Source organism: Ovis aries, chromosome 16, assembly GCF_016772045.2.
Source record: "Ovis aries strain OAR_USU_Benz2616 breed Rambouillet chromosome 16, ARS-UI_Ramb_v3.0, whole genome shotgun sequence".
In the NCBI taxonomy this organism is placed as follows: Eukaryota; Metazoa; Chordata; class Mammalia; order Artiodactyla; family Bovidae; genus Ovis; species Ovis aries.
The window spans coordinates 35,012,050-35,156,228 of record NC_056069.1 but is presented as its reverse complement, the minus strand read 5'-3'; the positions used below and the strand labels follow the sequence as shown (position 1 = coordinate 35,156,228).

The window sequence follows — 144,179 nt, the reverse complement described above, 5'->3', positions numbered from 1 at the left end:
AACTTGGAAAGTGGAAACCCTCCATGTTCTTATAGGCCGCAATGCCAAACCAAAACCCAAATTAGCCACTGTTGGGCAAAACCCCTGATTTTGCAAAACCTAGTCCCAAACCAATTCTGGCTGAGTACAATCAAGTGACAGACAATATTTAGAAAGTATTTTTTAGAAGAATAGCAAATTGTTCAGTCCAAGAGGAAAATACCCTGCCATTGAACCACTACTGAAATTTAGTTACAGCAGGTTGCAATAATATTAGACACTTGATTAGGCTAAAAAAATTTATAGTTTGGCAATTTGTGAGCAAATTAATAGCATATATATCCAGATAAGCAGCACTTCCATCAATAACCTTTGTGAGTGAATGATGTAGGAAATATAGTAATCTATATTACTTAACTTGGGACAGAATTTAATTGCTATTCTGACTGCTTTCACCATCATTTTATTAAGGTTTCTGATCTTTTACATTTTGTCTAGATTTTGTTTAGTTCTCGATGTATACCTATGAATAGTTCTAAAAAAATAAATCATTAAGTGGAAAACAAAGAAATAACCAGCAAACACTTTGTAATGCATGAATCCTAGGACTTCCCTGGTAACACAGTGGATACGAATCTGGTTGCCAATGTAGGGGACACAGTTCAATTCCTGATCCAGAAAGATACCACATGCCACAGAGCAGCTAAGCCCGGGTGTCACGACTACTGAGCCTGCGCTCTAGAGCCCCAGCTCCCCAGTTACTGAGCCTGTGCGCTGCAGATATTGAAGCCCATTCGTCCTGGAGCCAGTGTTCTGCCAACAAGAGAAGCCATTCAATAAGAAGCCTTTGCACAGCAACCAAGAGTAGCTTCCACTCACCATAACTAGAGAAAGCTTGTGTAATGCAACAAAGATCCAGTGCAGTAAAAAAGAAATAAATAAAACAATTCAGTGTTAACAAGTGTTTTAAAAAATTGTGAATTCTAAAAGGGCTAAATAATATCTCTTTTTAATGTTGAGTCCACTGATCTTTCGCAATAAACAGCTCACCCCTAGGAACCGAATCAACTGTTCACTGGTAACAAAATTCTGTTAAAGTATAGCAGAAGAGGCCCATGATTAAGTGTTCCTTATCCAGTGGGATATATCATTAACATGCTCACAGATTGTACAACCATTAGCTTTTATCACAAGTCAGTCATAGATATCATAAAGGTAGAATGCTTATCTTTTACGTGATACTTTTTTTCCCCCCCTACTGTGAAGTTATGATTCCAGGCCTTAATTATCAGGGAATATTTTCTTGAAATCACAGAGATAATGAAGAAATGGTATCCTTTACAACTGATTAAAGAAAAAGGGTAAATTTAAACCCTCAATTTTCTGAGCTACCTCACTGTACAACTGGGTGGCAAAAATCCTTTGATACAGAACTTCATTTTTGCAGTACATTAGGTTTGATTTTCTGACAGTTTTTGAAAAGTCCAAGTGGCTCATGATTGCACTTTCCTATATGATTTCTGAGAGTTCTGGAGACATTTCATATTTCCAAAGAAGCATCAATGTTGTTTCTGCCTAGGTATAAAGAGTTTTGTGTGAATTGGTGCTGCAAGCAAACAACATGTATCTACAAATTGTCGGTGTTTCTTAGACAAAGATGGCTATTGTAGCCTCAAACAAGTCCATTTATTTGAGTGAAGGGAATATCCTGTGAAGGAATGACAAGCTGACATACATTTATTAATGTCTCTCATACTGTGTGACAAAATCTGGCAGAGTAACTGAATGGGACAATTTGTCATGATTTTATGGAATCCTTTCACGCACAGAATTCACGCCTTTGTTCAAGCTGCCTAAAGTGTTTAAGTTTTCTAAAAGATTTCTTGGGCAAAATTCCCACAAAACTTCCCCTTTTATTTTCAAGGCTTTCAGCTCTTCCATATATACATGAGATAACTTTCCTGTTTTTAACATTCTCCCCAGGAGTATATGTGTCTTTAGGAATATCTTGGAAATAAGACGAGTCGTCAAAAAAAAGCTGTAGAATTTTTAAATTGGATGTTTTCTTAATCATGTTAATCAAATTACATGATGAGTCTTTTCTATGCACAAATGTATTTGAAAGGATCAATGGCAATAAGAATGTGACCATTTACTGTTTTTTAGATAGCTGATTGCTTGCGTAATCAAGTGCTTTCATTTTGGCATTTTTCCTCTATATGGTTACTACGTTTGTTATTTTGATATTTAACTCTAAGAAGTGGTTGCAACTGCCACTCAAATAAGACACAGGATGGAGCCTAAAGAGTCCCTTGATATATTGATAGTTGTAATATAAATGTATTTTTAATATATTTTAATACATTGTATAAAACATATTATTCACACATATACATATACTCATATATGTACACACATGTACTTTAAAATATTAAATCTGCATGTAATTATGCAAAGCTTAGATGTCTGATCACAGACAGATTGGTGAAAATTTTGGGAAGGCAAAACTTGGCTCAGTATCTGCTTTCTAACCATCAGGACTGCCATGGCGCAGAAACAGCAGCTTAAGAGAGCAGTAGGTTTTTCATTCCTAGAGGTGTTCACATAGACACTGGGCTCTTTGCTGATACTGTCAAGCACTGCAGGCATACAAAAAAGGATCTCTAAAGTCCCTTTCATTTCTGAAATTCCATGAAATAAAAATATTTTTTAAGGGAAATTGAGTTTTAACTTCCTGTTCTTTTCCACCAAAAGGAAGCCTTCCAAATAGAGGAGAGAAGCAATGTTAAAATTAATTGAAAGTTGAATGCTGAGATTTGGACAATCAGTTTATAAAACATGGTATTTGTTGTCCAAATGTTTATCTCAGAAGGGACAAGGACCATAAATAACACTTCATTATCCTTGCATCACTGAAGTAGTAGTCTTTCCTTATTAACAAATTTTTAGGTTATACTCTAAGCAGGGATGGCTATATCCTTCAGTTATGGGTTGAATTATGTCTCCCCAGAAAGATATGTTGAAGTCCTAATCCCCAATACCTCAGAATGTGATCTTATTTGAAAATAGGGTTGCTGCAGATATTAAGTAAAATGAAGCCATTCTGGATAAATGGATAACTCTGATACAATTATTATTCTTATAAAAGAAGACCATATGAAGACATGAAGGCGTGGGGAGAAAGTCATGTGATGACAGAGGTAGAAATGGGATCGACACATTTAGAGACTAAGGAACACCAAGGATTGTCAGCCTTCAGAAGCTAGGAGAAGGGCATGGAACAGATCCTCCTTTGCAGAAGGAATCTTCAGAAGGAATGAACTTGGCCAGCACCTTGATTTCTGACTTCTAGACTCCAGAACTTCGAGAGAATAGATTTCTGTCATTTTTTAAGCCTCCCAGTTTGTTATAGCAAATTTTGTTATGGTACTTTGTTATAGCAGCCCTAGGAAGCTAATATACTTTCCTTATAGTCAACCACCTATAAAAGGCATGTATTTATGTTCTTCCAGAAAATTCCTATGCATAAGCACACATAAATATCATTTTTTCTTTCCAGTATATGTTGGAAGCATATCATAACAGCTCTATACTTGGCCTTAGTTTTAAATTAACATAATCGAAGATTTTTCAAAATCAATACAGGCAATGTTACTCTGGTCTTTTGAGTGGCTGTGTACTAAGCCACTGCATGGATCTAATAATATATTTGACTTGTCCTTTACTGATGGTCATTCCAACTCTTTAATTACAAACAATGCTGAAGTGGACATTCTTGGATAAATGTCTTTGTGAACTCATTCAAATACGTGTATATGATAAATTCCTGGAAGTGGAAATGTCAAGTCGGATTTTTAAAACATGACAGTTTTGGGCAAAACTACTAGAACTACTTCCAAAAAAGTAGTTCTAGTTAACATTTTAGCTACATATGGCAGTAACTGTGTCTCACTGAATCCACACTTTTGATTTTTTTCCCTGTCTTTAATGATGAGTGAGATTAAGAACGTTGTCATATGTTTTGGCTGTTTGCAATATTTTCCTTTAAAATTGGCTAATTTTTTTCTAATGGGCTCTTCTTATTTATAAGAGTAGTGGTAGGATTAGGAGTTCCTTTAAAAAATTTATTTCTTAGCCCTCTTATATTGGTATAAGGTATATAATGCAGGTGGCAACTATTAAGTGTGAATATTTTTGTCTTGAAAAGAGTTTTTGTATGTGAAGTGAAGTGAACTGAAAGTCAGTCAGTCGTGTCCAACTCTTTGTGAACCCATAGACTGTAGTCTGCCTGGCCCCTCTGTCCATGGAATTCTCCAGGCCAGAATACTAGAATGGGTTGCCATTTCCTTCTCCAAGGGATCTTCCCAACCCAGGGATCAAACCCACGTCTCCTGCATTGCAGGAGGATTCTTTACCATTTGAGTCAGCAGGGAAACCCAAGAACATGGGAGTGGGTAGCCTATCCCTTCTCCAGTGGATCTTCCTGACCCAGGAATTGAACCAGGGTCTCCTGCATTGCAGGTGGATTCTTTACCAGCTGAGCTACCAAGGAAGCCCTATTCAGAGATTCACTTTTGCTTAAAAATGTAGCATTTAATCTATTAAAGTTAAAAGTCTGAAACCATACTTAAGCTTTTATTTTTTAAATAGGGTTTTCTTTTTATATAATTTTGTTTATTTATCTTTGGCTGTGCTGGGTCTTCTTTGTTCCTGGGTGGGCTTTTCTCTATTGCAAGTGAGTAGGGGCTACTCTCCAGTCAGGCTTCTCATTGCAATGGCTTCTCTTGTTGCAGAACATGGGCTATAGGCATGTTGGCTCAGGAGTTGGGGCTCTGGGGCTCTGGGGCTCTGGAGCACTGGCTCAATAATTATGGTACACAGACCTGGTAGCTCAGCTGGTAAAGAATCCTCCTGCAATGTGGGAAACCTGAGGTCAATTCCTGGGTTGGGAAGATCTCCTGGAGGAGGGCATGGCAACCCACTCCAGTATTCTTGCCTAGAGAATTCTATGGACAGAAAAGCCTGGGGCTACAGTCCATGGGATGGCAAAGAGTCAGACACGATTGAGCAACTAAACACAGCACAGCACAGGCTTAGTTGCTCCATGGCGTATGGGATCTTCCTGAGCCAGGGGTTGAACCTGTCTCTTCTACACTGGCAGGCAGATTCTTTACCACTGAGCCACCACCCCTTACTTAGACTTTTAAATTCAGTTTACACATTTATTATTCTAATTGTAAATCTGGATTTTAGTAATGATTTTTAGGGAAATTTTAAATGTGTGTAACCACATTTATGCACTTAGTTAACCAAATTCCTTCATATATTTTAAAGTTAATATTGTAAAGTTCATCTGCTTGAGTTCCTTTTCAAGTATCTCAAAAGTCTATCGAAAAAACTTCCCCAATACTTAATGTTTTAAAAAAATCTTAAAAAAATCCAAGCACATAAACATAGTGAAATTTAATTTTTTTCATATTCCAAAGTTTTTATATATAGTATATGAGTTGAAATTGCAAGTCTAGATCAACTATTTCATTACACATTTTAAATTGCAACTACCTACCTCATTTCTCATTTTAATATGCCAAGTTCCTTTCAAACATGGGTATATCACTTAATCAAAAACATTAATAAGATTGTTTTGATCCTTTTAAATACTTCTATACTTAATTCAAAGTTTTTTGAGAGTTGAAAAATGCTTAGCTACTAAAGGAATTATGTCATCTAATATCACTTTTGGAGCTGACTTCTCAGCTTAACTGAGGTTGCTTAACAACCAGAAATTTAGGTCAGGACATTCACTGAATTCTGACAGAACATACTGAGTCCTGTTTAAGAGTTCATAACAGGGATTTCATAACTTGAAGGCTGATATTTTAATTCTACTTTGTGTAGCAGAGATATATGGTCTGTTGAAAGGAGTCCTTATCTCTCATCCACTTGATTACTTGAGAAATTTAGCCATTTTTTGGAGTTTTAAGATAGAAACTAATGGAAATAGTGAGAGACTTTATTTTGGGGGGCTCCCAAATCACTGCAGATGGTGACTACAGCCATGATATTAAAAGACGCTTGCTCTTTGGAAGAAAAGCTATGACCAACCTAGACAGCATATTAAAAAGCAAAGAAATTACTTTGTCAACAAAGGTCCATCTTGTCAAAGCTATGGTTTTTCCAGTAGTCATGTATGGATGTGAGAGTCGGACTATAAAGAAGGCTGCGCGCTGAAGAATTGATGCTTTTGAACTGTGGTGTTGGAAAAGACTCTTGAGAGTCCCTTGGACTGCAGGGAGATCCAACTAGTCTATCCTAAAGGAAATCAGTCCTGAATATTCATTGTAAGGACTGATGCTGAAGCTGAAGCTCCAATACTTTGGCCACCTGATGTGAAGAACTGCCTCCCTGGAAAAGACCCTGATGCTGGGAAAGATTGAAGGCAGGAGGAGAAAGGGATGTCAGAGGATGAGATGGTTGGATGACATTACGGACTTGATGGACATAAGTTTGAGTAAGCACCGGGAGTTGGTGATGGACAGGGAAGCCTGGCATGCTGCAGTCCATGGGGTCACAAAGAGTCGGACATGACTGAACAACTGAACTGAACTGATTTTTCCTACTTAATTCTATTAGAGTTATTTTGTAACTCTATAGGTTATAAAACTTGGTGGGAGCCTGCATTCTTTATATATACTTCCAAGCATAACTCTTCTATATATTAAAATAATATCAACTGAACCTGTGTATTATCTCGCGGCTTTCCTTCGAAACCTCAAAGGACAATCTGCTGACAAGAAGGCTGAATGTTGGTTTCAACCCATCTGAATCTTAATTACCTTTGTTTAATTGCTTATGATTTGATTGAAAAACCTCATATATCTTGATAATACGGTCACCAAATGAATGTCATATATGTGTCATATATACATATTCAAATGTATCCACAAAAATACACATCTAAAAATGTGGATGGCAGTATTGTTTATATGAAAAGGATTGGCATCAATCCAAAGGGCCACTGATGGAGGATAAGTTCTGCTGCTGCTGCTGCTAAGTCACTTCAGTCGTGTCGGACTCTGTGCGACCCCATAGATGACAGCCTACCAGGCCCCTCGTCCCTGGGATTCTCCAGGCAAGAACACTGGAATGGGTTGCCATTTCCTTCTCCAAAGCATGAAAGTGAAAAGTGAAAGTGAAGTCTCTTAGTCGTGTCTGACTCTTAGTGACCCCATGGACTGCTGCCTACCAGGCTCCTCCGTCCATGGAATTTTCCAGGCAAGAGTACTGGAATGGGTTGCCATTGCCTTCTCCAGGATAGGTTCTACCACCTATTAAAAGGCACTTAGCATTCTGCTGCACATTTCAGGACTAAAGATGACATATTATTTGGCTTTAATGCTTTAATTTCTGGCAAGCTCAGCACCAAACCCTCCTGACTTCAAGATTCTTGGCTTGCAGGAAAAGAGTCTGAACTGTTGATATCATAATAGAGAGAAGTATGGAATGTATTTGGATGGAAAGAGTGATCCTGATAATTATGGCACCACTACCAGTATTTCATCTGATTTACTTTTCTGCAATGTGGTATTTGTGATGAAAGAATACATGGTATTTGGAAAGCAGTAAATCTGAATATCTTTTACCCACAATGGGCAATGTTTGGGGCCTATAAACAGGAAAGTCTGTTTTTCTGAGTACATACTTCAAGTTTTTTATTTTTTTATTCTTTTCCCCTAGGATTTGTGTTTTTATTTTTTAATATTTTAAAAATATTTATTTCTTATTTTTGGCTGTGTTGGGTCTCCATTGCAGTGCATGGGCTTTCTCTAGTTGAGGCAATCAGGGGCTACTCTCTAGATGCGGTGCCTGGGCTTCTCATCTCAATGGTTTCCCTTGTTGCTGAGCACAGGTTCTAGGCACGTGGGTTCAGTTGTTATGACCCATGGGCTTAGTTGCTCTGAGGCATGTATGATCTTCCCAGACCAGGGATTAAACCCAGGTCCCCTGCACTGGCAGGCAGACTCTTAACACTGGACATCTAGGGAAGTCCATCTGCATATATACTTTAAAAATAGGGACTATCGAGGCGCTAGGCACAACTTTGACTTCAGAAATTTCTGATCAGAAGGAAGAATGTTTATCTATTCTGATAAAAGTTTATATTATGAGAAATAAAAGGTTAAAGCCAGAAGAAATCATAAACTTCCTTTGCATGAATAAGATAGAACCCGGAGAGCCTAAATGATGTTCTCCAGGTTCCACCAGTGGAGGTAGTACTCTGAGTGCACTCAAGAACCATGGGACATGAGTGAAAATAATCCATTCTGAGGATGGTGTAGACTGAGGATGAAGAGAAGGCCAATTTTTTCTGAACCATAGGTCTGAATCCAACCAATCCAACCAATAGTGACTGAATCCAAACAGAGATAGTTGGAAAAAAAAAAAAAAGAAATCTAGAACCTATAGCAAAAAGATAAAGTAAAGCAACGGCCTCCCCACTCTCCCACCCCCACTGCTTTTTTTTCTTAAAAGTTTGTGAAGTTGGTTTGGATGAAGTAGGATTTCAGGAGTCAACTGATGAGAATGACAGGTTTAGTAGCATGGTTTGGGGTTGGGCAGACCAGGGAGCCACATTTCCCAAGTTTTTTTTTTTTAAAGCAAACACAATACAGATGGGTTTCTTAAATATAGGGCAGTAAATAAAATCTTGAAATGTTATGCAAACTTTTACATTCATATGAGTGTTTTTCATCTGGATGGAAGATCCACAGTTTAAAAAAGATGCTGAAAGGTCATTGGAACTGAAAACAGTTAGGCATCCATAACGATTTCCTCCTAGATACTTTGACTAAAATTCTCTGCTTGGCGAGGAATATGGCAGCAAGAGGTAATCCTTTCTAAGACGTAGACCACTTTCTCTCAAGGTTTAGTCCACAAGTCAGTCAAGGCTCATATTTTTTTTCCTATAGAGATTGCAACTTTTTCATAAAAAATTAATATTTCAACAAGGATAATTGTAAATTACTGTTTCTACGAGCTAAAAACATACCGACATGACATAATAGGAGACACAAGATGAGACAGTGGGAGAAATTATTTAATTTCCAACAGCTACATTGGAAATAAATACTTTCACTCAATGAATTTTATCATTAGTGTTTATATAACTCATAGGTCAAGGGGGTCATCTCTCTTTGTACTTAAGATTTGAATGCAAACTGGTTCTACTCTTCAGTCCGTATTCTTACTGTTCCTCTAAATACATCCAGAAATTGGTGGTGTGGTGGAGGAAAGCTTAGGTTTCCCTTCCTGTCTCATTCAGTGAAGCTCCTCTTTTCTCTCTGTTCCAGGCCATTCTAAGCTTGAATCAAGCCTGTTACTTGATAATTTTCTAAAGCCTTGGTGCACACGTGTGGAGCAGATTTTTTTGATGGTTTAGCACAATGTGGGGGATTTCCATTGTGGCACTACAGATGGTTTTAAATGGAGCATTAATGCTGCTGTTCACAAATGACCTCCAGTCCCCCACCCCTGGGCTTTCTCATGGAGCCCAGCTTCTACAGGATCTGCTGCCTATTGTGTTTCTGAGTCCCTTTTTCCTTCTCTTAATTTTCATCCCTCTTTTCTCTTTGTCCTTATCCCGATCACTAAATAACGGTTAGCTGTTTATGAAGAACAATTTCTCTAACTCTTTAAAAGTACTCTCATTTCATACACCATGTTTTGGAAGAGGTCTTATTTTCTCTACCCAAAGCAAACTTTCAAGGTATATTCTTAAACAAAACTAGTTGATCTCTTTAAGTGACCTCCTGTTAAAATTACATTTGTAGGACTTCCCTGGTGGTCCACTGGTTAAGACTTCACTTTCCAATGCATGGAGCTGTAAGTTTAATCCTGAGTTGGGGAGTTAAGATCCCACATGCCTTGGGGCCAAAAAACCAAAACATAAAACAGGAGAAATATTGTAACAAATTCAATAAAGACTTTTCTTAAAAACTTTTTATTTGTATTGGAGTATAGCTGATTTACAATGGTGTGAGTTTCAAATAATTCAGTAAAAACTTAAAAAATAGTCCACATTAAAAAAACCTTTAAAATATACAATTACAATTGTACATATAATTTTAATAAGAAAAATAAATAATAATTTTAATTTTTTTCATCATGTTACCCTTAACTTTCCTCTTTACAACCATAAATTTCTTATTTCTTCTCACCTTTTGTTTATCCAGCTGTACTATTTGGTATGTTAACATTTCCTTGCTTTCATCTAATGCTTGGTTTTGAGACCTCTTGAAGGTCTTTTGAAACCTCCTACTGTTTCTCAGTTCTCAAAATGTACATTTCTCTGTCAGAAGTAGAGTTGTCTTATGATCTTTGGGAAGCCTTGTATTTATCTTTTCTCTACACTTAGAGTACCTTGAGTTTTTTTTTCATTTTTCTTAGGATGATCAGAAAAGTATGGGGGAAAAGTCTTACTCTCTACATTGCTAAATCCAACCTCCAAACCTTAGATGCTTTTCAATTAGGAGAAAGCAGCCAATAAACAACAGGGTTTCCCAGTTAGTGAAGTGGTAAAGAATCTGCTTGCTAATGCAGGAGACCCAAGAGATGGGAGTTTGATCCCTGGGTCAGGAAGAGCCTCTGGAAGAGGGCATGGCAATCCACCCCAGTACTCTTGCCTGGAGAATCCCCTGGACAGAGGAACCTGGTAGGCTACAGTCTATGGGGTCAGAAAGAGTGGGACATGACTGAGTACACTCACACACACAGCCAATAAACACATGCCTGACTCATCCCTTTCACTTTTCCTCTCCCCACAGTATCAATACTTGATTTGCTTTGCAGTGTCTTTTATAATTCTATATCTTTAAAATAAACTTTGATCATTACTTTGGGGCTACATCTTTTATTCTCTGAATGTTTAAAAACACATGCTAAACAAAGTATAGCAAATATTTTACACTTAATCACCTGATATTCCATGGATATAGGCAGCTTGTGATGTTCTGGAGATGTCTGAGAGGTTGAGATTTCAGGTAAAGCAGTGTGGCTGCTCTGGAGGACTAGAGACCCAGAAGATGTAATCGGGAATGAATTAGCAAGCCTTTCTAGGATTTTCAGATAACAGGACGAGATGTGGCTCTGGGAATGGCAGTGAGAGCACTTATGAAGGGAATGGTGTTGAGAAGGGGTTTCCCAGCAGGAGGAAGGTGATCCTGATGAGATATGGTGAGAACCACAGGGTTAGAAGTGTAGCATCTGGACTAAAGAAGAAGAGGTATGAGCTACAGAAAGCACATGTTGTGTTTGGTTAACTGACTGAACACGGAATGCCAAAAACAGGGAGAAGCTGAACATTTCTCATCACTTGAAAGATAATCCATTACTCGTTTTGGTAGGGTACAGGAAATGGAGGATGAATTGTTAAAGCTTTGTAGTTTTCCTGGTTGGTTGATATTTGTACACTCATTTCAGACAGTGCATCAAACGTGACTGATTTTCTGGGGAAATTTATGTATCTGAGAGAAAAGAGTTTCTAATTAGGGTCTGTTTCACTTAGACCATATACGATGCAAAGACCATTCAGGCAATCTGTCATGTGTCCTAAATTATTTGAAAAGCTGTCGACATTAATCAAATTAATTATATAGGGCTAGCCTTTAGATTCTTAGAATATTTTTAAACACACACACACAAAATGTTTCTCTTTGTTCTTTAGAAAGTCTATTTTTTAAAACATGGTCATGTCTACTGACTTTTTCTCTTCATAATCCTGTGTTTAGAACAATCACTGATGGCTTGCAATAAATCGTTTCCAACTTCACTCTCTTCTTAGGCAACATTATCCAAACCTGTGGTTTAAAAAACCATTTATATACCAACAGCTCCTAAAGTTATTTCTCCATCTCTAATCTCTCTCCTGAACTCCAGACTCAAATACCTGCCTCCTCTTATACATCTCTATTGGGAGGTCTAAGAGGCATCGCAGTCTAACAGGACCAAAGCAGAATTCCTAATTCTATCTGTTTCTCCTTCTTCAACTTGCTTCTTCCTGATTTTTCTCAATTGATAATGAGATCAATAATCCACTTGGTTGCTCAAAAATTTACAGTCAGTTTTGGTTCTTCTTTTTTTCTCTCATTCTTAATATTGACACTACTAATGTATTGAGTTTACTCTATCTAAACATTCTTTGTGACTCTTCCCATTTTTCTTCATCTCCTTAGCTGTTATTCTGGACAATCTTCCCTTCCAGTACTGAATCCAGAGTAACTGTAGCCAGAGTAATCTTTGAATCATATTTGTTCAAATCAAATCAAATTATATCTGTTTATCTCTCTCACACTTAGAATAAAAGCCTATGTGAACCTGCATCTGTTTGTCTCTCTGGCTTTAACTGATCATTGCCCATGCTGGACTGTGTTATGCTTCTTAGAAAGTCCAAGGTTATTCATTCTTCATGGACTTGCATGTTTATCAGCCTGGACTGTCCTCTTTCTAGAGCATCATATGTCTGGATCCTTTTAGCTTTCCAGTTCTTACTTTAAATCTTGCTTCTTCAGTTTAGTCTTACCTGATCCTCTGTTACAGTCAGAGTCTACCCAGGAAAATGAAACTGCTCTTAAATATTTTAAAACAGGACATTTACACGCAGTATTGTTTACATATACTATAAACAATATGTGGTGGAAGAGCTGAGAAAACAAATAAAAGATGGAAAAGCAACCCAGAGCTTTGCAACATCAAAAAGCTACTACCAAACCTAGGTTGGAGGGACAAAAAGAGGAGGTAGTTTTACTGAAGTCCAGGAGCACAGAAGAGGCTAGAACCACATGACTGACAAGAGCCAGGGAGGAGATGTAGTCTCCGATGGAGACATAACCTGAGGCAGGGAGAGAGAGACAAAACACACTGGTTTCTCCCTTCTTGCAATGCTCCAATCTCAGTGATTCCATTGATTAAACCTAGCCATATGTTAGCTGAAATAGGGGCCTATAGAATGTAATCTGTAAGGTCAGTTCTACTCGGGTACTGAGCAAAGTAGAACAGAGGAGAGATATTAATCTGAATGGAATCAGATGAGAGATGGTTATATCACCCATCCTAAAGTAGTCACCCTTTCCCAGACACATCCTAACCCATCATTCTTTTTTCATCAGAGCATATACTCACTCTCAAAAGTTTCTTATTTGTTCATTTTCTATCATTTGTCTTTCTTTTGTTCACATCCAACCCAGCATCTGGCATATTTTATGTGCTCAAAAATGAATACAGGGAGGAGGAATTTTTCTCTATAAGTTTGCAAAAGGAAAGTTACATAAGGAAGTCCTCTAATAACTTTCCAAATTTGTGCACAGTGTAACTAGAAATCAAAGCTGGGTTTTTCATGAAATCAGTAGTAGGTACACATTCCTTATGGATTTTCTATCTTAACAGTGAAGGATGGTGCTATATATTTCGGGAGAGATAATTATAATGCTTTTAAAAATAAATACTTGTTGATTCATTTTTAGAGTTTAGTTTTTATCAGCTTTCTTCTTTAAGGAAAACTATATGGTATAATATGCTTTTAAAATACTGCAGAATGTTTTTCAGTTCAGTTCAGTTGCTCAGTCGTGTCCAACTATTTGCAACACCATGAATCACAGCACTACAGACCTCCCTGTCCATCACCAACTCCAGGAGTTCACTCAAACTCATGTCCATCTAGTCGGTGATGTCATCCAGCCATCTCATCCTCGGTTGTCCCCTTCTCCTGCTCCCAATCCCTCCCAGCATCAGGGTCTCTTCAAATGAGTCTTCGCATGAGGTGGCCAAAGTACTGGAGTTTCAGCTTTAGCATCAGTCCTTCCAATGAAGACCCAGGACTGCTCTCCATTAGGATGGACTGGTTGTACCTCCTTGCAGTCCAAGGGACTCTCAAGAGTCTTCTCCAACACCACAGTTCAAAAGCATCAATTCTTCGGCCCTCAGCCTTCTTCACAGTTCAACTCTCACATCCATACATGACTACCAGAAAACCATAGCCTTGACTAGATGGACTTTGATGGCAAAGTAATATCTCTGCTTTTGAATATGCTGTCTAAGTTGGTCATAACTTTCCTTCCAAGGAGTAAATGTCTTTTAATTTCATGGCTGCAATCGCCATCTGCAGTGATTTTGGAGCTCCAAAAAATAAAGTCTGACACTGTTTCCACTGGTTCCCCAACTATTTCCCATGAAGTGATGGGACCGGATGCCATGATCTTCGTTTTCTGAATGTTGAGCTTTAAGCCAACTTTTTTGCTCTCCTCTTTCACTTTCACAAAAAGGCTTTTTAGTTCTTCTTCACTTTCTGCCATAAGGGTGGTGTCATCTGCATATCTGAGGTTATTGATATTTCTCCCGGCAATCTTGATTCCAGCTTGTGCTTCCTCCAGCCCAGCATTTCTCATGATGTACTCTGCATAGAAGTTAAATAAACAGGGTGACAATATACAGCCTTGATGTACTCCTTTTCCTATTTGGAATCAGTATGTTGTTCCATGTCCAGTTCTAACTGTTGCTTCCTGACCTGCATATAGGTTTCTCAAGAGGCAGGTCAGGTGGTCTGGTATTCCCATCTCTTGAAAAATTTTCCAGTTTCTTGTGATCCACACAGTCAAAGGCTTTGGCATAGTCAATAAAGCAGAAATAGATGTTTTTCTGGAACTCTCTTGCTTTTTTGATGATCCAGCAGATGCTGGCAATTTGATCTCTGGTTCTCCTGCCTTTTCTAAAACCAGCTTGAGAATGTTTTTGGTTACAGGTAAATATTTATGAAATCAAGAAACTGTAAGACTTAAAAATTTCTGAGTTCCTCCTTTTTCTTCAAATTATCGATTCCTCTAGTCAGTTCAATCACTCAGTCGTGTCCGACTCTTTGTGATCCCATGGACTGCAGCACGCCAGGTTTTCCTTTGCATCACTAACTCCCGGAATCTGCTCAAACTCATGTCCATTAAGTCGGTGATGCCATCCAACCATCTCATCCTCTGTCACCCCCTTCTCCTCCCACCTCCAATCTTTCCCAGCATCCGGGTCTTTTTCAATGAGTCAGTTCTTCACATGAGGTGGCCAAAATATTGGAGTTTCAGCTTCAGCATCAGTCCTTCCAATGAATATTCAGGATTGATTTCTTTTGGGATAGACTGGTTGGATCTCCTTGCAGTCCAAGGGACTCTCAAGAATCTTCTCCAACACCACAGTTCAAAAGCATCAATTCTTCAGCACTCAGGTTTCTTTATAATTCAACTCTCACATTCATTGGAGAAGGCAATGGCATCCCACTTCAGTACTCTTGCCTGGAAAATCCCATGGATGGAGGAGCCTGGTGGGCTGTAGTCCATGGGGTCGCTAATGGTTGGACACGACTGAGCGACTTCACTTTCACTTTTCACTTTCATGCATTGGAGAAGGAAATGGCAACCCACTCCAGTGTTCTTGCCTGGAGAATCCCAGATATGGGAGAGCCTGGTGGGCTGCCGTCTATGGGGTCACACAGAGTCGGACATGACTGAAGCAACTTAGCAGCAGCAGCAGCAGCAGCTCACATTCATACATTACTACTGCAAAAGCCATAGCTCATGCTATTACTTTGTTGGCAAAGTAATGTCTCTGCTTTTGAATATGCTGTCTAGGTTTGTCATAGCTTTTCTTCCAAGGAGCAAACATCTTTTGATTTCGTGCCTTTTGATTACTACTGCAAAAGCCATAGCTCATGTTATTACTTTGTTGGCAAAGTAATGTCTCTGCTTTTGAATATGCTGTCTAGGTTTGTCATAGCTTTTCTTCCAAGGAGCAAACATCTTTTGATTTCGTGCCTATAGTCACCATCTGCAGTGATTTTGGAGCCCCCCCCCCCTCCAAAATAAAGTCTCTCACTGTTTCCATTGTTTCTTCATCTATTTGCCATGAAGTGATGGAACTAGGTGCCATGATCTTAGTTTTCTGAATGTTGAGATTTAAGTCAACTTTTTCACTCTCCTCTTTCACGTTCATCAAGAAGCTTTTTAGTTCTTCTTCACTTTCTGCCATAAGGGTGGTGTCATCTGCATATCTGAGGTGATTGATATTTCTCCCAGCAATCTTGATTCTAGCTTGTGCTTCATCCAGCCTGGCGTTTCTCCTGGTGTACTCTGCATATAAGTCTATTTCTTCAGTTAATAATAAATACGTACATCCATGCTGCTTATAACACTTTCCGCTCAAAGATCGCAGAGCGACTGCAGATACAAAGTTATTGCTCTCCTATTTTTCATTGAGAAACGTGAGATTTAGGGATACCAAGCCATTTTTCTCAGAATTATAGCATCAGAGGACCAAAGGACCCTTACCAAGATAATCAAATCCACTCTCTTTGCTTCTAAAGTATGCATTGAATTATTGAGCTAAAACAGGATTATATCTAAATCCTCATTGGTTAGCAAGGGCTCTTGGGGAAGGAGATTGTAAATGATCCCATTTTAATAGCATTTACTGTGCATAAATGTTTCCTGATATTTATTCTATATCCCTCACACTATAATTTAAGCCTATTTGGTCTCACTCCTTCCTGACCTCCCATAATACTCTCAATTTTGAATGGCTTTTAAACTTTTTCATACACAAAAATCTCATCTCTATAACAAGATCATCAAAACAATGACTTTGCTTGACATTGGTTCAGTTTGCCCCAGAGTGCAGGTTCAAGGATGTGTTAGCTAGCTGATGGACTGTAGTGTTAGAATCTATTTCGAGTAGAGAAAGTGAGTGACTGAGTGATGTTCACGTGATATTGGGGCATAAGGACATGTAATAATAACAATAATAACAACATGAAGAAGAAGCAGAAGAAAAGTTAACCTCTACTGAGTTCTTGTTATGTGCCAAACAATCTTCTAAGCCCTTTTACATATTTTAACTTGGTTAATTTTCACAGTAACTCTGTGGGTTGGCAATATTATTAGTCTATCCTAAAAAAAGAAAGCTGGTGTACAGAAGTGTTAAATGTCCACAAACATGTGGTCAATAAGTTGCAGTGCTGACGTTCAAATCCTAGAACCCATGTTCCTAACCTCTAAACTACAGCTTCTGTGGGGGAGGGGATGGGGACTTTAATAGGAAGTGTCCAGGAAATGGCATATGGTGGTTCTGGTTTCAGTTCTCACTACAAGAAGAAGTGACTGTTGCTTGCGACAGCAGACAGAAGACCACTGCTCTCCCAAAGGAAACACAGCTGCCGGGGAGAAGACACACACAGACACAGAATATAGTGCAGCAAAGCCATGGTCAGCATTTGAGGGTGAGCAGAACTTTATGAAGAATGTCATCAATAAAGAGTAGCTATGGCATGAATAGTGACCTTGACTAAGAAATAAGAAGCTGGCAGAAGAAAGGAATGGACGTTCCAGCCCAAACCAGACATCACATTGTGCAAATAAATGCATACACACAGAAAAGCATCAGACAAGATCAGATCTGTTTCCATAGCCCTTAGCCATGTAGACAAGTCTTATGACTAGTTGCTTAGTAGAACAAGTTGACTGCCTTCTATACATCATCATTTATAATCAAAAAACTAAAGTCCATAAGATTCTTATTAAAGAGTGTGTATGCTTTCATTTTAGGTACATTTTTTTTCATCATCTAACAAAAGCTCCAAGTCAAAAGAGTCATTTTTTATATTGCTAGATATGAGTTCCTGATTGGAAGAGTAGAATGAAAATACAGATTCTAACTGCAGAATTCTTTTATTGTTAACAAGGTTTCCAAGCTACCTGCTACAGATATACAATATATGTTAGTATTATCACCTGGTGTTAAGCTTGAAATGGAAGTTTCAACAATTTCCCCAACTAATTAAATAAACATGCCTGTACACACACACACATATATAACCATACATACATACAACCATACACTATATAGCCATACATTTTCCAACAACACACTGACTCTCTCATTTCTATCTACTCAGTTGATTGTCAAACTCTTCTTGTGGTCCTGTCCCACTATACTGAATAGATACTATTTTACAATTTTTCCATTATTTTCTGCAGATGCAAAATGATGCTAAGCCATCCACACCCCTTCAGCTTGCTCTTGTTGCTTTGGCCAGGAATGACCTTCCAATTTCCAGATTTATGCAAATCCAGTTACTCTTTAAGTCAAGATTTCTCAAGTAATTTTCTCTATAAATGCCAATCATTCCCATCTCTGACCTCCTTTGGTATCTCCTGTGAGTGACACTTTGGTAATCAGTCAAATGACAGTCTGCACATTGCTCTATTTCATGTATGTAAGACTTGTCTGACAAATCAATCATATACTTATTGGACCTAGGAACTGACTCTTAAACTTCTTGCCCTTGCACATGTCCTGGGACAAGGGCAGATACATAGCTGACTCTCAATGCACAATTGTTGGAGATAAAATGAATTGAAAGTACTAAATTGTTCTTTTTCAGACTAACTGACGTCAATAAGCAAAGTATTTTTGAAGGATTGTTTCCCCACTGTGTTCTAGAAGGACCTGTGGGGCATGCTATATATCAAAAAGAGTCAGAGTTCCCTTTAAATCCACTGCATGTTCAATGAGATCAATTGAGTATGTCCTCTTCTTTATACATGCTTTTTAATCCGGGTAATTTATGCACCTATAGTGTTGGACAAAACAGTCTGATTATTATAGAAGCATGCAATCATTTGAGAATAAACATATTTTTATGACATTTCTATAGCTGAATATTCCCACATGGAGTTAATGCTTAAATCATGAAAGTTTGAGCCTGCTATGTTCAGAAATTAGTGCAATTCTATCTTATTGGCGTTGGTATTTGTGCAGGCAGCCTGAATGGATTAGTGAGAAATAATGAGCATAAAATATAAGATCTACCCAATGGGTTAAACTCAATGATCATAGGCCACAGTGGTATTTCCCAACCTCAAACATGCTAATCCACTTTGAGAACTGCAATACCTGTTAGTCCATCAGCTATGCAGTTACCTAAAACATTTTTCAACTAATGTGTTATTTTAGTCTCCTAAATCACCTCCTGATGTGATAAGTTTAGTAATACTAATATTTCCAGCAGATAACATTTAGGAAATATAATAGACCTATAATTATCTCTGTTAAAATCCTTACAACAACCCTGTGTAGAGGGTGCTATTACTACTCTCTATTAGTCATTCTTTGAACTTTATCTTTTCTTTCCTCAGTTTTCAGTATTTTGAGTGAAGTTTTAGGAGATGATCTCTAACCCTCAGCGATACATTATTTCATTTACATGTTTATGGTGATTATTAAGTCCTTTATGTGCTTCTTAAAAAAGGCAGGCTAAAAGGAGAATGATGTTACAATCACATTTAGAGAGAGATGTTGTTTATCATTGTATTGGAAAGTATAAGGACTCTTAAAACTGTTTTTCACATGTTCAACACCATGCTGGCCCCCTCAACCTCTAGTTTTATTGAGATAAAATTGACATTACTTTGCATTAGTTTAAGACGTACAACATAAGTATTTGACATATGTATATATTGTGACATGATCACCACAGTAAGGTTCAGTTCAGTTCAGTTCAGTTGCTCAGTCGTGTCCGACTCTTTGCCACCCCATGGATTGCAGCATGCCAGGCCTCCCTGTCCAGCACCATCTCCCAGAGTTCACTCACACTCATGTCCATCGAGTCCGTAATGCCATCCAGCCATCGCATCCTCGGTCGTCCCCTTCTCCTCCTGCCCTCAATCCCTCCCAGCATTAGAGTCTTTTCCAATGAGTCAGCTCTTCGCATGAGGTGGCCAAAGTATTGGAGTTTCAGCTTTAGCATCATTCCTTCCAAATAAATCCCAGGGTTGATTTCCTTCAGAATGGACTGGTTGGATCTCCTTTCAGTCCAAGGGACTCAAGAGTCTTCTCCAACACCACAGTTCAAAAGCATCAATTCTTCGGCCCTCAGCCTTCTTCACAGTCCAACTCTCACATCCATACATGACCACAGGAAAAACCATAGCCTTGACTAGACGGACCTTAGTCGGCAAAGTAATGTCTCTGCTTTTGAATATGCTATCTAGGTTGGTCATAACTTTTCTTCCAAGGAGTAAGCGTCTTTTAATTTCATGGCTACAATCACCATCTGCAGTGATTTTGGAGACCCCCCAAAAATAAAGTCTGACACTGTTTCCACTGGTTCCCCATCTATTTCCCATGAAGTGATGGGACCGGATGCCATGATCTTCGTTTTCTGAATGTTGAGCTTTAAGCCAACTTTTTCACTCTCCTCTTTCACTTTCATCAAGAGGCTTTTTAGCTCTTCTTCACTTTCTGCCATAAGGGTGGTGTCATCCGCATATCTGAAGATATTGATATTTCTCCCGGCAATCTTGATTCCAGCTTGTGTTTCTTCCAGTCCAGCGTTTCTCATGATGTACTCTGCATAGAAGTTAAATAAGCAGGGTGACAATATGCAGCCTTGATGTACTCCTTTTCTTATTTGGAACCAGTCTGTTGCTCCATGTCCAGTTCTAACTGCTGCTTCCTGACCTGCATACAGATTCCTCAAGAGGCAGGTCAGGTGGTCTGGTATTCCCATCTCTTTCAGAATTTTCCACAGTTTATTGTGATCCACACAGTCAAAGACTTTGGCATAGTCAATAAAGCATAAACAGATGTTTTTCTGGAACTCTCTTGCTTTTTCCATGATCCAGCGGATGTTGGCAATTTGATCGCTTGTTCCTCTGCCTTTTCTAAAAGCAGCTTGAACATCAGGGAGTTCACTGTTTACATATTGCTGAAGCCTGGCTTGGAGAATTTTGAGCATTACTTTACTAGCATGTGAGATGAGTGCAATTGTGTGGTAGTTTGAGCATTCTTTGGCATTGCTTTTCTTTGGAATTGCAATGAAAACTGACCTTTTCCAGTCCTGTGGCCACTGCTGAGTTTTCCAAATTGGCTGGCATATTGAGTGCAGCACTTTCACAGCATCATCTTTCAGGATTTGAGACAGCTCAACTGGAATTCCATCACCTCCACTAGCTTTGTTCATAGTGATGCTTTCTAAGGCCCACTTGACTTCACATTACAAGGTGTCTGGCTCTAGATTAGTGATCACATCATCATGATTATCTGGGTCATGAAGATCTTTTTTGTACAGTTCTTCTGTGTATTCTTGCCACCTCTTCTTAATATCTTCTGCTTCTGTTAGGTCCATACCATTTCTGTCCTTTATTGAGCCCATCTTTGCATGAAATGTTCCCTTGGTATCTCTGATTTTCTTGAAGAGATCTCTAGTCTTTTCCATTCTGTTGTTTTCCTCTATTTCTTTGCATTGATCGCTGAAGAAGGCTTTCTTATTCCTTGCTATTCTTTGGAACTCTGCCTTCAGATGCTTTTATCTTTCCTTTTCTCCTTTGCTTTTCGCTTCTTTTCTTTTCACAGCTATTTGTAACTTAACAGTAAGTTTAGTTAACATCAATCACCACACGTAGTTACACACTGATTTTTTCCTTGTGGCTTTTTAAAAAATTCAGGGACACACACTTACCAGTGATCTTAAGGAGCAATGACTTCCACAACCCAGTCTAAAATAAATGCTCACTAATTATATGTGAAACAAGAAAGAATGAGGTAAATAAATATTTTCTGTTTCCTTTGCTTGAGCCCTCCATTATTCATTCACAACCATTCATTCCATAATTGTAACTGAATCCATGAGACTCTACCCCCCAGCCCTCACATTATTTCTGAACTCAGTGAATGACACACCATCTTTTCAGTTTTTCAGACCAGAAATCCAGGGGCCTTCCTTGATACCTCTCCTTTCTTTGTCTCTCTGTCCTTCTATGGCTTTGCCTTTTAGATTTCTCTTAAATCATTCCACTTACCCACAAACCAGCTTCCCAGATAGCCCACCCACATCTCCTCCTTCTTCTCCTCCCCATCCCATTTCAACAGGTAGAATATCTATTTTAAAAACAAATCTGATTGTGATACCCTTCCCACTGGCTTAAAGTACTCAATAGTTTCCCTTTGACCTTAAGATAAAAGCGAAACCTCTCAGTTGGTCTTCGAACTCCCCACCTTGCTTAGGTTCCTATCCCATCTTGCATGGATGACTCTATTCTCTCTTTATGACAACCACCCCAGCCTGCTTGCCTTTATTCATATGTGTCATGCTTCCTCCCTTGCACCTGAATTCCCTGCACAGTCTTCCCTCCTTTCTTCACTCACAGAGCAGCCTTCAGAAGTTAGTTTTATTTAAGGTCCTCTTCCTTGACAACTTTGCCTATGTCATATCCTTCTACATTCCTTCATTCATTCATTCAAATAATTCAAGAAATATCTATTGAGCAACTTCTCTGTGCCAGGCTTTGTGCCAAGGGCTGCAATACAACAGGAAGCAAGGCACGTGCGGTTCTTAATCTTGCTGTCCAAATAGAAATCAGAGCACAAGTCTGTCTTCTTTCACAGGACTTATTGCAAGCACAATTTAATGCCTATTTTTATTATTAGGCTTGCATCTGTTTCCTGTGTAGACTGCAGGCTCCATGCTGGCAAGAATTTTCCCCCACTGTTTTGTTTCTAGAATCTAGCACCCTACCTGAAATATAATGTGCACTCAATGAATATGTATTGGTTGAAATAATTTTAGAAATGTAAATGTAAATACTCACATTAAAATGTATCTACCGCATATGCACTTTCTAAATCTTAAAATATGTATTTTTTGTTCGTCTTGTCATTTCATAAATTGTGGTTTTATGTCAGTCACATTTTCATTAATTTATTTTTGTTTATTTCACTAATTTAATTTTGTATTAATTTATTTTAGAATGATTATCTATCACTCACTGATCAAAGCTAAGTCATTTCCATCTATAATCTCCCCATCTATCTGCAATGCAGGAGACTCAAGTTCAATTCCTGGTTTGGGAAGATGCCCTGGAGAAGAGAATGGCTACCCACTCCAATATTCTTGCCTGGAAAATCCCATGGACAGAGGAGCCTGGTAGGCTATAGTCCATGGGGTTGCAAAGAGTCGGACACAAATGAGTGACTAACACTACTATGCGTACCCACTGAGTTTTCTATTTTTAAGCCTTGTTTAGAATTTCTTTTTTTTTTTCTCTTTAATTTTAGTTTTTTATTTTTTAAATTTTAAAATCTTTAATTCTTACATGCATTCCCAAACATGGTTCTTATTCATATCTAAACACTGCTTCCAATTTCATACTGACTGAAATTCTAAAACAAATTTTACAATGATTTTCAAAATCTAAAGATATTATATATGCTTGTTACTTCCTTTCATTTCTTGCAAAAACAGTACTTCTCAATTTGTGTTCTAAGGGTGCCATGGTCAAATACTACTGGCTTAAACACAGCAGAACAAATTTTTGCTGCAGCATTTTATAGAGTCCTAGACCTGTTATTTTGCACTGTGGATTCCCAGATGTGCATGTGTGGCAAGGGCTGGAGGGAGTGTAGTGTTACATATTCAGAACACCAGCTTTTTCAAAAACATTTGAGAACTGGACTCCTCTTTCCAAGAGCTCTTGTTCAAACACTTTGGGAAATGCTTCTTTTAATTCAGCATGATTCTAGATGTGGGATAAATGTTAGCAGATCACTCTTTTGATTATCATTAAAATAAATGAACTTTTGCAGTTTTCTCTGGAAGTCAACTGACTCATGAAAGAATATGTATCCAATTCCACCCACCAAACGGTTATTGAACATCTTTTGTCTGATCATTTAGTACCGGCAGTTCTCTTGACCAAGAAGACCACAGTGACATGCCTGCTTCTGTGGATGCAGAAGAGAATATTTGGGGGACTGAGTCCTTACTATGTTACAGCCTGCTGCAATGCCAACACATAGCACTCCTACATGTGGAAGTTCTTATTCTCTGTGATAAGACATGGGATGCTCAGGTCACACAGTTAGCAGACAGGAAAGCTGAAAATCAAACCAAGGCCTCCTTGCTTCTAAGTCTGGTGGTCTCTCTTTCTTGGCCATAGCATCCTGACTTATGTACAATTTTGTATGAGAAGTTCACTAAAAATAATGTGAATACTGTATAAATAAATGAGTACTAAGGAAAACATCAGGGCTGTTTTCCTGTTTCCAACAGATGGTATTCTTCCCCTTCCTTAGACTGTGTTTTTGCCCAGAATTTGAAGAGTGTTTTGAAGAAATATCTTGCTAGCAAACGTCTCCACTGCTCTGTCTCCTTTAAGTAAATTGTGAAATTTCCATTAATGCAGAAGTAGAACTACTTCTCAGCAGAAATTCCTAGCTTGTGTTTGTGGTTTAGGTTGGTGGCAGATGTGATTTCCTTCATAAAATCTTAGAGCTGGAAGGAAGTGAAAAGATTGTCATAAGGTCCCACTCATGTACAACCAGAACAATTGAAACCTGGAAAGAGTTAATGATTTGTCCAGAATCACATAGGAAATAATAATACAAGTAAACATTCATGAAGATGCCAGGATCATTACTTTTGTATATTGAGAATATACCGTTACAAGATATGTATTATATAGTATATATTACCCCTATTTTCAGATGGGGTATCTGAGGCTCAGATAGGTTACATGACTTATCCAAGGACACACAGTTAATAGGTGGTAGAACCTCGGCTGAAACTGTCAGTCTGACTCTAAGGATGAGGCCCTTTCTGCCACACTGCTCCCAGTCTCTGCACTGCAGACTCATCAAGATAAGCAATAAGGAGTGATTCAGTCTAATCTCACTCAACCTCAAATCAAATGAAAAATTTGAAGGGCCCAAGAAAGCCTTAAAATCACATCATTTACATGAGGTATGACTGAAGAAAAATGGACCTGGATTTAAAAAAAATGATGTCAGAGGTCATTGATCCAAAGAAGGGCATTTGCTTTCCATACTCATCATTAATTGGATGGATTCATTTCAGCAGTAGTGCCACAGCCTGAAACCACTTTGATCTTTCTTTTTATGCCGTTATTGTTGTAACCTGCTGTATGTTTTTTTTTGCATAACCTCATTAGAGGTTTGAAAGCAGGTTTAATTTTTCTCATTTTCCTTTGAGAGCAGGTTTAATTTTTTCCAATGTTGGAACTCAACTTTGTGAATAAGTGATAATGGTCAATATCATATGATGAGACCAGTTTTTTTGAGTGACTTGATCTACAGGCTCAGAAGGTTTTAACTAAAGTTAAGCTTGATCCTTTGACTCAATAGCAGTGCCAGTGGAATCCAAGACTCAGATCTGCATGGACTCTGAGAGAGTTTATATACTCAGCTTATACATCCTATATGAAAACAAAATAATTGAAATCAGGTACATATAAATAAAAAATTCTCTATTATTTTTTATTTCAAGTAAATGTAAGATTATGATGATTATTATATTTTTTGTTTAATTTTTTGTTTGTTTGTTTAATTGGTTTCTTCTTTTGAAATTTTACCTATGTTTGAAAAGCCCAGCTGTATCCTACTTGGTTCAAGACAACACCCTACCAAGAAGAACCTCTGAACCATTACCACATTTGCTCTCTGTTCCAATTTCTTAGAATCGAGTTAAATACTACATGGCATTTTTATATCACCTTTCATGGTGCCTGTTTTACCTTCCTACAAAGACTATAGTATTAATACTTTTTAAGGAAATAAGCAATTCAATTTTTAAAGTTCCTTTGTTTTCTTATTTTGTTTTGATTCACCCTGTGGTAGACGCATGGTAAAATGAATGTTTTTAAGATTCATCACTTCCTTGTTTTTGTGTGTCTGCTCTCTGGGTATAAACTGAATTCCTGGGAGATTATCCATGTTCAATATCTTCTTCCCTTTGATCTTTCTCACTCTGATTTCAGTTTTCCCTGAAAAGTTCCATTTGCTAACATTTCTTTGTTTTTAATGTGAGCAAACTGGAATAACTATGGTTATATTCAGTGGCTGACTGAAGTATAAAGTTGAGCTATGTTCAAGCGTTTTTGGTCAATGGACACAGACTTCATCACTAATTTAAGCCCAATCTTCTACAGAAAGTCTGCATATTCAAACCTGGAAAGTTTTCTGAGATAAACAAATCTTCTTTTCTACTGGATTAAGAAGCAAGCCTTTCTTGAATTTATGGCCTCAGGACAGTCTGCCACATGGTCTGTTTTTGCTGTTTGATTAAGACAGAGGTCTAATCAAAGGCATTTGTTGAAGTGTGTTTATAAAACACCTACCTTCTGCCCAGCACTTGCAGGCATTCTCTTTTCAACAGTACTAGGTTGACTCATAGTTATAATTCCATTCTGAGAGAGCCTCAGAACAGAACACGGCAGCATGAGTGAGTACCCAAATCCCAGAGTTTAAAATCCATCAACTCCAGGGAAAGGGAGTCGGCAGTGAGACAGAAGTGGACTTTTCTGCCAGTGGATAAGCCTTCTCACTGCAAAGGAAGTGTGCTTGGTTATAGAAGACTGGGGGAAAATGCAGAGAGGATGTCTTTCTACTTTTTCCTTAATAGATAAAAAGTAAACTGAGAGGCCTAGGGCATCACAAATAATAAACTATTGCTGGCCAGTGGCAATAGACACATTTGGAAATCAGGACGCCAACCTTCTGTTCCAGCAGTGGTGTCAGTGAAGGACACTCCAGCGCTGGAAGTCCTTTGGGAGAGCAGGGAAGTCTGTAATGCTTGCTAATAGGAAACCTTCTGAAGAGTCAGTCCCAGGGGAGAGACTAGAAAAGTGAGGTGATATATTATAGTAGAGATCTATAATGAAACTCAGTTTTTAGAAACCTGATATCTTTGTTTTTCTTCCTGGTTCACCATAAAAACATACATGAGTGTTCACAGAATATATCTAGCAAGGAATTCCAAAAAGCCAACACACAGATTTATAAGATCAGTCTTTATCAAAGCAGGCTTACTACCTCGTAAAAAGTTGACAGAGAAAAACCATCTGGAAAGTTAAACTGGAGTTGTGTTGTATCAGGCAAAGTCACCCCTTCATGGATCATAGCCTTGTTGTGGTGAAGGGGCTTGCATAACTCAACGGAGCTATGAGCCATGCCATGCAGGGCCTCCCAAGACAGATGGGTCATAGTGGAGAGTTCTGTCAAAAGGTAGTCCACTGGAAGAGGAAATGGGAAACCACTCCAGTATTCTTGCTGAAAGAACTCCATGGACAGAATGAAAAGGTAAATAGATATGACACCAGAAGACAAGCCCCGCAGGTAGGAAGGTGTCCAATAGGCTACTGCAGAAGAGAAGAGAGCAATTACTAATAGCTGCAGAAAGAATGAACTAAAGAGACTCTTGATGAGAGTGAAAGAAGAGAGTGAAAAAGTTGTCTTAAAACTCAACATTAAAAAAAAAATAAGACTGGGCTTCCCCAAGGGTTTAGTGGTAAAGAATCCACCTACCAATGCAAGAGACATGGGTTTGATCCCCAATCTAGGAAGATCCCACATTCCATGGAGAAACCAAGCCCATTCACCACAGCTATTAAACCAGTGCTCTAGGGCCTGGAAGCCTCAACTAGAGAGCCCATGTGCTTCAAGTACTGAAGTCCATGCACCTACAGCCCATGCTCCACAACAGAAGAAGCCACTGCAGGGAGAAACCTGTGCACCTCAACTAGAGGGCAGTCTCCACTTGCTGCAGATAGAGAAAAGTCTGCATAGCAAAAAAGACCCAGAATAGTCAAAAATGAATAAAAAATAAATAAAGGAAAATTATTAAACAAACAAACAAACAAAACTAAGATCGTGGCATTTGGTCCATCACTTCATGGCAAATAGACTGGGGAAAAGTGGAAGCAGTGACAGACTATTTTCTTGGGCTCCCAAATCACTGCAGATGGTGACTGTAGCCAAGAAATTAAAAGACATTTGCTTCTTGGAAGAAAAGCTATGACAAACTTAGACAGTGTAATAAAAAGCAGAGACATTGCTTTGCCGACAAAAGTCCGTCTAGTCAAAGCTATGGCTTTTCCAGTAGTCATGTACAGATGTGAGAGTTGGACAATAAAGAAGACTGAGTACTGAAGAATTGATGCTTTCAAACTGTGGTGCTGGAGATGACTTCTTGGACAGCAAGGAGATCAAACCAGTCAATTCTGAAGGAAATCAACCCTGAATATTCTATTGGAAGGACTGATGCTGAAGCTGAAGCTCCAATATTTTGGCTACCTGATTTGAAAAGTCAGCTCATTGGAAAAGACCCTGATGCTAGGATAGATTGGAGGCAAAAGGAGAAGGGGGCAGCAGAGGATGAGATGGTTAGATAACATCACCAACTCAATGGACATGAATCTGAGCAAACTCTTGGAAATAAGGACAGGGAAGCCTGGCACGCTGCAGTCCATGGGTCCAAAAGAGTCTGACATGACTTAGTGACTAAATAACAGCAACAACAATCAAAGTGAAGGTGATATTCTCAATAAGATTGAAAATAGTCCAACCCAAATGGCACAACTTAGTAGTCAATTTATTTTAGCAAACCAAAACATGAAGTATTAGAATTGTTCCAGAGTTTGGATGGTACAGTAAAGAGATTTCCCATAAAGTATCCTTAAAATACAGACTTCTGCCCCTTATCACCACATCACCAAACCCCTCCTTCACCAACGCCCATCCTTAACGACTCCGATTCAATCCTTCTGTATTTAGGAATCTGTTTTCAAAAGCATTTAAGCAGCCATATTTGGGAATCACTGGGCACAGCAACAAACCAATCAGGATAATTTCTGCTGGTGGGATTCCATTCTGAATGCATGTTGAGCTACTTGGGGGCACTTTTATTTTTTATTTTATTTTTTTAATTTTTATTTTTACTTTACTTTACAATACTGTATTGGTTTTGCCATACATTGACATAAATCCACCACGAGTGTACATGAGTTCCCAAACATGAACCCCCCTCCCACCTCCTACCCCATATCATCTCTCTGGATCATCCCCAGCACCAGCCCCAAGCATCCTGTATCCTGCATCGAACATAGCCTGGCAATTCATTTCTTACATGATAGTATACATGTTTCAATGCCATTCTCCCAAATCATCCCACCCTCTCCCTCTCCCTCAAAGTCAAAAAGTAGGCTCTACACATCTGTGTCTCTTTTGCTGTCTCGCATACAGGGTCATCATTACCATCTTTCTAAATTCCATGTATATGTGTTAGCATACTGTACTGGTGTTTTTCTTTCTGGCTTACTTCACTCTGTATAATCGGCTCCAGTTTCATCCATCTCACTAAAACTGATTCAAATGTATTCTTTTTAATGGCTGAGTGATACTCCATTGTGTATATGTACCTCAGCTTTCTTATCTATTCATCTGCTGATGGACATCTAGGTTGTTTCCATGTCCTGGCTATTATAAACAGTGCTGCGATGAACATTGGGGTACATGTGTCTCTTTCAGTTCTGGTTTCCTCAGTGTGTATGCCCAGCAGTGGGATTGCTGGGTCATAAGGCAGTTCTATTTGCAATTTTTAAGGAATCTCCACACTGTTCTCCATAGTGGCTGTACTAGTTTGCATTCCCACCAACAGCGTAAGAGGGTTCCCTTTTCTCCACACCCTCTCCAGCATTTATTGCTTGCAGACTTTTGGATTGCAGCCATTCTGACTGGTGTGAAGTGGTACCTCATTGTGGTCTTGATTTGCATTTCTCTAATAATGAGTGATGTTGAGCATCTTTTCATGTGTTTGTTAGCCATCCGTATGTCTTCTTTGGAGAAATGTCTATTTAGTTCTTTGGTCCATCTTTTGATTGGGTCGTTTATTTTTCTGGAATTGAGCTGCATAAGTTGCTTGTATATTTTTGAGATTAGTTGTTTGTCAGTTGCTTCATTTGCTATTATTTTCTCCCATTCCGAAGGCTGTCTTTTCACCTTGCTTATATTTTCCTTTGTTGTGCAGAAGCTTTTAATTTTAATTAGATCCCATTTGTTTATTTTTGCTTTTATTTCCAGTATTCTGGGAGGTGGATTATAGAGGATCCTGCTGTGATTTATGTTGGAGAGTGTTTTGCCTATGTTCTCCTCTAGGAGTTTTATAGTTTCTGGTCTTACATTTAGACCTTTAATCCATTTTGAGTTTATTTTTGTTTGTGGTGTTAGAAAGTGATCTAGTTTCATTCTTTTACAAGTGGTTGACCAGTTTTCCCAGCACCACTTGTTAAAGAGACTGTCTCTACTCCATTGTATATTCTTGCCTCCTTTGTCAAAGATAAGGTGTCCATATGTGTGTGGGTTTATCTCTGGGCTTTCTATTTTGTTCCATTGATCTATATGTCTGTCTTTGTGCCAGTACCATACTGTCTTGATGACTGTGGCTTTGTAGTAGAGCCTGAAGTCAGGCGAGTTGATTCCTCCAGTTCCATTCTTCTTTCTCAAGATTGCTTTGGCTATTCGAGGTTTTTTTTGTATTTCCATACAAATCTTGAAATTATTTGTTCTAGTTCTGTGAAAAATACCGCTGGTAGCTTGATAGGGATTGCATTGAATCTGTAGATTGCTTTGGGTAGTATACTCATTTTCACTATCTTGATTCTTCCAATCCATGAACATGGTATATTTCTCCATCTATTAGTGTCCTCTTTGATTTCTTTCATCAGTGTTTTATAGTTTTCTGTATATAGGTATTTAGTTTCTTTAGGTAGATATATTCCTAAGTATTTTATTCTTTTCATTGCAATGGTGAGTGGAATTGTTTCCTTAATTTCTTTTTCTACTTTCTCATTATTATTATAGGAATGCAAGGGATTTTTGTGTGTTGATTTTATATCCTGCAACTTTACTATATTCTTGGGGGCACTTTTAATGATACCAATGTTGGAGATTTCTCTCCCAGAGTTTTTGGTTTAACTTATCTGAAAAGCAAATTTCTTGAAGCCCTTCAGTTAATCCTAATACATAGCCAGGGTGGTGAACCACTGACTTAAGCCAAATCAGACCCCAAACTTCCAATTTTGAGACTTTCTGACCAACATTCATTTTATTTTTAAAATAGTGACATCCATTAAAAAATTCATACATTATTATTTCTACCTTTGATCAAAAATCAAACTATTATAAAGCATGCATTTATCTTTTAGCTTTAAAATTAATTTTGCTATTAATGACTTTTCTTGGGATATCGCTTGTTTGCAGTAGCAGCAGAAGAGGGAGCGTCTGTGACACAGGAGTTTCCCCCGCAAATGTTTAAATTTCTCCTGCAAATCCCATATACTTTTGTTCAGAGAATGCACCTGCCAAAAGATAGACAAGGTGAGAAGACCTATTCAGAATAGACAGAAGATCCCCTACACCCAAAAGGCTGGCCAGGAATAGGAAGACTAAACAGGAATGGCTCAGGCTACAGAGACTTCTGGAGCAGAAGTACAGGTCTTGCCTGGAGCTGTTGAGCTCCTCCAGGCCAGGCTCTGCTTCCTGACTCATTTGACTGAAATCCACTATGCTGCCCCATATGCTATCCAAGACACCGCAGCCCAGTTAAATCTGCATTTAACTTAATCTGCAATTAGAGTATTTGCGTCTTCTGTACTACATCTGAGTCCTGGAATCCTGGGTTCTGCCAACAACCTGACTACCCAACTTATCATTCTATTCTAACATCTATACGATATTATGGAAAAACCCTAATGAATGTCCTGGCCACCCCAAATTTAACTTATCTGATTTCATGTTGACTACCTGAAGAGTATAACCCCCACCTACACCAGTGGCCAGTGGAATAAGACCCAACATAGTAAAATGGATGTTCTGGACTGTCCCTAGATGGTTTTACCATTCTCTTTAGTTTTCATTTGACTCTTCCAAGTCATGGTAATGACTGGATGGGAGTTTGAAAATGTTAACCATTACATGGTAAAGCCTTTGTGGTTCTGAACTATTTCAGAGTTCAAGAAGAAATTCTTGTCAGAAGCTTGTAAATGCATGTTGTGAATGAAATAGTTGTAATAGACTTTTTTTGACAAACAAAACCTCAAAAAGTGTTTTAGGAAAGGGAGGGTATGGGAAGGGAAGACAATATTCAACCATCCCAAAATAGCTGGTTTATTACTACAGGAAAAAGATAAGGCGAAGGCAGATTAGTCATATTTCCTTATTTGTTATTGTACCAAAATTATCCAGTGAATTGCAACATCATTTTATATTACTATTGAGACTTCTTAAATGCATCAGATCACCCAGAATGGAGTGGAAGAAAAAAAAATTACTTAAAGCGCAACTTTTTAAAACAGTGAGTGACTCAGGTTGGAAATTTGTAATCCTTTTTTTTTTTTTTTTTTGGCAACAAGTCCAGCCTTGTTATTTTAAGATATCTGGCTCACTCCAAAGCTGCAGAGCTGACAATGAAACCAACGTTTGGCCATCTTAGCTTGCTTTCATCTTCTTTGCTATTCTCATATACATACAGATTTGTTTTGGATCTTCTTGGCCTATAAGTGAGACCCTCACTTATAAATATATTCATTCAACATGTATTTATTAATCATCTATCTGTGCCATGTGACACCCTGTGATTTTTCATCTATGATGACATCATCTTCTGTCATAGGAGTGACTCATATACAATGGTGATGTCTCCAGCTTCCATTTTGGTTCTCTCTTTGCCTATTAAAAGATGCTTACTCCTTGGAAGGAAAGTTATGACCAACCTAGATAGCATATTCACAAGCAGAGACATTACTTTGCCAACAAAGGTCTGTCTAGTCAAGGCTATGGTTTTTCCAGTGGTCATATATGGATCTGAAATTTGGACTGTGAAGAAAGCTGAGCGCTGAAGAATTGATGCTTTTGAACTGTGGTGTTGGAGAACACTCTTGAGAGGCCCTTGGCCTGCAAGGAGAGCCAAACAGTCCATTCTAAAGGAGATCAGCCCTGGGTGTTCTTTGGAAGGAATGATGCCAAAGCTGAAACTCCAGTACTTTGGCTACCTCATGCGAAGAGTTGACTCATTGAAAAAGACCCTGATGCTGGGAGGGATTGGGAGCAGGAAGAGAAGGGGAAGACAGAGGATGAGATGGCTGCATGGCATCACTGACTCGATGCACATGAGTTTGGGTGAACCCCAGGAGTTGGTGATGGATAGGGAGGCCTGGCCTGCTGTGATTCATGGGGTCACAAAGAGTCGGACACGACTGAGCGACTGAACTGAACTGAACACTATATGGCATTGACTTGTGCAAGGCACAGTTCCAAGTGCTTTACATATGTTAACTTCTTGATCCTCCTGAGAACCCCATGAAAAAAACTTCATTTTTATCTCTATTTTCCAGTTTGTTGTTGTTCAGGTGCTAAGTTGTGTCTGATTTTTTGTGACCCCATGGACTGCAGCACACCAGGCATTCCTGTCCTTCACCATCTCCTGGAGTTTGCCCAAGTTCATGTCCGTTGAGTCAGTGTTGCCATCCAACCATCTCATCTTCTGTCACCCCCTTCTCCTCCTGCCTTCAGTCTTTCTCAGCATAAGGGTCTTTTCTAATGAGTCATCTCTTCATATCAGGTGGCCAAAGTATTGGAGCTTCAGCTTCAGCATCAATCCTTCCAATGAATATTCAGGATTGATTTTCTTTAGGATTGATTGGTTTGATCTCCTTGTAGTCCAAGGGACTCTCAAGAGTCTTCTCCAGCACCACAATTCAAAAGCATCAATTCTTTGGTGCCCAGCCTTCTTTGTGGTCCAACTCTCACATCTGTACCTGACTACTGGAAAAACCATAGCTTTACTATATGGATCTTTCTCAACAAAGTGATGTCTCTGCTTTTTAATACACTGTCTAGGTTTCTTATAACTTTTCGTCCAAGGAGCAAGCATCTTTTAATTTCATGGTGCAGTCCCTGTCTGCAGTGATTTTGGAACCCAAGAAAATAAAGTGTGTCACCATTTCCACTCTTCCCCCATCTATTTGCCATGAAGTAATGGGACTGGATACCATAATCTTAGATTTTTGAATGTTGGGTGTTAAGCCAGCTTTTCAATTTTCTCTTTCACCTTCTTCAAGAGGCTAGATGTTAAATAATTTAAAAATATATCTGAGGATATCACAGCTAGTAAGTGATACAGTTTGATTTTGAACCTGGGCAGTCCAGCATTAGAGGTTGTATTTTTAACCACCGTGGAATCTCTGACTTCATCTACAAAGCCCTCATTAGTGGAATATCTCTGCTTTGACTTAACCCTTCATGGAAGGGTTTCCACTTGACTCATTCCACTCTGAAGCAGAGCTCAGAAAGAACATTTGAAATGGAAGTCCTGCCCATTGCATACTTTTAGCCTTAGTTACAAAAGCAGTTCTGGTAAATATAGTAATTTTTTTTTTCTAAGCTAGTTTTTTTTTTTTGTTTGTTTGTTTTTTCAAAGTGTTAATTAGAACATTTGCTTTTTTCCAAAAGGCTGTAGTTTCTGCCTATTAAGATATTGTATGTCCTCATCCCAATTAATTCTAAGATGATTTGTTTCTCTAGTGTCAAATGTTTTTTAAATATGAGATCTTTCTGTGTATTTAATTTTTCTTGGCTAATGTTCAGCATAATCACTTACACATTAAAAGAAGTGAAAGTTTTAATTCAAGGTCAAAGCCTTTGGCACACATTACATTGAGACAGCCCCATTTGTGGCAGAAATGATGGTGTTTAGCTCATAATCCAAAGATGGCACATAGGCCAGTACCAAGAGGCTCATGAGCCATTTGTCATAACCACTCATTTCTTTCCCAACACTTCTTTGACTTCCATGGGCCTTCTCTTAGAGTCACCAAGATTCCTCATCTTCTACTCATGACATTATACTGATTCCCAGTCTCTGCTTTCTATCTTTTATTTTGGGATTTGTTGGGATATAAATGAATGATTGAAAGGTTCTAAATTAAAAAAAAGTGTACTAAATAGAGAGAGTCCCTTTAAACATTTCATAGCAACAAATAGTTTCACAATATCCAGAAAATGGTCACTTAAATCATCTATAATGAGACAGAAAACAAAGACTTTACACTTAATGAGGGTAACAATGATTGCTTGTGTGGTGTGTGTTTTGGTAGAGAATGTATTTGAAGACTGTAGAAATTCCTGAGATCTTGTTGGGAAATAACAGGATAGTAGGAATTAGGATCTCCCAGATAGCACCCTCACCCCATTACTCTCTCACTTTTGATTCTCCATGAGTTGCCAGGGTAATCCTACACACACAATACACACACACACACACACACACATCATACACCACATACGTATGCTTCTTTTTCCCTTTCTTTCAGCAAGGTACACCACTTCCTTTCTTTCCAATGCAGAGGAGTAGGCATTTAATTTCAAATGTCAGTCTTACTAAACATATCCCTTTATGTGCTAATTTGATAAAATATCTTCACTTGGAAATATATTATGGTCCAGATAAGAAATCAGGAGGTGACATTGTAATCTCACCCTCAATTCATTGATCTCTGGAGACAAATATGTTGAATAATTCAAAATGGAACAAAAAAATCACTCTGAGAGCTGAGTCATGCAGTTTGTATCATTGATCCAATTAACTGGACGGATGCCAAATTGCCATTTTATTTTTTGCTGTGAATGCCTTTTTAGTTGGTATATCTTGTGAAAGTACTTTGTGGTTCCTAGGGTAAAGTCACTCTGTGGTACTATCAGCAGTTTTTCTTTTTCTGACTTGTTAGGATAATAACTTTTGTTTTTACAGTCAACACTTAGAAATTCAGGATAACATAAAATGCTCTAAGCTTATGACCCAATTTTTATAGAACTATCCTGATTTGAAATATTTTATCTTACCATCCCCATAAACCACTGAAGTTCTTACAAATGTTGTCCTTGGACTTGAATGGACTGAAATTTGAATCACAGCTCTGCCACCCACTAAGCTGTGTGAACTTAGGTAAGATGTATTACACTTTGAAGCCTCAATCTTTTTTCATATGTTCTTCCATTTTAGAGTTTAAGTGAGGATAACATAAGATCATGCATGCAAAGTTTTAGTATAATGGCTGTCTAGAAAATTCTCATAAATATTAGCTTTTATCATTGGTTAATTCAAATATTTTGGGTCATACTGTTTATTCTAGGTTGACTTTTATATCTTGAAATGCTCCCCAAATTACTTTTGAAACCTAACATTTTTTATTTGTAAAATATGATGACTCTACCTAAAAAGAATAGAGCTTATTTTAAACAGATAATCACCATATCTGCTTTAAATTAATATCTTGAACTTTCCTCTCCTCAGTTACAATGAAATGAGCAACTAAATTGATTTACTTGAGACTTCTTTGACTATTGATGTTTTGTGAAATGGTGCAGGGAAAGAAAAGGTAAATGATTCAAATAGCAAATTGCATGGTTATTTCCTAAATATTTAGATAAGATAGAACATTTCTTCCGAAGTGTTAAAATAAATCCCTATTTGTTCTAATAGCAACTTTGCAATCAGATGAAAGGTAGGAAAGATTAGCCAATTTTATAGTAGGGGAAACACTGAATATGGAAATTCCCAGAAAACCTTGGCCCAGTTAGTCACTGCTTATTAATGCTGCTTCCTACAATCACTGAATCATGTTGTCCATTGGCTGATTCATTCTTTTATTTCTATCAGGCAAATATCTATCAAGCACTTTCTATATGCCAGGCACTGTTCCAGATGTTAGGGACAGAGAAGCGAGCAAAGTAGACCCAAAGCCCTTCCTTTGTGAAACTGCTAGAATAAATAATTAAACTGCTTATTATGTTATACATACATACTATAGAGCAAATTAAAACAGGAAAGCAGGATGGAGGGTAGGGTTACAATTTTAATGAGAATAGTGATAAGCAAGGTGCTCCCTGATCATATGACACTTGAGTCAAAGCTTGAAAGAGATGAGGGAGAGAGCCATATTGGGAACTGGGAGAACAACACATGCAAAGACTTTCAGTAGGAGTATGTTAGTTGCTTGGTCATGTCCGACTCTTTGTGATCCCATGAACTGTAGCCCATCAAGCTCCACTGTCCATGGAATGGAAGTAAGTTGCAAGGGTACTTGGAGGTTTCTAAACAGAGGAATGACATGATCCAACTTAAGTTTCATTGGGATCACTCTGTCCTGGGTGGAGAACAGAAACTGGGGACCAAGGACTGAAGCAGGAAACCAGCTAGGAAACTATTGGGATAATCTACTAAAAGCTCTAGCAGAGGAAATCGTGAGAAGCAGCAAGGGCCGACAGACTTGGCTGAGTATTCTGTATGAGGTCTGTGAAGAAAAGAGAAGAGCTGAGAAATGACTCCAGGGTTTTTGGCCTGAAAAACTGGAAGGGTTGAGTGGACACCATTATCTGAAAAATGCAGTGTTTTTGGCCCTAAAATAAAGCTGCAAATTCAATCAATGGTAAAACCATTTTATTTGCACTGTACTCATTTGCAATGTGTAAATTTAATTTGAGCAAGGGCTGACATAATATCTACCATTGCTTTTTCTGGAAATAATAGATGGTCTAAAGAAATAAATCACATGAGCAAGACTCCAGAAAAGGCTCTTTGGATAGGAATATGTTTCAAAATTTAGCAAACAGATTTTTAAGCAAGAATATTCTCCTGGATCCATCACAGGCTTAAAGATAATGGACAGGGAAGGTCCCAGGTGTGAGTGTTTTTAAAAGTCTCCCTAGGTGATTCCAATGACCAGCCCACTCCTTCCCCTCACCACCCCTTCCCTCTTGTCTGATGAGAATGATTGCATTCTGTGAAGATGATATTTTAAATAAGCACAAAGTAACTTGCAAAGTGCATTCCTTAAAGTGAGTTCCTTCAGGAGCTCTATCTGCGTATTGGAATTACAGCGCTCCAAACATCTTTGAAATCATTTTATTACCATCCACAGATTTAATGGTGTATGTTGAGGCTGAGAGACTAGTGAATGTTTACTGGAACTCTGTGCTAAGAAATATTTTGAGGGTGTTTCTGAGGCTAATAGTCAACTAATTGAGTGACTTGGCATACATCACATATCTGCCATCCCAACTTGTTCCAACCTCTCATTTCAGGGAACTTCACCTGAGCCCCAGAGACGGTTAGGAGTCTTAGTGCTTGGTTCAGCTCAGTCCACATGCTAGGCCATCTACATTACCCTAGAAAAGAAATGCCCAGATACACACACATGCACCTATCTCTAAGAGCCTCTACAGCTCAGAATCTAAACTTTCCACTAATCTAGACAGATCTGAATCACTGAATTCTACTGTATATGAAGGTCATTTTCCTTGAAAGAGCCTTTCTATTATTTTTGTTTCTTCCATTCATTTTATTTTAAAAGAATTTATGGTTTGTCATGAAGTAGAAACAATGAAATAAAAATTATATTTTATAGACTACAGTGCATTTACAGCTAAAACTATGATCCACAAAACCAGGCATAAAGAATTTGTGCTTTCTATCTCCAGGGCCGTGGAATGTAAAGGAAAGGGCAGAACAGCAGCTGCAAACAATTACTAAGCATTTTCAATGGTCTTGCAAAATGCCATGAATTCATAGCACCCCACCAGAAACCTGGACTGCACCCCTCTGAAATAGCTCCCTGTCATTGGCCAAACACATATCCTGCCCCTCCTTGGCAGGGTCTCCCCATCAGACTTTATGGAGGCTCTGTCTCCTGACACCTTGAAATAAAGAGCCCCTCTCTCTTTTTCATCTCAAACTCCTTCTCCTTGCCTTGCTTTCATCCTTTCTTCCAGAACGTATTCCTTACAATTTCTTTAGTTTCAGGACATCACAATTCACAAATGCAGACATGGGCCACTGGAGAACCACAATGCACCCCGCACATGCAGAAGGAAACTTTCCTTTCGTCCTGTCCAACACTGGTGAGCTAATCGTGAAAGGCTGCCCTCATGAACTTTCTTATGACTGCACTGGGGATTCCTGAGTTTTAGTCAAGGAGAAGAGAGACTTTTCTGAAAAAAACTTAACTCCTTAGACTGACATGTGAAATCCACCTCATAAAATGCGCCTAGAATGTGCGTGGTAAACTCTGGTAGCATAGCCAACTTTTGTCCAGAGAGAAAATACACCATGGGTGATTGGTAGGAGATATAGGAGTTAGAGGCTGAAAGAAACTTCAGGGACTTAACTGAAGATCTAGATGGAAAGACTGGATGAACTGATCCATTTCAGGCCTGTTTGTAACTCTTAACCCAGACTCTGATGACTTGTGCCTCAGGTCACACCATAGAGACTGGAGAAAGTTGGCACTTATGGACTCACCTGGTTTTTTGTTAACAATTTATCTTTCTGCCATGGCCACAGTGAAAGAATAACTTTGCAGTGTAGTTATTCATCCCAACTAAGCCAGGATCTGGATAAACTGAAAACCGACAGAGGCTTTAGAAAGGACACTTTGATTTTTCTTCCATAGTTTAAAGAAGTAAGTAACTGGATGGACTGTAAGCAGTTTTTTGACTACCATATATTCAGGTGTCCTACGTGTAGGAAATAGGTCAGATAAGGGCTGGGTTTGTTGATTCTCAGAAGGAAGGGCTAACTTTGTACTCTAGTCCAGAGCTCCCAAACCCCACGGCAGGATCATCTCCTGTATGTGCTGGGTGACCAGCAGTCTGCATAGAATGATGAATCCATTCTTACATCACGATTTTGGGTAATGAATGACCTCTGCGTTTTTTGTTTTCAAGCAGTTCACATTTTAAAGTTTAATAGGCCGCCCTTGTAAGGAGAAAATAAACATCATAAACATCTGCCCTATGATTGTAGATGTTATGAAGACCGACAGGAAGAGGACCAAAACAATAATTGAAGAAATATAAGTGGACCCTGCCAAAAACCAGAACTGTTTAAGCTCAAGTAACTCAGGCTGGGTATATTGCGTTATTATTGAAAGAAACTGAAGTCATAAACACATATTTCCCCAAGAAAATAAAGTAAAAAAATTGTAAAGAAAAGTTTTTGGCTCATAGTTTGCCTTAATTCGGGGAAAACAACTATGCTCCTAATCTTAGAATTTAGTTTCCTAATTTTGGAATCTTCCTACATCAGACTTTGACTCCCAAATGTCATTGCCATTCCAACCAAGTGTTTGACTCCTCAATTATAGATCCTAATTTTCAGACATCAGTCAGCTAGTCTTTTCAGAATATTATCTTTCTTTTAAACTTTAAATTCTTCAATTATGAGATATGAAGTATAATCAGAAAAAAACAGAAAGTTTAAAACTAGGGTTTAGCAAAGAGGTGATAAACAGAATATCCATGCCACTATCACCCAGAACTGGAGAAGGCAATGGCACCCCACTCGAGTACTCTTGCCTGGAAAATCCCATGGATGGAGGAGCCTGGTAGGCTGCAGTCCATGGGGCTGCTGAGGGTTGGACATGACTGAGCGACTTCACTTTGACTTTTCACTTTCATGCATTGGAGAAGGAAATGGCAACCCACTCCAGTGTTTTTACCTGGAGAATCCCAGGGATGGGGGAGCCTGGTGGGCTGCTGTCTATGGGGTCGCACTGAGTCAGACACAACTGAAGTGACTTAGCAGCAGCATCACTCAGAACAGACATGTAAAGCATAACTCACCTGAAACCACTTTCCTCTGAGTTTGCCTCATCATAATATCTTCTGTCATCAACCATGATAACTTTTATAATATTTCTTTGATTTTCTTTATAATTTTGCTAAATTATATGCATCCTTAAATAATATAGTCTTGTTTGTCCTCTTTTTGAGCTTTATATCAAGAGAACCATACTATATTCATTTACTCAATATTGTGATTTATTCATGTTGGTTAGTTACAGTTTTTTCATTTGCTTTTCAGTATAGTATTTCAGTGTATAAAGACATCCTGTGCTACTATTGGTCAACATTTGTGTTGTTTCCAGTTTGGGGCTATTATGAACATGATATGAGCATTCTTGTTCTTGTGTCCTGGAATACAGGTCACACATTTCTATAAGGTATATGCCTTGGATAAAGTGCTACATCACAGGCTTCAACTTTACTCTATGATACTGAACTGCTTTCCAGAGTTAGACAAATTTATCTTTCCACCTACAGTGCATGAATATTTCTCTTGCTCCCCATTTTCACCATCGCTTGAACTTTCTAGCTTTGCTCACTTATGTATTCCTTATCATAGTTTTAATTTGCACTTTCCTGGCTACCAAAGAAGATGAGCATCATTTCATATGTTTATTGCCAATGCAGTTGCCCTTTTCCTGTGATATGTCTCAAGTCTTTTAATCATTTTTCTATGATTGCTCTTTTTTGCTTACTGATTCGTAGTTCTAGTCGAGGCTATGGTTTTTCCTGTGGTCATGTATGGATGTGAGAGTTGGACTGTGAAGAAGGCTGAGCACCAAAGAATTGATGCTTTTGAACTGTGGTGTTGGAGAAGACTCTTGAGAGTCCCTTGGACTGCAAGGAGATCCAACCAGTCCATTCTGAAGGAGATCAGCCCTGGGATTTCTTTGGAAGGAATGATGCTAAAGTTGAAACCAGTACTTTGGCCACCTCATGCGAAGAGTTGACTCATTGGAAAAGACTCTGATGCTGGGAGGGATTGGGGGCAGGAGAAGAAGGGGACGACAGAGGATGAGATGGCTGAATGGCATCACTGACTCGATGAACATGAGTCTGAGTGAACTCCGGGAGTTGGTGATGGACAGGGAGGCCTGGCTTGCTGCGATTCATGAGGTTGCAAGGAGTCGGACACGACTGAGTGACTGAACTGAACTGAACTGATTTGTAGTTCTTTATATATTTTAAAATTTAGTGCTTTTTCAGAGTTTTGATATATATTATAAAGTTATACATATACACATTATATATATTATATGTAAAGGTCTCTCAGTCTAGTAGAATATATATTTTATTTATTCATTTTATGCATATATGTAATTTATATTTTATATTTATATAATCTCCAAACTTTTCTTCAGTGAGCTTTAAGAATAAGAGGGTGGGATGTGCACTAATATAATGATTGGCATGGATTTAGAAGACAAAAGAGTGTTCAAATCTACACTAGCTTGAAGTTAGTATTGTACTACTTTCTTATTTACTATTGTGCTATCAGTCCATTCTGAAGGAGATCAGTCCTGGGTGTTCTTTGGAAGGAATGATGCTAAAGCTGAAACTCCAGTACTTTGGCCACCTCATGCGAAGAGCTGACTCATTGGAAAAGACTTTGATGCTAGGAGGGATTGGGGGCAGAAGAAGAAGGGGACGACAGAGGATGAGATGGCTGGATGGCATCACTGACTTGATGGACATGAGTCTGAGTGAACTCTGGGAGTTGGTGATGGACAGGGAGGCCTGGCTTGCTGCGATTCATGAGGTTGCCAAGAGTTGGACGTGACTGAGTGACTCAACTGAACTGAACTGGTTGTGATATCAAATTCAGAGTATATAAAATCATTAGCAGAATATATTGTGCACCAAAAGAACAAAAGAAGATTCTAAACCTAGAAAGCACCCTAGAGGTAAATATAGACCATCATAAAATCCATGATGCTGATTTAAAAATATAGATTAGCTGTGGTTCATGAAGTGCCCAAGAACTCAGGGTCATGTCATACATAGGTCTTGACTCTTCCTCCAGTGCTCTAAAGAATTGCTAAGGGTTATGAAGAAATCTTCCCACAATTCCAGTCAGCATAGGTCTCCTCTTTGAGGCTTGCTCCCTGAAAACTGTTTTTAGTATTAAAAAAAAATCAGAGTCTTGAGGAGACGATAGCAAATTTAGTTGTTCTCTTACTTCTTCTTTAAAACAGGAAATACTCGGGGAGCAAATGTCCCTTATTTATTTCCTACAGATTGCTGGTTTTTCAAGCTTTCCGGATCAGGCTTCCTGCCTAGAGGGCTGGATCTTAAGTCCAGAAATCTGCACTGTCACTCAGATGTAGAATCCATCTGTGGTTGATGGCTGCTTGGAGGCCCAGTGCCTCTGACCTATACAAGCATCATCCCTCTTGACTCGCAGAGCTCCAGGCAGTGTGTTTATTCAGGACTTTGGCATTTATGTTTGTTTGCTTGGCACATTCAGTTCAGTGGAATCTTTAATGGCCACTCCGACTGGTCAGTGCCAATTCCAAAGCTGGGCCTCAAAAGAGAGAAATAGGAAAATAGGACTAGAACTTGGTAGGAAGGCAGAAAAACTGCCATTAAATTTTTTTCATATTATGCTTTCAGGAGTTATTCTGTTTTCTTGATGGCATCGATAGAAACGTTGGTAGGCTTATGCTTGAGTCTTTGCAAACTGTATTTTATATGACACTAAAAATGAAATAGAGCAATAAAACTAATTTTAAACTTGCTGTATACCCCTAGAGCAGAAAAAGGATGTGGTAATGTATAAATGAAGCCCGAGCTGACCGTGACAAAATAATAGAGCTGTGTCATTTTAAAAAGCAAGCTCTCTATTGGGATATATAAACAGACATAAACTGGCAGTTCTGTAAGTGTGGTCTGATGACCACTGGTGGCCCTTAAAGATCCTCCAGGTGGCCTTTGGGCTTGTCTCGTAATTTTGGTACTTAAGTATAACCGGCTTTTATACTTTCTCTGTAGTCTAGAATAACTGGCTTTATAACTCTCATTAATGTCTCTTTAAAAACAGCATCTCTAAATCATTTTGGTCAGGATATGTGGTCTATGATGCCCTGTGCCAACAGGAAATGGTCTGTGGGCCAGAAATACAGAAGATGCCCTGGAATCACATGGATGGACACTTAAGGTAAGCTAACACTTATTGCATGCTCAATATATGAGAGGAATTGCACCAGGTGGTCCTAAAATATGATTTATATGTCCCCTACTACTCACTGCTCTATCCTAAATGCATGATGGAAAGGAATGAGATCTAGAAGGGTTAGGAATGTAGGCTTTAATTCTTTTATAATCTTCTGAGTGTTCACGTTTCTTCCAGAAAATGTGCATTTATTACTTGTAAAAATGTTTTAAAAATATAATGCTGTCTAAAGTTAATCAAGTGTTTAGCCCATGACAGCACTAGTCTAAAGCCTTAAGTATATTAACTGATTTATTTTAATTTTAAAGAATACTAAGTCTGGTGTATTATTTTCTCCATTTTAGAGTTGAGGAGGGCTTCTCAGGTGGCTCAGTGGTAAAGAATCCACCTGCCAATGCAAGAACCGCAGAAGATGCAGGCTTGATTCCTGGATAGGGAAGATCCCCTGCAGGAGGAAATGGTAGCCCAGCCGAGGAAATTGAGGTATATGAGCTTTTCTTAGGGTCACACAATTAATAAGTGATGGAGTCGGAGTTTAATCTCAAAGATCTGACTATAGAGTCCCACACCCAACTGAGAATTTGTATTGACTTGGTGCTCTAAGGATTTTATATTGGGGGGGGGGAATTAACAACAGAGAAATTTAAGAAATAATGAGATATAAAAGTCTACTGTTCCGTGAGCCACAGCTACTGAGCCCGCTTGCTGCAATTACCGAAGCCTGTATATTTTCGGGCCTATGAGCCATAACTAATGGACCCCTGTGCTGCAGCTACTGGAGCCTGCGTGCCCTAGGGCCAGCAGCTACTGAGCCCACATGCTGCAACTACTGCAGCTTGTGTACCTAAAGCCTGTGCTCCACAGCAAGAGAGGCCACGGCAATGAGAAGCCTGCGCATTGCAAATACAGAGTAGCCCCAGCCCTCCGCAACTAGAGAAAGTCTCTGCAGCAACGAAGACGACCCAGTGCAACCAAAAACAAAAAGACAAATACTAATTAATTATTTAAAAGTCTACCATAATCAGCATTGGCTTCAGGGATGTTTTTGCAGATTCTAGCTGGTGATTCTGGTGATAGAGAACCATTGATTTTACACTCTTATGGGCTCATTTGGATATGAAACAATGTGTCCAAAAGTTTACATCAAAATCTCACCCTGACATGGTTGCAATCAAAGTGTCTTACTTGGGGGAGTGCACTGCTAGGGTTTCATTTAACTGTTTAGAGCTAAGTGGCATATTAGTACCTCTGGGGGGGCCCTGGATTCATGCCATAAGCACAGAAGCAGTGAGTAGTAGGTGCTGCAAAAGTGTGGGCAGAACCACTGAGAGAGGAGGTGGCCACATCCACAGAAGCCTGGACGGTCCAGGGCTGCTTCTGATTCGAAGATCTGTGAGTATCAGCGCCTACAGTCAAGCATCAAGGTTGCATCAGGAAGGCAGGTGCCGGTGTAGAAGTTATCATGGGGGTTGCTTGCTCCTTCGGGTTCTCCGCTCTCCCCATCAATTCTCAGGTGGCTAGTAAGCCACAGGTGTCAGTCCTCTAGCTTAATATCCAAGAAATAGTTTTTAAGAGCAACCTAGGAACCCAGGAGCATATATACACACAGAGAAATTTCCTAATGTACATTTTCTCATTCATACATGAGTGACAGAACAAAACGGCATGCGGCTCTTTAAAAGCATTCATAACGTGGAAGAAGAGATTTAACTAAAGGCACTGTGGGAACCACGAGCATTTGCAGAAATGAGAAATAATTTTACAAGTACCTGCTTTGGTTCTTAGTAAAAATCAAGAGCCTATGGACTAGTGAACTAAGATGTTAAATATGAAGCGATATGACAGCAGACTGGGATTTCAAAACAGAACACGACAAAATGTTTCTGGCTGAGAAGCAAATAGAAATAAATAGGGAACTATAAAGGGGATAGGGAAAGTGTAAGAGAAAACCAAACTATGATAACAGGATTTGTGTCCAACTCTGCAACCCACGGACTGCAGCATGCCAGGCTCTCCTGTCCTTCACTGTCTTCCAAACTTGCTCAAATTCATGTCCATTGAGTTGGTGATGCTATCTAATCATCTCATCCTCTGTTGTCCCCTTGTCTATTTGCTTTCAATCTTTCCCAGCATCAGGGTCTTTTCCAATGAGTTGGCTTTTTGCATCATGTGGCCACTGTATTGGAACTTCAGTTTCAGCATCAGACCTTCCACTGATAACATTTACATTAGAAGAACTGGCACAATGGAAACTATAGGAAATAAATGGAATTAGTTGGAGGACACAGATGGAAATGGGTTCCAGAATTAGAAGGGACAAAGAGACAAAACGATTTCAAAAGATATTTGATATAAAATGCATAGAAGGAATTCCCCAAATATGAATAACATATGCCCCAAGAAAGAGATCAGAATAAATAAGAGGGAACGATGACAAATATAATAGAAAAAGACAAATCTGATCCTGTAGGTTGAGTGTCTTATTAGGTTTCTGGTAAGATCAGTTCAAACAGCAATACTTTAAAGGGCTTCTTGTTTCTTCTGCCCATTCCCCTCCTTGAATTCTTTTGAACATGGGAGGACCTCTTAGTAGGGTTCAGTTGCTGCTGCTGCTGCTAAGTTGCTTCAGTCATGTCTGACTCTGTGCGACCCCGTGGACTGCAGCCTACCAGGCTCCTCTGTCCATGGGATTTTCCAAGCAAGAGTACTGGAGTAGGTTGCCATTGCCTTCTCCTGTAACTGCATAGTGATACACCAATTCAACTTACTGCTATGGGGGAAAAACACCATTTAATGAGACATGAAGACAAAGCACAAACCCGACTAAGGGGACACACACTGTGGACCACAGCAGGGCTATGACCAGAGCAAGTGGGGGCATGGGGGAGGGGAGATGGATGGGTAAACTACAGCCTCGGGGGCGATGGGGCGGGGGGGGCGTTCAGTTAAGGAAAGGTAAATCAGGTAAAAATAAAAAGATAGAGGTGAGCTCTCAGACATGGCTTGTGTTCCAGGATACTAAAGAGGGATATAATTAATATGCAAAACTGATGGAATCTCATCTGTTTGTGGGTATATTAGCTCCTCTATTCATAGGGATTCTCTAAGCAAGAATACTGGAGTGGGTTGCTGTGCTCTCCTCCAGCGGATCTTCCTACCCAGGGATGGAAACCAGGTCTCTCACATTGCAGGCGGGTTCTTTACCATCTGGCTTCCCCCGTGGCTCAGCCTGGTGGCTCAGTCCGCCTGCAGTGTGAGAGACCCAGGTTCAATCCCTGGGTCAAGAAGATCCCCTGGAGAAGGAAATGGCAACCCACTTCAGTATTCTTGCTTGAAAAATCTCATGGATCAAGGAGCTTGGCAGGCTACAGTCCATGGGGTCACCAAGAGTCAGACACGACTGAGTGACTTCACCTTCTTTCTTTTCTTTCATTCTTTACTGCCTGAGCCACCAGGGAAGCCCAATAATCTAAACACAAAAATTAATTGACCTTCCATTTTGTTTAGCTAAGAGCAGAGAACAGGCCACGTAATCAGAAAGTTGGAGCATGTAGTCCTGAGAGTGAAAGTATTAGCCGCTCAGTCATGTCTGACTCTTTGTGACCCCATGGACTGTAGCCCACCAGGCTCCTCTGTCCATGGGATTCACCAGGCAAGAATACTGGAGTGGGTTGCCATGTCCTTCTCCAGGGGATCTTCCTGACCCAGGAATCAAACCCAGATCTCCTGCATCACAGGCAGATTCTTCACTGTCTGAGCCACCAGGGAAGCCCATGACCCCACTGCTCATTCAATGCACAGCTACACATTTCCTTTACCCTCTTTTTGCCTCACTTTCCTCCTCTGTGAAACTGGAAGACAACAACTGTGATAACAATGACCTTCTGCAAGATGTTGCTATGAGCAGGTGAACAAAGCCACACACATAAAACTTTTCCACAAATGTGAAGTTACTAGGAGCACAAGGACCATTAAGTCAAAGCTAGTAGCTGGACTGCCTCTCTCAAGGTGAAGGAGCCATGCCAGGTGATTCTCTAAGAAGAACCTAAATTGAGAAGAAAGCTCTCTGCTTTGTGGATAAAACAATTCACTTGTTAAGAAAGAATCATACACTAACCTAAGCATTTGCATTTCTACATTCCCAGACACATCAGATAAAAATCATTAAACATACATCAATCATGTTGAATAATAGAAACAGGCTTAATAGTGGAAAGTTTTTACAGGATCCATATCTCTTGCTTTGAAAATAAATGTGTCAGCTTCACGTCATCATTTAGTTTCCATAATGTTTTCACTTCACTTGATCAGCATTCATATACCAGGAGGAGATTGCTATCTCAGAATAAACAATAACACATCCCTCAAGATTTTCTCTTCATTGTACTTTATGACTTTATACTTAACTATAACAGCCCCTCACAACAAAACTCAGTACAAGAACAAATCAATAATGTTATAGGGAATGTGTCTTTTCAAATGTCTTCCATAACATTCCTAGAAGGATTCCACAGAAACACAGCTACAGGAAGAGAATTGACATGCTGTTGTCCTTCTGATTCCCAACACTACCGACTCTGGTACAAAGGAATTTATTATTAAAACCCTGTATCTTCATGGCTATAGTAAGGCTTCCAAAGAGCTTTGGCTGTTGAGGCCATGACAGAGAGAGGGCAACGACTGCACAGTCTTTGAGTGTAACCCTGCTGATCAAGGCCTGAACAAGGGCAAGATCAGGGAGTCACTTGCCTGGGGACAGAAAAAAAGCTTAGTCATCAAAATAAATAATATTTGAATATAACACCATGACAAAGAAAACTGGATACCAAAAAAAAAAAAAAAACCAAACAAACTATGATGAACAAAATCTGGAGGCGATCACTGTATTCAAAATTTCAAATGAAGACAAGATCATAACATTTACAGAGCTGAAATCAAATTACAGTGAGCATAGGACAGTCTTGAAGAGGGGATAAAGTTAGGAAAGGACAGACCAAGGGAATGAAGATACTTCTGATTGTTTGATGGTGAAGGGGTTTTAAGACTGATTATTGGCACATTCACCTCAGGAATGCTTTTTATCCCTTACTAGATAGAGTCACAGCCTAGTTACCAAGACTCTTCCTTTTTTTAAAAAACGTGATTTAATTAATTTATTTATTTTTGGCTGCCCTGGATCTTCGTTGCTGCTTGCTCTGAGCTTTCTCTATTTGAGGCAAGCACGGGCCACTCTCTAGTTGTCGTGTTGGGGCTTCTCATTGTGGTGGCTTCCCTTGGTGCAGAGCACAAGCTCCAGGGTGTGTGGGCTTCAAGAGTTGCAGCACGTGGGCTCAGCAGTTGTGGCTCTTGGGCTCCAGCACATGGGCTCAGCAGTTGTGGCACAGGAGCTTGGCTGCCCTGCAGCATGTGTGATCCTCCCGGACCAGGAATTGAACCCATGTCCCCTGTACTGGCAGGCAGAATCTTTACCACTGAGCCACCAGGGAAGCCCTCAACAAGACTCTTTCAAAGCCTAGAGTTTGGGAGGAGGTGGAGGGGGCATCAGTCTTCCTCTGCTTCAAAGCAATTGATAGATTTCTTTGGTGGCAGCAATGTACTTTTGTGTTTGAGGGACTGGGTGGATATTTAAGTGGATGTTAACCCAAGAGGATAAATGTTTATTCTTAAAAAAAAAAAAAAAAGCTGCCCTTAGCCACACTTTGAAAAAAATCCATGCTGCACAGATGCTGGCCAGTGGGCGTGGGTGGAGCAATGTTCCTCTCCAGAGGGGACAGTGAGCTCCTCTGGGGGTAGCTGTGCTGCCCCCGTGCGTGGTTGCTGGCAGGACTGCAGGCCATTTAGCTAATGTATGCATGGCGCCCTGCCACAGCCCAGCAGGTCAGCTGCCCGGTTATTGGGGGGGACGTCATTCTCCCACCCACTCCCAATCTAAAACAGTTATGGTTGTTCTGGACCTTGATTCTATCCCTTTCCCTCAGCAAAAAAGAGAGAAGTGGAGAAGAATACAGTTAGTAAAAAGAAATACATCTCGAGCTGAGAAGTGCATAGATGATTCAACAGTCTTCCAAATTCTTTCTACTGCCTTGCTCAAAGTAAATGGCACAGATTTATTTTTCTTCTGCTAAATTCAGAGGTGGGTTATATGACTTTCTGGGTGGGCAGTTTATTTTTTGGTCCACATTCAGCTTTAGTTCATACCTTAGTACTGGAATACATATGTGTGTTCCGAAATTATCATTGATAATATCCACCCAAACCAAAGGGTTTAACATCAAACTCAGTAAGAAGAATCACAGTGATATTTGCTGTTGTTGTTCAGTGTCTGACTCTTTTGCAACCCATGGACTATAGCTGCCAGGCTCCTCTGTCCATGGGACTTTCCAGGCAAGAATACTGGAGTGGGTTGTCAGTTTCCTCATTGAACCTGAGTCTTACATTGGCAGGCAGATTCTTTACCACTGAGTCACTAGGGAAACCCTACAGTGATATGCAAATTACTATTCCAGCCAGTAAAGAATTGGGTGAAAGCAGTGACAGATTTTATTTTATTGGACTTCAAAATCACTGAGGATGGTGACCGCAACCATGAAATTAAAAGACACTTCCTCTTTGGAAGGAAAGCTATGGCAAACCTAGACAGCATATTAAAAAACAAAGACATCACTTTGCCAAAAATTTCTCATAGTCAAAGCTATATTTTTTCCAGTAGTCACGTATGCATATGCAAGTTGGACCATAAGGAAGGCTGAGTTCCAAAGAATTGATGCTTTTGAACTGTGATGCTGGAGAACTCTTGAGAGTCCCTTGGACAGCAAGGAGATCAAATCTGTCAATCCTAAAGGAAATCAACCCTGAATATTCATTGGAAGGACTAATGTTAAAGTTGAAGCTCCAATACTTTGGCCACCGGATGCGAAGAGCCAGCTCATTGGAAAAGACCCTGATGCTGGGAAAGACTGAGGGCAGGAGGAAAAGGGAACAACAGAGGATGAGATGGGTGGATGGCATCACTGACAATGGACATGGACTTGAGCAAACTCCAGGAGACAATGAAGGACAGGGAAGCCTGAAGTGTTGCAGTCCATGGAACTACAAAGAGTCAGACTTAGCAACTGAACAACAAAAACAACAAAAGGATGAGTGGTAGAATTTAGAACTTGTTCCTGGGCCTTTAGCTGGAAGGAAGCCTGTACTCATTGCTCAGCAGTAGAAGTGCTGCCGACTGCCTCCAAGAATCAGATGAGGTAGAAACTTTGAATATACATAGTCACCGAAGCTCGTTTTATCACTCTTTCTTTTCAATCAATATGATGAAACAGATCTGTAAGAACGGAATGATTGGAAAATGGAATTTTTATAATAGGTTAGGAAAGGCTTATAGCTATTTTTCCTCATTCCCTATCTGGAATGCTTTCCTTCCAAGAAGCTTTCCCTGCCATAGTTGGTGCTACAGGAAAAATGTCATATTCCATGTGGCATTTTTATACTGCCTTGAATTCCAATTACCTGTGAATATGTCATCTACACACATACATGTATACGAATTTCTAGAGGGAACCACTGAATCCTATTTATTGTGGAATTCCTTGCATAGTGCCTTGAATATACTGTTTGTTAAGTGTGTTAATGGATGAATAAAACTATAAAGTTTCATAAATTTAAGTTGGCCAACATGCTATTAGACAAATATATATATATATGTTTTAAAAATTTGGACCTATAGAGTATAATGCTCCCCAAATTCATCTACATATTCAATATAATCCCTATCAAAATTCTGAATAGCTTTTGCAGAAATCAACAAAGTGGTAATAAAATTCACTTGAAAGGGAGCTGCATAGTCAAAATCATCTTGAAAAGGAACAAAATTAAGGGATTCACACTTTCCAATTTCAAAACTTACTACAAGGCTATAGCAATCAAGACTCTGAGACATTGGCAAAAAGATCAACAAAAAGGTCAATGGAATAGAACTAATAATATAAAAATAAATCGTATTTACAAGCAAATGATCTTTGGCAAAAGTACAAGGCAATTCAATGGAGGACAGAATAGTTTTTCCAACAGATGGAGTTGGGAAAATTGGATACGCACTTGTGAAAGAATGAAGCTGGACTCCTACCTCACACAATATACAAAATTAAAAAATGCATCAGCACTCTAATATAAGACTAAAACTATAAAATTCTTAGAAGAAAATATACACTAAATCTTTCTGACTTTAGATTAAGCAATGGTTCCTTAAGTAGGATACCCAAAACATAAGCAACAAAAGAAAAATATAAACTAGACTTCTCAAAAATTAGAAACTTCTGTGCTTCACTATCAAGAAAGTGAAAAGACAACCCACAGAATGGTTTCTCAAATCCTCCAACAAAGAAATGAATCTTGAAGCAAAATATTCCTTTATAACTATTAGAACAAAAGTATTGGAACAGTTATACAATTCAGATTTGGTGACTGTGGGAATGTAGATGCTACCTTTATTCTCCGTCGTCTTTTAACAGAGTGCTTTGGCATTGTCTATCAAGATAAAACTCTAAAGTTCTTTGCTCTCTAATCAGAAAGTCTACCTCTATGAATCTACTCTAGTGAATTATTAAAAAAAATCACAAAAATATTCAACAACTAAGGTACAAGGATGGCTATTGAATAATCTTTTATGGTAGCAAACATGGAAACAACCAAAACTTATCAGTGAGGAGAATCTTAATAAATCACGATACAGCCAACATTCATAGGATGGCTATGTAAACTCACATTCAAAGTTATTTACAATAAATACAGTGAAAAAATTCATGATACATGACAATATGTACAATGCCTTATTTCATACTAAACATAAAATGAAGCTTTTATATTCATTTTTCTCAAGATTCACCTAAATATTATTAATTAAATATATACTTGCTGTAATTTATCTTGGCTTATGCTGTAGACCAGTGCTCACAGGAGAAGCAACATGATCCCAAATAAAAATACATGCAATTCAAATGTTTTCCCTTTTCATGTTCAAATTTGGAGCAACATTTGAAGCTGCTCTTTATTTTAACTAAGATGTCTTCAAGTATATATTCCAAATTTGGTGAATATTCATCGAACCAATTTTACATGATATAGTAAAAGACTAATAGATGGAAATATGATTCACATTTAAAGACATGCACAAATAATAGGCTGGAAATATCTATACAAAACAATTTTCAGTGGCAACCTCTTAGAGTATGGATAGAAAAAAAAATGGAGAAATTAATAGCACGGGGGACATATTTTACCTTTTACTATCTCCTCTTCTATAGTTTAATTTATTATTGGCATTTAATACTAAATTTATAATTTAAAAATGAAGAAAAAGTGAGCTAAATATGCATAAATTAAAATTACTAAAGAATTAAAATACAACTACATTTGGAAGATAGCTATTTTTTTAAACAGTGTTGTTCGCCTTCTTAAAAAAATTATTTTTCTCTGTTCTTGGAGCAGGAAAAAAAAAAGTTTACTTCTTGAGTCCAGTTTTTCTCTTTATAGATTTGTCTCTTCCTAGTTAAGTAGTATTGAGACAGACTAGTGTAAACTTTTATTTAAAAGCCCCAGCATTTTCCAGTGTCTAATATGTGTTGCGTTCTGTCTCTCTATCAGAATAAGATCTCATTTGTGTTCAACTCAGTGCTCACTTTTCATTATTCTGTTGGTTGGCCTGACTTTGTTTAAGATTATAAGAAAAGATGTGCCAAATGGCATGACCCATTATTAAAAATTTAGAGTATTCCAAGTTTTGAGACTTGCACCAAGTGTTTTCAGTATCACTTACTGTTTTATGTGTATGCTTGTCAAAAGCAATTACTCCTGATTCAGCAAAATTCAATGCTTTCTAACAAATGATCAGGAGAGTAAACAACTCATTTACATGGGGAGGTTTATATTTTCAGAAATGTCTCAAGGGAACCTTTCCAAGAGGCCAGAAAGGAATTCAGCGAAAAGGAAACAGCAGGAGGATCCTGTATTTCTCTGCAGTTCAGCAGTACTGGTTGCCAACACCAACATCATAACATTTCAAAACTCAATTTTCCATATTTTGAAACTTCATACAGAGATTCCATCAAGCAAGTCAATCTGCTATCAAACTCAGCTTTGTCTGTTAGTTGCTGAACTTTCTACTTCATGACTTCCAAGCTAAGCTGTAAGAGTTTTATATCCTGAGAATAAATCAGAAATGATGGGGATGCGTATTATTAACTCAGTGGTTCTTAGACTTTGGCGTGCAGCAGAATTGCCTGAAGGGTCTGTTAAAATGCAGATCGCTGGGCTCAACCACAGAGCTACTGATTCCACTGAGTTTGGGAGACAGCCTGAGAATTTGCACATTTTTAGGTGATACTTCAGTGATTCCTGGCACCACACTTTGAGAGTCGTGATATAACTCTTTAGGCTCCACAAGCGTGCTCAGTCATGTCTGACTCTGCGACCCCATGGTCTGTAGCCTGTCAGGTTCCTCTGTTCAGGGAATTCTCCGGGCAAGAACACTGGAGTGGGTTCCTGACCCAGGAATTGCGTCTCTTGTGTCTCCACGTCTCTGTGGTGCACTGCGCCACCTGGGAAGCCCCTTTAAGCTACTAGGGCCCCAGTAACTAGATATTTTAGCTTACTAAAAGGTGTCCTTCTGGCTTTCAAATTTTAAGGAACCCAGATATTAGTGACACAGTCTCTGAATCTGGTTATTCTAAGAGAAGAGAATGATGCATGTGGCTGCAGGCTTTCTATAAGAATTCATCTAAAGAGTCGGGAATACCAGACTACCTGTCCTGCCTCCTGAGAAATCAGGAGGTCAAGAAGCAACAGTTAGAACTGGACATGGAACAACAGACTGGTTCCAAATTGGGAATGGAGTACGTCAAGGCTGTATATTGTCACCCTGCTTATTTACCTTATATGGAGAGTACATCTTGAGAAACACTGGGCTGGAAGAAGCACAGCTGGAATCAAGATTGCTGGGAGAAATATCACAAGAGAAAGTGAAGAACTAAAGAATCTCTTGATGAAAGTGAAAGAAGAGAGTGAACAAGTTGGCTTAAAACTCAACATTCAGAAAACTGAGATCATCTGATCATCTGATCCCATCATTTCTTGGCAAATAGATGGGGAAACAATGGAAACAATGAGACTATTTTTGGGGGCTCCAAAATCACTGCAGATGGTGACTGCAGCCATAAAATTAAAAGATGCTTGCTCCTTGGAAGAAAAGCTATGACCAACCTAGACAGCGTATTAAAAAGCAGAGACATTACTTTGCCAACAAAGGTCCATCTAGTCAAAGCTATGGTTTTTGCAGTAGTCATGTATGGATGTGAGAGTTGGACTATAAAGAAGGCTGAACACCAAAGAATTGATGCTTTTGAACTGTGACGTTGGAGAAGACTCTTGAGAGTCCCTTGGACTGCAAGGAGATCCAACCAGTCTATCCTAAAGGAAATCAGTCTTGAATATTCATTGGAAGGACTGATGCTGAAGCTAAAACTCCAATACTTTGTCCACCTGATGGGAAGAACTGACTCATTGAAAAAGACCCTGACTCTAGGAAAGATTGAAGGTGGGAGGAGAACAGGACGACAGAAGATGAGATGGTTGGGTGGCATCACCGACTCAATGGACATGAGTTTGAGCAAGCTCCGGGAGTTGGTGATGGACAGGGAAGCCTGGTGTGCTGCAGTCCAGGGGATTGCAAAGAGTTGGGCACAACTGAGTGACTGAACTGAACTGAGGAGCTGGTGAAAATGATTCAACATTGTTGGGATGCAGATTGTCTTTTATAGGGGTGCTGTTTATTTCATTGTAAACAGCCTCTCTCACCTTTGTTTGACAAAGTTGAACTGTTGGGAGCAGAGAAAAGTGAAAGTGAAAGTTGCTCAGTTGTGTCCAACTCTTTGTGACCCCATAGACTATACAGTCTGTGGAATTTTCTAGGCCAGAATACTGGGGTGGGTAGCCTTTCTCTTCTCCAGGGGATCTTCCCAACCCAGGTCTCCTGCATTGCAGGTGGATTCTTTACCACCTGAGCCACAAGGCAGCGGAGAGTCTGGGCTTAAATGTGGGTATGGTGCTTTAAGATTTCATGATTTTAACATTCCAAAGTAGCAGCCTCTAGCCCTGTGCCAGTCTTTACTGGAATTATCCACAGCCCTCAGGGACAGTGAAGAGGAACTAAAAAGGCTCTTGATGAAAGTGAAGTGGAGAGTGAACAAGTTGGCTTAAAGCTCAACATTCAGAAAATGAAGATCATGGCATCCGGTCCCATCACTTCATGAGAAATAGATGAGGAAACAGTGGAAACAGTGTCAGGGACAGTATAGAAGAACGAATGATGCTTCTATGTCACTTCATCAGGCTTTTGATCATATAGATAGTTTTTTAGTCTTTAAATGGAGAACGAAATGACAAACCACTCCAGCATTCTTGCCTGGGAAATCCCATGGACAGAGGAGCCTATTAGGCTACAGTTCATGTCTCAAAGAGTTGGACACAACGGACCATGACCACGAGCATGAGTTAGTCTTTAAATCGAAATCTATGTATTTCTGATTTGCCATTCAGCAAAATCACCATACTGGGGATTGGGTTCTTCTGGTGTGGAAACTCTGCTAGTTAGTTAATTATTCTACTATTAACTAAAAGTGAAGTCTATTAGTATTACAGCATAAACTGGCTCTATGCCAGGAAAAGTCGAACCATATAAATACCCAACTGAGTCAGCAAATTCAGTGTTCCAGAGGCAGTGCTAATTGTTTTATATATACTTCAGTGTTTCCTTTTTACTATGTTTTATTGAAATGGGCAGATCTTTTATTTTACCACCAATTTAGTTAAATCAGTTTTCAACTGAATCATAGTCATTGGCACAGTTTACCAAAAAGCTGAGGTTTGCCTTATGAGAAGCCAAAGGCAACTCCAATTTTTGCTTGAACTATCACTTAATGTGGGAGGAAGCTGTGTGAGCCATCCCTCCACACACACTGAGGCTGCAGGACAAATATGCTTTCATCTTCTCTGGGAATTTGGGGGATTAATAAAGTTGGATCACATTATGAAGTTAATAATGATATTTAGTATTTATAAATGTTTTCATAGCATTTTCATAGCTCTGGGATCATTTAAGCATTTTTGTAAAAGTATAATTGTCATTTCCATTTTACAGTGAGGAAAGATGAAACGTAAAAAGGTAAATAGGCTTCCTTAGGCCCTAAAATAGCTACCTTGTAATGGAAGGGAGGGTGGGGAGGGGGGAAATAGCTGGGGCTGGGGAAGAGTAAGGAGAGAATGGACTTCTTAGTCAAAAACAACTGATTTTGATTCCAGTTTTTGTCCTTATTAGCCACATGACAGTGAACATATTACTTAACCTCTGTGAGTCTCAGTTTATTTATCTGTAAAATGGCACAATTATCTTCTTACTTTACACAGTGGTTGTAAATATTCGGGCTAATTTGTGTAAAGTACCGAGCACATAAGTACCCAAAGAAATGATGACTATTAGTGCATATTGGGTATTGGGATTACAAATGGTAGGTTCTGTGCGGCCAGGAAATGAGACTCCCTTGCTCACTGTATCTCCAGAATCTACCAAAGTGCTTGACAAAGAAGACAGTCATTGAATATGGGTTGAATGATTAATGTACCACAGCTAGTAGCTACTTGCAATTTAATTAATCACAAGGCTTGACATGTCCATCCTTATTCAGATTTAAAATGCTAAAGATGCCATTCCCGTGGACTGATTACATCTGCTTATAAATGAAATCACAGAACTATGATAGAGACTGTTTACCATTAGAGTTTTTACTGAGAAACCTGGTGGATATGCAAGTAGAAAAGCATTTGCAGGGGGCAGGGGGCAGGGGGTGGCAGAGAGGGATGGCGGGCAAGATTCTGAGCTATAAAAGAACACTCACACAGATTCCTAATTCTGGGATGGGAATGCATGGTCCAGGGTTAGCTGGTATGGAATAGACCCCATGTCCAGACTTCTGAAGCCCAGTCCATTAAGGGCAAGTCACATCTTTAGCTTGTGCACAAATGTGTGTATTCATACCTAGAAGCACATAAAGTACTCAGTAGTATGTAAGGAAGAGCATCGTCTCAAACAGATTTTGGAATGTGCTTGGTGGCCCTCCTCCCCTAAACTGGTAGCCAAAATTGATCATGTATGATGTAAGTGTATGGGCCAGACAAGTCTGGATTTGAAATCTGGCTCTTCTACATTCTAACTCTTTAAACCTGTGCAAATTGCCTAACCTTCCTGAGCCTCAATGTACCCTTCCATTAAATGGGGATGCTGACAGGACCTAGGCACCTAACAGGGCCGTGACTGTTAGATGTGATAATGTACGTAATGTGCCTGCAAAGAGAAAGCACCTGGTAGATACCGGCAATGGTGAGAATGACGATGATGATGATGCATAAAGTTGGAAAGGGTCCTAAACATGATACACTGGTTAGGAAGGCTTGGTTAGAGCTCAGGATACAGATGAGTGAACAAAGGGGAATTTGTGGATCTCAAAAGCAGAGATAAGGGCAACCCAGATGCATTTTCATCTGTTTAACAAATTTACTTGATGATAACTTTGAAGGTTGTGACTATTAGTGTCAACTGCCCCAGTGATTGCACTTGAAAGGTCAAGATTATCTAGGCTTTTACTTTTTTGCAAACTCAGGATTGGTTTGAAATATGCATTTCTTTGCATACCTTTGCAATCACAGCATAAGTAAAAGGCCAGAATTTGTTCAGAGATGATGCTTCTGTTGAGTTCTTGCAGAGTAAGTTTCCCATCACCATCCTTGTCACTGATGATGTTGCAACTTGTGTTTTTGATTCCCTGTCTTGACTACAAACAAACTTGGAGTTTGTCAATTCTGATTCCTCTCACTTCCAGGTGTCTTGTGATCCCCAAATGACATTCTTTCCCCTCCACCAGGAAAAGGAGACTGATAGCCTCAACCACACAAGATGTTGGTCAGGTATATACTATTTCTCTCAAACGATTTGCAAGTTGAAAAAAAGAAAAAGCCTGGAGAGGATAATCCTCACCTTGAAGGCATTAATATTTAATGATGGATGTTATGGGGAGGGAGGTGGGAGGGGGGTTCATGTTTGGGAATGCATGTAAGAATTAAAGATTTTAAAATTTAAAAAATAAAAAACTAAAAATAAGTAAATAAATAAATAAATAAATAAAGAGACTAAAAAAAAAATAAAATATGTGAGGGGAATTTCACTCCCAACACAACTAAATATGTTCATATTAATATGCTAATCTGCATGTCAAGACAGAGACATTACATGCAGCGTTTCCCAAACTGACTTAAACGTGGTAGTTTTTTTCTACTGTAAAACACTCTTGCATGTACTTGGAACAAAATCTGGGGAACTTTTTTTTTTAATGTAATAATATATAATGAAGGAGTTAAAATGTAAGATCGTAATTTGCTTTATTTTTTAATACCTTTTCAATAGTATAATTGAATTAAATGTTTTTTTGTCTAATGGCATTGTTTACCTCAGTAACTTTTCAAGGCCTTTGGTTCAAGTTAATGTTTCAAGGGGGAAAAGGAGATTAAATATGATTTATTAATTATGTAAGCCCCAAAATGATGGTCTTCATTCTATTGTCAGGACCCTGCTTTGCCACATCAAACATATTATTGTATTTAATACTAAATCACTTCAAATCAAAAAAAAAATTTAATGATGGAATTTTGGGCTTTGCAGTACATAATAATGAGCATGCGCTGAGGTAGGAACAGGATATACATTGGGGAAAAAAAGCTAGAGTGGTTTCTTCTCATCTCTACTATATTCCCCCAATTCTGTATGTCTCTGTCACCCCCTATTCTAGGTTTCACACTTAATTATTGGAGGGAAAATTCACACAGAATTTGAAAAGGTTCTGTAGACAAATATATTTAAGAAATACTGACCTGTGTAATTGTTCAATCCCATGTATTAAAGTTAAAAGATTAAGGTAGAGCACAAGGAGGATTATTTGATATAGTCGTGATGAATTTCTGTGAAGATTCTAATAAGTAAATGACAACAAATTAAATTTCAAAATAACACTTTCAATTAAGATCCAAAGCAGTCATTTTCTCAACTACTAGTAGTGGGCAACATGTCTTTAGTGAAGGAGATCCTCAGTATCAGGCAGTATTTACGAGGGTTCAATACACTATGAAATATACTCTATGAGGGTACAGTGTTGTACAGTTGCTCAGTTGTATCCGACTCTTTGTAACCCCATAGACTGAAGCATACCAGTAAGGACAGTTTTCCCTGTCCTTCACTATCTTCCAGAGTTTGCTCAAACTCATGCCCATTAAGTTGATGATGCCATCCAACCATCTCATCCTCTGTCACTCCCTTCCCCTCCTGCCCGCAACCTTTCCCAGCATGAGGGTCTTTTCTAATAAGTAGCTCTTCATATCAGATAAAGTATTGGAGCTTCAGCTTCAGTCCTTCCAGTGAATATTCAGGATTGATTTTCTTTAGGATTAACTGGTTGGATCTTGTTGCTGTCCAAGGGACTCTCAAGAGTCTTCTCCAGCACCACAGACTTTGCTTATTTTCTGTAGAATTTATAGTATGGGACATGGTGCCCCACACGTAGTAAAGATTTGTTTAATAAATGAGTGAGCAAATGCAATCTGCAAACTTTAGTTCTGATGACCCTTTTATTAATTAAAAATTTTCAATTGTGGTTAAAAATATAAAACTTACCATTTTAACCACCTTAAGTGTGCAGCTCAGCAGTGTCATGTATTTTCACACTGTGGTGCCACGGGTCTCTAGAAATTTTTTACCCTGCAAAACTGAAACTCTACTTTCTCAAACAACAACTCCACACTCCTCTTCTCTCCAGCCCCTGACAGCCACTATTACTTTCCGTTTCTCTAGATATTGACTACTTTAGATACCTCACATAAGTGGAGTCACACAGTATTTGTCTTTCTGTGACCGGTTTATTTAATGTGACATAATGTCCTCGAGGTTCATCCACATTATAGCATATGTCACAATTTCCTTCTTTTTTTTTTAAAGCCTGAGCACTATTTCATTGCATGTCTCTAATACATTTTGTTTACCCACTTATCCAGTGAAGGACACCTGGCTTGCTTGCACCTCTTGGTTATTATGAAGATGACCACCACTTAGTTCACCTGCAGTGAACATAGGTGTGCAAAGACCTTTCTGAAACACAGTTTTTAATTCTTTGGACTATATGTCCAGAAGTGAAATTTCTGGATTATATGGTAGTTCTATTTAAAATTTTTTGAGGAAGCTTCATATTGTTTTCCATAGTGGAAAACAATTGTATATTCCCACCAACAGTGTACAAGAATTCCAATTTCTCCACATCTTTGATAAGGCTTTTATTGACAGAGAGTGGTGGACATTGAAATGTGTTATTCGAGTCAACTCTTGTAGGCAGCCTAACTGACAGGGGCTTTCAGCTGCTGCCCATCTGGATCCATCATTGTGTTTGTGCTGCTGTTCTGCTTCCCAAGGGCTGCTCCTTGTCCTGACTGAGCACAGAGTGTGGGGACGGGATGGGGAAGATTAGCACAGGCTAATTTCTGTGAGGGTCAGGACTGTCCACCAGGCCCAAGGAGTTCCCATTGGCCTGGCTAATACTATCTTGACATTTCACTGCCATCAGCAACTCTTCCACCCAACCCTCCTTCTTTTCCCCTCTCCTTCTACTGGTAGCAGGTCTGTATCCCCTTATCAAGGATCTCCTTGCCTTTTCCTGCTTCCTCCCTCAGTAAATCTCTTACACATATAATTCTGTCTTGGCATCTACTTCTAAGCAATCCTGAAATAACACACAGATATACAGTGGCCAATTCACAGAGAGACATGAAAAGGCCTAAGCCATGAATGGTTTAAATTTAACCTGTGCAAATCCAGCTCTGTAATTTTTTTTTTTAAAGAAATGAATAGGCAAATACTTTTCATCATATCAAAATTGTCGTTAGTCTCACTCAAGTGGACTCAGTGTCAACCTTTTTTCCTAGAAACATCCTCTCTCACAAAATCACAAGAGGGTTCCCAATAGATATGAACAGAGAAAACTATTAATCAGAGTATACATTAGAAGCAACAAATGCATTTATAGAACCCCAGTGATTCCAGATTTAAATGAAAATCCATCCACATACGTTAAAAAAGCAAGGACAGAATTACTTACATGTTAAACTTAATGCTTCATATCCCTTCACAGAGTCCAGCATTATCTGAAAACCTGGCATGTGAACCAAAGCTTAGTTTTATAGCTGGGCTTAAAATCCCCACTTTGAGTGATTTCTGACATAGAGACACTTTATGTGCCAAATAAACTTACAAATGAGAACATCACTTGGAATTTGAAAGTCTACCTAATTCTGACACTTAATCATGTATCAAATCTTATATGAATCAAGAATTGTTGGCTGTGTATAAGTTTTTCTTTGCTATAGAATGCTCATTTCAGATAATGTTTGTGCCATGCACAGAGAAAGATAGGCATTTGATATCTACTTGTAGATGAATATATGAAAAAATCGATTGCTAAGATATACAAAGATTCAAATGGACATTTTAGTATTTAGGTCAAGATGTCTTCAACAGACATAGTGGGTTAATAAAACACAGCAACTGAAATGTAAAAGATGATATTTGTTTTTGAACTTATAAATGATTCTTTCCAGCAGGCAGGGAAGGCTATTACCCTGAGGACCTGCCTTGCCAGGTCCAAGCCGTTCCCAGGGATCTCACAGCAGCCAGCAAGCACAGTCATGAACTGGAATAACATTTACTGGAATGGGATGGAGAGGCCTCTTTCTGGATGACTAGAGGGTGATTCACAGGGAAAATTTATAAAATTTTCACAGGGTCTCAAATTCTTTCTTGTTTTGAAAAATATAAATATTTCTACACATAGGGCAAAGGAAGATAAAGCGGGGAGCATGGATTCCCTGTGATTTCAATGCAGTTCATTGTCCCTGGTGATTTCAATGAAGTCCCTGTGGTGTTGGCTGCTTTTTATTTTTTTAATGTTATCCAAAAGACTAAAGGAAACACAATCCATCAGCTGTGAAAAATGACTAAGTGCTAGCTAGCTGTTTGCAAAGGTATTACCCATGTGACTCCTACACTTTGATGGTTAAGAAAAGCCAGCGTGGGTTTCTTTTTCATGCCTGTGTGTGCTCGCGTGCATGTCTTAGGCTGGGTCGCGTTCACTCTTGGCTGAGGTCTGGCCAGCTCCGGTTTCAGTTGTAGACAGCCATGGACAATCTGCCTCTTTATTCTGCTTGGAAGCTCTGCTGATAGAGTTGTTTAAAGGGCTCAGGTGCTGAGAAGCTGGGCGCTGTCAGTATCTGGGATTACAGGAAGTCCATCAAATCTTAAGAGTTGCTTTCACTCCACACAGTGCAGAAAAGAAATGAACGTATCATTGTATTCTTTCCTTGCTTGTCTGTCATTGGTAGCCCCAGTGCCTTCTTCAAACTCAGATTCAATATTAATTCTTTATTCATGATGTTTTGGCAAACATATCATGCTGTTACTATAAATAAACAGTAATCCCTTGAATTTGTTTTTCCTTTAAATTTTACAAATTTAAGGTCTTATTTTGAGAATTACATATTCAATACTCCCTTCCCCCAGCATCTTGACTCTAGGAAAAACACATATCCAGACACAGGCTGCAAAAGCCTGGGAGACAGCCTGGGTCTTTATTATATTCATAGGCAGTAATGATTCTCAGAATCATGGGGTGATGCAGCTGTTGTTAAAAAACATAGACTACTAGTCTTTACTCCAAGAAGTAAATTAGCATCTTTAAGACGGGATATCTATATCTTATATATCAAAGTGGGGCTTCCCAGGTGGCACAATGGTAAAGAATCAGCCTGCCATTGCATCAGGCCCAAGAGACACGGGCTTTGATCCATGAGTCAGGAAGATTCCCTGGAGTCAGAAATGGCAACTCACTCCAGTATTCTTGCCCAGAAAATTCCATGGACGGAGAAGTGTGACAGGTGACAGTCCACGGGATTGCAAAGAGTTGGGCATGACTGAGTGACTGAGCACATACATCAAAGTCTGAGAACAATTGATAATGGATTCTCTGAAGAAGGCTGAGTGCCGAAGAATTGATGCTTTTGAACTGTGGTGTTGGAGAAGACTCTTGAGAGTCCCTTGGACTGCAAGGAGATCCAACCAGTCCATTCTGAAGGAGATCAGCCCTGGGATTTCTTTGGAAGGAATGATGCTAAGGCTGAAACTCCAGTACTTTGGCCACCTCATGCGAAGAGTTGACTCATTGGAAAAGACTCTGATGCTGGGAGAGATTGGGGGCAGGAGGAGAAGGGGACGACTGAGGTTGAGATGGCTGGATGGCATCACTGACTCGATGGACGTGAGTCTGAGTGAACTCCAGGAGTTGATGATGGACAGGGAGGCCTGGCATGCTGTGATTCATGGGGTGGCAAAGAGTCGGACACGACTGAGCGAATGAACTGAACTGAACTGAGTGTGGTCTCTACCCAGCACAGTAAGACTTTCAGGTTTCTTTTGAAGCTCCTTCTCTGATCACTTGACCCACCAGCTATTTCACGAGCCCAGTCTTACTTCTCCAGCTGAGTTACCCATCTTAGCCACCCTGTAGCTCTGGGGTGTTTCTCTTTGCACCCACCCCCCTCCCCCGCCACTCAGCTCCCTTGGGCACATCTTGCTGAGACCTCTGTTGTAAACACATTCTCTGGCTGGCTGTGTCCCCGTACCTGTGCCCAGAGTACTCATTTACTCTCCCACTGCCATCTAAGCCTTTGCTCTGTAGAACCTGCTGCCCACCCAAGTACAGCAAGTCCTACCAGGTACAGTGCAAACTGCCGGTTTTTTGAATTGCCAGCTCTGTGAGTATGATGAAATTGCTGATCTGTTTCCTGATCTGTATAATAAGAGTTCTATGAGATACAGTTATAAAATTCTCTGCTTCTGGACAGCCAGTAATTTTCTGTACTCACATCGTGTTGGATTATTAGCCTCTCCCCACAGCAGCTGTTTTGGCTCATATGATTTCTCAATCTGTCTGCTGGCCGCCTGTTTGGGAGGTGTCCTGTCCCATGGGACACAGCTTAGCAGAAATAGTGTCTGGGGCTCTGACTAGTCCATTACAGGAGGTCAAAGAGGAAGATACACTAACCAGAGATGGCAGGGTGTAGCCCAGAAAGGACCCCAAAAGACAAATGAGGTGATGGTGGACACAGGATGAGTATTTGAGTAGTCTAGGCTAGTGGCATGTATATACAGATCTTAACCCCCAAAGCAAAGCTCATTTATGAACCAAAGGAAATTCAAGTATTATAAACAAATATTGGGGGTGGCATTTATAACAGGGATGTTTGGGGAACTTAGGCGACTGGCCTAAACTCAGATTTAAATCCCAAAAGTCAAACTCATTTAAGAACCAGAGGAATGTTCGGCATCATAGAAAAAATCTGGGAAATGGTTACAAGAGGGTATCAAGAAAAGAGCTGCAGATTCTGAGCTGGCCGGCAATGACCTCAGATCCTGCCTTCTCTCTGAGACGGCAACCGTGATGGCTATCTGTTCCTGCAGACACAGAGCATTCCATCCCTTTTGTCCTTGGCTCACTCAGACCTTGGACAAGTCTGGCCAAAGCACTGGTGTGTAATGGGAGGGCTGGGCCCCCAGTGGATAGTGTGAGATCGGTCTTCTTCTCTCTCTAGTGTCTGGGATTCATGGAGTGGGGACTGAAGTGACATGGACAAGTTGTAACCATCTCTCCGTACTTCTTCCACATCTACCTAGTCCCCATGACCACTCTTCTGCCTTGTGTCCTAAGTTTTGCTTGATGCTTTCAAATTGTGGTACTGGAGAAGACTCTGGAGAGTCAATTGGACAGCAAGGAGATAAAACCAGTCCATCCTAAGGGAAACCAATCCTGAATATTCATTGGAAGGACTGATGCTGAAGCTGAAGCTCTAATACTTTGGCCACCTGATGGGAAGAACTGACTCATTGGAAAAGACCCTCATGCTGGGGAAGTTTGAAGGCAAAAGAGAAGAGGGCAGCAGAAGATGAGATGGTTAGATAGCATAACCGACTTAATGGACATGAATTCAAGCAAACTCTCTGGGAGATAGTGAAGGACAGTGGAGCCTGGCATGCTGCAGTCCATGGGGTCGCAAAGAGTTGGACATAGTGACTGAACACCAACAACAGGTAGTTCCCTGGAGCTTTACCAGTTGACATGATTGGGGTTTATATTAGTATCCCCAGGCTGCCCTAAAAATGTGCCACAAAACCAGTGGCTTCAAAAAACATGCATTTATTGTCTTATAATTCTGGAGCTTGAAGTCCGAGATCAAGGTGTCAGGAACATTGGTTTCTCCTGAGGGCTGTAAGGGAGAAGTCTGTCATGCCTCTCTCCCAGCTTTGGTAGTTTGCTGACCATCTTTGGTGCTCTGTGGCTTCTGCCACACAACTCCACTCTTTCTACAGTGTTCTCCCTGAGTGTGTATCTGTGTCCAAATTTCCCCTTTCTATAAGACACCAGTCATATTGAATTAGGTGTCTACACTTCTCTTCAAGAGAAGACTCTTGAGAGTCCCATGGAGACTTTGCAAGGAGATCAAACTAGTCAATGCTGCTGCTGCTACTGCTGCTAAGTCGCTTCAGTCGTGTCCGACTCTGTGCGACCCCATAGACGGCAGCCCATCAGGCTCCCCCGTCCCTGGGATTCTCCAGGCAAGAACACTGGAGTGGGTTGCCATTTCCTTCTCCAATGCATGAAGGTGAAAAGTCAAAGTGAAGTTGCTCAGTCGTGCCCAACTCTTAGTGACCCCATGGACTGCAGCCTACCAGGCTCCTCTGTCCATGGGTTTTCCAGGCAAGAGTACTGGAGTGGGTGCCAGGAAATCAACCCTGAATATTCTTTGGAAGGACTGATGCTGAAGCTCCAATACTTAGGCCACTTGATGCGTAGAGCCAATTCACTGGAAAAGACCCTGATGCTGGGAAAGATTGAAGGCAAAAGGAGAAGGGGGCAGCAAAGGATGAAATGGTTAGATAGCATCACCGACTCAACGGACATGAATTTGAGCAAACTCTACACCTTGTTGCAGTATGTCCTCTTTTTAACTAATTGCATCTGCAATTAGATTAGACCCTATTTCCAAAGAAGGCCACATTCTCAAATACTGGGGAAGTATATTCATCCTTCAATATATGAATGGGGGAAGGGACACAATCCAACCAATAATACAGTTCTTCCTTGTTTTTACCAATATATTTTTCTTATATCTTTAACTTCCTATCTGTATCCCTAGCTATTAATAGGGGTTGAGCCTTAAACCAGATGGACCACTTGGAATCATGATATTGATTGCTAGGTGCCTGACTTCACAAAGTACCCCAGAGCCTAGGATCATACTTTCATATTCTGTCTACCAGATTGGACCCCCCCTGGAAAGCAATACTGACCTAGGAAAAGATCAGGTGTCCCTTGAAAATTATTTTGGGGGCTTTGACCTATTTCCTCTCCCTTGTTTTGAGGCCTGTCTTGTAAACAGGTTAGCATTCTGCATCTTCCTTTTCCCCAGCGCCTTCTCTGTTTATTTATGCATATTTTCTCCAGACAGCTCTGTGCAGGCAATATCTCAAAGCCTCATATCTCATGTCTCTAAACAGTAATAGGAGTTCCACCAGCTATATGGCTTCCCTCATAGCTCAATCAGTAATGAATTTGCTTGCAATGCGGGAGATCCAGGTTTTATTCCTGGGTCAGGAAGATCCCCTGGAGAAGGGAATGGTAACCTACTCTAATATTCTTGCTTGGAGAGTCCCATGCACAGAGGAGCCTGGCATGGGATCGCAAGAGTCGGACATGGCTTAGTGTCTAAAGCACCACAGGCTACATGCATTATTAATTACATCACTATATCATATGGGTTAAAGTAACACTTTGCACTTTTGCATTCACAAAGTATAACTGAGAACACTACCAAGAAGTCATATATGACCTATAGTACTTCAATTATGAGTAATTTGTAGGAAATCTCTAGGTAATGTGACTTCAATGATGGATTAAATTATCAGAAAGTTACCAGATATCTCCATATTTATTTACCCTTACATTTAACTCACTGGAATATTCCTGAATTCTCGTGAATCATTTATTTGGCAAATCTTCTGATCTGAGCATTAGCTCTGCACTATTATGTTAGATTTGGTGGGAGGAGGGGTGGGTATACAAAATGGATGAAAATCAGTAAGGAGAGCATGGAAACACTGATTTCTTATGTCAGGAAGTGACAAATGAGTGTTAGAGGTGGGGAGTTTGGACTGTAGTTTTTGCTCCAGCACCTAAAGCATCACATTCTCTGGAGATGGTTTGCTATTAAAGCTAATTGGTTCTCTCGGAATGAACTTGGACTATTTCTTCCTTCTGATGTAACTGTGAATCCTCTCCAGGCTATAGTGCATCAGGTCCAATTCCTGTAGTTGGTTGACAAGGAAAAGAACATCTCCAAGAAAAACAATGAGTCCAGAGAAGGGGCAGGGGTGGGATGGGTGGCAGGAGTGTGAGGGTGGGAAGCTGTGGGGGGATGCTAAAATAAAGGGGACTGAGAAGCTGCTAGATTTTCATCAACACACAGCAGTAATAGCTTCTGCCAACACAGCTGCCCTGAGCTCCCTCCTATTTACAGTAATATGGCAATAAATGGAAATTGTAGATGGATACTACCCAAGGAGCAAGTTCTTTCTTAGAAGTGTAAATTGGCATTTAGGCAAGTTAAGAAACAAGGAAAGGGGAAAGTTTCTATATGGGACACAAGACAATTTTCTATCAGGTCAGACTGCTGAGCTGGAACCATCTCAGCTCCCTGGGTGGACTTTCCTTAACACTTTCTCAGTTACCTAAGGTTTGGGTGGTCCGTGGCTCTGAGCCTCCCATATGGCACTAGAGCCTGCCTTGCAGCAAACCATTAGGCTGCCAATAGGATCTCAGCACAATCAGGTTGGGTAGGGCAGAGACTGAGCCTGTGGACCAACGTGATCAACCCAGCTCCACAGGCTAGGCATAGACACTAGAAGTTACTGCCACTGAACTGCCTTGTCCTGGGGAACTCTGGGTATTATATTCTAATTTTAATCCTAACAACACCTGAGGTCCCGCGAGTGCTTTTATTTGAGCTGAACTGGTCCTCCTTCAGTGTCATCAAGAGTTCTAACCTTCGGAACCAGTATGTTTTCTCTTACTCTTCATCTGCCCCCCTTCCACGCTTTAACTCCTCATCTGTTTTTGTTCTCATCATAGTTCTGTGCTCCTTAAGTTGCTCATGCCTGGACCCCTCCTATGGCACGTCTTGCCTGTAGGAGAGTTCTGGCTAGGCGACTCTTCCTCCTGTCCACCTGTTGTCTGCCGCGCCATCACTTGGGCTTTCTTGAGGGGAGAGGCTGTGTCTCAGTCACCGCAGGCTCTGGCATAATGCCTGGCAACATTGCTGCTAACCTGGAAGTGACAGAAAGGGAACGCTGATTTCCTCACAGACTTCCTGGTGACACCACTAGCGTTTCACATCAAATCCAACCATCTATGGAGCGAAAGATACCCTGTGCAGGAGAGTATGTAAAGAACATTGTCAGAGCTCCTAACTTCAGCGAACTTGCCATCCAGTTAGTGTGGCAGCACACACATAAAGAAATGACCCTATAATAACTTATGGCAGGTGGATGACATGGGGTAGCGCACAGAGCTCAAGGTTAAGAAACTCAAAGGCTAGTCTCATTTTGTCAGCAGCAAAGTAGGAACCCATTTTCTCTGAGGCTAATTTCTTGAGCACAGTGAAAATAAATTCCATCAGTGTTTCTCAAAGTGTGACACATAACATCTTTTGAGGGAGGGTGACCTATAGACTCAGAATTGAGTATGATTAAATTGCAAGCAGAGAAACTCATTGCTTTTAAAATTTTCCTTTAGATCATAAAGAAATGAGGTAAGACACAGGCTCGAGCTCAAATTTTGCCTACTCTAGCCACTAGGATTGAGCAATGTTGTGTTTTCATTTTATTTTTTCTTAGGCAAATTATTTTGGAAGTTTTTCTCCATTTATGTTAATAAGATTTACTTTTAAAAGATTGTATTTTAGTAAGATAAATGAGTTGATTTAAATAAATTATAAAAAAGTAATAGACCATGACATGTGAGTATAACAAAAATTGTAAATGTGGTGCTGAAACATTTAAAGTTTAGAACATACCAAATAAGTCAACTCTGGGATTATTTTCAGCCCTACACTTCCTAAGATTTTGCGATATTTCCAAGGGAATGGTGTGGCTAATAGAAGATAATAAGAGCATCAAGATAATTTACTGACAACACAATATGTCAAATGATCCATTGAGAAATAATCTGTGGTACAAGTAGCTATGGAGAGAGCTATGGAGAGAGATACAGATAGATAGTAGTATTATAGATATAACTATAGATTGCTATACAGAAAGACTCTGATTAGGTGAAACATACTGTCAGATGACCTCGCAGCAAGAAGTGGCAAGCTGCCTGATTCTTGAGAAGTGAAGTTGCTCAGTTGTGTGCAACTCTTGGTGATCCCATGGACTGTATAGCCTACCAGGCTCCTTCATCCATGGAATTTTTCAGGCAAGAGTACTGGAGTAGGTTGCCATTTCTTTCGCCAGGGGATCTTCCCGACCTGGGGATCAAACCCAGGTCTCCTGCATTGCAGGCAGATGCTCTACCCTCTGAGTCTCCAGGGAAGCCCTGTGATATTGAAAAAAATGTGATATATTTGCATTTTCCTCCCAAAAGGAAGAAGAATTTTTTGAATTCTTTAGCCTGGATTTCTCTCAATTCAGATGAAATGTTATTTTTTTCTTTATTTTTTCAAGTTTTAGTCTCCAGAGATGTTTAAACTGGCTTGTCTTAAGTGAAGAGGACTCTTGAGGATATAAAGAGAAGTGATCTCATCTAAGGAAGGTGGTTGGATGGTGGGGACTAGAGAAAGAGAGGGTTGAAACTCTCTGTCTCTCAAATATGGCAGACTCTCAGGTCAGAAGGGGAGGATTCTATACTGAAATCTTATCATTAAAAGCACAGGTTCCCACCCTCACGTACTCTTGGTGCGAAGGTAAATTGATGCAGTGGATGGGTGCTCCGTCATGTTTGAGTTTTTGCAACCCCAGGGACTGTAACTCGCAAGGCTCCTCTGTCCATGGAATTCTCCAGGCAAGAACGCTGGAGTGGGTTGCCATTTCCTACTCCAGAGGATCTTCTTGTCCCTGGGATCAAACCCACGTCTCTTGCGTCTCATGCATTGGCAGGTGGATTCTTTAATCACTGCACCACTTGGGAAGTAAACTGGTGCAGCCACTAGAGAAGTTCCTTAAAAAAACTAAGACGAGGACTATCATTTGATCCGGCAATTCCTCTCCTGGCTATGTGTGTGCAATTTTCCAGGCAGGATATTGGAGTGGGTTGCCTACTGCAGTAATATCACTTATATGTGGAATCTAAAAAATAGTACAAATGAATACATATGCAAAAGAGAAATAGACTGACAGATATAGAAAGTAAATTTGTGGTTACTTGAGAGAGGGAGGGGAGACAGACAAATTAGGGGTATGGGATGAATATATTAATACAAACTTCTATGTATAAAGTAGACAAGCAATAAGGATATACTGTATATGTGCTCAGTCATTCAATCATGTCTGACTATTTGTGACCCCATGGACTCTAGGCCCCCAGGCTCTGCTGTCCATGGAATTTTCCAGCCATGAATACTGTACTGGGTTAGGATTGCCTTCTCCAGGGAATCTTCCAGATCCAGGGATGGAACCCACATCTCTTGCATCTCCTACACTGGCAGGTGAATTCTTTGGCACTATGCCAGCTGGTTTGAGTCCTGGGTCTGGAAGATCCCTGGAGAAGGAAATGGCAACCCATCCCAGTATTCTTGCCTGGAAAATCCCATGGATAGTGCATGGGGTTGCAAATGAGTGGGACATGACTTAGCAACTAAACTACAACAAAGGCCCATAATCTTTTAATAACCTGTAATGGAATATAATCTGCGTAAATACTGAATCACTATGCTATACACCTGAAACTAACACCGTGTTGTAAGAAGTGAAGTGAAGTCGCTCAGTCGTGTCCGACTCTTTGCAAGCCCATGGACTGTAGCCTACCAGGCTTCTCAGTCCACGGAATTTTCCAGGCAAGAGTACTGGAGTGGGTTGCCATTTCCTTCTCCAGGGGATCTTCCCAACCGAGGGATCGAACCCGGGTCTCCCTGTCTGCAGGCAGACACTTTACCGTCTGAGCCACCAGGGAAGCCTTAAAGACTAGAGGTTCCCATGGTTTCTATGGACCCTCCCCACCCCTCTACCCCTACTCTCACCTACACACACACTATGCAAAATGGGCTGAGCAAACACCTGGGCAAGTGTCCACAATGTAGGACCCCTGACCCATGATGGAGCACCACAACTGATCGGCTTCAGAGTCTTGGATGGAGAAGACATAGAAGGTTGGATTGGGATGGAAAGTGTTCTATTTGGGACATCTGTGAGCCTTCAGACCCCAAGAACAACTGATATCAAACATCAATTGTGCTGAGTGAAGCACTGAAATTAAATTTATTAAAAAAAAAGTAAGGTGACGATTGTGCCTTAGTTTGTGGAAAACTTCATTCTCTTGACAGAATAAGGAGAAATGGAAGAATCTGGAAAGCACAGGCTCTCTTTCTTCTCACATTTTCTTCCTTTCCTTCCTTCCTCCACTCCCTGGCCTGTCTTTATTTTCTTTTTACCTACTCATCACACATATGTGCACATAAATTAAATGTGATTTTATATAGTATATGCAATGTTATAATTATTAATATAATAATAAATCATAAACCAACTTTACATTCAATAAGACATAAAAGTAATTACATCTGAGACATGATGTCTTATTTTAATAGATGGTTCATTCCATATCCAACACTTGGAAAAGATATGGCCACAATACTGATGGAATACCATGACCATATACCATAATGGTTTTCATCATTATCTTATGAACACTTATTTAATTAAACCCAGTCTGGGCTGCGTTCTCACAGTTTCTGTTATTTCTGTGTTAATTTCCAGAAGCATCGTGGACATCCATTGAAATATGTCAGCTAAGTATAACTTGTAATTGTACAAAATCACTTTCCAAAAGTTTCTGCATAGCACCCAGCAGAGTGCCATGTAGATAATAACTATTTGTGAAATAGATGGATGAACACTGAATAAATTATTTTTAGTCTTATTTTCTCTAGAGTTAAGGTTTTCCATCCCATAAAAACTTGAGTAAGCCTCTCCTCTGACTTAGATTCCAGCTCTGTGAAGTAGAAAACCATGATGAACACGGCACCATGTTATACAATTAGTCGTCCTCCCCAAACTGACTTTTAGAAATGTGGTGTCATTTTCAGACACACAACTGATTACATTGAATGTAATTTAGAGATCCTAGAAAGAGAAAGACCCCAGGAAAAACGTCTCACCAGGAGAAAAACGGAAAATGGGTTCTTTTTTTCACTGTCTGGTCATTCAGCTTTGTGCCTAGACAGAACAGAACCTTCCTTTACTTCTGAGGATGAAACAGGAATATTTAGAATTGCCAAGAGAAAGGACCCACAATTATTTCGTTGAGAATTTTGGCTAAGGGGACACTTTGACAAAATGGATTCCTGTCCTTGCCTGATTTCTATTAAATGTTCTAGCCTTTCCTGTGAAAACTGGGTAGTGATTTCATGCTTTCATTATTCCAACAGATCTGAGTTTCACCAGATACTTCATGGCTGTACTCAATTCAAAAAACGATGAAATATATTTGCTTGATTTTAAGTGAAGTTAGGAGGGAAGCCTGCGGGGAATTAGACCCCCTGTGGAGGTCATTCTGTGGGGGACTTGATGGCAGAAACAGGTGACAATGATTACTTGTATTAAGTAATGATTAGTTCAAGTCATTGTACCCAATGATTACTTGTACTAAGAATATTGAACTTCACCTTAATTTTATCCATGTAGTGCAAGGACTTTTATCCAATTGACAATATGTGTTTAAAAGTCTTCAGTTTCCCCAGTGATCCTACAACATCTGTAATTGTGTTAGAAGGAATTATTTAAATAAAAAATGAACAATGCCATCACCCTTTATAATTTTTCTGCCCCATTTCCACCCAGTGTTGCCTGGAACCTTGAGTCCTAAGATTGACAGCCATTGCCTGCCTCCCCGTAATTCCCTCCCAGACTCTCCAGCTTGGTGCCCTTAGGGTTATTGAACACTGATTAAGTGTTCGGTCTGACTGAAAATCAGAATTAAAAATAGAGCAAGGTTCTAAACTCTTAGACAATGAGAGAATTCTGGATTCTTCATATTGAAAATAACATTAACCCAATATCCTTAGTTCATGTATGGAATTAGCCTGTCTAAGCCACAGGCAGTCCACAGGGCTGTAAAGAGTCAGACATGACTGAACAACTGAGCAACAACACCACCAAAGCCACAGTCCCCCCATCTTTACAATAGAAATAATAATACCATCCTCATGGGGCTGTTTTTAGAATTAAGCAAGTTATATGCAGAGCACCTAGCATACTGCACATGGTATATATACTATGTGCTTAATAAATGAGAAGGTTTTTGTTGTTGTTGTTGAAAACAATAGTGTCTCTCTGTATATGCTGTTAAAGCTACCCTCTTCTGTACTTCTTAACTAAGAATTACTTGAAGACTTTTTGGTGCAAAAAGTAAAAAAAAAACGAAAGACAAAAATATTCTTTCAGAGATACTGAACGTCAGATAGATAAATCATCGGTAAGTGTATTTGATGAAAAGGAAGGCCAATGGCTAAGGGTGGCAGAAAGACATTCTAAGGTAGATTTTGTTACTTATCCTGGGACTGTTTTAACAGGCTCTGAATAAATTCTGCACCATGAGTTTGTCGCCTGCTTTGCTCTTCCTATACATTCCTGGGGGATGAATACAGTTTTGTCAGACTATGACAATTCCTTGTTCAGAAAGCTTCATTGACTTCCTGATCTTTACTGGATTATATCTCAAACCACATAGTCAGTTTCCAAATTTCTTTAAAACCTCAGCTCTCCCAGCTTCTCTTCATAAACTCTAGCCAAATCAGACATGTTTTACCTCCAAGGCATGCCCTATTCGCTCCTGCCACGGACTTCTACATGTGGCTTCCTTCTCTAGACATCTCACAAGCGACCAGTTCAAATGTGATTTTCTCCCTAATATTCTTCCCTGATCTTACAAGTAAGAAGAATCTTTTGAACCTTTGCATTTCCAAGTTCTTTTTATGTGCATCTGTTGCTGTGTAGTCACTAAGTCGTGTCCTCCACTTTTGTGACCCCATGGGCTGTAGCTCTCCAGGCTCCTCTGTCCACAGGATTTCCCAGGCAAGAATACTGGAATGGGTTGTCATTTTCCTTCTCCAGTGTATCTTGCCAATCCAGGAATCAAACCTGTGTCTCCTGCATTGGCAGGTGGATTCTTTACCACTGAACCACCAGGGAAGCCCATGTACATTTGTAATGTCTGTTGAAATATTTTCTGCTGTATTATGTTTATTTTTCTGAATTTTATCTTGTAGTCACTTAAAGCACCAAAGACATTTTAATTATTTATTATGCAAGACTTAACATGGTTGGTGATCAGTAAATGTTTTCTGAATAAATGGATGAATGTCAGTGATTGCATTAAAATTGCTCAGTGTGGTTGCGATTCAAGATAAAAGTTTAAACATAAATGACAATGAGGTCACAGGTAGTGCTAGTACCAAGTAGGGGTCTGAGAAGCTGTTCCCAAGTCTGAGAGGAGAGTGAAGTAATGAAATAATTGGGACATTCAATCTTGGCCATGGAAGACTTTAGTCCTCTCTCCACCAGGTGTTAATAGTTGAGAATAATGCCAAGACTTTCTCATTACCCACAAAGTAAATTAAAGCCCAAAAGGGGAATAATTTTGCTCCATATGCCAAAATTGCTGTATATTCTGCATATAAATATTATTATTTAAAATATGTTAAAAGATTTTCCCCTCCTTGGGACAAAGAAACATTCTAGATTTCATATGTAGAATTTATATATTGTGTTGGCCAAAAACTTCATTCAGATTTTTAAGATGTTATGGAAAAATCCAAATGAACTTTCTGGCCAACCCAATACTATTTTTGTTGAAAATGAGCAAAGTCTTTGTAGACCATGTTTTGGGTTTAAAAAACTCTACAATTTCTCCTTCATTAGGAGAAATCTGTAGCAATGGCTTAAACCTTAGTTTCTACAAAGCACTGAGATGGTAATGTCTGAATGAATTATAACACACAGATTTAAATTTTTCTTATGGACATCATTAGTATTAAAATAATGAGAGTTTTTCACACATCTGGATTTTATTGATGTTTTAGAAAAACAGATTCAAGAACTAAATGAATGAACCCATAAGACAGTTAAGTGTGAATGTACTTGTTTGCAATTTAAAGTGTTCATTTGGGATGTGGGAAATGATTCATGTGGGAATCTTCCTCACATTATAATACAGTGAGGAAGATTGATATAAGATTGATGCAATTGATATGAGGGAAAAAGTTGCTTCCTATCATGGCTTAGGTCAAATGTCAAATTCAGGAACCCAGAGGTGGATGTTGAGAATGCATAGGGATCTGAGGGCTGGAGGCCCATCTTTCCTCAATGGTGTTTCCCATCCACATTGACAGGATCAGTATCACCATCTGAAGACATACTCAGCATGCTCTTATGACACAGGGCAGGTGGAAAGCAAACACAGGGTGTACTTTACACCCACAAAGGGGTAAAATACTCACTGACCTCTCTTCCGAGAGTACCAGTGCCTAGTCCTATAGTCAGTGTGACCAGCTCAGCCTGGTCTGCCTGAGACCTGCTTCATTTTAGCACCATGTCCCATGCAGCCCTTAGTCCCAGGTGAACCAGGACAGTTGGCCACCTCACCTCTGGTCAAGAGTGTCATTTAAAGTGGTGCCTCTCTTCCTTGAAGGTGCACACCCAACATCTGTAGTGCTTGTTAAGATTCACATCTGGTCTTAATATCTTAGGCTGGGGCCCAAGTTTCTGCATGTCTCACAAGCTCTCAGATGATACTAGTGCTGGCGCTGGTCTGGGGACCACACTTTGAGTATCAGGGTTTAGAGCATACTTTGTGGACTCTTAGAGGTTAGATGGAGACCTTGCTTCACCATTTACCCCATTTATAAATTGAACATCCTTGGTGAAGTGACTTAACCTCACTGAGCCCTGATTTCCTCATCTCTAATAGAGACTGACTATCTTCTAATAGAGATTGACTGAACTATCTTCCTCACAGGGCAGTGAGGATTAACTGAGTTAATTATGAACACAGAAGAAGCACTCAACAATTATTAACTGCTTTTATTGTTAAGATTTCCTGATGACTCAGACAGTAAAGAGTCTGCCTGCAATGTAGGAGACCCGGGTTTGATCCCTGGGCCAGGATGATCCCTGAATAAGGAAACCTCTTTTGTTATTACTGACATTTTATTGTGTGTCACTGAAGTAATCAAAGAGGTGGTTGACACTGAAAACACAAATAAGTTGAAGAAAGTTTCAGGTAAACCCCTAGTTGAAGGAGTCACAAGCACTGGTGTTTTTAAGGCAAATTAGAACGTTTGAGGCAGAGGAATATCACCAGGATGGGAAACAGGATTGACCCATTAGGTAAATCTTAAAACGTGTGTTCACCATAAAACACTAGTCTTTTATATTTTGTTGCACATTCTACTCCATATTCTGAGTTCCCTGGAATGGTAGGCATGTCACAAAAGTCTGAATCTCTGATTCAGGCAGAGGAAATTGGACTCACTAAGCAGTTATATCCATGGGGTCGCAAAGAGTTGGATACAGCCGAATGATTAAGCACAGCAAGCAGTTACGCCCAAGGCTCAACCTTGAGCCCAGCTGGACTTCATGGACTTCATGGCCTGTACTGCCATTTACTGTATGAACTCGAAGAAGTTATACAACAACTTTGAACTTTAGCGTTCTTATGGACCACGGGGATGATAATGCCTACCTCACAGTCCCATATGCGAATCAAAAGTGAAGTGCCTGTGCAGGTCCGGCCCATGTTAACTGCTAAATAAATACTGGCTAGTGTTATAACTCTATCTTTTTGGTATTAAAACAAAAATATTTCAGCCTCATATTCCTTAAGGAAGAAGAGTCATTGGATTGAGTGCTCCTTGGATGTACTGATTCTCAAAAGATAATAAAGCCTTCAGACTTTGATGACCAGATGCTGCTGGTACCTGACTATAAGGTGAGGAGCCATCTAACCTGAATTCCTTGCTCTATTATGAGTGATTTTGAAGCATAACTCATCTTCATTCTTACTCACTGTATCAGGGATACACTTCGATTATTTGTTACAAAGAAAACCATTGTTGGGCCAATGGTCTGTACCTGGATTGTCACTTTTCAAGCACTGGCTGATTTGACCTGTTTTATTACCAGATCTGAACATTTGGATCTGAAAATTAAAATGTATGAAACCAGTGCTAGGGAGTGGCAGTTCCTGGTGGTGGTGGGCCAAGAAAGATGCAGAAATTTTTAGATTTGAGAGCTTGAGACAGTAATGGGCATGTCAGCAGTTAGAGTCAGAACTAATTTATTTATAAATCCTCATTTTGTGTTCAAGACATATTTTCTAAAGCTAAGTCATATTTCTGATGTTGCAAGAAAAAGATCAAAAATACTTAATCCTAAGTCTAAGAAACAAGACTGTTGTCCTATTTAAAATTTGGCAGGCCTATGTCTCAGAAAAATAAAACAGCAGCTCACAAATTCTTCTTTCAAATTACTTGACCAAACCCACATAATGCTTTCTTGCTTCTCATACCTGGATGCCATCAATGGATACAGAACTGGGTTATGAATTAATCTCTCAGTCGGGGGAGGAGCGTTGGTTTGGAATCAGTTCAAATTCTGGCTGTTCTACTGAGGAACAGTGTAATTTTGAGGAACTTATTTAAACTCTCTGATCCTCATTTTCTTTCTTTATGAAATAGCTCTAATCCCTCTTCAAAGAGTATTGGGAGACAAATGATATAATATTCAAAGAGACTCCCATGGAGCTCAGCTCATAGAGAGTCTTTAAAACATATCCATCTTCTTCTCTTCTTCTACCCTTTGCACCTTAATATGCATTGGCTGGTTCCTCATATTGCTGTCTGCCGTCTGCTGCACCTTTGAGATACAAAGTTGAAAGCCTCCTTGTAGGTGTTCATGGTCTGATCTGGGGCATCCCTAGTTTCTGTGTCCCTCAGGTCACTACTGAGCAGGGGGTAAGCTCTTGATCCAGCTATCCTAGAGAACGATATCATCAGCACTCCTTACCTAATATTGATTTGAAATAGTGAGCATAAATCCAAATGTTTCCTGTATACAGTTCTCTGGTGGCCAGGACAGATTGACATGGCCATTGAAAGGTTTTCAGGGATCTTTTGTTTTACCACTTACCAGCTGGGACAGAGCACCTGTCAGTGAAAAACGCTATTGTATTTCAGAAGAATATTTCTCAATTTAGCCAAAAAAGAAAATCGAGGGTCTCACTTTTGAAACTGCATGCTTTTCTTTAAGTAGGTATCATACCATTTGGTTATAACAGTATGGAAGATTTTAGTGCACAATAGCAATAATGTCTTACAGTTTTAAAAACAGATGAATCTAGGAGTTCAATCACACCCTAAAAACCAAGATCTGGACTCATGTTTATCCCAAATTCCTCTAACTCTTGGCAAAGTGGGGCATACAACTTCCTGCTATTTAGTCCTTCATTTTTCATATTTTAGAGCTACTAAAATGTGAAATGTATAAGTTATGAAGCTCACTCTGTTGGAAGCTTGGATCAGTGAGGATAATTTGGTCCTAAACGAATACTCAATAAAATGTACTCATATAGAGTTGAATGAAAGCTTTATTTTTCCCTTAATTCTTCATAAGAATTTAATTTCCTTTGTACACAGCAAACATATGTTTTCCTGTGTTTATGAATAGAAAGAGCACAAGCTATAGAAATAAGTAATTTGAATTTTAGTTAGAATATTTTCTGTTTAATATGGACCATTTTTAAAGCCTTTATTTAAATTTGTTACAGTATTGCTTCTGTTTTTTGTTTTGTTCTTTTGGCCGCAAGACATGTGGGCTCTTAGCACCCTGACCAGGGATCGGTCCTGTGCCCCCTTCACTGGAAGGCAAAGTTTTAGCCACTGGACCACCAGGGAAGTCCCTAGAACCTTATCTTTTTGAGGAAGTAATTATGTGAAAGTTGCTAACATTTTGGGGTTTAATGTTCTTCATCTCTATAATGAGGGTTGGCTAGCAGACTCCAATGGCAATCTCTAACTCTAAACTTTTATAATTCTGTATAAAATCCTCATTTTTTGATCTAAAGTGTGCAGTGGCTAATTTTCATATCTTTTGTTCCTCCTCTGTTGAAATGCATAGAAATTATTCCTAAGAATACATATACAGTTGTTTATTGCATTAGAAAGGAACTTTCTTTATGGTACAGCACAATGTCCTCGTAATGAGTGGGCAATAACTTAAAAATCTGGTAAATTAGCTAGAAAGCTGAACAACCATTGGTGACACCATATAATTGAAATTAAGTCATCAGTGGCCCAACATAATGGGGAAACTGGGAAAAGCTGATATTACATTCTAAGAAAACAAGCTTTTTTTTTTTTTTTTTTTTTACTTCTTCCCTGACAGGCCATAGGGCACAGTAATTGTTCTAGTGTAAAGAAAAGTGTACTTTTCTAAGAGGACAATGAAATATTAGATACAAGCTGTGATTTTCAAAATTTGTAACAATATGTGTGGCATGGGGTCCCACCAGTCAGAAAACACAAAGAATAACCATGGATATAAGCCTTAAAAAACTAAACCACATAGTGGGGAAGAAGACGGTGGGATGAATTTAGAAAGTAGCATTGATATATATATACATTATCATATATAAAACAGGTAGCTAGTGGGAACCTGCTATAAAACACAGGGAGCCTAGCCTGATGCTCTGTAATGACATATATGTGTATAGTTATGACTGATTCGCATTTTTGTTGTACAGCAGAAACCAACACAACATTGTAAAGCAATTATCCACCAATTAAAAAAAACAACTAAAAGCCAAATAAAAGAAAAAACAGCTTACAACTACTTTTACTGTTCCCAATGAGAATAATTTATTTTTCAGCAAATATGTATATCCCCAGTTTGAAAAGAAACAACAAAAGAGGGAAGCATGTGTCTGATTCCTGCCTACTTCCTAGTCCATCTTGTCCCACCTTCCCCTTGCTCTCACTGTCCATCCACATTTGCCTCCTTCCCACCTCTGCCTGGACTGCTCTCCCTGCATCCCTGGACAATGGGTTCCTAATCATCACCCACTCTCTGAGGATATCACACCGTCTCCTGAATCGGCTCTCACAGTCATCTTAGTTATTCCTAGTAATTTCCAGCACATTACCCTGCTTTGTTTTCTTCCCAGCATAGAGTAATAGCTGAAATTCTGTTTTATTTATGTTCAACATTTATTTATTTTCTGTTCACTTCATAAGGGTCTATATAGGACAGACTCGGGCTATCTTGTGGATGCCTGGCAAATAGTAGGTCATTAATATTTCAATAATAATAACATTAATGTGTATGTGCTCAGTTGTACAGTTGTATCCAGCTCCTTGTGACACCATGGACTGTAGTTCACCAGGCTCCTCTGTTCATGGACTATTCCAGGCAAGAATACTGGAGTGGGTAGCCATTCCCTTCTCCAGGAGATCTTCCTGACCCAGGGACCAAACGCAGGTATCCAGCATCTCCTGCATTGGCAGAAGGACTCCTTACGACTGAGTCATCTGGGAAGCCAATAACATTCTTGATAAACCTAAAAACATATGGGCACCTACTGCATGTCAGACTCCACCTAGACTGGCCTTCCCTGATGGCTCAGTCAGTAAAGAACCTGCCTGTAGTACAGGAGACCCGGGTTCGATCCCTGGGTCAGGAAGATCCCCTGGAGAAGGAGATGGCAACCCACTCCAGTATTCTTGCCTGGAGAATCACATGGACAGAGGAGCCTGGTTGGCTATAAACCTTGGGGTTGCAGGAGCTGGATACTGACAGGGAATAAACCACCACCACCCACTTAGATTATCTTCTGAGGTCTCAAATCAACTCTGTGAGATGGATCTTCTTTTTAACAAAGGAGGGGAAAAGAGTCTTCTAAAAGGTTAGAAAAATAACATGCTCAAGATCTCAATGTTCTTATAGGTGTTAACTGAGATTTTAATTTAAACCTCTGAATGCATTCTTTGCTGAACTGCCTTCTAATTAAATATGCCTCCATAATTAATAAATCAAGCAAAACATGTCCATTGCCTTGTATTATCAGAACTATTGGATTATATTAGTCTTTAGTGAGCAATTATTCTTAACATTTTATCTTCATTAAGGAAGTTAAAATGATATTTGCACTCCCTTCCCTAATGAGCCATGTTTCTCTAAGAGAATACATTACTAGGGTGTATCATTTCTTACCATAAACACCAATTTTAAAATATATCACTTTGTACACCCAGGTCACTGTATCTAATATTTTCCTCAGACAGACATTTATAGATTGCATATTTGTGTCCTTACATAACTCGTATGTTGAAACCTTTTTCCTCAACATGATGATATTTGGAGGTGTTTAGGGTCATAACGGTGTAGAGCCGCCATGAATGGCATATTGTTGTTGCTCAATCATGTCTGATTGTTTGCAACCCCATGGACTGCAGCATGCCAGGCCTCCCTGTCCTTCACCATCCCCTGGAGTTTGCTCAAACTCATGTCTATTGCGTCATGGTGCCCTTGTAAAAGAGCACCCCCAGAGAGGCCCCTCGTCCCCTCTGCCTTGTGAGGTGACAGCTAGAAGGCATCGTCTGTGAACTAGAGAGTGAACCCTCACTACACATAGAATCTTCTGGTGACTTGATCTTGGGCTCCCAAGCTCCAGAACTGTGAGAAATAAATTCTGTTGTTTATAAGCCACCTTTCTATGATATTTTCATTATATAGTGACTGAGAGAAAGATGTTGGAACAATGAGGAAGGTCAGATGCTGAAATAGTAAAAAGGTTTTAACAAAAGGATAGATTTCATGAATGTAATTCAGAAGCCAGTAAGTTAGAGGAAAAATAACTAGGAATACTAGATAGTAGATTCCTGTACACAGATAGAGTCTTAGTTTTTGACTTTTGAAAGGTTTCTTAAAAATACCTAAAGGTTTCATAATGGGTCCTGAGAAAGACGACATGATTCTTAAAAATGGAAATTCCAAGGCCCAACCCCAGATCTACTGATTCAGAATCCCCGGGTGGAGGTGGGGGGAGGAAGGAAGAGGTATCCCAGAAGAACATTATATTTAAGCAAATTTGGCAAGACTGAGTCCAAGAATGCTTATTATGTGAGTAATACAGGATGCACAAAGATGATAATGTGAGGCAAGCAAGAAAACTTTATGAAATTATTTACATGAAAGAAAAACATTAAATCTATTTTATTGTATAGATTGTATTGTTACAATACAAATACTGTTGTATTTTTGTTACTTTCCATTGCTTCTCATATAAGATCAGAATTCAGTAACTACTTTAAATGAAAGATTTAAAAATTTAAGCACTCAAAATTTCCATCATCAAATTTTGTTATTGTTGTTGCTCATTTATTGACTCTAAGGGTATATTTCTTTCTTTTACTTATAATGTATGCATGCATGTCTGCAAACGTGTGCACACACACCCTCACACATGTGCACGCACATTCACGCAGTTCCATGGCAGCAAAGAAGCCCTCACATTCCAGATATGTCTTAGTGAAGCATGATGGTTAAGAATTCTCAATATTTTCACGTTACTTGGAACACCAGTAGGTAGGTTACCCTGGCTCCATTCCCAGAATTGAACAGTAGGGGCCTTGTGAAATGCTAAATGATGTGTATAACAGTATTCAGGCACTCTGAGAGCCAATCCGTCAAAACATTTGCTGCTTTGAAAATGTGTTCTTCAAAAAAATGGGCATATGGAACTTATTACGCTGCTTGGTGGAGTTCAGGCAGCAGAGTCCAAAATAAGCATAAAATCCTTTTGAGGACACAATTCTACCTTAAGGTAACAGAGTCTCTAAAACTGTCCTTCCCTGACCTAAAGAGGTATAGAACTCTCACAGGAAGTAGCAGAGTTCCAAATATTTTCCTGGGATTCAAGTGTTAGAACAGCGCAAAAATTGGTAGAAGTTTTGAAAAGACCAAAAAAGTAATATTTAAATAAGAGCTTGGAACATTTGACTTGTTTAAGTAATGATCCCTCAGTTGGTATCTCTTTATCACCCATTTCTTTCATGGTCGTTGGCCCATAATTGTTGTTTAAGAAATATTTGTGAACAAATAAATCTGACATTTTACAGCTACATATTTAAGTAGAGATTAGAATGTGCAGCTACATAGTTGTGGAAATTTGATGGATAAAAGAGAAATTAAATCCTTTAATTTCCACGGAAATAAAAGAAACATTTTAACAAAGAAGAAAATAATCAAAAGAAGGCCCACAATTAGCTTATTCTCATTGTTTTCCCTCCCTGCTGATTTCTGTGACACCTGGATTTAAGAGGATAGACTTTAAACTTTTTTTTTTACATGTCCTTATATAATTGAAATAGTGAAATATCAAAGGAAGCTAATTGATAGAATTTATGAAGGATTACCTTACTTTGAACCTGCGTAACATAATGTGTGCTGTACGAGGTGTTAAAAGAAAACCTGTGCTTCTTTTTCGTTAGCAGAAAAGACAAAAAAATGTTATTATCAGTCATTGCAGACAGCAAGAACAGAATTTAGGTTTCGAAGCTGAAAAGCCTCAAACTCCTTGCTGTGTTTTATTATGCATAACTGAAATTCTTCACAGTTACAAAAGTGTAAACTCCTCCTGATTGCATCAATATGTACTTGGAACAGGGAGGCCTGGAGACCACTCATTGTGAAGAAACTCTGCAGCTACATTTTGATTTGCTTTGAAGGAATAAAAGTAAACCGAGAAAGGGTGCTCTTCTGTGAAAGCCATGCAGGCATCTCATTTCTACCTTCTTGTGAATCATAAGGTGAATTCATTTGCCTTGAAAATCTCCTTCATCTGAAATTTCTTGACAGTCAGAGACAGTCCCTTCTCAGCATGTTTGAGCACTCAAAGAGCCTTGCCTGGACTGCTCTTGATGGTTTAAATTCTCCCAATGCAATGCGCACTTCTGCCCATTACCTTATTTTTCACCATTTCAGGATTCGTCTTTTATATTTTATGACTGCTTCCTTCTTGGGATTTTTTTTTTCCAGGAAAAATGACAAGAATGATCCACATAAGTCCATAAGAGAGGTTGTAAAATAAACATTATACCATGCGTGTGGGGTAAAAAAAAAAAAAAACAAAAAACTAGAAATGGCTGTTCTCACTTTCTGGCACTTACACACATGGCCATCTGTTTGAGGGCTGTTTTACTTGGCTCTTTCCCAACATTTATGTAACTGGCCGATTGAAAGGAAATGACATCACCAAGTTTCCTGAAGACTATCACTGGAGCCACAAAAAAGTTAGGAAACAAATTGCTTAGTAAAGAGAAAGATGTTTTTCAAATGTCTCTTTTCTCTTCCATTTCTTTCTTTCTTTTTTCCTAGCATTTCTAACAAGATTTTTCCCTACTTCTGCACCTTCTGTGTTAATATTTTCAATGTCTGCTTTAGGGCTTCTCCTCTTTGAATTATGAGGCATTAAGAGGGGAAAAAAATTCTCTTCTTTGGGTTCACATGATATGATCATAACATGTTGAAAAGTAAGGAGCTCTCAGACCCCCCTAAAATCCAGTAATAGATTTGATTGACTTCTTCTCTCAAATGACAGCAGATTTTTGAACCTGTAAATCTAGGCTTTGAAAAGATCTGAAGTAGTTCTCACAAGACCTGAATTTTTTAGCTACCAACTTTCTCTTACAGTTTGACACATAGAGCATGATGGGATGAAGAGGAACATTTGGAAAGTATATCATATTTGTTGGCAACACCAAGATATCAGAGGTAGGAATGATAGAGGTTTTTATATTAACAGCATAGCTTATAGGTCCTCTTATCCCAGTATCCAGTAATTGGCACCACTGGACCAAGGGGGCCTTTCATCTGATTCCAAAATGAAGCCATCTCTAGGGGAAGTCTAGCAGCTATTTTTAAGGCTCACAATTGGATGGAAAACGTATTAAGTATTAGAGGAAATTAAGTGTATCTGCTTAATATTTTCTCAGGAGTTCAGAGCACAAGATTATCTAATCAAGGGCCTCTTTAAGCCTCTATGTTAAAAACTTTGGAATTTTAAATGCCATATATCATTCCAGTGGGCTTCCACTTATGGTCTCCTGTAATATTGGACTGTTGGAGCTGCGTCGTCCTGAATCAGCATTCTTCCAGCTGGGACGGAAGCATTAGTTTGAAAGTGTGCCTTTTTGACATTACCTGGATTGGTTTGAAACTCACCTCCCCACCTCCCTGTCCTCCCATCTCTTTTCCATCCATCATCATCATGGATAGTGGATTTTGCTACTGCCCCACCCCGAATGCCTTTGCCAGGTGATGCATCCATCCTTCAGGTATTTGGGGTTCTTCCTGGAGAATTGTCAGTAGTTGATGGGAGCTACCTGCTGGGGCTGTGACAGTGTCACCCTTCCCCTCACCCTCCTATTTGGCCAATGATTGACAGGTTTAGATATATAAAATTCTTGAGGGGCTCCTCTGGTGGCTCAGTGGCAAAGAATCTGTCTGCCAGTGCAGGAAACATGGATTTAGTCCCTGGTCTGGGAAGATCCCACATGCTGTGGAACAAGTACTCAGTTGCTCTAGAGCCTGGGAGCTGCAACGACTGAGCCCATGTGCTACAACTACTGGAGAGTACATGCCCTAGGGCCCATGCTCCACGACAAGAGAAGCTTTTTCCTAATAAGGTCTGGAAAGGTTTTCCTTTCCTGTAACAAGTCACATATATCTGAAGCCCTGTCATAGACTCAGTTTTTTAGGGTCTCCTACCCAAGGCGTGGATTTCCCAGTGCACAAGTGGTAAAGAACCTGCCTGCCAATGCAGGAGACTTAAGAGATGTGGGTTGGAGCCCTAGGTTTGGAAGATCCCCTGGAGAAGGAAATGGCAACCCACTCCAATATTCTTGCCCTGAGAATTCCCATGGACAGAGGAACCTGGAGGGCTACAGTCCATGGGGTCACAAAGAGTCAGATATAAATAAAGTGACTTAGTATAGCATAGCATCCAAGGCACGCTGATGATCAATAATGATATCCAAACAATGAGACAATTCCAAGAGCAATTCTATTGAAGTCAAAAGCATGAGAAAAGTCCCTATCAAGGTTTATACAGCAAGACAAATGGAGAAATTGGGAGGTTATCAGTCAGCAGCAGCATCTAAAGAAACCAAAATTTAAGGTAAGACTGTAAGAAAAAAGAAATCATCAGTGATAGGTTACTTGAAGGATTTTAAAGAATCTGGTGGAGACTACAGAGACAGATAAAAAATGTTGGATTAAAAAAATGCTAACACATATGAATGAAAAAACTTTGGAAACATAGAGAAGTAGAAAAATAATATCAGAATCACCTGGAATCCTACTATCCAGATATAATTATTTTAGATATATTTCATTACAGTTTCTTTCTATCATTTATCTATGTTTGTATTTTGTTCATATGTATTAATTTACATACATTTATGCACTGGGAATTGCTACGTATACAATTTAATATCCTGTATTTTCTTCTTGAATGTTACTACTAACTTTTCATGTCATGTAGTACTCTGGAAATCCTGTTTTCAATGCCTACAGAACATAAATTCTATAGATTGACTATAATACGTACTTACTGTCAGAATTTGGGTTTGCTAGCAATTTCCTGCTGTTTACAATACTGCTATAAGGAATAATAAGCTTGTACATAAATCTTGATGTTCATTTTAGATTTTCATTTATAGATTATACTAATAGTATACTATATTATACTAATAGTAAAACTATTAGGTCAAGTGCATGCAAATTTTGAATAAATTGTCAACTTATGTTCTGATTTTTGGCCAACATACTGGCAGTTATTTTCCAAAAAGGATGTGCCAATGTGCAATTACGCTAATAAAAATTCCGTTGTGCAGTGCTATTGCCAAATTCCATATGCAAATTAAATAGAAGCAAATTTAGTGAATTTTATAGTAAACAATATAATCATTTTTTTCTTTGTGTATGTATGTTGTTTGGACCTTGTTTCCTCTTGCGTAAAGATGAAAACAGTTTTGGTTGTTAATTTTAAAATAAACGTGTTCCTAGGAAGCAACCTAAGTATCCATAGATGGATGAATGGATAATAATACCATTTGCAGCAACGTGGATAGGCCTAGAGATTATCATACTAAGTATGCCAGACAGAAAAAGACAAGCATCATATGATATTGTTTATATGTGGAATCTAAAAAAAAATTGATACAAATGAACTTATTTGCAAAACAGAAATAGCCTCATAGACATAGAAAAGAAATTTATGGTTACCAAAGGGAAAAAGTGGGGGAGGGATAAATGAGGAGTTTGGGATTAAAACATACACACTATGACATATAAAAGAGATAACCATAACTACAAGGACCTACTGTATAGCACAGGAAACTATACTGAATACTGAATATCTCATAATAACCTATAATGGAAAAGAATATAAAGAAATATATATACACATTGTGTGTGTGTGTGTGTATATATATATATATATATATATATATATATATGTAACTGTTTCCCTTCGTTGTACATCTGAAACTAACACAACATTGTAAATCAACTATATTTCAATAAAATTTTAAAACATATGTTTATAAAAGATAAAAAGCATGTTCTTGATTTTTTCCTTTTTAATATGCCTTATTAAGGTCTACAGAAAAATACTCCAATGAAACCCTAGGTTTCAAAAACATGAAAACAAACTGTTGATGAGGGAGGAGGGAAGAAAAAGATGGTCGACTGGGTCACTGTTTTGGGAGACATGAGCCCAGCACAAATGAATTTATTTACTCCACTAGAGGAAATTGATTCTTTGCTCAACTTGAATTGTCTTGATACACTGACCTACTATATTACATACACATCTACCGTATGCCTGGTCTTGTGGATATTTCATCCCCAAATGAACATTACTTGTACCTGAGTAATTGAGGAATTGTGAACAAAATCACAGAACCTGATAACAGTGAAAGCATAAAAGTCAGTCTGGTATATGCAAATTTAACATAATGTGCAAATATCACATGGATGAAGAATCAAGCCAGCAACTGGAGGGTAGCTCTTGGGACTGAAAGAGGAACCGTGGAAGGAGGGGCGGGTACTAACAACTCTGCAGTGCTGGACAAGCAGGGAAAGAGACTGAACCATTTCTGGTTCTCGTCTACCTCCCCAAATGTCTCTTGTGGAATCAGATCTGGTATGTTTCTGATTTTATAATGCACCAAGTGACACTCTAGGTAAAGATGCAATGTTATAATGGTTAATTCACTCATTAATAAGTATGCTATTATATAGCCACAGTTTCCTTTATGTATTTGATTTATAATAGTAAGCAAATAGTATTTGATTTACTGTACATGCATGTTTTTGTTGTATGTATACATTTGGATTTGTGGGCATGTGATTTCAATAACAAACTGGCATTTTTCCATTTTTAACAAATTATAGGTTTTGGCAACATGGAGTCTAAAGAAAGAACAAAGGAATGAACACATAAGAGAAACAAATAGCAGAGGAGATGTCTAGAATGATTGGGAAGGAGTAGAAAGGCAGAGGAAGGGGTCAGGACGTGGGCCTGGCAGACTCTGCCAAAGTGAACGTTTTGATAAGAAACAGATCCAAGCTCTCTATACCCAATAAGTCACTTTCCATTTGATGTTGCTTTGACACTCAAGTTCCTCAGTGGTTGAGGTACTTCAACCAGTGCCCTGATTCTGGTTTCCTTTCTCTCTCTCTCTTTTTTTTCTTTTAAATATGCTGCTGTTTACTTTTAAGAAAATTGTATCTTGTCTTAATACTTTGATATGTATAAACATCATAAAATATACATTTTACCATATCACTTTAATGAAATACTTTTTATTTAAAAAATTTTTTATATTTACTATTTATTTTAGACTGTGCTGGGTCTTAGCTGCAGTGTGGGCTTTTCTGTAGTTGTGGTGAGTGGGGGCTACTCTCAATTTGTGATGTATGGACTTCTCATTGCAGTGGCTTCTCTTGTTGTGGAGCATGGGCTCCAGGGTGCACGTGGGCTCAGTAGTTTCCACTCGTGGGCTCTAGAGTACACACTCAATAGCTTGGCACAGAGGCTCAGTTGCTCTGTGGCACGTGGGATCTTCCCAGACCAAGGATGGAACCCATGTGTCCTGCATTGGCAGGCAGAGTCTTTAACACTGAACCACCAGGGAAGCCCCTATTGGAATACTTTTTACAAACAAAATACAATTTGAGGTATTGTAGGTTTTTTCTGTATATCAAAAATAATCTGACTCCAATTTTTTTTTCTTAAGGTTTAAAAAATTATTCTTTTTTAGACTGTAAAAGATCTTGGGAAACAGAATTTTAGTTTCCCAACCAGGGATTGAACCTATATCCCGTGCATTGGAAGCACAGGATAAGTCCTTACTGGACCACTAGAGAAGTCTTTGACGGCATTTTAGTTTTAGTGAAGTGAAGTCGCTCAGTCATGTCCAACTCTTTGCGGCCCCATGGACTGTAGCCTACCAGGCTCCTCCCTCCATGGGATTCACCAGGCAAGAGTACTGGAGTGGGTTGCCATTTCCTTCTCCAGGGGATCTTCCCGACCCAGGGATTGAACCCTGGTCTCCCGCATTCCAGGCAGATGCTTTAACCTCTGAGCCACCAGGGGAGCCCTGGCTAGCATTTTAGTTTTAAAAATCTGTTAAATCCAGTCAAGTGATATTGGCTTTAAATTGTTTCACTTAAACAGTCTGCTCTGGTATCAGGCAGAGCTCTGTTAACGACTGTCCTTTGTTCTTGCCCTTTCTTGTCTACTTAAGAGTTAAAATACGAACCCCATGAAGTATTTAATTCCCTGGATAGTTATTCCTATGCCACACTGAACCGTGTAAACTTTCACATTCTCTAACTCGTAATATAGAAATTTGATATGCTTTAAATCTGAATTTGGGACTGCTAATATCTAATGGCCACCTCATACGAAGAGTTGACTCATTGAAAAAGACCCTGATGCTGGGAGGGATTGGGGGCAGGAGGAGAAGGGGACGACAGAGGATGAGATGGCTGGTTGGCATCACTGACTCGATGGACGTGAGTCTGAGTGAACTCCGGGTATTGGTGATGGACAGGGAGGCCTGGCGTGCTGCGATTCATGGGGTCGCAAAGAGTCGGACACGACTGAGCGACTGAATTGAACTGAACTGAACTGAATATCTAACAAGTGTGCACCATCCTTTATCAATTCCCTAAATTTTATTTCTACAGATGGAAATTTTTTTATTTTTTTTAATGTCAGGGGGTAGATTTAGGTGGGTTTCCCTGGTGGTTCAGTGATAAAAACTCCACCTGCCATGTAGGAGCTGCAGGAGACATTTGAACCCTGGGTCAGGAAGATCCCCTGGAGGAGGAAATGGTAACTCTGTAGTTTTGCCTGGAGAATCCCATGGACAGAGGGGCCTGGTGGCCTACAGTCCATGAGGTCGCAAAGAGTTGAGCGTGACTGAGCACACACATGCACACACACACTCATGTGTGGAATGCACATTCCACAGCACGTGTGGAATGACCGTTTGGGAACACTGGGGTTGCAAAGAATCAGACATTAGGGTTGTAAAGTTTTGGACATGACTGAAGTGACTTAGCCGCATACCTTTAGGTGGTAATTCATGAGGCTATTGCTGACTTGTACATGAACTTTAAAGCCAGTTGGTCGCTGGATTCTTTAGTGTAAGGAGTGATTACAGATGATATCTGAGACAGGCACTATGATTCCAAAAGTGCCTGATTTTCCACCTTTTCCTCTCAAGATGTAGTAATGGATACAACCACTTTAAATAACTGGTGAAACAAAATCACATCTATGGGTATTTTAAACATTTTTGTGTAAAGATTTTAATGAGACAAAACCAAAAGCTGGTTCTTTGAGAATATAAAATAAAATAGACAAACCATTAGCCAGACTCATCAAGAAAAAAGGGAGAAGAATCAAATCAATACAATTAGAAATGAAAATGGAGAAATCATAGCAGACAAAAAGGATCATAAGAGACTACTATCAGCAACTATATGCCAATAAAATGGACAACTTGGAAGAAATGGATGAATTCTTAGAAAAGTATAACTTCCCAAAACTGAATCATGAAGAAGTAGAAAATCTTAACACACACAACACAAGCACAGAAATTGAAACTGTAATCAAAAATCTTCCAACAAACAAAAGCCCAGGACCAGATGGCTTCACAGGTGAATTCTACCGAAAATTTAGAGATAGCTAACACCTATTGGAGGAGAAGGCAATGGCAACCCACTCCAGATGGAGGAGACTGGTGGACTGCAGTCCATGGGGTCGCTAAGAGTCAGACATGACTGAGCAACTTCACTTTCACTTTTCACTTTCATGCACTGGAGAAGGAAATGGCAACCCACTCCAGTGTTCTTGCCTGGAGAATCTCAGGGACGAGGAAGCCCGGTGGGCTGCCGTCTATGGGGTCACACTGAGTTGGACACAACTGAAGCGACTTAGCAGCAACACCTATCAGACTCAATGGATGTGAGTTTGAGTGAACTCTGGGAGTTGGTGTTGGACAGGGAGGCCTGGCGTGCTGCAATTCATGGGGTCGCAGAGAGTCGGACATGACTGAGCGACTGAACTGAACTGAACACCTATCCTACTCAAACTCTTCCAGAAAGTTGCAGAGGAAGGTAAACTCCCAAACTCATTCTATGAGGCCACCATGACCCTAATACCAAAACCAGACAAAGATGCCACAAAAAAAGAAAACTACAGGCCAATATCACCGATGAACATAGATGCAAAAATCCTCAATAAAAGTCTGGCAAACAGAATCCAACAACATATTAAAAAGATCATACATCATGACCAAGTAGGCTTTATCCCAGGGATGCAAGGTTTCTTCAATATTTGCAAATCAATCAATGTGATATACCACATTAACAAACTGAAAGATAAAAACCACAGGATTATCACAATAGATGGAGAGAAAGCCTTTGATAGAATTCAACACCCATTTATGATTAAAAACTCTCCAGAAAGCAGGCATAGAAGGAACATACCTCAACATAATAAAATCCATATATGATAAACCCACAGCAAACATTATCCTCAATAGTGAAAAGCTGAAAGCATTTCCCCTAAAGTCAGGAACAAGACAAGGGTGCCCACTCTCACCACTACTATTCAATATAGTTTTGGAAATTTTAGCCACAGCAATCAGAGAAAAAAAGGAAAGAAAAGGAATCCAGATTGGAAAAAAAGAAGTAAAACTCTCACTGTTTGCAGATGGCATGATCCTCTATATGGAAAACCCTAAAGACACAACCAGAAAATTACTAGAGCTAATCAGTGAATATAGTAAAGTTGCAGGATATAAAATTAATACACAGAAATCCCTTGCATTCCTATACACTAGCAATGAAAAAACAGAAAGAGAAATTAAGGAAACAATCCCATTCACCATTGCAATGAAAAGAATAAAATATTTAGGAGTAAATTTACCTAAAGAAACAAGATCTATACATAGAAACTATAAAATACTGATGAAAGAAATCAAAGATGACACAAATAGAAGGAGAAATATACCATGTTCATAGATCGGAAGAATCAATATATTGAAAATGAATATACTACCCAAAGCAATCTATAGATTCAATGCAATCCTTATCAAATTACCAATGGTATTTTTCACAGAACTAGAACAAATAATTTCACAATTTGTATGGAAATACAAAAAACTGCGAATAGCCAAAGCAATCTTGAGAAAGAAGAATGGAACTAGAGGAATCAACCTGCCTGACTTCAGGCTCTACTAAGAAGCTACAGTCACCAAGACAGTATGATACTGGCAAAAGGACAGAAATATAGATCCATGGAACAAAATAGAATGTTCAGAGATAAATCCACACATGTATGGACACTTTATCTTTGACAAAGGAGGCAAAAATGTACAAGGGAGAAAAGATAATCTCCTTAACAAGTGCTGGGAAAACTGGTCAACCACCTGTAAAAGAATGAAACTAGAACACTTTCTAACATCATTCACAAAAATAAACTCAAAATGGATTAAAGATCTAAATGTAAGACCAGAAACTATGAAACTCCTAGAGGAAAACGTAGGCAGAACACCCTCTGACAAAAACCACAGCAAGATCCTCTGTGACCCACCTCCCAGAGTAATGTAAATAAAAGCAAAAATAAACAAAGGGGACCTAATTAAACTTAAAAGCTTTTGCACAATGAAGGAAACTATAAGCAAGGTAAAAAGACAGCCTTCAGAATGGGAGAAAATAATAACAAATGAAGCAACTGACAAAGAATTAATCTTAAAAATATACAAGCAGCACTTGCAGTTCAATACTAGAAAAATAAAAAAAGGGGCCAAAGAACTAAACAGACGTTTCTCTGAAGAAGACATAGAGATGGCTAACTAACACATGAAAAGATACTCAACATCACTCATTATCAGAGAAATGCAAATCAAAACCACAGTGAGGAACCAACTCACGCCAGTCAGAATGGCTGCTATTGAACAGTCTACAAACAATAAATGCTAGAGAGGGTGGGGAGAAAAGGGAAACCTCTTACACTGTTGGTGGGAATGCAAACTAGTACAGCCACTATGGAGAACGGTGTGGAGATTCCTTGAAAAACTGGAAATAAAACTGCCTTATGACCCAGCAATCCCACTGCTGGGCATACACACCGAGGAAACCAGAACTGAAAGAGACACGTGTACCCCAATGTTCATTGCAGCACTGTTTATAATAGCCAGGATATGGAAGCAGCCTAGATGTCCATCAGCAGATGAATGGGTAAGAAAGCTGTGGTACATATACACAAAGGAATATTACTTAGCTATTAAAAAGAACACATTTGAGTCAGTTATAATGAGGTGGATGAAACTGGAGCCGATTATATAGAATGAGGTAAGTCAGAAAGAAAACCACCAATACAGTATATTAACACATATGTATGGAATTTAGAAAGATCACAATGACAACCCTATATGTGAGACAGCAAAAGAGACACAGATATAAAGAACAGACTTTTGGACTCTGTGGGAGAAGAAGAGGGTGCGATGATTTTAGAGAATAGCACTGAAACATGTATATTTCCATATGTGAAATAGATGACTAGTCCAAGTTCAATGCATGAATCAGGGCACTCAAAGCTGGTGCACTGGAACAACCCAGAGGGATGGGATGGGGAGGAAGGTGGGAGGGAGGTTCAGGACAGAGGGATACATGTACACTCATGGCTGATTCACGTCAATGTATGACAAAAACCACCACAATATTGTAAATTAATTAGCCCACAATTGAAATGAATGAATGAATTAAAACAAACAAAGTTTTTATTGAGTTGCCAAGAAGATAGTTCAACTGAGATAATTTTTTCTTATGTGGCATAGATGATTTAAAAATGATAAATGATCTTTATGTTTAAAAATGATACAAATTAACTTATTTGTGAAATAGACTCACAGGCATAGAAAACAAACTTATGGTTACAGAAGGGGAAGGGGGGAGATCAGGGTTAACAGATATACAGTACCATATATAAAACAGATGAACAACAAGGACCTACCATATAGCACAGGAAACTATGTTCACTATCTTGGATAAACTATACTGGAAAAGAATCTGAAAAATAATATGTATATATACACACACAAATATGTATAATTGAATCACTTCACTGTACACCTGAAATAACACAACATTGTATATCTACTATACTTCAATAAAAATAAATATACTAAGTCATTGTACATCAAAGCTATTTTTAGCCAAGTCGAGGACTCCATGGAAGCACTTGGAATTTGTGATTCCCCAAACCGGGCTTGTGTAATCCATTCCATTCATATGCAGCTTCTCCATCCCACCCAACTTCCTGCTTTTTCCTCCAAAATTTCTGGCTAATTTTAATACACTCATGTTGGCTCCATTTTGACTGTAATGGGATATTTACCTTGGCAAGTGTGTTTGCTTATGTAAAATGAGTAGTGTTTACTTTGTCATAACAATAGCCTTCAGAATATTGCTTTTTTAGTATAGAATCACATACAAAAAAATAAATAAGTAAATAAAATAGAAATCTATGCTTAATAAACCATAAAAGACATACCCTACTTTAGCTAGGTATGATTATATGTATGTCTGTATGTACTTACAGATCTATATAAATATGTATATATATATATAGTTTTGACACATCCCAATTTTGCTATATGATAGTACTACATGTATGTGCGTGATTAAGAAACCCCATTTTAGCTGTGTGTAACTTTTCCCCCTTCTAATCATATAATTCTATTTCAAATATGAAGTAAAATAGCTTAAAAATATTAATTATAGAAGCCAAACCTCTCTGAGTCATGCAGTGACCTTCCTCCATCCTACCCCCACCACCACCTCCCACTGTTATTTTTGTACATTTGGCATAATCATTTCTCTCTAATGAGACAGAAATTTCCTTTCCAAGAAATGAGTGCAAGCTCCAGACTGAAATGACGAAAATGCTGATGGTAGTATCTAGTCTATTCAAGTTTATTTCTCCAGGTATGTGTTATATATATATGTGCAGCTATTTTGCTCTCATCTAAAGTGTCAATTCTTTTAGCAGAATTGTCTACTAGCTCTAAAATAACAAGAATGACTACTAAGAAAAAAATATATATGAAATTACACTGCTGAGAATTCTTATGCTTTTTCCCCTTTTTTGGTGGTGCAAGGATTTTGTCTTGCAAAGACAAAACTAGCAAGAACTTTATACTTTTGGCTTAAACATTAAATAGAAATATGTCCATTTAAATCTTTGAGTAAACAAGATGGGTTTAGGTTCAGCCTCAGGAAAGATGGAATGGGTTTAGGTGTGAAGTGGGTAAAAAGCGTGGTTTTTTCTTTTTATGGCAGGTGTGATCTAAAGGAAGTAAGAGGATTTATTTCTAAGTCTAAAGAATTAAAGGAGGATGAAAACTGGCTTACAGTATCTGATATGGACTCCCTATTGTTTGTGTCACAGTTTACATCATTTGTTCACAGTTGGTCACAAGACCTCAGTCTCTATTCCGTGCTAGGAATGTAGTTTTTCAAAAACAGGAAGCAACACTTGAAGTAACTGCAGATTTACAGTGACGGCCAGGCTGATCCCTGGTCTTTGTCACCGCTTTCCTGTTGAGGTCTGGAGGAAGTGGCAGAGAAAGAAAAGAGAGGGTGGGGGAGGTGACTCGATTACAATGAGATTACAATGATGGGTTAGACTGACCCTGGACTCATCTTAGTGCAAGAGTGATGAAAACACTTTAAAGAGTTGCCAACAGCTCAGTAGAAAGTATTTGACATCTCACCTACATCAACAAGCAAGAGTTAAAGGTTAAATCACACACACTCAAGTGCTGGGAAAAGGATGTGTTTATGTCATCAACTTTCTTTGTTCTAGCATGGCCTATGTCAACAAGGGGACAGACATATTCCCTGGTTGGAGCCACCAGGACAATGGAGATGGATCCACAATTTGTACATGATAAATCCCCTTCTAAGCATTTGTAGTTTGCTGCTAGTTGCATGAGCTTCTTTACAGTTCTCTACATGTATTTGAATCACTATGTATTTAGAATGATGTGGTTTTGACCTTTTCGCTTTCTTCATTCAGATTCTTGGGGTCCCAAGCATGAAGCTAAGTTTAAAAGGAGGAAAACATGGGAAAGGAAAGGTTTTCTCTTCTTACATGTTTCCAGTGTTGACTCCAAATTCAGTGAGCCCCCACCCTAATGTAACTGGTGTTCACACACTAGAGGAGCTTTTTCGGAAAAGTGTTTATTTAGTGCTCTTCACAAAGCTCTGAAAGGTTGAAAAGGAGAGTTCTCGACCAGGTTAACAAAGATTGAAATTGCCATTGTGAAGAGAAGAGAATACCTACCCAAAGTGAAAGTGAAGTGAAGTCACTCAGTCATGTCCGACTCTTTGCCACCCCGTGGACTGTAGCCCACCAGGTTTCTCCATCCATGGGATTCTCCAGGCAAAAATCCTGGAGTGGGTTGCCGTTTCCTTCTCCAGGGGATCTTTCTGACTCAGGGATCGAACCAAGGTCTCCCGCATTGCAGGCAGACGCTTTAACCTCTGAGCCACCAGGGAACCCCAAAGAGTAATACAAAACTATTGTCAAGGAGACCAACAAGTGTCCCTTGGAAGAGAAAAAAAAGAGTACAGAAAAATGCATCATATTGTAGGCAGGCCAAGTCCCTTTTGAAGATCTGTTGAGAGCAGTAGAATATCTATTTGCACTGAAGCTTATGGCCGTGTTCAGTAGGATCAGAGACTCCTTGAAGACTGTCCACAGAAGTCCTAAAGGTCCTTGTAGTATTAGGGGACAGCAAGGTGGCTCCCATGCTTCCTTATCATATTTTGACAGCTAAATAAAAGACAATACAAAAAAGGTAAGAATAGGTATAATCAAAGCACCTTAACAAATAAATGTTTTTTAAAAACAAGATTCTGGACCCTGGATGGTGCATGGTGGGCAAGGCTTTGTACCTTCACATTTTCTGTTACCTGTAGATTTTGTATAACCATTAGTCACTAGATTCTTTCATATATGAATACTGTCATTTAAGCTACAATGATACTTACTTGTTATTCTTATTTTTGGCCTAGAAAACATGCTTTTGAACTGTGGTGTTGGAGAAGACTCTTGAGAGTCCCTTGGACTGCAAGGAGATCCAACCAGTCCATTCTGAAGGAGATCAGCCCTGGGATTTCTTTGGAGGGAATGATGCTAAGGCTGAAACTCCAGTACTTTGGCCACCTCATGTGAAGAGTTGACTCATTGGGAAAGACTCTGATGCTGGGAGGGACTGGGGGCAGGAGGAGAAGGGGACGACAGAGGATGAGATGGCTGGATGGCATCACTGACTCGATGGACGTGAGTCTGAGTGAACTGGAGTTGGTGATGGGCAGGGATTCCTGGCATGCTGCGATTCATGGGGTCGCAAAGAGTTGGACACGACTGAGCGACTGAACTGAACTGATGGGCTTATTTTCTTTCTGATCTTTGTGGTAAGGAATATGTCTAATTTGAGATGGATACATTAAACCCTCACCATCTGATATCATGAAATACTAGCAACATTGAAAGAGCATCCTTCACCCAATAATCTGATCAGTTTTCATGCAGCATTACAATTACTACATCTGGCTTGAGTAAGTCATTCTTGCAACATGCTTGACATGGAAGCTGAAACTTCACTAGATTTTTAAGGTTGTGTGACTGTATTTTCTTCTGTCATGTTGCTACTATATGCTGCAAATAATGTCAGAATTTAGGCTGAGACTTGCTCTCATCACAATATACCAACATGGCCTGGTGTGGCTCCTCATTTACTCTGACCATCAGAGGCTATATAGATCTTACCAAGAGAACTTGACAGTTTAAAGCAGCCAACTTGGCTTACGTCAATGTGCCTCCATTTTTCAAAATTGGTCTTAGCATTAAGCATTGCAGTGTTTTCCATGGGTAACTGGTTTGTTTTTACTTTCCAACATTATGAACCTTGTGTCTGTTTTCTTTCCTCTTTGTGTTGGCTGTTTGACAGTTAAGAGTTAGTCTGTTGATCGCCTGTAGCAAGTATATAAAATTTCATGGAATAACTTTCATACTTCTATTTCATTTTTAGAAGGCAACACAGTGAGTGATTAAGAGCATGAGTTCTAGAGACAGACATCTTGGGTTCAGATCTACTAAGTCAGTAGCGCAGTGCCAGGACGTGTTAACCTTTCAGTTTCCTTACCAGTCTTCATAGGGGCATCCATGATGGAATGAGACAGCACATGCAGAGCACTTAGAGCAGATCAGAGCCTTGGTAAGAATGAATAAGCTTTAGATATGATCTTCAGATCCATTGTATTTTTCTAGTTTATTTTGGCTTTGCCCCCATTTTCTTTTTTTGTTTGTTGAAATCTTGCTATGATATGCGGTTGACTTCCCTAGTGGCTCAGATGGTAAAGAATCTGCCTGCAACATGGGAGACTCAAATTCAATCCCTGGGTCAGGACGATCCCCTGAAGGAGGAACTGGCTATCCACTCCAGTATTCTTGCCTGGAGAATCCCACTGACAGAGGAGTCTGGCTGCTTACAGTGCATGGGGTCATAAAGAGTCAGGCACGACTGAGAAACTAACACTTTCACTTTACTATGATATAGAATACATGTGTTATAAAAATGCCTTAATTTCTTCTTCTTTTCAGACAGAAATGTCGAGGGTGTACTTGGAAAGAATGGAATTAGAAGTATGGAAGTCAATTAGAAGAATATAAAAATAATCCATCTGATAGAAGATAACTAAAATAGCAGCTGTAGAGGAAGAGAGGTATTTGAGTTATTTATGAGATTGAATTGACAAGACCCAATGACCCACTTTATGTGAAAGGTAAATAATAGTAAATCTGGGGTGAATTTTAACTTGCTAGTTTAGCTGATAGGCAAATGAAGATAACATCAATCAAGATCAGGAATATAGAAAGTGTTAGAGATGGTTGGAGGCAGTGATAAATAATGAGTTAAGTTTTGGCCATGATGAGTTTGAATTAGCTTTGCCAGATAATTAAGTGAAGCCTAGTAAAATATTGAAAATAAACATCTAGAGCTTAGGAAAGATTATAAAGGTGGACACATTGGTTTAGAATTTAGCAGAATATATGTTTTTGGCAATTATTATAGGTACAATCACCCAGTAATATGTGAAGGCCATGGAACTTTTGGGAAATTAATTTGAAGAAAAAAGCTGTGTCTTCTTCATCTTTGTATTTCCATCCAGGATATTAGCCCAATCTCTGGCACAGGGGAGATGCTCAGAAAACTTTTATTTCATGACCTATCAAATGGAATAGGTGAATGAGTAAGTAGAGAAAAGCCTCAGAGGAGACTAAGAGAGAACAGTTAGAAAGATGACAGAGTACTAGCATGATTTCTCATAGGAACAAGGGTTTTAAGAATGAGGGTACAGGCAAAATTTTGGGGGTGCTGGGTGACATAAAATTGAGACAGACAAAAAACAGCAGGTACGCTGAATGACAGAACTAGGACAGAGAGCAGACAGAGAGTAGTTACACTGAATGACAGAACTGGGACTCAAAGAGATCTCAGGAGTGTGGAAGTGAGAGTTAAATCTCATTGTTATTTACTAGGGATAAGTGGAAAATCTTAACTTAGGTACACAAAATTAAATGCATAAGTAGTAGACATAGATGACCTGATTTAACTGCATTCCTGGGGTGTAATAGCATGCTGAAAATTCAATATAAATTAATACTAGAGCCTGCCTGCCAGGGTGTGTAATTAAGCACTTCCAGTAAAAATATCCAGCATGAAAATATGGGGATAATAATATCATAGTACATACCCCAGGTACAGTTTGGGACAATGCACTTCAAGAGAAAAAACTATAAAACTACAGTATACGTAGGGAACAAGCAGAGTAAGGAAAAGTCTGAAAGTCATGCCATCGCTTGAAGATGGTCGAGGGAAGCTGGTGTGTCTTAACTTCATGCTGTAAAGGAACTAACTGTACTTTATGTAGTCAGGTCTAGATTAAAGGGCAAAACCATAGAAGTGATAGACAGAGACTCCAACTCACTTTGAGAAAGAATTTTCTGTAATTAGGCCTATCTCTCAATGGAATAGCTATTAATGGGAAAATAGTTTCTTTATTTCTTTACTTACTTACTTACTGAACTAATACTTTGAGGATATCTACCAAAGTTTATCAGATACATATCCCTTGGCAATCAGGATACAATAGTAAACCAGTGACAGATAACTATTACCCTGCTGGAGTTTACATTTTAGATTTATTTATTTATTGAGCATTTATTGGGTTCATGCCCTATGCTAGACTTGCCCTATGCCTCCAGGATACAGGGAAAAATGTCTCTGCTATCATGGCCTCAACCATTTGCAGGGGAGGAAGACATTAAGCAAATAAGTATATAAATATATATGAAATCACAGACTAGACTAGAGGATAATTTGTACTATGTAGCCAGATGAATTCTAAACAGAAGAAACTAACCAGGGAACCTCATGTATTTGGTGATGTCTGGAATGGTCCTTCTAAGAACTGGCAGATTGTGGCTAAACACGGAGGAACAGTATATGCAAGGTTGTGGTCAAGGATGGAGAGAAGGCCAGTGAGGACAGTGATACAAGAAAATAGGATACAAAAAAGGAAAAGGAATCCTTTGAATTCTGTATGAAGAAGGCATTAGAGAAGGAAAAACTGGATGTGGAGAAAATAAGGACCTCATTTCCTCAGTCTTGAAAGGTCATAGTGCTTTGGAAGAGGATGGAGGCAGTGGAGATGGAGAGGAATGGATGAATTCAAAGTATATTTCAGAGCAAGCTTAACAGTGATTGAGGACCTTGTCTGAATTGCACTGATTTTTTTGTGAGGAGTTAGGATGAGGAGGATTTCAAGAACAATTTTCAAGATGCTAGCTCCTATAATTGGCTGCAGTCTGATAAAAGGCCCTTGGAGAAGCTCCATATTTGTGGTGGTAGGGAGACTGATCATGGTTATGAGTCCTCTTTGGACAGGTGACACTTGTTCAGATGACTGTAGACATCCTAGTGATATCAATTGGAACTAAATCAGAGTCAGGGAGTCAATGTCTCTTATGGATAGGTCCATTATATTCCTTGGTGTTCAAGAGCTCTGCCTCCTTTTCACTTTGCCCTTTATATCTGGGATGGAAGGAAAATATGAAACTTCCTCCCTTCTTTTTATCAACAGAAAACTGTGTAAAAGATTTTTCAAGATCTTTGTTGTTGTTGTTGAAGGAATTCAGATAAAAGCCTTGTTATCTGTGTTGATTCCAATCAGGGCTTCAGAAATGATATTTTTCAGATTATCTGTGGTCTTGTATCCTTGGCTTTGCAGTCCTCATTCTTTGTTGGTACTGAGGATAACTTCAGATGCCTCTTTCTATAATGAAGATGTTTTCTAAATGTTTAACTGCTTGTCAGCAATCTGAGAGAATTCATAGACATGTAGGTTGCAGATATTTCTCCTACTGAATTATATTGTACAAGAATCTCCTCTGAGAAATTGGGAAATCACCTAGAAGTTGTTATATAGCAGTGCTTTTTTGATAATATTGGTGATGGATAGGAGAGAAAAGACCATTAAATCAGGAAAGGTAAGATAAGCATTCCTAAGAAAGCACACTTCGGCAGCTGTAATTAAGTGCCAAAAAGTCTTTCAAATAAACACAATAAAAGGAGAGACAAAATAGCCACCAAATAGAGCGATCTCCTCCACCCACAATGCCATGCCATTTTTCTTTATAGTCTCTTGATCCACTACTTCTACACTTAAGCCAATAATTTAGTATACCACCTTATTTTAATGCATCATCTCATACGTGGGTTCTTGAAATAAGGTCTTGTTTTGGTCTCCTCTCCCCTCTGCCCTCCTGCACTCTATCATCAAAGTAAACTTTCAAAAATATTTCTTTCATAATACCTATCTAGAGTTCAAAATCTTCGTCTCAGCCTACAGGTTATGATGGTATAAACAAAGAAAAAATCCCATCTCTTTAGGCTGATGGTTAAGAAACTCCAAAGGATGCAACCAGTCCCAGCAGTGGTACTTCGTGCCCACCCCCCCAGCCACCTCCCCCCATCTCAGTGTTTGTTTATGCTGTTCAGTCCTCCAGAATGTCCTCTGCTCCCCGACTTTGCCTTTATTTCAAGCCTAACACTGAGCTCCATCTCTGGAAACACTCCTAGGCCATGATGCTCTCCTGCCCCCATTCTCAGTAATCCTCTCCAGAGAAGGCCTTCTAAATGCCTGACTGGAGGTCAGTGGGATCACTGAGGTCATCTATATTTAGATTCTAGACATTTTCCAGTAAGGAAGGAGATAGGCTCATTTGAAAATCTAGTGTTGGAAGTAGGAATGAAGAAAGACAGCTTTTGCCAGATGCTCTGGGAAGTATACTGTGCAATAAAATGTAAGGCATTTTTTATCTCTTCTCTCTTTCTCTGTCTCAGCTTTTGAAGCCAATTTCCCCATGTCTTGAACTGACCAATTTTCTGGTTTCTTCCAGAACCTGTTTCCTCCTTCTATCTTTCCATAACCTCTAAGCATATGTCCTTTCATCGTCTCTCTTTCTCTCCCAGATCATATGAATAAAATTATTTATTTCATGGTCTAATCTTTACTCTGTTTTCAGTTTTTAACACTTTATTTTCTTTTTGTTTACTTCTTAAACTTAATTTTTATTCACTCATAGTTTCTTGCTAAGTCAAGAGAGACTTCCTTTTCTCTTTCCTTCCCTCTAAATAGTTTATCACTTAAAGGCAGTGACAACTTTCTACAGAGAAGATCTTGCATTCAGATTACCACAGAGCAGTAGCTTCTTTTCATTCCTCATGTTCCTGGCCAATTATAATGTTGAGTATATTTTAACATTGTCTGAAAGTTTATTTGGAATGGAAGGTAAGGTTTTATAATAAATTACTCTAGAGTACTTGGTTTTGCAGTCAGTTATGCTATACTATCTACCATATTGGCATATATTATCACGGCAACCCACTCTAGTTTTCTTGCCTGGAGGATGCCATGGACAGAGGAACCTGGTGGGCTACAGTCCTTGGGGTCACAAAGAGTTGGACACAACTGAGGTGACTTAGCAAGTATGCACATGCTATATTACCTGTTACTTACATATTAGCTTGATTACTGTCCTCATATGGCTCTGAGCTACCTGAAGGCTCCCCTGGTGGAATAATCAAGGAATGTTTTTGTTTTCGCCCTTAAGGTCCTACCATTTAAATCTCTGGTATCTAAAGGAAAATGTTGCAGTAGCTTATCCACCTGATAAGCAGTAAACAGTATGTCAGACACATACAGAAGATGAGGACTGCTGTCATGTTTTAAGCAAATAGAGGCATTTCCTAGCCACATAATCTCATCAACTCTTTCTCAGATGAAGTAGTAGTTTCCTTCCTTCTGATGAAAATAAGTTCTTGTTTGAAGAAGAGATGATTAAAAGACATATGCTTAGGGCTTATGAAAAGACTGAAGGAGGAAACAGGTTCTGGAAGAAACCAGAAAATTTGTCAGTTCAAGACATGGGAAATTGGTTCCAAAATCTGAGACAGTCCTAATCTTGTTGACTGTATTTACTCAGCATTATAATAGGGACAGCATTATAATAGGGAAAAAGAACTCAGAGCAGTTGCCCAAATGTGGACTCTATCCTAGGAGAGGAAGGGGAGAATGAGGTGCTTAACACTTAGGTGAATACTTTTCATGTCAGTACTTAGGTTCCTCTCTCTGCTGGGAGTAATTTATCCCTGATTGGGACCAGAAAAGTCAAAATCCTTCTACCACAAAACATTTCCAGGATGAAAATGCAAAATTCATTCATGTGAAAAATGTCACTTATTGTTTTGTAAAGCACAGTTTGAAACTGAATTTCTATTTTTATTTATTTTTGTCCTTCCTGTCCAGTATTCACTGTACTTAGATTTTGAGGTATACTACTACAGCTTGCAGAGATTTCAGGTTTCTTTAGCTGAGTAGCCTGGACTCTTGTTTAAAACAATATATTTGAAGGTTTTCATATATCCTGGCATTCCATATTGCTTGTGTCTTAGCTTGCTTTATTTCCAGTAATTAAATAAAATGGAAACAATAACAATACTGTGTGTGTCCTCAGTTGCTTAGTTGTGTCCAACTCTTTGTGACCCCATGGACTGTAGCCCACCAGGCTTCTCTGCCCATGGAATTTTCCAGGAAAGAATACTGGAGTCGGTTGCCATCTCCTTCTTCAGGGGATCTTCCTGACCCAGGGATCCAACCTGAGTCTTCTGTGGCTCCTGCACTGACAGGTGGATTCTTTACCTGGGAAGAATTTTTTACCTGAGCCACCTGGGAAGCTAAATAACAATAGTAGTAGTAGTTTACTAAGCACTTAATGTATGCAAGGTACTGTCCCAGACATTATGTATAAATTACATCAATTCATCTTCACAATAATATGGTGATATAGGTAGTATTGTTCAATATGCATTTTCAGATGAGGAAGGTCAGTGCAGTTCTGTTCAGTTGCAGCCAACTCTTTGTGATCCCATGGATTGCAGCATGCCGGCCTCCCTGTCCATCACCAACTCCTGGACCTTGCTCAAATTCATGTCCATTCAGTCAGTGATGCCATCCAACCATCTCATCCTCTGTTGTTCCCTTCTTCGGCCTTCAATCTTTCTCAGCATCAGGGTCTTTTTAAATGAGTCAGAACTTTGCATCAGGTGACCAAAGTATTGGAGCTTCAGCTTCAGCATCAGTCCTTCCAATGAATGTTCAGGGCCGATTTCCTGTAGGATGGACTGGTTGGATCTCCTTGCAGTCCAAGGGATTCTCAGGAGTCTTCTCCAACACCACAGTTCAACAGCATCAGTTCTTTGGCACTCAGCTTTCTTTATAATCCAACTCTCACATCCATACATGACTACTGCAAAAACCACACCTTTGACTAGATGGACCTTTGTTGGCAAAGTAATGTCTCTCTCTGCCTTTAAATATGATGTCTAGGTTGGTCATAAATTTTCTTCCAAGAAGCGAGCGTCTTTTAATTGCATGGCTGCAGTCACCATCTGCAGTGATTTCGGAGCCCGAAAATATAAAGTCTCTTACTGTTTCCATTGCTTTCCCATCTATTTGCCATAAAGTGACGGAACGGGATGCCATGATCTTAGTTTTCTGAATGTTGAGTTTTAAGCCAACTTTTTTACTCTCCTCTTTTACTTTTATCAAGAGGCTCTTTAGTTCCTATTCACTTTCTGCCATAAGGGTGGTGTCATCTGAATATCTGAGGTTATTGATGTTTCTTCCGGCAATCTTGATTCCAGCTTGTTCTTCATTCAGCCCAGTGTTTCACATGGTGTATTCTGCATATAAGTTAAATAATAGGGTGACAATATACAGCCTTGATGTACTCTTTTCCCGATTTGGAGCCAGTCTGTTGTTCCATGTCTAGTTCTAGCTGTTGCCTCCTGAACTGAGACACAAAACAATTAACTAATTTTGCTCAAGGTAGGTCTGATCCACCTGGGGGGTGCCATTACTAAAGTTAGACTTTATTTCCCATTTTAGTGGCTACCTCATAGTAAAGTTGTAGTGACAGAAAAGATAGGAATATCTTTACATGGTGAAAACGATTGTTTGAGCAGGTAGAGGATAGAACTGATTTTCCAAATTTAGTTAGCTTGGTATCTATAGCCGCTAACATGCTTGGTGAAGTCAGGAAGTGGGATTATTTGTTGGATGCTAAAATTCCATGCTCCAACTTTATCTGGGTTTCTGTGGAGGTATAAGGCAAATAATTCAGAGAGTGTAATTCTTTTACCTTAGTGAGAAGCCTGTAGCCAAAAGAGAATCTAGTGGTGAGTAATTATAGAGTCAGTAGGAGAGTTTGTTTGTTGTAAGAAGGGAGTTTTGGAGAGAGGACAGTGAAATGTTTTATAGTAAGCTAATAGCGCTTAATGAAAGTGAAAGAGGAGAGTGAAAAAGTTGGCTTAAAGCTCAACTTTCAGAAAATGAAGATCATGGTATCCAGTCCCATCACTTCATGGGAAATGATGGGGAAACAGTGGAAACAGTGTCAGACTTTTTTGGGCTCCAAAATCACTGCAGATGGTGACTGCAGCCATGAAATTAAAAGATGCTTACTCCTTGGAAGAAAAGTTATGACCAACCTAGATAGTATATTCAAAAGCAGAGACATTACTTTGCTGACTAAGGTCCGTCTAGTCAAGGCTATGGTTTTTCCAGTGGTCATGTATGGATGTGAGAGTTGGACTGTGAAGAAGGCTGAGTGCCGAAGAATTGATGCTTTTGAACTGTGGTGTTAGAGAAGACTCTTGAGAGTTCCTTGGACTGCAAGGAGATCCAACCAGTCCATTCTGAAGGAGATCAGCCCTGGGATTTCTTTGGAGGGAATGATGCTAAAGCTGAAACTCCAGTACTTTGGCCACCTCATGTGAAGAGTTGACTCACTGGGAAAGACTCTGATGCTGGGAGAGATTAGGGGCAGGAGGAGAAGGGGACGACAGAGGATGAGATGGCTGGATGGCATCACTGACTCGATGGAGGTGAATCTGAGTGAACTCTGGGAGTTGGTGATGGACAGGGAGGCCTGGCGTGCTGTGATTCATGGGGTGGCAAAGAGTCGGACACGACTGAGCGACTGAACTGAACTGAAGCTAATGGTGAAAGGATCATGGTGACTGCAGTACAGTTGGTTATCATTATTCAGTTAAAATCATTCTTGAAACTCAGCAGTAGTCTCTTTCCTTGCTTGTGATACTTGCCATTATTTCATAGGTTTGAAAATACAAACTTAGGAAGTTCAGGCCCTATCTGGGTTACATCTTTCTTTTTAGGACCATACAAATTATTATGACAAGTTCAATGAAGTGAATAATGGTGTTCCTTAATGGAATCATAGGCCCAAGGACAAGGTTGTTACTGTGTGTGAATGATAAAGAGGGATGGAAATAAATAATAACATGAGTTTTTAGTACAGAATAGCTTTGCCCTAAAAAGCTTAAATTTAGTGCTCTAAATTATGCACTAAATAAGAAACTTGACTTTACTTCAGAACCTGCAGAATGAGATTATATAGAACAATATTTAAAATCAATATTTAAGAACTCTTAGATGTCTTAAAGTTGTCAATTGTCATACTTACTGTTTAATAATAACTCTGGTATTTCCCTTAAATCAGGGAAATCCTGCTCTCTTCTTATGGAAGAAACCTCCGGGTTTTGCTCACTCCCTGAGGACATGTGTTCAGCGGCTCATTTGTTGTTGTTTAGTCGCTAAGTTGCGTCGAACTCTTTGTGACCCCATGGACTATAGCCCGAAGACTATAGCCTGCCAGCCTCCTCTGTCTGTAGGATTCCTCAGGCAAGAATATTGGAGTGGTTTGCCATTTCTTTCTCCAGAGGATCTTCCCAACCCAGGATCCAACCTGTGTCTCCTGCGTTGGCAAGTGAATTCTTTATCAGTGGCTCTTTAGTGCTGTGTTAAATGGATCTTTCCTCTGTCCTTTAATTCATTATGTTATTTAATCTTCACAGCAACTCTACATTACAATTGAGACATGGAGAAATCAAATAATTGGCCTCAGACTACATAGCTAGTGGGTGGATTTGAATTTTGGCAGCTCTACTCAGAATCTAGGCTTTAAATCACTACCAATCTGCTTCTTTAATTCTATTCACTTGTTTTGGAGAATTCCAATGATCTTAGTCTAAGAACAAACACCTATTACTCCACAGAACAAAACAAAGAGAACATACCATTTTGTAATAAGATGACATGGAAAAGATCACTGGTACCTTCCGGATAACATCAGATGGCTTGTGAATCAGGTGAATTACGCTCTTCAGCTGACTCCCTCTGCTTGGCTTTTTCAATATTAAATCATGTTTGGGAGCTCATGTACACTCGTGGCGGATTCATGTCAATGTATGCCAAAACCAATACAGTATTGTAAAATAAAATAAAGTAAAAATAAAAATGTAAATTAAAAAAAATCACAGCTGGACTACTTTTACAACCTGTTCTTTAAGGGATGGGATCACATTTCAAACATATTTGAACAAAGGAATTTTTAAGCCAGTATAATTGCGTCATTTGATAGGAGAGAATGAAAGATTTTAAATATTTTGAGTGCCTCTTAAAAGTATCAGTGTGTCACTAGGGGTGAGCATATTATTTATTTCAGTTAATCTTCCCAAAGAATGTGTGAAGTAATCATTATTATCTCACTTGGCAGATAAGAAAGCTGAGATTCAAGAAAGCTTACTAACTTTCCTAAAGCCACAAAAGGCAATGCCAGACTATAAACTCAGATTTTTTGGTATTCAGAATCCACATCTATCATTTTAGGGTGCTGAAGACTGTTCTGTTGGACGCAGAATGTAGCTTTTAATTTTAGGGATATATTTGTGTTAAGCTACACATACTCTTTTGTTCAAAGATGCAGACTGTGGGCTTGGAAAGATGCCTTCTAAGAATCTTTGCAAGAAAATGAATGTGGCAGAGAAGGACTTGGAGATTTACAAAATGGTGTCTAGATGGCTAGTGGTACATTAACTGACAGTTTGACTTGCTTGAAAAGCTAACTGCAAAGAAATTTAATGAGTCCAATTTGGGATGTATTAAGTCTGAAATGACACTGGAACGTATTGAAACAGCTTGCTGGAAGGCAGTTGGGAACAGAGCTCAGGAGGGAAGTTGGAGCTCAGGTTGGGAGCACTCAGTGTATAGTTGGAGATCTGCGTTAGGGCGAGGATGAGATTTCCCAGATTGAATACGTACAAAGAGCAGAGGACCAGAGATAGAATTCTGTGAACTGCAGAAGGGCTGGGAATGAAGAGGATGATCTAGTGAATGAGACTGTCGAGCGCTCACGGAGGGAGGACCTTTTTCGAGGGACCAGTACTTTCGAAGAAAAAGTGGGAGAGACTTTCAAGTAGAAAGGAGGTGTTAGTCATGTACAACCATAAAGATAATTTAAGAGGATGAAATGGCAACCCACTTCAGTGTTCTTGCCTGGAGAGTCCCAGGGATGGGGGAGTCTGATGGGCTGCCATCTATGGGGTCGCACAGAGCAGCAGCAAGAGGATGAAAGCTGAAAAGGGTCCACATGATAAAAAATTGGTAAGGCATCAGGGATACATTTTAAAAAATAAATGTGTTTTAATAATGGAGTTTGTAGACAGTGTTTTCAAATCACAAAGAGAACTAGTTTTTACTGTAGACCAACCTATTACAAGCAATAGGAATCATTCTGAAAAGAGAAAACTTGCCAGCAGATAATTAAGCATATGGCACATAATTATTTGAAATGAGACAAGTCTGGGAAGCTCAAGGAATGGGATGGAAGCCTGAGTTGTTGGAGCAGACAGAGTGAGGAGGAGAGCTGTAGGAGATGGAGTCAGAGAGAGAACCGTGAGGCTGGAGAGCATGGGTCCTGAGAGATTACTGTGGAGAGAATGCCACTCTCCACTCTGAATGGGATGGAAAGCTTCAGTGGGTTCTGAGCAGAGGAATGACATGGTTTGACATATGCTTGAGCAGAATGACATCCAGATGCTATGTTGGACATAAAGTAGAGCAAACTAGAGGCACACACACACACAAAAAGCCAAAATGGGAAGACCATGTCAGAAACTGTTGGGATCCAAAAGACAGGACAGTGCCTTGGGCTAGAATGGTAGCGGTGCATGTGGTGATATGAAGTCAGACAGCAGACGTGTTTTGAAGGCAAAACCCGCAGGGGGGAACAAAAAAGTTGAACAGGAAATGGAAATTATATACACACACCATTTTCTTTCCTAAGATTTTTTTTTTCTCATAGAAAGTAGTTGGTTGGAGGTAGAAGCAGTGTTGAGGTGAATTGTTTTCTGAACATTGCCTGCGAGTTTCTGCACATGCAATTTCCTTCAGGATGCTTTTGAATCTTACACATCCTTCAGGGCATAGCACAACTCCTCTTCCAAAAATTTTTTTCAAGCACAGGCTTCATCTCTATCTTTGTGTTCCAATAATTAATTTCTTCCTGTCTTTACCCATATTCTGTTTGTATAATAATTGAATGCACATTGTATATTTCTGGACCCCTACACACTTTAAATAGTGTACTGTGCAGATATATTATTTGTATCTTCTCTCTTCTATTACCTGAGATTATTTCAGCCTAAAATGATGTCTTGCTCATTTGGTTCCCCAACAATGGACAGTTCCGTATTGAATGAAATGGAAATACTTGAAAACTGGATTTATTTTATGGTGTTCCAGAGGACAGAATTAGTGGGAAAAAGCAAGAATAAGATAGATTTTGGCTTGATCGATGGAAAGGAATTATAACATGATGACATTTTGAAAATGGGAAAGACTGTTATTTAAAATATTAATTCCAGGCAGCCTGGATGGGAAGGGAGTTTGGGGGAAGATACATACATGTAAATGCATGGCTGAATCCCTTTGCTGTTGCCTGAGACTGTCATAACATTGTTAATCAGCTATGGTAGTGGTGGTGGTATAGTTGCTAAGTTGTGTCCGACTCTTGCGATCCCATGGACTGTAGCCTGCCAAGCTCCTCTGTCTGTGGGATTCTCCAGGCAAGAATACTGGAGTGGGTTGCAATTTCCTTCTCCAGGGGATCTTCCCAACCCAGGGATCGAACCCGGGTCTCCAATCAGCTATGCCCGAATACAAAATAAAAAGTTAAAAAAAATAAGTTCCAGGTAACTGAAAGAAACCCAGTCTATATTTCTCCCAACTATCATTTAAGCTCAGAACACTATACCAAGTATGTTATAAAAATAGTATCACATTTAGTTGTGATACTAGTCCCCCAAAGAAGGAATTTTAATCATCCCAATTTTACTTTAAATGGTTAACCAACCTGCCTCAGTATACAGCTAACTGGTGAAAGTGGGCTGGTATTTGTGGTGCCCAGGCCTAGATATTTAATTCAGATGCTTCATAGTGTCAGAGAGATTCCACATTGGGTAGAATGTAGGCATAGATAAATCTCTGAGGTTATAAAGGAATGTTCAATTTAAGGAAAAGGCAAATTATCTAGGTAGACTCCCATGTCTTTATGACTGTTAAACAGGCTTGCTTTCCAAAAGACAGTTAAGAAATGAAACCGTAAGAGACAAAGCAATCCATAGTGAGGGGCCAAGATAATCTTTTAACATGTTCTTCTCTATTTATTCTTGAAGCGAAGTGAAAGTTGCTCAGTCGTGTCTGACTCTTTGTGACCCCATGGACTATACAGTCCATGGAATTCTCTAGGCTAGAATACTGGAGTGGGTAGCCTTTTCCTTCTTCAGGGGATCTTCCCAACCCAGAGATTGAACCCAGGTCTCCTGCATTGCAGGTGGATTCTTTACTATCTGAGCCACAAGGGAAGCCCCTATTTATTCTTAGATCCCAGTTATCCCTGACTCAAAATGAGAATGGATTCACGGTCTTTGATAATTGCATTATGACTGAATAAACAGAGTAGGGCTTAGGGAGCTTAGAAGACCTGTCCCAAAGTGGAATACACCCAACGTCTTTGAGCACTGGACACAACTCACAGAACTTGTCATGAATATTACCAGAATTTTCAGCACATGCCTGCAGTAGGTGTTTAATTAATTTTATCAATATCTCCTTTCTCCTTCATCCTCTTTAAGTCCATATATATCACAAGATACTGTCTTGAGTAGCAATAATCTAAAGGTATCATTTTTATTTGACAATGTGTTATCTATGGATATAAGAAAGTAAAGTCGCTCAGTCGTGTCTGACTCTGTGCGACCCCATGGACTGTAGCCTACAAGGCTTCTCCGTCCATGGGATTTTCCAGGCAAGAATACTGGAGTGGGTTGCCATTTCCTTCTCCAAGAGATCTTCCCAACCCAGGGATTGAACCCGGGTTTCCCGCATTGTAGGCAGACGCTTTACCGTCTAAGCCACCAGGGAATTACATGAATATAAGAAAACATAATGTATATTTATATGGTGAGCCTGTGATCCAAGGCTTCACAAAAGGAGAATGCCATATTTTTTCAAGTTTTACTTTTGATGTTTTGTTCAAGAAAATATGCATTTACATGCATAGAATGGAAATAGAGTGTTAAATAAATTCTACTTATGCATTTTCTTACCATATTTCAAGATATTTACTCTTCCAGCAAATAATTTAACTTGACATTTCTAAGCTTGTAGCATGGAGAGAGGCATTACTACCTCAGCCTTTTGTGTTTCTGCTGGATTTTTTTTTTTTTGACAGTCCACTCAGTATAACCAAAGAAAACTTTATTCAAGTGAGCCTCAACTTCACTTTTCATAGAACTATGACCTTAAAAAACTAGTCTCTTAACTTCCTTCAGGGAGCCATGTGACTGACTGCCTTGTCAGCAAGCTACTTTTCCTGAATCTAAGTTATTTCCTTTCCTACAGAGAAAAATTGCTGTTATCAATTCCAACCCTTTCACTAATGGCCATTTTCATATACAGTTTACCCCTTCAAAACAAACAAACAAAAAAAGAATGCCTTTTTTTGCTTATTTGGTAAAAAATTGTTTATCCTAAAGAAAAAAAAATGTAAGGATATAAGCACATTTCATGGTCAACGGAAAAATCAGCATTTCCAGAGATTTCTGAAATAAGAGACATCTAAAAGTTCTCTAAAACACCTATTTTAAGATACTCACTTCAATTATCTAAACATAAGAAAAACACAGTCTGCTTAAAGCTAGCATCACCCAAGTACTTCGCAATTTCTTTATCTCATAACCATTTCTTTTTGGTTTTTATTCTGCATAGTTTTCTCTAACATCTAACACTGGAACTACTTCTGTCTTGTTTGACATTCCCCTGGCCTTGGCTTTTGAGAGAGGCTGTGTCTTGATTTCTTCTCTTAATGATTTTTTTCTCACCCCTTTTCCAGATCTCCCTTCTCGCTCCTTGTGGCCCTTTAAATGTTCTATCCTTAGCATCTTGCTCTCTTTCTACATACTTTCACTGGGTATTCTCACAGTCACTCACCTAGGCTCAAGCCTCGTCTGCTCACCGATTATTCCCGCATCTAACCTAGACTTTTCTCCTGAACTCCTGCCCAAATACCTCCTAGCTTTCCCACAGTTCATCTCCAGTGTCACATGTCCCCAGCTGCACCCTTATCTCCTCCTCAGCCAGATCTTCCTGTACTCCTCCTTATCTTAGCAGACTATTTCCATGTACCCAGACACCCAAGCTTAAAATCACTGAGTCATTCTCAATTCCATTCTCCTCTGAAAGTTTTCTCCTATCTGTTTCTTCTCTTTCTTCCTGACACTGCACATGGAGTTCAGGCACTCACCAATTCCCCCCAGGTGATCACAACTATTTCCTAACTCCTTGTTTTCTTATCCTAGTCTACTTTGAGGTCAGAGACTTATTATAAACACAGCATTCTTTGAGCTGGCCCTTTGCTTTAAAACCTTTGATATTCCCCATTTCACATGTAGAAAAACCCGAAACTCCTTAACAGACGATCTAAAGCCACCTGCAGTTTCGATTCAAGTGGCTCTGCTAGGCCCATCTTTTGGCGTCACTCCACCCCAAAGGATTCCCAAGTGGTGCTAGTGGTTAAGAACCTGGCTGCCATTGCAGAAAACATAGGAGATGCGAGTTTGGGGAAGATCCTTGGGTGGGGAAGGTCCCCTGGAGGAAGACATGGCAACTCACTCCAGTATTCTTGCCTGGGAAATCCCATGGGCAGGGGAGCCTAGCAGGCCCCAGTCCATAGAGCCACAAAGTCAGACACGACTGAGTGACTTAGCACACCCTCCAAAGGCATATGTGCTGAGTCTTTGTCATTGCACATGCCATTATTATCTCTCTTTGAGATGTTTTCCCCTATTTTCTTTTTCCTACCTAATGACTGATGGCTTTCATTTTTCAAAAGCCACATCAGATGATGTCTCTTCTTTGAAATCTACCCCGACTTCTGTAGAAGCATGTCCTCCGTCTGCTGTTAGTTGCCTTAGCTTACCTAGCATCAGGATGCTGTGTTGTAAATATTACGCAATAGTAAAGGACTCTGAAAGAACAGGGGCTATGTCTTCTTTTCTGCAGTGCCAAAGTCTATCATTATGTCTGACTTGTGATAAACATTTGGTTCTTATCTGTTATATGAAAATGAAGTTATTGTAATACATAATAATGAAAACTCTTAAGAATGGCCCAAATGATTCCAAATAGCTGTCCTAAATATTTATGTTTACACTATATTTTCTTTCTTCCAAAGAACTTCGTTTACTTCCATTTTATTCTATCAGTGGGACACCCGAGATTGGCAACTAAGACTCAAGGGAAAGGACAAAACTCAGTAACTGCACTGATAGACACTGGAGTCAGACTCAATATTCCTAAGAGGTGAAGGGTGTGGCCAGCTACTACCAGCCTCCATCTGCTCCATTTTGTTGTTGTTTAGTCACCAAGCCATGTACAACTCTTGTGACCTCAAGGGCTGTAGCCTGCCAGGCTCCCCCTGTCCATGGGATTTCCCAGTACTGGAAGGGATTGCCGTATCTTTCTCCTGGGGAATCTTCCTGACCCAGGAATCAATCCTGCTTTGTAGACAGATTCTTTACCACTGAGCTACCTGGGAAGCCCTCTGCTACATTGCTACACTAAAAAACTGGCAGCTAGGGAGTGAGGAGGTAAGCCCAAGGGTCAACAGAACAGAGTGTGCATGAGATGAGAGGCAACTACCTTCCCATGGGGAATGGAAATGGGGATACCTGGCCTTTCTCCCTAAAAACTTCCTTAGAGGTTCTAAGAGAATTATTCATAAAGACTGTTGTATCCTTTGGTCCTTGAGTTGGGCATTTGCTGAGGAAAAGAACTTGAATTTATCACGGGAGCAGGGAAGATGAGTCTTGGTGAAAGGGCCAGAGGGAGGCGATAGTGTTGGGGCACTCAGTTTAACGGCCAAGAAAGGAAATTTCTGTGGGTCAAGTGGATGCGGGTTTGAATGAATTTAGGCTGATTCACCCCAGTTCCAAGACAGTTTCCCCACCACACTCCAGCTACATGGCCAGTGACAAGAGCTGAACATGGATTTCCAACTTCTCAAATCATTGGATCTCAAAGAACTCATACCTCTAGCCCCCAGAGTTAGAATTTGGAGCCTGCCTCACAGTGGACATCAATGGCCAGGCTGAGTCCAGAGCAGCAGCACTCACAAGGGCAGAGACATTATGGTGGTGTCCTGCTGGCTTGGTGCACTTCCCATTCCTTGTGCATCTCTCAGCTCAGCACCCCTGCAGGGTAATCCTAGAAGGGGGACACAGGTGGTGGTACCCTTGAAATAGCCCCACAATCAGGTAGGGCATCAGTTCATACTTGGACTGGCAGTAGGTAGAAGGTGAAGATAAACTCCAATTGAATGGCTGGACTGTGGCTTAATATCTGAAAGTGAAAGTGAAAGTCACTCAGTTGTGTCCGACTCTTTGTGACCCAATGGACTATACAGTCCATGGAATTTTCTAGGCCAGAATACTGAAGTGGGTAGCCTTTCCCTTCTCCAGGGCATCTTCCCAACTCAGGGATTGAACCCAGGTCTCCCACACTGCAGGTGGATTCTTTACCAGCTGAGCCACCAGGGAAGCCCAAGCACACTGGAAAGAGAAAGTGAAGTAGCTCAGTCATGTCTGACTCTTTGTGACCCCATGGACTGCAGCCCACCAGGCTCCTCTGTCCATGAGATTTTCCAGGCAAGGGTACTGGAGTGGGTTGCCATACTGGAGTGGGTAGCTTATCCCTTCTCTAGCAGATGTTCTCAACTGAGGAATCGAACTGGGATCTCCTGCATTGCAGGAGGATTCTTTACCAACTGAGCTATCAGGGAAGCCCTTACTATCTGAAAACAACTGGAAAACTATGACATTGATACCTGAGGAGACCTACTATCCAGCAGAGTGGCTCAGATGGTAAAGCTTCTGACCGCGATGTGGGAGACCCGGAGTTCGATCCCTGGGTTGGGAAGATACCCTGGAGAAGGAAATGGCAACCCACTCCAGTATTCTTGCCTGGAAAATCCCATGAACAGAGGACCTTGGTAGGCTGCAGTTCATGGGGTTGCAAAGAGTCAGACATGACTGAGCGACTTCACTTTCTATCGTACAATTGGGAAGAACGATTGAGAAACACAAAGGATTTATGTTTCTTGTTGAGTTAGCACTGCTTTTTAAAGTAGGTTCATGTGGAAACTCATTTAAATTCACAGACGCTCCACACAAAGTTCAACCAAAATTCAACCCCAAACTGATACCAAAGCAAACCTTCCTTTACTGATTTATTACTGATAATCTGACAGGTAGCACCATTCACTAATGTCCCTACTGAACCCTCTGGGGATCAGAACATGGTCAGAGGTACCCACGGAGGACGTGCAGAAATGCAGTCTTGTTCTGACCCAAAGAGGCTCACAATATAAAAATGAAGTGAAGATGTATGGCAGCTGCTACTCAGATCAGTTTAGAATGAGTATCTAACCAGTTTCAGGATGATCTGGAACTTTCCAGAACCACTGAGAACTCTGCTGATTCATATATTAGGAGATATATTATGTAAGCTGTCCATGTTTGGAAATGGCTGATATGTTTGTTTTCTCTAGAGCAGAAATGCAAAGTATTTCATGAACTGGAGAATATTAAGAGTAATTTCTCTCACAATGCTTCTGAGGGAAGACTAGGCCATGTTTGAACTACTTCTAATTCTGTCTCTGTTCCCTCAACAATTTCACACCTCCATTATTTGTTGTTTGTTTAGTCACTAAGTTTTGTGTGACCCTTTGCAACCCCATGGACTGCAGCCCACCAGGCTCCTCTGTTCATGAGATTTCCCAGGCAAGAATACTGGGGTTGCCATAAGCAGTACACACACACACACACACACACACACACACACATACATATATATGTATATATTGCATCGTTCTTGTTTGTAGACTCCATTCTTGCCAGTCCCTTAATAGTCTATTTTCTGACCAATTTCTTTCTCAGGTCATTTTCCCATATTCACTCTGAAAATCTGAGGCACTCTACTGTAATAGAATTCCTTGCATCATATATTAGTCTTTGAAGTAGTATGTGCTGTACTCTGCTTAGTTGCTCAGTCCTGTCTGCCTCTTTGCAACCCCATGGACTGTAGCCCACCAGGCTCCTCTGTCCATTGGGATTCTCCAAGCAAGAATACTGGAGTGAGTTGCCATTCCCTCCTCCAGGGGATCTTCCCAACCCAGGGGTCAAACCCAGGTCTCCTGCATTGCAGGTAGATTCTTAACGCTCTGAGACATCAGGGAAGCCCTTGGGGTATTATGTTACCCATATACATGTTTGGAGAGGTCTTCTGATTTTTCAACTTCCTCCATGAACGATGCCTCTTCTCTTGTTAAATCCTTTATGTTTCAGCCGATTCACCATCACCTCTCTCTTCTCTGGGACTGTTTCCCTGAACTTCAGCATCCCCTTAACTAACTCCCCTAGAAGCTTATTTTACTGCTCCTGGGGATATTCTTAACAATGTATAAGCAACATTCACAGAAATGTGTATGAGAAATTGTAGAATTTTAGCTCCAGAAGGTTTTATGCCTAAGGATTCTGTTGATGCTAGAATGAAATAAGTAATCAGAGGTAGGGGGCCATGAGAATTAGCTAAAATGCATTAACATTCATAATAACACAGTTACAGGTAGTATAGTCTACATGTAATAACAATCATTTACTCCTTGACTGTGTGTGAAGTCACACTGTGTGTTTTAATGTAGGACCTTAAAAGAACCTGATAAGAAACAGAGCAAACATTGTTTCTAATGATAATCAGTGAGTGTGGCCTCCCAACCTCTCCCTTAATTTTTAAATGGGCCCAAGTAATTTAAAAACTAGAATTACTGGACAGAAGCAGTCTGGGCAGCATTGATATATCTTATATGGTAAGGGTAGGTGGATTTTGGTAAGGTGGTTACAATGGCTCGTTTTTATGCCTTGGAAGTCCAATTCTAAACATCCACTTCTATCGGGGACTTTGGGACTGCAATAATTGTATGAGATATGCTTTATTACACGGTGATGGAAGTAATCATGAAATACTTTTATGTTTTGCAGATGCTGGAACTTCTTCCTTTTTGATGTAAAATATAACATGAAGTCTTTGCATTAAAATCAGAGGCATAAAATTTGCTAGCATCTGTAAATATTTTATTCTTTAGGTACTCCCTGGTCCTGAAAAGAAAAGGTAGAGAACCTTGCCATAATTTCAGTCATCACCTCGGTCCAAGAAACCACCCGCGGTTTCTTTATCATAACAGCGCCCCCTGCTGCTTCAAAGTGAAGGCTTCGAGATTGTTTGCCCGTTTTCCTTTCAGTCTTTGAGAGACTGGAAACATGGCTGGAAAACATTATCCTCAACTGAACCACGGCCAGGGAAGTCTCTGGAGGGAATTCTTTCCTGACATAAAATTAAACCTGGCTTCAGCATATCTTTTGCGGGAGGGGGTGGGGGTGGGGGGTGGAAAGGAAGAAAACTTACTGTTGATGTTTCTTGGCTTGGCTTTCTATTCTGTTCTTAAAGCAACATTATTTTAAAAATCTTTAACAAAACCTGTCATCTGCCAAGTCAGCCCCAAGCCTCCCAGTCTGTCTCAGCACAACTTTCCCTGTCTTGCCCTCTTCCGTCGCCGCACTCCACTCAGATTTGGCAAAATGTATTCATAAACAGACGCCTTTTAACTCACCGTTGGTAGGAGCGGTGACTGACTGTCCCCGCTGTGGAAGGGAATCTGGTGCCAGGAGTCCCGCGGAGTCCCAGGCACGGGGGCGGGGGTGGAGGGCACCGATGTGGCAGTGGACCTGCGGAGGAAACAGGCCTCCAAGTGACTTGCTTTCAGCCTTGCTCAATGGAGAGCTGGCCCTCGAATTTAGAGGTGGCTCAGGAGCAACTGGCAGCAGGCGATATATTCTCAGGTCCAACTGGACGCACTGCTTGTTGAGAGCGGAAAATCTGGAAGCTGTGATGGGAGAAGGCTTTTGCCTCTCTGTGCCTGTGGGAGACGGTGTACTGAAGATTACCCTGTGGCCTGATGCCACTGGTGAGAAGGTGCCGGGTTATTTATTCACCCAAGGGGCAGATGTTGTTAGAATTATTGAGTTTATTTATTTATTTTTTAATATTGAATTGTCTCAACCAGCACTCTGATGTTCTAGGGGATGAAAAGGATGCTGCATCTCAAGATGAGCCCACACATTCTCAATAAACCAGTGCTGGTCTGTGTTCAGTCGCTCAGTAGTGTCCAGCTCTTTGCGATCCCATGGACAGTAACCCTCCAGGCTCCTCTGTCCACGGGATTTCCCAGGCAAAGATACTAGAGTGGGTGGCCATTTCCTCCTTCAGGGGATCTTTCTGACCTGGGGCTTGAACTCATGTCTCCTGCATTGGCAAATGGATTCTTTACCACTGAGCCACCAGGAAGGATCATGGGCAGATCTGGGAGTCACCTTTTTCTCTAGTATGACCTTCCTTTCTATTCCCATCAAAAATAGTGACTTAGAAAGTTTGTCCATGCGTGTGAGGATTACAGCAAGAGAACTGACCTCTTCAGCAGTTTTGTAGCACACAGCATGATCATTATATTAGGTTATACTGTGTAATAGGTTCTGGAATGTTCAGGCCTTCCTTGGTCCCTGGCTCTGAAGCTGATACTCTTATTAAAATGCATTTGTAGGATAGGCTAATGCTGCTGCTGCTGCTGCTAAGTCGCGTCAGTCATGTCCGACTCTGTGCGACCCCATAGATGGCAGCCCACTAGGCTCCCCTGTCCCTGGGATTCTCCAGGCAAGAACACTGGAGTGGGTTGCCATTTCCTTCTCCAATGCATGAAAGTGAAAAGTGAAAGTGAAGTCACTCAGTCGTGTCCGACTCCCAGGGACCCCATGGACTGCAGCCCACCAGGCCCCTCTGTCCATGGGATTCTCCAGGCAAGAGTACTGGAGTGGGGTGCCATTGCCTTCTCCATGCAGGAGATGTAAAAGATGAGAGTTCAATCCCTGGGTCAGAAAGATCCCCTGGAGAAGTGCATGGCAACTGACTCCAGTGTTCTTGGTTGGAGAATCCCATGGATAAAGGAGCCTGGTGGGCTACGGTCCACAGAGTCGCACAGAGTCAGACATGACTGAAGTGACTTAGCATGCATGCATATATACAGGATAATAGAATGCAATGTTTGACATCATCTAACTGCACCCTGTGCAGTCCAAGAAATTATGTGTCCTGCTAAGAAGGGGCCAAGATGGGGTGCTAGGATGCTAACACACTGAGAACTTGCCTGTGTGGTCTGGTTTAAGAACTGCTTCTAACTGGTTTCCTTGCTTAAGAATATCTTCTTCAACTGGCTTATATAGGAGACCGCTTTTTGGAGGTGAAGTTGTTGTCCACCTGAGACAGTCATTTAAAATTTAGTAGTAAAGTAATGTTTTATAGTGAACTGTGTTTTTGAAGGGAACAGCTAGCCAGTTGCCTAGCCAGGCCCTGAGGATGGGATGACATTAGTGATTGGGAAGTTGTCCTTAGAAGAAGGTGGGTTGAAGCAGAAAGGTCAGGCCAGAGGCAGTGGGAGTCACTTGGGAGGGTGTGGGAGGGCCTGTGAGGGATCACAGGTGGGGACAGCTGGGCATCTTGGGGACAAAAGGAGAGCACTGTGAGCTGGGGCTTGTCCCATAGAGATGGAAACTGGGGTCCTGTGAAAGGAGGGGTGCAAGGAGAGTGGGCTCTGAAGATAAATCTGATTTCTCTTTCACAGTTTTCTGAGGCCTATCCTGAGAACTGGCCCTACCTCTCTCTTTATCTAGATACTTAGAAAATGACTTCATTGTTCCTTGTCCTAACAGGTGACTTTTGTCTCCATCCGCTTGTGTAGGTCTCAGAACAAAGATGAGAGTTGAGTCCTAGAAGAGAAGGCACAGTCAATACCAGCTGTCATGACATTAGCCTGCCTGTCTGTGTCTCCTGCCTTGTTCAACACAGCCTTATTCTCTTCTCTACTCCTTCTTTTCATCTCATATCCAAAGGCAACCCTGATGATCTCACTGGCCTACTAAAAGACATTAAATGTTGATGTATGGTCAACTGAACAATTTCTCACCTGTGGTAGATCAATTTCTTGTTATCAACTATTTAGCCCTCTTTCCTGAGAGAGGATTATATATCTTCATCCACAGCCATGTAACTTTTAGTATCTCCTATGTTGGAGGGGTATCCCTTGTTCTACTGATGTCAGGCATGGCCATATGATTTATTTTGGCCAATAGAATACGAGCAGACATGACATGGGTCTTGTCTCTGGCAGAAGCTTTGAAAGACGTCATGTGTTTCTGCCAGTCCTTTGCCTTGGGGAAACCAGTTTTCCCAAGGAAGAACAGATCTTTCAGGCTGAGTCAAAGAATAAGTTGAGAAGACATATGATATGGAGCCGTAGGAGCCACCAACATGGAACACAAATGAGAAACAAATGTCTGTTGTTGTAAGCCACTGAGATCTGGGGTTTGCTTGGTACAACAGCACCACTGACTTATAAAATTCCACTCCAGTTTATCCTCAACCTACTCTTCTAGACTTATACAGCAGTACAACAGCACATGTTCCCTACAATCCAGCCAATCTAGAAGCATCTCCATTTCCCAGCCACTCTCTGTGTTTCTTTTTCCTTTTGGCTGCACCCCATGGCATGTGGGATCTTAGTTTCCTGATCAGAGATTGAACCCATACTCCCTACATTAGAAGGCAGGGTTTTAACCACTTAGATCACTGAGTAAGTCCCTCTGTGTTTCTTTTATTATCTCCCATCTCTCTTAGATCCCCATCTCGAACAAATCTTACTTTAGAGATTCTTCCAGCTAGCTCTAAATCTATCTTACCTACAACATCATTTTGAATGTCTTGGTTTGAAATGATTTTTGCTTTTTCTGAATTCCCAGGTTTATGCTACCAATCATGCTATTTGTTAATAATAAAAGTGCTATTAACAGAGCAAGTACTACATATCAGAGATAACTGTACATGTTTGTGTATCTTTGTACACTAGATGTTAATTTTCACCAACTGTGTTTGTATACACTAAGATTGGATAAAAAGAAAAAGGCTTATTGTGGGTAAAAACATGTGAAGGGTAAAACAGGAGGAGGTTGAAGGAAGTGGCAGGAGTCTTCTTACCACAGTGATTATCTGATGCTTGTGGAAGAAGACGGGGAGGATGGAAGACTGGATAGGAAGAGTTTCAAGCTGCAATGCAATTCCAAGAACTGTTCTGCCAAGTCAGTGGGAGTCTTTAAGCCGAAGTCACTTTTGTGGGCCAGAGGTCTTATAGCTCAAGTGATCTGCATTAGTACCAGTATTGTGCTTGGCTATTAGCTGAGAGCAGCCTTGTGGGAATAAATGATAGTGGATCCCAAACAACAAAAGCTGGGGTTAGTCATCAGTGATTCACACGACATAAAAGATGAGCAGTTCTTTACCATGGTCACCACATCAACATTAGATTGTTGAATCTTCATAAAACTCCTATGAGGTTAGGGCTAGTATCAGTTTTGCTTTAAAGTAAGGACACAGAGAGATTAGTGTCTAGGTTAGCAAGCCTCGAGAGGTTAAATGACTTTGTTGCCAACACCCAGCTAGTAATGGGCTGGAAACTGAGCTTTTCCTCTAAACTACCACTGACTTCAACTCTTGTCTCTTACTAAGCCCATAAATGAGTAAATGCACCTTAGTGTTGTCTGTAAGAAGGTGGAAACCTAGGCCAACACTGATCAATGCCACTCTTGTTTTTGTTGGATCCAGAAATGCACAAGCCTCCCTTCAATTTTTATGACATGCAAGCTCTTCCCCTGTGGGTCAAGGGACAGAATTAGACATTTTTTCCAGAAGACTATCAGGCACTGTTCAGATAAACTGTTATGAAATATTTTATGAATAAAACAGCTCATTAGAAATGCTTCCTAAAACCCCAAGGAAACAGGGTTCTCAGATTTTTTTTTCCTGTAACTCTTTTCTTTCTTTCTTTCTTTCTTTCTTTTTGAAGAGAAGGAAGTTGAGAATAGAGTGGATGAAGAACAAGATTTCAGAATTCTGAGCAGGGTTGAAGAAGATGTCCAAGAGAATATAGAAAGCCTTATGGGGTAAGAGACTGGAAAAGTGAAAGGCTTGGGAGAGCCTGGCTCCTTGTGACTATAGGCATAGGGTACCCAGAAGGGCAGGATGGCAGGGGCAGACCATTGAAGGTGTAAACATCTGATGGTCAGGCTTGAATTGGTGAAGAGCATGGAGCCTGGAAGGTAGCTGAAGCATTGGTTACCTGGAGATGCCCCCTAACACAAAGTGGGTAAAACTAGTTCTTGGATTTGGGGTTGCTGCTGCTCTGAGAGCTACTGAAATAGAGGCCTTGGGTCAATGATAGCAGCAACAGAGAACTTCCCTCATAGCTCAGTCAGTAAAGAATCTGCTTGCAATGCAGGAGACCTGGGTTTGATTCCTAGGTTGGAAAGATCCCCTGGAGAAGGAAATGGCAACACACTCCAGTGTTCTTGCCTGGAGGATAACATGGACAGAGGAGCCTGGCGGGCTATATAGTACATGGGGTCAGCAAGAGTCAGACACAATTTAGCGACTAAATCAAATAAAACCAAAGAGTGGTAATAATGAAGATAGTCACCAAACCCTTGTTTAAAAATCCATGGAGGTCAATGCCATACTCAAAAGAAAGCAACCCACGGGCTCCAAGTCACACGTGCATGTTAAGTTGCTTCAGTCGGGTCAGACTCTTTGTGACCCTTAGGACTGTAGACCCCCAGGCTCCTCTGTCCATGGGATTTTCCAGGCAAGATGACTGGAGTGGGTTGTTATACCCTCCTCCAGGGGATCTTTCCCACCCAGGGATCAAATCCTTATCTCTTACATCTCCTGCATCTGTAGGCAGGTGGGTTCTTTACCACTAGTACCGCCTGGGAAGCCCCCAAGTCACAGGTGTGAGGCCAAAAAGGGAAGAAAAAGAAACCAAATCCTGTCTGTGACAGTTTAGTGGGTGGAGCCAAAGCTGCATGAAACCTCAGGAGAAAAATTAATACCTCACTTGCAAGTGCTGAGGAACAAAGAAATGAAAAAAATGTGAGGAAGGCAAAAATCTACATTTTGCAACTGTTGTTAAGATGGGGAGTTGCACCATTTCTGGAGAATACCAGGTGTCTGTGTAGAAAGAAGTTAAGTAAGCTCCTATTCCAATTCCCTGCTCTAAAAATTTGCTCCATTTACTGTATTGTCCTCAGATAGATGATACATCTGATAAGAACAGATACTACACTTGATCTTAGCCAAAAGGCCTGGAAGGGATTCTTTCCTGTAATTCTTGAGCCATTATTTCAGCCCTATTTCCTGCTGCACCTAATCAATGCTGGGTTGTTTTAGAATGCCTATTGTTTTGGTCTTATGAATCCATATTTTTTTTTCTCCTGAGTTTAATCTTTTTTTTTTTATTTTATTTCTTGTCTGTGACTGTGTTACCCATTTTGAGAAGTTGTGAGTGGTCTTGCTGAGAGAAGCAAATAAGGGCCAACCTGATATTTTGAAACGATACAAACTACTCTCCCCCTACCCAAAAAAAAAATTAAAGAAAGAAAACAGAAGGACTTTTAGGGCTAGGGTTCATTTTCCTATAAACAAATATGAATAGGAGAGAGAGATGATATGGTATGATATATATTATCTATATGTATATGTATGGTGTGAATACGTAAGATAGACTTCTTTTTACTGTAGTAAGTGGAGTTTATGCAGAATTCTGCCATGTGGTGAAATCAAGAGACTTCCTAGGCTAAATGCTCTGCAAGAATTTTCTGCAAGGAAAAATTTGTTGTTTTTGTTTAGTCGCTAAGTAGTGTCCGACTCTTTTGCTACCCCATGGACTGTTGCCCACCAGGCTCCTCTGTCCATGAGAGTTCCCAGGCAAAAATACTGGAGTGAGTTGCCATTTCCTTCTCCAGGGGATTTTCTTGATCGAACACATGTCTCCCGCATTGGCAGGCAGATTCTTTACCACTCAGCCACCAGGGAAGCCCAAGGAAAAACTAAAAGACACCAAACAAGCAAACATACACCCAACCTTCCAGATCCTCCCTGGATCCTTCTATTTATCACTGTTCCCCTGACCACAATGTATGGCATTTTACTTTTGAGCTCTGTGTGAAGACCTGCCCGGGACATTAAAATGGGAGTGGGATCAACTCTGTCCTGTAATCATTTTTAACTGGTTCTGTAAACAACCCTAGTTTATGGGCTTATCATTAAAAGGCATTTTTGTTTGATTGCCACTTTAAGATGAACTCATTGGGGAAGATATTGTTTTCCTGCTGTGGAAGAAAAGTATCAAGCATGATGACGTTTCTGGTCATTCTAATTTTATAAAATGAGACCCCCAAATCTCTTAAGTCTTATTTCAGAAATTAGGATCTTCAGTCATAATGCGTTAATTAACTCCAATTTGCATTCACAAATAAGATGTCCTTCATTTGCTAGAGCTGGAACTGGACAAGTTTGTCTTTGGAGAAAAGGATGCGATGAGCTTCTTGCCTCTTTGTTCATCTTTCTCATCAGTCAATAGCTGTTCTTTCTGACTTTGAGGTTGAAGATAGGAAAGGAAAGACCAAAAGGAAAGAAAAAACCTACTGTCTGTAACCTGCCTTCTTGTTTTCAGAGCCTCACAGTTGGTCCTCCAGACTCCCAACCTGCTTGGCTTTCAGAGGACAGCAGTTCTCCTCACCTCTGACCTACTGTTCCCTTCACCTCTCAGCCTCCGATTTTTATGGTGCTTCATCTTGCAGAGATCTTCTCCAACCCAATTCCTTGTCCTCTGGCAGAAGTTCTTTTATGCATGTCTTTAGGATCCCACATAAAAGGACCCCAGACATCTCCACCTGGCTATAGGCAGCACGGATCTTGACTTGCAGTCAAAGGGGAACAAAGTTATTTCCTAAGCACAGTTCTCTCTGCTCCCCCAGAGCACCAGAGGGGCTTTAGTTTGTGTCAGAGGAACCTCCCAAACTCAGCAACAGAAGCAGTTTCTCTTAGAGTTTCTCCTTTGAAAGCTCTCCTACTAAACTCCAAGGCAGGAGTCTGCCTCACACTCTCTCCTTGTCCCAGAGTGGAGGGTAGAACTCACAGTAACACTTTCTCTATCTAAAAGTGTTGAGTTAGTTGCTCAGTATTGTCCAACTCTTTGCAATCCCATGGACTGTAGCCCACCAGGCTCCTCCTAGCCATTCCCTCCTCCAAGGGGTTTTCTGACCCAGGAATCAAACCCTGGTCTCCTGCATTGCAGGCAGATTTTTTTTACAGCCTGAGCCACCAGGCAAACCCTCTCTATCTAAAACTTTCTCTTAAATCTCCCTCTTAATTTCCAGTTGGGGAATCTTTATACCCTTGAAGTGGGTGTGGTGAGGTTGCTTAGTCATGTCCGACTCCTTGCAACCCCATGGACTGTAGCCTACCAGGCTCCTCCATCCATGGAATTTTCCAGGCAAGAGTACTGGAGTGGGTTGCCCTTTCCTTCTCCAGGGGATCTTCCCAATCCAGGGATCAAACCCGGGTCTCCCGCATTGTAGGCAGATGCTTTACCATCTGAGCCATCAAGGAAGCCCCAAAGTGGGTGAAGGCCCCAAATCATGTACCTGATTCCATGCAATTTAGAAATCTGCATCTTGATTTTCAGTTTCTCCCCTCACTTGATATCTGAGGTTCTTTAGATGGCATCAGCTGAATCTTTCATTTGCTACATTTGATATTATGTGTCGTGTCTTTTCAGTGACCTCTGCCCCTTTTAGCACCTTCCCTGGAAATTTCCGTGTTCGTATGCTGCATACTCTCCCAGGTCCCTAAAGTGTGCCACTTCCTGGGGCTTAGCCTTCGTTGGTCCTCCTCATCCCTTTTTGACGTCTTACCTGTTCCAGTCGCCCCTCCCCCCATAAGCACCCTCATCATATTATAGATTTGGGGTTCCAGCCTCAAAGCTCTGCTCTTTGCTAAGGGAGCTGCGGTGCCTCTTGGGAATGCTGTGTCCTGTGTTCTTAATCCACATTGGCACTGGGCATGTTCATACACTGTCAGCTGAAAGTGACAACTTGACTCGGAAGTTTTCTAAATTTGGGAATGGTTTGTTATTGTTCTTCTTGCTTTTACTTCTTAGTAAAACCCTTTTTACCAACTAAATAGCTCAATTCATTTGCTAGTAAAAATTTCAAACAAATAAAATAGGAGTAAGTGGGAATAGAGTGAGAGTGAGGTCTGGGAGACCACCCATCTGGCGTCCTCCACAGCTCTGCAGGCACTGATAAAGAAGCCCGGGGCTTCAGGAAACACACTTGGAAAATCTTGACTTCAAAATAAAACGTGACTTTTAAAACAGGAGCAAAGCATGGAAGATTGATTTAGGGGAAGACTGTGTGCCCTACAGTCCTTCAGAAGTCACACCATATGGGCTTCTGCCTCCTCTCTATGAAAATGAGTGAATGCTTGTGCCCCCGGCCCCGATTCCCCGCTTACCTCTGATGCAATCAGTTTCTAAATGCCCCCTCTTGGCGAGATCTCAGTGCACTTTGGAATTTTGTTTATTTGTTTCTCTAAAACCCAAACTTCTGAAATGGAATCCCTATGACGAGACTCATAAAGGCAAGGGAGTCTTTTCTTTAAAAACAAAACAAAACAAAAAACCCCTAAACTAAAACCAAACAGTTTTCAAAACTTTATTCTTTGGATTATGTTTATGGCATTTTAATGCCATTCCTTAAATCTCTAAGCCCTATGAACTGCTGAGACTTGAACAGACTAATTATGCTGCTGGCTTTTCAAACCTTGACTGCCAGGGACTATGTTATTGCTTTGAGTTTTAAAAGAAGAGCCAAAATATCCCTTTACCTTTCCCAGGTCGTTTTTCTCCTGTCAACTTTTCCTGTACTGACACTGTGACACAGACATCATCTGGCCAACACAGAGGAATGGGCTCTACCCTTTAGCTGTCCCACCCCCCAGCCACGCGGGTGTTTACACATTCTCATGCGTATTCAGATTTTTCTGGTCGGGCATGTGGAGCAAGTCAAGTGGTTGTTTCTTAGGGAGGAATTGGCAGGGTGACTCCACTTTATTTTGGATGAGCAGGAGGATTCATGAAGACTAGAAGGAAAAGGATTCAGAAGTAACACTGGAAAAAGAAAATCATCTCTTTTCTCCCCTACAATCCTTTCTCTGTTGGTGACTCCAAAAGAGCTGGTGTGTAGGAAATAGGACTATTAAAGGATCAGGTCTATTGAGTAAAATATGCTACCATGATCCTGACAGGCCACACACTAGGGATGACCAGAGTTGGAAAGGCCTGGACACACAAAAATTTTGGAATGATTATCTTGCATTGTCTGCACTTTACCCCTGGGACGAACAAAGTCCAGAGCTGGTGGTGGGGTCGGGGGAGCCAATGAGGAGGCTTGTGGGGCTTCTTGTGTGCTTTCCTTACCGCCTGGGGATCCTTGATTGTTGAGCAGTCTGAAGAGAGCTGAGATTCTCAGAGCTTTGCTGAGGAATGACAGAAGACCAATGTGAGCTGCGGAAGCAGCTTTCAGGAGGTGTCTGCTCTGAACAACCTCCTTGGGACATCTTAGGTGGCAAGAAACCCTCTGTGCTAGTTGGAAAACACTGTTTCAAACAATTGCTACCTTTAGAAAGTAACCATTTTTACTTAGAATTTATTTCCAGAGGATGTTGGACTGAAGGATTGATATCTAATGATTAACCTCTAGTAATTAACCTGCAGAAGGCAGAAAGAGGAATCAGAGCTTCATCAGCCAGGATGTCAGCCCAGCTCCTCCACAAACACCCATGAACACCCCGAACCACTTTTCTCTCTTTTGATGTTTGTAGTTCACACATGCAGCTTGGCACACGAGTATGTACTATCTTACTATCTTACACAGTGAATGATCGCTTTATGTGCTTGTCTTGACCCCTCAGCAATATATTTCTTAAAGGCAGAGAAGGAGAACATGTATTACATTTTTAATGTATCACACAAGGCTTCTCAGCTCAATACTGAGCACAGAATGGGTCCTCAGAAAATCTTGGTTTACTGATCAGTGACTGGCATGTTACAGTAATTATCAAATGCATCGAATAGCCTGATGGCCAAGCTTTGGTCCATTTCAGTTGATTGACAGTACTAACCACAGAAGCAACCCACAGACAATTGGGAACTTGTGGTCAGTTTTATGGCATTCCAGGCAGAGAAACATAATCTGTTCAAAATGCTTAAAGCTAACTTGTGTATTAAATATGACTAATTTTTTCTTCCTTGTCACTGAGGAAAAAAAAATTGTTCTTTTGTATTCTCACTGTAATAAAACATAAAAGGTTACACACACTTTTTATGGAGCATTCACATTCCAACTATGCTATTTATTGGTTGTGACCTTGAGGAAATTATATAAATTTTGAATACCTTTCTCTCTTTTTTCTTTTTTTTCTTTTCTCTCATCTTCAGACACCATCTGGAGAACTTCTTGGCTTGGAAGTTAAATCTCCCACTCTACACTGTTCAGAAAACTAGCCATTGATGTAATTCAAAATACTTCCACAGACATACACATCTAGACATACATACCTAGACAGAGAATGACGCATAGATAGACAGCTGGTGGATAGATGATACATGATAGATTATTCTAATTGCTCTTTTAAGAGGTTAGATTATGACTCACTGACAGTCTAGACCTGGATGGGTTGAAGTGTGCAGTTTGGGCTATATACCTGGGGAAGAACATTGGCGTTTGTACAAAGAGCCGAAGCATAGAAAATGTTGATGCAAGGAGGGAACCTGAGAGAGGAGAACAGGTGGTCAAACTGGAACATAGGATCAGAAGAGGAGGAAGAGCAGGAGGCCCCCACAGCTAGAGTAGACCAGAAGGAGCTTTGAAGAGAAAAACTACTAGAAAGTTATTAATTTTTTCACCATGGGGTATGTTGGTATCTTTCGCCTTGTGTCTCACCCTTGTGTCTTTAATAAAATACTCTTCAGGGTATTATGCTCCCTGAGGCTTTTCTGTGAAAGTTCTTTCTGTTGGGACTGTTTAGAGGATAAGTTTCACTTTCTTTACCTCTAAAATGATGTAATGATGGGGTTAGAGCATATAAGCAAATGAGCTCATGCTTGTGAAATGTCGGCATATAGTGATTTTTTAAAATTAACATTTTAAATACATTGTGAATTGATTTATCTATTAGTTCATAACTGCCTGTGGTTTTACACTTACTATTGGTTAGAATTGCTTTTGTGCAATATCATGAATGTTTGAGAGTTGCAGGCATTAGACTCAGACAAACCTGGGTTCAAAGGATGACTCTGCCCCCACCCCTACTTTTTGTGAATTCAGGCAAATGCTCTCTCTTTTCTTATTTGTAAAATGGGGATATACCTACATCTTAGTGACATGGTAAAGGGGGAGGGCTAAAGAGGCAGCATTCCAAAGCTGTATACTAAGAGTGCCCAAAAGAAAAACGATTGAACATTCAAATGGGGGTAATTGGAAGAGATTTTAAGATATGGACAACTTATCAAGTTGCGGGTAGAAAACAACACATGGCTGGTGCTGTATCCTTAGACCAGCAATGGAAGATCTGAGGGTTGTGGAGAGGAGTAGGGAGGGGGAAGAGAGCAATCTGGAAGAACAGTTGTGTGGAACAGAGAAGAAGGGAGCCATGTGGTGTGGTCCACACTAGTCGCTATCTCTGGGCACAGAGCAGGCTTGGGAAGCAGGATGGAGACTACGTACAGAGAGGCATGGGAAATATCCAGCATAGAAATGACTAACACAGTGACCAGTGTGGTAACATGCAATAATTGATTGCACTTATTAAATAGAATGATCTTGAATCTATAGCTGTTTTGGTACCTCGAAGAAATCAAAAGAGTATCTCATTTTATATGCCCGGAGAAATCAATTTGATTAAAATATTGGTTCTTGTCAAATTCACCAGGGTTCATTAGAGATCGCTCATATGTAGCTCTTCCTCAGGAGTTAGGGGCAGTGTTTCCAGGTTCTCTGCTAAACTGCTTTTCTCATGACAAGAGTATAAATATGCTTCATGAAGAGGACCTGCACTGCCAGTGATCATATACCCTGGCTTGCTCACTTTCCCTCCATGCTACCCAAGCTGAGGTACCACACCTCTTTCAGCCTCATGTATAAAAACAGTCTTCTATTTTTTGCAGCAACATGGATGGACTTTAATAGTATTATGCTAAGTAAGATAAGTCAGATGGAGAAAGATAAATACCATATGAATTCACTCATATGTGGACTACGAAGACAAAACAAAACAAAACAAAAAAATGAAAAGCCAAATTAAAAGAATTAACCAAGCTAAAACAAACACATAGAAACAGAGAACAGATCAGGGGTTGTCAAAGGGAAAGGGGTAGGGGAGGGTGAAATGGGTAAAGGGAGCAGCTGTATAGTGATGGATGGAAAGTAAATTGTTGGTGGTAAGCACACTAAAGCTGAAACTCTAGTACTTTGGCCACCTCATGTGAAGAGCTGAATCATTGGAAAAGACTCTGATGCTGGGAGAGATTGGGGGCAGGAGGAGAAGGGGATGACAGAGGATGAGATGGCTGGATGGCATCACCGACTCAATGGACGTGAGTTTGAGTGAACTCCGGGAATTGGTGATGGACAGGGAAGCCTGGCGTGCTGCGATTCATGGGGTCGCAAAGAGTTGGACACTACTGAGTGACTGAACTAACTGAACTGAACTGAAGCACAGTATAAGGTGGGCCTTACCTAGTAGCTCAGAGGGTAAAGAATCTGCCTGCAATGCATGAGATCTGAGTTTGATCTCTGGGTTGGGAAGATCCTCTGAAGAAGAGAATGGCTATGAACTCCAGTATTCTTGCCTGGAGAATTCCATGGACATAGGAGCTCCGTGGCCTCATCCATAGGATTGCAAAGAGTCAGGCAAGACTGAACAACTAACACTTTGGTGATCTAGTGAAATGAAAATCTTAAAAATGTCTTCCTAATTTAAAATATACTTGATCTGGGTTTTGGGGCTAGACTCTTAAGTACTTACTTATGTTCTATTGCCAGTAAAAGTGCTAATAAATAATGTAATTTTCAGTTGTTTTTGATATTAAAGGAAATAAATGTTCATACTTAAATATCTTTTTCATGTATGAGTTTTAGGATAAAAACATTAAGACCACAAAGATTTTAGTGAAATGAGATAACATTTGTGAAATTATCTGTCACAGGGCCCAGGATATGGAGGCGTCTTAGCAGATGCTTGTTTCCTCCTGGAGGCAGGGGAACTTCTGTTGCTCCTGAACTTGTGGGTGGAGTACACGTTTTACCAAACCTGTTACTCCATTTACACAGTTCTTCCAATTCCATTCAACAGAAGCCATGTGGGCAGTTTTCAAAGTCAGGAGCACTGCCATGAAGATGAGTGATGATTTCTGCAGATTTTCCAAGTGTTCTCCACTATAGCCAACATAAATAATTACACAAATAATTCCTACATTATCTTACAAAGTGCAGTGTTTCATAAACTGTGCTCCAAATCAATGAGAGCATCTGCAATATATCAACTGAAGTCCCTCAAAGGAAATACTTCTTGGTCAGAGAAATTTGGGGAATATGGGGTTAAGTGAGACTAAACAGATTCCAACTTACTGGCCTCCTTTTTGTCTTTTATCTAATAACCTGTGTTGTGAGTATTTTGGACCAAAGTCATACATCTAAGATTTTCTAAACTTACTTTACCACAGAACCATTCTAACCCTCAAGTTCAACTAAACACACTTGGGAATATCCAGTGTAGTGTAGAAAGACTGGATTTGATTTTCATGGAATCCTCTAAGTTGACAGAAAAAAATACAATTATCCCCATCTCACAGATAAGACAAAGGAAACTCTCAGCATGATAACTGGCTTCTGCATGGACTGTGAAAAGATGGAGTGAACTAAACTATTAAATAGGCTCTTTTGTGGAGAACTTTAATTTTCATTCCTCTGCAGCATATTGCCATCTGTATTAGTTTCCTATGGCTGCTGAAACCAACCACCACCAACTGGATTTCTAAACAGGGATTGTTTTCTCCCTCTCACAGTTCTGAAGGCTCAGAAGGAGAATCTGTTTTAGCCTTCTCCCTGGCTTCTGTCATTGCCAGCATTTTCTAGAGTTCCTTGGCACTCCATTTTCTGCCTTTGTCTTCACATGAGTTTCTTCCCTCGGGTGTGTCTCAGTCTCTCTCTCCTTATAAAGGCACTTACTGGTCACTGGGTTTTCTAATTTACTCTGCTACAGAAAGGCTTGCATGTGCAAGCTTGAAGCCCTCATTTTTCTAGGCTAGAATCAAGTCTTTATTTTATGATCCCAAAGTGATTCCTCTTCACCCCTATAGTCAGAGGAATTACCTTTGTTTGAATATTTGTCAGCTAATTTATTTCTCTTTATTTGAATTTACCAGAATTCCATGAAATATTCTAAGCAGAACATACCCATTTGATGCAAAGAGGTTGTGATAAGAATTTCTTGATGATTCTCTGGATTTCCATGGTTTTGGGGTCATGCCAAACTTTTGGGACAGTCTTGATGAAGCTGTTAGAAGGAGTGTTCTCCCCTTTCAAGACTGCTCAGTCAGTATAGTTTAAGTCTAGAGTTGCTGGCAACTGTCCTTGTCACTTCTCGGAAGAAGACTAGTGAGCATGGAGCCAACATCCCAACATTGAGGAAGAAAGGAGGAAAAGACAGAGGAGAAGGAGGGTGGGAGAAAAGGGAGGGGAAGGAGAGATCTAATAAACCTAATCATAATATTAGGTTTATGTATAGTTATTTATAATATATAATATAATTATAAAACCTAATATAATAAACCTAATCCAATTGAGGCCCTGGATCCAGCCATTGCTGAACTTCCTTATTTTAAAGGACAAAAAAATTATTTTTCATAGGTAGGCTTCTATACTTTGCCTGACATTGTCCAGGCGAATAGAGTATGGTACTCTTTTCATCCAAGTTTAATCTGCCAAAAGTGAGGGAGGTGGAGCTGTGAGCATGCACTTGCTTTGGGTAAGGGTGTGTTCAGCTCAGCTCAGTTCAGTTCAGTCGCTCAGTCGTGTCTGACTCTTTATGACCTCATGAACCGCAGCATGCCAGGGCTCCCTGTTCATCACCAACTCCCAAAGTTCACTCAAACTCATGCCCATTGAGTCAGTGATGCCATCCAACCATCTCATCCTCTGTCGTCCCCTTCTCTTGCTCTCAATCTTTCCCAGCATCATGGACATTTCAAATGAGTCAGCTCTTCTCATGAGGTGGCCAAAGTATTGGAGTTTCAACTTCAACATCATTCCATCCAATGAACACCCAGGGCTGATCTCCTTTAGGATAGACTGGTTGGATCTCCTTGCAGTCCAAGGGACTCTCAAGAGTCTTTGTGTTAGGTCCATTATATGTTATGTCATTTAAGTCTTATAACAACTCTATCAGTTAGGTATTGGTAATGTGTAAATTAAAAAATCAAAACATTAGGATAGTAGTTTTCTTTAACCTGTAAGAATGAAGTTTAAAAATAAAATGAGGATATATGTCTCCCTGTGTTTATATATGTGCATATAAATACATATACATCCTCTCTCTCTCTCTCGGGGCTTCCCAGGTGGCGCTAGTGATGAAGAACCCACCTGTCAATGCAGGAGATGTAAGAGACACAGGTTCAATTCCTGGGTCAGGGAAGATCCCCTGGAGGAGGGCATGGAAATCCACTCCCTCCAGAATTCTTGCCTGGAGAATCCCATGTACAGAGGAGACTGGCAGGCTATAGTCCTAGGGTTGCACAGAGTTGGACACAACTGAAGCAACTTAGCACACGTGTGTGTGTGTCTGTGTGTGTTTGTGCATATAAATACACACACACACACACACACACACACACACACACACACACACACATATATATATATAGGTCTTCCCAGGTGCCTCAATGGTAAGGAATCTGCCTGCCAATGCAGGAGACACAAGTTCGATCCCTGGATTGGGAAGAGCCCCTGGAGGAAGAAATGGCAACCCATTTCAGTATTCTTGCCTGGAAAATTGTATGGACAGAGGAACCTGGCAGTCTATAGTTCATGGGGCCACAAAGGATTGGACATGACTGGGCACACACCCACACAGGCACATTTATATTGTGAAATAAATGAAATTCATCTGTTAGTGGTGAAGAGTCTTCAGTTCTTTATTTAGAATCAGTGGAAGGGTTTCCACGGTTGTCAACTCACTTGTGCCAGGACAGTCAACTTTTTAATAAAACCTTTGATTGCACGTATAAATATTGAGAAAGGCATTGTAATTGTTCCCACAGACAAGTAGTCTGGAAAAAACGACAACAGGAATGTTCTAAATTACTGCAATCACGTGGAAGAAGCACTGCAGCCGTACGAGAGTAAGAATAGAACATCCCTTTCTATGCTGAGTACCTTGGAGGGAAATGTGTGAGGCTTTTACTCTATTTAATGCCCCTGGATGCACGAGTTCCTCTGAAATGGCCATACCATTTAATGTCAAAATGAAGTAGGGGACCTACCGATTACCATACTAAGTAAAGTCAGTCAGTCAGAGAAAGGTAAATATCATGTGATATCACTTGTACGGGGAATTTAAAAAAAAATGATACAAATGAACTTGTTTACAAAGCAGACTCATAGACCCAGAAAACAAACTTGCAGTTACCAAAGGGGAAAGGTGGGGGGAAGGGCTAAATTAGGAACTGGGGTGAACATATACACACTACTAAATATAAAATGGATAAATAACAAAGACTTACTGTATAGCAGCAGAAATTCTACTCAGTATTTTATAATAATCTATATGGGAAAAAATGATACCAACTATACATATATGTATATGTATACATATGTACATACATATGTACTTTAAATAAATGAAATAAAATAAAAAAAATAATGTGGAGTGACCCTACTATGGAAAACAACCCAGTAGCTACACACTTAGTTTCTTACCCTTGCCACAACAGGCTATATCAATGCCATTCTCACACATATATATCGAATGCCTAGCATCTTTTAGTGACTTGACATTATCCGTAAGGTAAAAGCTCCTTATCTCCAAACTGGAGAGAATGCATGCTCCCAAAGTCCCCTCTGACCAGATCTGACTGTTGTCTACCTGGCCAGCCTCTTTTCGTCTCCCATGGCTGACACTTCAGCTAAGCCAGTCTGCTTGCAATCACACCAATACATGATACTCTGCAGCGATATGCAGCCTTTGCCTGTGTGTCCGCTCTGTCCCTTTCCCAGCCCCATTTGTTTGACAAGCACCATCTTTTAAAAAAGGTTGTTTTTTTTTCATTTTTGAATTTTTGCTTATGCTGGGTCCTCATCGCTGCACAGGCTTTTCTCCAGCTGCATGAGCAGGAGTCACTCTCTAGCTGGGCTGTGAGGGCTTCTCATTCCAGTGGCCTCTCTCTTTGTGCAGCACAGCTTCAGAATCTGCGGGCTTCAGTGGTTGCAGCTCCTGAGCTCTAGAGCACAGGCTCAATAGTTGTGGTGTACAGCCGCAGCCGCTCTGAGGGATCCTCCTGGACCAGGGATCAAACCTGGGTCTCCTGAATTGGCAAGCAGGTTCTTTACCACTGAGCCACCAGGGAAGTCCCACGAGCATCATCTTAATCTCTTGTAGGGATCTCCTATCTCTGCCAGGCTCCTCCATCCATGGGATTTTCCAGGCAAGAGTACTGGAGCGGGGTGCCATTGCCTTCTCCGTATCTCCTTGATGAGGTACATAAATCCAAGAGTTAATCACCTTGCACCCTGTGCTACATACACCTTTGCTTCCATAAAACATATGTACATTTTTCATTCTGAGATAGTAAGGATAACACTTCCATCTAGTATTCATATAAGTGGGGGATTTTGCTTTGGAAAAATAGTCAATTGTAATATATACAGTCATAGGCTTCGGGATTAGACTGCTATTACTGCTGCTGCTAAGTTGCTTCAGTCATGTCTGACTCTGTGCGACCCCAGAGACAGCAGCCCACCAGGCTCCCCCATCCCTGGGATTCTCCAGGCAAGAACACTGGAGTGGGTTGCCATTTCCTTCTCCAATGCATGAAAGTGAAGAGTGAAAGTGAAGTTGCTCAGTCGTGTCAGACTCTTAGCGACCCCATGGACTGCAGCCTACCAGGCTCCTCCGTCCATGGGGTTTTCCAGGCAAAAGTACTGGAGTGGGGTGCCATTCCTAACTCTATTTCTTACTACCCACGAGACCTTGGATATTTATCTTCCTTGGACCTCAGCTTCCTCATCTAACAAATGAGGATGGTAAACATTCCAGGGAAGTTCTGTGAAGATGAATTGAGACAGTCTAAGGAAAATGATTGTTGTCAACAAAAGATTTGTTACTTTGTCTATTAACTTAGGGAAGAAGGATGCTCATTGCCAGAAACTGGCCAAAGTAGAGCTAGAGTGTAATTAGCCCATATTTAGGACACTGCAGAACAACTGTTCTATTTTCCTCTCTTGCTTATGCACATCAGGGTTAAGAACACCAGCCTTGTCAGTCATCCACGGAGACACTATTATCTTGGTGTTTCCAGACTCCCCTAAAGGTTCCAGTCAAATTGTCAGCATCTAGCATTGCTTATTTGGGACACATACAGACCCACATTCTAACGTCTCCCAAATTCTGTGCTCTATTTTGTCACCTGAGCCTTAAACATTTTGCCTGCTTAACTCTGTTGAATAGGTCTAGCTGCTTCTCACCCTGTTTCAAGAATCTTCTTGAGGAAGAATGAGTCAGACATGCTTCTGGCAGGTTATAGTACTCCTGCTATAATCTAAGGATCTCAAACATTAGCCACCGGTCTTTCCTTTGCCTCCTAACCTCTAAGGCACGTCACTGGGCAACCATACAATGGGAACTCTGCAGGTCACAGTGTCTATTCTGAGCCCAGCCAGCTCAGAATGCTCATTTGTGGCTTCTTAACTAGTGTATTTACCAGTGAATGTGATTCCATGTTGTAGACCACTGTGGAGAGGTTTATGAACACTTTCTGCTGGTGAAGCCTGGTTTAGCAGAAGTGCTGCAGGCAGGGCATACTCCTGCCTATAGGTTAGTGTGTGTCTTACAAGTTGCTCCTTTTCAAAATCCATTACCATTTATTTGGTTAGATAATCTGAGGCATGCTTTCTAATGAATCAGAATCACTATATCTTTTCCCTCCAGAATGAAAGATGCATTTAAGTTCTCTGGGTTTCTCTTCTGTGTTGCTGCTGCTGCTAAGTCACTTCAGTCGTGTCCGACTCTGTGCGACCCCATAGACGGCAGCCCACCAGGCTCCTCTGTCCCCGGGATTCTCCAGGCAAGAATACTGGAGTGGGTTGCCATTTCCTTCTCCAATGCAGGAAAGTGAAAAGTGAAAGTGAAGTCTCTCAGTCTCTTCTGTGTTAGATAAAGGCAATTTGAAAAACTGATCAAGAAATATTCCCTTTGGATTCATCCTTCTACCTTCCTCCAAGGGCAGAATTAAAGGTATAACCAGCATCACACTGCACTAAGCAGGGCACCAGATTATTCTTTAACAGAGCTTTTTGAACTTTGGTCTTTAACTATTGAATAATGGTCATAGAGAGCCATTTCGTCTAATCTATTAGTATCTATAAAAAGAGTTTCAGGCATTTACTTTTAGAGAAAATAATCTGCTCATTTCAGTGGAACAAGATGGACAGCCAAGGTCAATGAGGCATCAAAAGTAAGTTTTCCAGCCCTTTGTGGAGGCAGGATGGGGGATTTTTTTTTTTTTTAAATGGTATTTAACAAATAGAGTCCGAGTGGAATTTTAAATCAAAATCCCAGATGATAAACTCTTGGCAGAAGAACCTTTTTTTTCTAACACTTTTTTTCCCCCCTCCTGACATCTGTTCTTCTCACTTTCTGAAATAAACATTTCACTTTGCTAATGTTGTGAGGTGTGGGGCTGGGAAGTTACTCACTGTCTCCCTCACCCATAGAAACAATTTCTTAAGGCTTAAGGGAGATTTTTTTTTTTTCACACACTCCTTTCATAAGAGGTAAATCCTTCCCAAATTTGAAAAGCAATCAAACCAGAATGTCTCAGAGCCTCGTGATGGAATCATGGCTTCCTTTTCTCAGGCAGGAGAAATACATCACGTGCCCCACCTAGAGGTATGACTTGGAATTGCCTGTAAAGGAGATCTAAAGTGGATTCTGGGAGAAGATTCTATTTACAGAATTTCAAATTTAAACCAAACACTTTGAAACAGAGAGAAGAGAGAATTAAAAGATAAAATGTCTATTCTCAAAAAACTGATAAAGGGTGAAAGAAGTGAAGGAGTAAAAGTGGGCTTCCCCAGTGGCTCAGATGGTAAAGAATCTGCATATAATACAGGAGACCTGGATTCGATGCCTGGGTCGGGATCGACCCAGTGTGGGAAAGAAGTAATAATACTTAACATTTTTAACAAAACTATAATATGCAGGTGTGCTAAGTCGCTTCAGTCATGTCTGACTCAATGGACTGTAACCCAACCAGTCTCCTCTGTCCATGGGATTCTCCAGGCAACAATACTGGAGTAGGTTACCATGCCCTCCTCTAGGGGATCTTCTTCACCCAGGGATAGAATCTATCTCCACTGCAGGTCCTCCAGGGGATCTTCTTCACCCAGGGATAGAATCTATCTCCATTGCAGGTGGATTCTTTACCACTGAGCCCTTGGGGAAGCGCAAATCCTAGTATATAATTTGTCAAAGAGTCTGTGCAGATGGTAGGCTCAGCACATGTTCTTAACCCCTATCCCCCACCAGGGTCCCAGATAGGCCCTTAAAGAGTTGGTTTGTGTGAGTTTGGGCCAGAGGAGAGGGAGGAAAACGTGAGCCATCTGTAAAGTCAGGAGAGGGAGTGGGCTCCTACCTGCACAGCGGAGAGCCAGGGCTCCTGCCTCAGTGAGCGGGCAGCCAAGTGAATTCCTTGTAAGGCCCTGGTATGGGACAGAGGGGCTGAGAAACCCTTGCCCCTGGGAAGAGGCCAGGCGATCCAGAGGAGCCTGGGACAAATTCATGATCCCTGCAGATGTTTGAGGAAGTCAGCAGCTGCCAGGCCTGTCACCTCAGTGACCCCAGAAGAGGTCTGCTTGGCCAAGCCAACTATTCCCTCTGGTGCTAACTGTCTGTGCCTTGAGATCCAGAAGACGCCCAGGAATCTGGGGGCTTCTCTCTCTAGCCATTAATCCCAAACTCACAGCTATTTGGCCCATTGTCACCAGCCTCCTGGACTGGTAAAGCTTTTTTTTTTTTTTTTTTTTCTCAGTCTACTAACTCACAACTCCCATGGAACAAGATCTGCTAGTTCTAAGGAATCTTTCTCCTAATAATAATAAGCTGGGCTGCTTGTGGGTCTGCAGGGATGGTGATAAAATTGAAGAGGCTACTGTACTCTATTGTTTTTAAAGAACATACAAGCATATTGTATCCCCTTCTCCAGGGGATCTTCCCGACCCAGGGATCGAACCCTGGTCTCCTGCTTTGTAGGCAGATTCTTTACCACCTGAGCCACTGGGGAAGCCCATATCATAGTCAAAAGTATCTAAAGACAGATAAAAAAAATATTGGTGCTTACAAGACTATACTGGAAGATTATTAGGACAAACTCTGCCTGGAATCATGTTTCTGAATGACACTTGGTTTGCTGATGCAGATCCCCTGAGTCTTGTCCTGACAAATCTGGTTTTCTGCTATCTCTGCTTCAAACTCATCCTCCTCTTTTTCCTGAGTCTGCAGCTGGTAGGATATTCGAATCTGCAGAAGCCTCCTGTACTCCTGGGCTAAATCTTACCTCTTAGGAAACTCTCCTACTCTGTTAAATTCTTTAAGATCTTCATGTACGTGATCCTGTCCTATAGCACTTTCTTCCTGTTCTTTTCCATTTTTTGCAAGCTTTCTTGCACTTGAGCTTTTCTTGTACACATGACCTCATTCTCAAGTTACTCCCTTTTCTCCCTTTCAGGTCTCAGCAACCTGTCCTTCTCAGCCAAATTCTTTTCCTCTGTTATTCTGTCCAGTTCTTTCTCCGGAATATCCTCCTCTTCACATCGCTCCACCACGTAGCCCTGAGAAAGCTTCCATTTTCTTCCCACATCTTCTCTTTCTTGCTTCTTTGTTATCAGTCTCTTCTGGAACCTTTGAAGGGCTCTCTACCCTGGTGGCTCAGACAATAAAGTGTCTGTCTATAGTGCGGGAGACCTGGGTTTGAGCCCTGGGTTGGGAAGATCCCCTGGAGAAGGAAATGGCAATCCGCTCCAATACTATTGCCTGGAAAATCCCATTAACAGAGGAGCCTGGTAGGCTACAGTCTGTGGGGTCGCAAAGAGTCGGACATAACTGAGCGACTTCACTTCACTACGTGAGCTTCACATGCAAGTCCTGCTGTGTTTCCACGTGAATGTATCCTATTGTCTCACTGAGGGCTTTTTGCAAAAAGTCCTGCTTTGTCTTCTCGTCCCCTAATTTATCCTGTCCTTTCTCAAGTTTGCCCTTTGCCTCATTGTTTTCTGCAAGGTGTGCCCGCCTCCTCTTCCTTCAGCTGCGGCACCACCTGTTTTGGTGATTTGACGGCAAGGACCTGTGTGCCTAGTACCAGTGTGTATTCTCCACCAGCTCTTTCTCCTCCACCAGCTCTTTCTGCTCGCCTCCTGGGCTTGTCACCGTTTCTCGGCTCATTGGTCTTCCTCCCAGGATTCTGAGAACATCGCCTCTTTCGCAATTTTCTGCCTGTTCAGCTCCTCACTGAATTCTGCCTGTGCTTTCTGCAGCTCACCACACGCCTTCAGATGGATACAAAGCAACTCAGCATAGACCCTCACCCCACACCCTCAGGGCTTCCCTGGTGGCTCAGATGGTAAAGCGTCCACCTGCAATGCAGGAGACCCAGAGTCGATCCCTGGGTTGGGAAGATCCCCTGGAGGAGGGCATGGCCACCCACTCCAGTATTCTTGCCTGGAGAACCCCATGGACCGAGGAGCCTGGTGAGTTACAGTCCATGGGGCTGCAAAGAGCTGGACACGACTGAAGCGCCTGAGGACACATGCAGGCATACACTATAGTGTGCTCACCACCAAAAGCTTAGTTTCCATCCATCACGACACATAATCCCCTTTACCCGCTTAGACCTCCCTTTCCCTTCTGATAACCACAGCTCTGTTCTCTTTATCTATG

The 144,179-nt window shown here is 40.1% G+C and overlaps 3 long non-coding RNA genes and 1 pseudogene across 3 annotated transcripts; 2 read left to right on the top strand and 2 right to left on the bottom strand.

Moving 5' to 3' along the window:
* The first annotated feature begins 43,416 nt into the window (after nt 1-43,416).
* Nucleotides 43,417-88,835, top strand: LOC132657918 (uncharacterized). Its single transcript, XR_009596718.1, has 4 exons — nt 43,417-43,693; nt 44,053-44,191; nt 78,030-78,150; nt 84,882-88,835. It is a non-coding gene; the product is annotated as an uncharacterized LOC132657918 (long non-coding RNA).
* A 6,731-nt stretch (nt 88,836-95,566) lies between these two features.
* On the bottom strand, nt 95,567-120,767 carry LOC132657916 (uncharacterized). Its single transcript, XR_009596716.1, has 2 exons — nt 120,583-120,767; nt 95,567-98,640 (listed from the first exon to the last, which is right to left on the bottom strand). It is a non-coding gene; the product is annotated as an uncharacterized LOC132657916 (long non-coding RNA).
* LOC132657917 (uncharacterized) lies at nt 96,608-105,935 on the top strand. The gene is made up of 2 exons (XR_009596717.1): nt 96,608-96,788; nt 98,883-105,935. It is a non-coding gene; the product is annotated as an uncharacterized LOC132657917 (long non-coding RNA).
* A 5,276-nt stretch (nt 120,768-126,043) lies between the features above and the next one.
* On the bottom strand, nt 126,044-126,222 carry LOC114118776 (U2 spliceosomal RNA; annotated as a pseudogene).
* Between the last annotated feature and the right edge of the window lie 17,957 nt (nt 126,223-144,179).